Source organism: Syngnathus leptorhynchus, chromosome 21, assembly GCF_054491065.1.
Source record: "Syngnathus leptorhynchus isolate UIUO chromosome 21, UIUO_Slep, whole genome shotgun sequence".
In the NCBI taxonomy this organism is placed as follows: Eukaryota; Metazoa; Chordata; class Actinopteri; order Syngnathiformes; family Syngnathidae; genus Syngnathus; species Syngnathus leptorhynchus.
The window spans coordinates 1,048,037-1,151,558 of record NC_141215.1 but is presented as its reverse complement, the minus strand read 5'-3'; the positions used below and the strand labels follow the sequence as shown (position 1 = coordinate 1,151,558).

The window sequence follows — 103,522 nt, the reverse complement described above, 5'->3', positions numbered from 1 at the left end:
CACGGGATGACAAAGATGACGAAGGGCCCCACGTTTGAAGGATTTAATGATTTGGAGTGACACAATGTTTGAAAAACGTATTTATGTTATTGTTATTTGATATATTTTATTTCGTGTAGCAACTTGTATATGTTTTTATCGTTACAGTTCAATAGTTGTTGGCTCGTTGAACTCTTGTTTTGTTAAATAAAGAGCAGTTTACCAAACCCACGTCTTTTCTGGTACTTTGTTAATGCTACAATATAGTTACCGTAATTTTCGAACGATAAGTCGCTCCGAAGTATAAGTCGCACCAGCCATAAAATGCACAATAAAGTGAAAAAAACATATATAAGTCGCACCGGAGTATAAGTCGCACTTTTGGGGCAAATTTATTTGACAAAATCCAACACCAAAAACAGACATGAATCAGCAACAAGCTAAACAATACGGTATGCTAACGTGACATATACACAAACGAGGAGCTGAGAACGGGCCTGCCGTAACATTCAGAGTTATTCAAGTAAGTATTACATAAATAACACGTTTATCAAACCATCTGTGTCACTCCAATTCATTAAATCCATCAATCGTGCTTTATGTAAACAATGCCGTGTATGTGCTGCATATGCTCACGTTGGACCCGTTGTAAGTTGCATTTCTAATTATTCCACAGACCCATATAACGATATATAAAGTATATTTCAAATCACGATCATATTAAAACGATATTATCAAACCATCTGTGTCACTCCAAATCATTAAATCCATTGATCAAATTCCTCATTCTTTATGTCAACAATGCCGCGCGTGCAGAGATCTAGTATATAACTATATTGTGGCGTTAACAAAGTACCAGGAAAAACGTGGGTTTGGTAAACGGCTCTTTATTTAACAAAACAAGAGTTCAACGAGCCAACAACTACTGAACTTCCAGCCATGGAGGTGGAAGAGAGCTCTATAGAATAGGAGCAGGCGTGCGTAAAAGCCATGTCTGAGCCCCATCCACCATCCTCGGACAGCTACCCGGCCGAGCGCCGGCCCCCGACTTCCATCCATGGAGGTGAAAGAGAGCTCCCGTCGAGAAGGATCTGGCGTGCGTAAAACCCATAATAGTTTTTCAAACCTTCTGTCACTCCAAATCATTAAATCCTTCAAACTCTTCGTCCTCCGTGTCACTTACAAACAAAGCCGCTAATGATGCCGGTAGTACGTAGTAGTCCGAAAATTACGGTAACTATATTGTAGCGTTAACAAAGTACCAGGAACATGAGACACAATGAGCTAGCTTTCAAAACATCTAAAAAGGACTTGTCCATCTATTCATTCATAAAACTGGTTTTCAGAGTCAACTCAATGTCCCAATATTCAGTTCCACTTTGTCACCACACCACCATTCCTAACGTTTGCTCGATCTTAAATGTTGATATGCTATTTTAGCTACTTTTTTCACTTCATTGTAGTTTAGCGAGCTACATTTGCCAAATAGCTTGCCCAACACTGAGGTCAGTGCAGTGTCAGCTTTCGTTGGTCCACTTATTGACTTCTAAGGTTTGTAGCACCTGTCTCAAAGCTTCTGGTATTGCTTGTATCCTCTTGCTCCAGTGATGAGTAAGAAAGAAGGGGAGGAAATTGAGGTATTAGATGTGAAGCAATTTACATTACTGTACTACTATTAGATTACATTAAACTGAGGTGCGGATAGGAAGCTTATTACAGTGCAGAATGGAAAGAAGAATCCAAAACGTAGTTACAAAGTGAGTTTTAAGGCTTTTTGGTTCACAATGAAAATATCCTCCTCACGCTGAATTGTTAGCATGTTATGACACTGAATTGTAGCTCTGCTACAATGTGACCCATTGACTGTAACTTGTGAAATAAGGCGGGTGCAGGTGTTTTTGTACAGGCACTTCAGTAGATGTGTCAACGTGGGCTGCACGGCGCAGTAGAAGACTCCCGAGTCGCTGGTCTTCACATTGTCGATATGCAGAGGAGCTTGCAAGGTATTGGCGTTCACTCTACAGTGAAACCTCTTTGCGTACTTTTCCTCCGTCTTGCCTTGACCGAGCTTCAATCGGCTCAGGATGAACTCGGGTGCTGCATTTGCTTCTTGTTTGTACCAGAAGATGTAGTCGTTGCTCGCCAATCTGTCGAAGCTACATTCCAGCGTCACAGTTTCACCCTCTACTGTTTGCACGTCCCGTGTCGGCTGGTGCACCGTCTGGCCTTCGCTTCCTGTCAGAAGGCAAAAAAGTCAGACCTCCGTTGAAAGCGGCAATGACTTCTCATGTTGACCTTACCGAGGCTCCAAGCGGCCATCAGCACACATACAAGCACGCGACTCATGTCTGTACTCCAAGTCTGCATGAGCACTGACCTGTAGATGAGGAGGCGGGGCCTTCACTTCCTTTTGCAGTGACATCACACATGCACCTTGTCAGTCGTGCTCTGCTGTGAGTAGAAGAAGAGTGACCCCCTGAGTCGCAGCAGCGTACTGTGGTCTTATTTGAACAGTCAAACTTAATCATTTGGTTGGATTCATGCTCAAGGCTTCTCACACTGTGTCTTAGGAGAAAAGTACTAAAATTCATTTTTGTCGAAGTTGAAGTGGAGACAAAATTACCGATGACATCATCAAGAAGGAGCATGTACAAGTGAAAAAGCACTGGGCATAAGATCGGACCCTGCGCCACACCACGTGTTCGTATGAATTTTAGGGAAGCAGCTGGTATCTAAAATTGATTTGATTTGTTTATTTCTGCAAGTAAAACATACCTATTACAATGTGCTTGTACAAAAACACTTGCACCTGCCATATGTCATACGTTAGAGTAAATGGGTCACGTTGTAGCAAAACGTGCCCTCAAGGCACACTTCCTCATACACCTCATCACCTGACCAAAACCAGCCAATCGGTAGCCAGCAGAGTTTAGGCGGATGCAAATGAAGTAGATGTGTAAATAATTTTTCAAAAATAATTGTAAAGATATGTTTGAACAAATTAACTTGAATATGTGAACTAACTTAGAATTTTGTTTACTGTGGAACGTAATTTTGCATAATCTAGCATTATTTATCTATTTACTTCTCAACAACATTACATGAACAATTTAACAAAGATCGTTCCTTGGGATAATTTGTTTTAGGGCAACCAAAGCCAATGTTTTGCAGCATTTAGGTTGAATATATATATATATATATATATATATATATATATATATATATATATATATATATATATATATATATATATATATATATATATAATGTGCAAAAATCTACCTGAAATCAAAAGTTGACTGCACATTATTGGCTAATATTTGTCAAAACAAAATTCATTAATAAACAAGTTGAGACGAAATAGTATACTATCTGGTTGACTTTGTTTACACAGAAAAGGAATTTGCCATTTTGTAAGAGACAAGGCAAATGTGGTTTTCTGCCAACTTCTTCCCAAAAGAGCAGCAACCGGAGGCAGGGTGAGTGAAAATCTTGCACACACACTGAGAGAAAAAGACAACCTCTCACCTCTTTATCGAAACATAATTAATATGCATATATACAGTGGGGGGACAAAAGTATTAAGTCAGCCACCAATTATGCAAGTTCTCCCATAAGATGAGAGATGCCTGTAATTTTCATCATTGGTACACTTCGACTATGAGAGACAAAATATATATATATTTTTTAAAATCCAGAAAATCACATTGTCTTATTTTTAAAGAATTTATTTGAAATTGATGGTGAAAAATAAATATTTGGTCAATAATGGCCTTGATCTTGGTCTCCACGCAAGATCTCACCCTGTGGGGTCAAAATGATCACAAGAATGGTGAACAGAAATCCCAGAAAACACGAAGGGATCGAGTGAATCACCTGCAAAGAGCTGGGACCAAAGTAGCAAGTCGCCAGGGACTCAAATCCTGCAGTGCCAGACGTGTCACCCTGCTTAAGCCAGTACATGTCCAGGCCCAAATGAAATTTGCAAGACAGTATTTGGAAGATCCAGAAGAGGATTGGGAGAATGTCATCTGGAATATCTACCGAAAAATTCGGACTATAAAATGCACCAGACTATAAACCGCACGTGAGTTATTTACAAAGAAAGAAGTACACAGAAAGCATTTTTAAAGTTTGAATCACATTAACATTTCGTTGTAAACACGGAAGTAACAGCACTGGCTGGGCTAAAGTTTTAATCGCATTAACATTTCGTTATAAACACAGATGTAACAGCACTAGCTGGGCTAAAGTTTTAATAACATTAACATTTTGTTGTAAACACGGAAATAACAGCACTAACTAGGCGGGTAAAAAAAGAAACCTCATACCAGTCAACAAAGTCACTGAGAGCCGTCTTTGTCTTCCTCCTGTCCACTGGAACCGCAAAATCTTCCTCCTCAGTATCCGATTGGAATAGGGCCAGATGTACGTCGCAACACTCTTTCTCATTCTCTTTCATTGTTGCTTTCATCGTCAGTCTCGTCCTGAGGCAAATTCACTCCAGAGCTTGTGCTCTCTTCTCCGTCACGCAGCAGACCGGCTTTTCGAAACCCGTTGCTGATGGTGGATTTTTTCACAGTGCAGCACGCTGTCAGGATCCACTGGCAGACTTGTGCGAAAGTTGCTCTTCGTATCCGTCCAGTTTTTGTCAACGATTTCTCGCCACTGGTCATCCAAGTCACGGAGTACCACTTTAAATCAATTCATTTATTCCAAGTTTACCTGCAACCGCTCTGTTCCCTTCTTTATCAGCCAGCTCAATGGCTTTTAACTTGAAGCTGCGTCATACGTACGCCTTCCAGTGTCTTCCATCATTGGGCTCTATTTATGCTAACTTTCCTCGTGCACAACGCGCCACTACTGTCTTCCTCGACGCATATATTCCACCGCTCTCACTCTTACCTTTTCTGCTCGAGTCCCCCCTGATGGCCGTTAAAAAATAAAATGCATGTAAAGTTGCCGCATGATCGCGTAAAGGTTTTAATGTTTAATTACCATTTGTCAGTGAATATACACATATGATTGTCAGGAAAGAGATGATTATTTAGGGACACATAACTTATTAACAAACAGCACAACAGACTTTTTATGTGTATAGGTGTATTAGTCATGAGAAAAATCACGGGGAACAAACCTATATAAAACGCACCGGACTATAAGCCGCAGGGTTCAAAATTTGAGAAAAAAGTAGCGGCTTATAGTCCGAAATTTACGGTCAGTGGATTTATGTGTTCCAAGTCGTTGACTTTATGAATAGTCCTTCTTGCTCTTTTCTGCAGGATGATAAGTGGCTGTAGTGAATTTTTGTAAGTATTTCCCCAAACTTCAGGATAGTAATGCAAATATGGCAAGACGTGAACAATAAAGTGTCCGAAGTGAATGGTAATCCAGTAGTTGTTTTGCTTTGTATATGTATTGTATCTGCTTGACACTGCAATGCTTCTTGATATTTTGGACTGTACATATTTGGTGTGTGGTTTCCAACTCAGTCTGTCATTTACTGTAACCCCAAGAATTTTGTTTACTTGCATCCTTTCAATTTTAGTCCCATCTATTTCTATTCACTGTGTTCACTGTGCCTTGGCCACAATGTGAGTTTGTGATGTCACTGCAACAGGAAGTGAAGGCCCCACCTCCTCAGCTACAAGTCAGTTCTCATGCAGAATTGGAGTGTAGACATGAGTCGTGCGCTTAAGTCAGTTCTCATGCAGAATTGGAGTGTAGACATGAGTCGTGCGCTTGTATGTGTGCTGGTGGCTGCTTGGAGCCTTGGTAAGGTCAACATGTGAGGTCCCTGCCACTTTCAACGGTCTGAGCACCTTTGTTGCCTTCTGACAGGAAGCAACGGCCAGCCGGTGCTTCGGCCGACACGGGAAGTCTCCGCCGTTGAGGGTGAAACAGTGACGCTGGACTGCACCTATGACAGACTGGTGCGCATGAACCACATCTTCTGGTATAAAAAAGAAGTGAACGCAGCACCGGAGTTTGTTCTGAGTACATTTGAGATCGGTCAGGGCATGACGGCAGAAAAGTACGCCGACAGGTTTCATTGCAGCTTAAACCTCAACGCTCACCAAGCTTCTTTGCATATCAATCATGTGGAGCCCAACGACTCAAGAGTCTTCTACTGCGCCTTGAAGCCCACGCTGACACATCCACTGGCGTGCTTGTATAAAACCACCTGCGCCCGCCTTATGTCATAAGTACAGTAAATGGGTCACATTGTAGCAAAGCTGCAACTCAGAGTGACAAAATGTGCCCTCAAGGCACACTTTCTCATACACTTCATCACCTGACCAAAACTAGCAAATCGGGAGCGAGCAGAGTTTAGGCAGATTCAAATGAAGGAGTAGATGTGTAGGTAAATAATTTTTCAGACATAAATGTAAAGATATATTTTAACAAATTCATTTATAATGTGAATTAACTTAGAATTCAATTTACTGTGAAACCTAATAATTGTCAGCATAAATTCTTATGTATTTATTAACGTTACATGAAAGAGGTAGCAAAGACCTAATGAATGTTCCTTGGAATAGCGTTAGTTTTAGCTCAGTGGCCTAGTAGTAGAGTGTCCGCCCTGAGACTGGAAGGTTGTGGGTTCAAACCCCGGCCGGGTCATACCAACGACTATAAAAATGGAACCCATTGCCTCCCTGCTTGGCACTCAGCATTAAGGGTTGGAATTGGGGGGTTAGATCACCAAAAATGATTCCCGAGCGCGGCGCTGCTGCTGCTCCCCTCTCCCCCAGGGGATGGATCAAAATCACATGGGGATGGGTTAAATGCAGAGGACAGAGCCCTTTGAGACCTAGGGCTATATAAAAACTTGACTTGACTTTTAGGGCAACCAAAGCGAACGTTGTAGACATAATACAAGAGATTTCTGTTCACTGATAAATATCAACAGTCCTCTGTGCTCAATGTTATTTTGTCTCAGTTTCAAAATACAACTTCTGTAGGGTGCGTGTGCCATTTGTTTTCATATAGTCACAGATAGAAAAAAAAAATATTTGGACGATCACAAATTCACATTTTCTATCACCTTTGCCATAATCAGTATTGTGTCAAAAACAACTATTTCAATGAAGATTTCGGTCCACCACCGGTTTTGTTGCTCCTGTATCAGTGAACTCGTTGACTCTGTATTTTCTTTGATCCACGTTTTTGATATCACCTTGAGAAGATGTCTAAAGATAGTCCTGTATTTTTCAAAGTTGGCATATAACTCCTGTTAAATTGATCTTCCAAGTAGTATCAATCAATCAATCAATCAATCAATCAATCAATCAATCAATCAATCAATCAATCAATCAATCAATCAATCTTTTATTTGCCAAGTTTGAGCATGCCAAACAAGGAATTTGACTCCGGTGGATCTTGGCCTCTGTACATTTAGGTAGCTAACAACATTCTTCAACACATTTGTCTCAATTTGTGTATTTCTTCAGTTCATCCATTGTTTTGATCAGCACTGGTTTGGTGTTATCCGGGGATGATCCATTTGGCTTGATGAAGATTTTACCATTTGTCTTCAGAGTGCTTTGTATTTTTCTTTGCTTTTTCAGTTGGCAGGCTCTCCAAGCAATGGTTGTATTTTATTTGCTTGGATTTTTGTTCATGTAGATATTTGAGCCTCAAAGTCTTTCCCTATTGCAGTAGAGCGAGCTTGTGCTTGACACTTGTGAACCTCCTCGCGCAAATTATCATCAAAAAAATCTCAAATTACTTGTTCGAATACCGAATTGTTCGAGAACCGGGACGTTCAAAAACCGAGGCTCCACTGCAAATCATAACCAAATAACCTTCTCTGGGTTCTTAACAGAAAAAAAGTCCATGGAACATAAACTTTCTGTTGTGCTGTGCACAATCTTAACTGGTCCAAGTTCAACTTAGTTGTCAGAGCAAAATCTCTTACTTAAATGAGAAGGCTCTCCAAGTTCTTATGTTTCTTCCTTATAATCCTTTTCTAGTAGGCTTGTTGACATCGCTATTTGCAGCTCTCTCTTTCATCAACATCCCTGTGAAAACCACAAAGCAAGCAAGCAGGCTGAGAAGCTGAACTAAGTGATACCTACACCTGCACAGCACAACCAGTACCACCAGTATGGTTGTGGAGATGGATTTTAGCCCAGTAGATTTTATTATGATGATATTTTTTATACTCAGAATGCCTTTGTACGTTCATCAGTGTGAACTGTGGGCCTGCATCTGCCAGATGACTGGTTCAGCTGAGCTTGGCGTACAAATGTAGTATTCTGCTTAGCTAACAGTCCACTTTTGAGATTTGAGTTTGTCTCCTCGCAAATCCTCGCATCCTCCGTGAGTCGTCACCTTATCGTGGTGGAGGGGTTTGCGTGCCCCTATGATCCTAGGAGCCATGTTGTCTGGGGCTTCATGCCCCTGGTAGGGTTACCCATGGCAAAAGGGTACGAGGTGAGGGGCCAGACAAAGCACGGCTCAGAAGACCCCTTATGATGAATGAAATATATCGACCTAATTTTCCCTCGCCCGGATGCGGGTCACCGGGGCCCCCCTCTGGAGCCAGGCCTGGAGGTGGGGTTCGAAGGCGAGCGCCTGGTGGCCGGGCCTTTGCCCATGGGGCCCGGCTGGGCACAGCCCGAAAAGAAAACGTGGGCTCACCACCTGTAGAAGGGGGCCAAAGGGGGCGGGTGCAAAGCGAGCTGGGCGGCGGCCAAAGGCGGTCTGATCCCCGGCTGTAGAAGCTGGCTCTTGGGACATGGAATGTCACCTCTCTGGCTGGAAAGGAGCCTGAGCTGGTGTGTGAGGCAGAAAAGTTCCGACTAGACATAGTCGGACTTGGCTCCACACAGTTTGGGCTCTGGTATAAGCCCTCTCGAGAGGGGCTGGACTCTCTTCCACTCTGGAGTTGCCCACAGCAACTCAGAGTACCCACCCTTTATGGGGTCCTTAGAAGAAGGGCGGGCGGCTCGTGGTGCACTGATTAGCACGTCCGCCTCACAGTTAGGACCTCCGGCTCTCCGTGTGGAGTTTGCATGTTCTCCCCGTGTCTGTGTGGGTTTTCTCCGGGCACTCCGGTTTCCTCCCACATACCAAAAACATGCTTGGTAGGCGAATTGAACACTCCAAATTGTCCCTAGGTATGAGTGCGAGTGCGGATGGTTGTTCGTCTCTGTGTGCCCTGCGATTGGCTGGCAACAAGTTTAGGGTGTCCCCTGCCTACTGCCCGTTGACAGCTGGGATAGGCTCCAGCACACCCGCGACTCCCGTGGGGACAAAGCGGTACAGAAAATGGATGGATGGATAGAAGAAGTGCTGGAGAGCGCTCCTTCTGGGGACTCTATTGTTCTACTGGGTGACTTCAATGCTCACGTGGGCAATGACAGTGAGACCTGGAAGGGCAAAGATTGGGAAGAACAGCCCCCCCCAATCTGAACCTGAGGGGTGTTCTATTATTGGACTTCTGTGCTTGACATGGATTGTCAATAATGAACACCATGTTCAAACATAAGGGTGTCCATGTGTGCACTTAATAATAAAAATACAGTTTATTTGTAAAGCGCTTTTCATAAAAGAATCTAAAAGTGCTACAGAAACAAGACTAGAAATAAAAACACACAAGAAACCAAAATAAAAGCATAAACGGTGGACGGTGGATGGGGCTCGGACATGGGTTTTACGCACGCCCGGTCCTATTTATGGAGCTCTCTTCCACCTCCGTGGCTGGAAGTTCAGTAGTTGTTAGCTCGTTGAACTCTTGTTTTGTTAAATAAAGAGCCGTTTATCAAACCCACCTCTTTCCTGGTACTTTGTTAACGCTACAATATCGTTATATTCTAGATCTCTGCAGGGCACGGCGCGGCGTTGTTGACATAAAGAACGAGGAATTTGATCGATGGATTTGGAGTGACACAGATGGTTTGATAAAATTGTTGTTATATAAACCCACGTCTTTCCTGGTACTTTGTTAACGCTCCAATATAGTTATATACTAGATCTGTGTGGCGCGCGTGCGCGGCGTTGTTGACATGAAGGAGGAGGAATTTGATTGATGGATTTAATGATTTGGAGTGACACAGATGGTTTGATAATATTGTTGTTATATGATAGTCATTTGAAATATACTTTATATATTGTTATATGGGTCTGTGGAATAATTAGAAATGCAACTTACAACGGGTCAGACGTGAGCAGATGCGGTGCATACGCGGCATTGTTTACATAAAGCACGATCGATGGATTTAATGATTTGGAGTGACACAGATGGTTTGATAAACGTGTTATTTATGTAATACTTACTTGAATAACTCTGAATGTCACGTCAGGCCCGTTCTCAGCTCCTCGTTTGTGTATATGTCACGTTAGCATACCGTATCATTTAGCCTGTTGTTGCTGGTTCATGTCTGTTTTTGGTGTTGGATTTTGACAAATAAATTTGCCCCAAAAGTGCGACTTATACTCCGGTGCGAGTTATATATGTTTTTTTTCACTTTATTGTGCATTTTATGGTTGGTGCGACTTATACTCCGGAGCGACTTATAGTCCGTAAATTACGGTACATTACACATGTTACACAAAACGCATATTTATGTTTTTTCTTAAAGAACCACTAACAGGCACACACTGCAGTTTACTAACAGTAAGAATTTTTACCATTACTTTTTATATGTCAAGAAATTTAAAAACAGTCTGTCCTAGTGGATACTATAGTAGGAACTAAAGAATTGCACAATGTCTCAAATGGAAAAAAAAAAAGCCAGGCTGACAGAATCTTGATTCAAAGTTCCGATTCATTTCGTCAGTTCATATAATATCATCTTCGTTAAAATCCTCATTGGCACTCTAAAAAGAAACAAAAGACATTTAGCTGCAGAGAACAAACAAAAAATGACATCAGTTACTTCTCAAGTGCCATTCTATACTTGAATGTTGAGGTGCACCGATTAATCGACAACTAATAGATAATCAAATTAATTGATAATTATTTTTGATGATCGATCAATCGTTTTGAAAACTACAAATGTCCAAATCCTCCAATTTTCAGCCTCTAGACAATCAATATCGTGTTGGTTTAAAACTAGACATTTACAAACATCTGGTTAAACTTTGTAAAGCAAGGATCCATAATTTAGCTACTTTTGCGTCGTGTTACTGACCAAACCAGGAAATGAATTGTGAATCCTAAGAAAAAAAAATCATGTTGGTGCATTTTTTTTGCACCGTCGATTTAAAAAAATGTCTTGTTTTTGAATAATTTGTGAATGAAAATATTGAAAAAAAAATCTGATTCATTGATCAATTATTAAAATAATGGTTAGTTGCAGCCCTCGTTGAATGTATTCACTCCTGCGTGCATTAAAGGTGAATTACTTTTAAGAAGCTTGGCTCATCATGTTGTTTCCTTACCACTGGCCTTTGGATGCGGTACTCCTCCTTTGCTGTGAGATGCTGTAAATCTCCTGGAGCTGTGTTTTCTGGTCATCACTGAGGGGTGCAGTCAAACACTGGTACCAAGCCATATCTGTATTCTGGACTCCTAACAGAATGCCGACACAGTACAGGTCACATTTTGAAATATTAACTGCAAGTTAAAAAAAAAAAATTCAGCTAAAAAGCAGCTTTCTCAACGGTTGACTTACTAAGCAGGGCAGATGCAAAGAACAGATATTCATCTTCTCCATTGTCATAGTCAAGGGGTGTGCTGTACTCTTCCAGAGGCGTTCCTTCAAAGCAATCATCATCATCCCAGTAGTCATCTTCATCATTACTCTCGTCTCCTAGGCCCATTGGCACACTAGAGTCCTGTGGCATCACACTGCATTTTTCATTCACCTCATCCTCATCACTGGGAATCTCCTCTGCACATAAACAACATAAAGACATATGATATGAAACTGAAGAGCCTTTATGTTCTTTTTGGTCACCGGGCGGTTCATCTTAACTTTAACTTTAATCTTAATTGGAATGTTGACATTGATGCCATTTTTGTCCAATTGCTTCCTTATTGTTAAGTTAAGAACTTGCGGTTCTTTTGATGGTGTCCTGAGTTCCAGTGTGACCTCCTGGTTGATCCAATCACCGTGCTCTTGGAATAGGGCTGTCACTATTGAATATTTTTAGAATCGATTAGTCTATCAATTATTCAATTGAATAATCGAATAGTCAGAAACAATTGTATTTTGCATGGAAATGTATTACAAAACCATTTGCCAACAACTACTGAACTTTCAGCCATGGAGGTGGAAGAGAGCTCCATAAATAGGACCGGGCGTGCGTAAAAGCCATGTCCATGCCCCATCCACGGACAGCCACCCGGCCGAGCGCGGGCCCCCGACTTCCATCCACGGAGGTGAAAGAGAGCTCCCGTCGAGAAGGACCGGGCGTGCGTAAAAGCCATAATAGTTTTTCAAACCTTCTGTCACTCCAAATCATTAAATCCTTCAAACTCTTCGTCCTCCGTGTCACTTACAAACAAAGCCGCTAATGATGCCGGTAGTACGTGGGGCCCTTCGTCATCTTCGTTATCCAGTGATCGAATCTTTGTCCTTTATGTAAACAACCGCCGCGCTGCTGACGTCACTTCCCCAATCCCTTGCTACATCGCGGTTCCCGTTTTTTTTCTTTTTGAATTTTGAAAATCTTTGAAAAAATTCACATATAAGTCGCTCCTCAGTATAAGTCGCCCCCCCACCCAAACTAAGAAAAAAAAAAACGCGACTTATAGTCAGAAAATTACGGTACCGCCATTTGTTGTTGTTTATTTGGTATTGTTTAGTAATGAATACAAGGAAACAATTATCACGCATGAGGGATTAACGTTGTACTCACCAAGCTCTTTGAAAGTTACAGTTTTGGTTATTGTTTTCTGTAGTAAAAGCAGACTGTTGCAAATGTTGCTTTGATAAAACACAAAATATAATCAGTTTGTTTTTTATGAATGAAGACAAAGGTTAGAGGCTGACATTCTAAGTTGAAAAATATTCTAAATAATTACCCTATCATTAAAATAGTAATTAATATGATTATCGATTGCTTGTCGATTAATCGATTAAGTTTGACAGCTCTATCTTGGGCTAATTTATGTATGAAGTGAAACATTCCAGGTGACATTGTACATTGTATCCTCAAGAAGGTGAAATTAAAATGAACAATTATTAAAATCAAATAATTAATGTAATAATGATAAAATAACTGAATTAAAATAACTGTTTGTGAACTTTGTGAATTTGCTGTGGCTCAAAATTAAAAATCTAAATAGTCTTAATAATTAATAATAATATTCAACTAAAAACGTACTACTAACCAACCTGACAGGTTAAGGACCAGTTAGAATCATCAAGCATTGTGATAAAGTGTGCCAGGCAAAACCAAGTTCAAGACCCATACAGCAGAGTCAAAGTCCAGCTTGTTGCTCTTGAGTAAACCTTGTTCAAAGTGAGAAACTGTTTCAAATTGCTCTGGCTGCAACTCAAGATTACTTTAATTATCGATTAATCTGTCAATTATTTTGTCGATTAGGGTTTAGGTCTCAAAAGGTGCTTACAAATTATATGTTTCGTTATTGTTATTATTAGTAACTGCAGTACATATTGCTTCCGTTGGGCTGAAATTTGGTAAATTTAATATTTTCAGAAATCGACTATTTGTCAGTTCACACTTGTGGCCTGCCCAATGCTCATGATGTTGATAGCTGTAAAAACTCATGCAAACAGATTTTATAATTGCTCCACTATGTTACGACTCAGCAAGATTATATGACTTGACGTGGAAAGAATTAATCCAACTTGCTTAAAATTTGGTGGTGACTTGACCTGACTTGCTTGATTTTCCCCCCCAAATAACTCGGGACCTGCTCGAAACTTGACGCGAGATTTTGTCCCCACCTCTGCACATTTCCAATTTTTCCCCCCATATTCTATTTTGAATAGAGGCAGTGGATGAGCCAGTTGTGCCCTGTGGGCTGTATTTTGCCCACGTTTGCTTCATAGTTATTATCTCCAACCTACATTGCGTCATGGACCAGGTTCACATTTTGATGTAGACATAGCAACAAATAAAACAACAGGATAAGTCGTATAGAAAATTGCATTGGATGCAGTTGTTGGTCAATAAATGTCGGTGGACCACTCACCATTTTTATCTTCATCCAAAGTCCTCGTGTTTGCCAGCAAGTCAGGTTTGTTGATGTGATGGGATGCAGAAAGGTGCTTGAGGCCCAAGAAGAGGAGCAGTACAGAAGGAAGGATTTGAGTGGCGACGGCCTCCAGAGCCGCCGGACGGCTCGGAAGCTCCATCAGCACTGTCAGGCCAATGATACACATCTTACGGTCATGGATCCTACGGGTGAAGCAGAACCGCTAACGGTGAACCTACTATCTCGATATATCGAAAAATATATCATGGAAAATCAACTTTTTTTAAATACAATTTATTGTGCACTTGGAGTTTTCAGAATTGTAAAAAAGTGTAATGTATCCCTCCGGGTGTTGCAGAGATATTTTTATAATGTGTTTGGGGGATATTTTTTTACTCCGTTCAGTTTGATCCATTTCTATTACGTATCTTTATCTATTACGTCACAGTCTTTGGGGTACCACTACCAAACAAGGTGATGGGTGTGGCCAAACGGTTTTGCAAATCCTCCATCCCTATTACTCGGAGAGACTTTTGTAATCCAAACAACTCAAGGATGCCTAAATGGAGAGATTGCTCACACAACTCATTATATTGTCACCCAGCATCAGAACCTCAAAGAAGTGCCTTGTTAAATTAAAATTTTCAGGATCTTGGTCAAAGTCCTGCTTGTCTTTGCAAAGCGCTTCAAGGACAAGAGTTTCAGAAATCTCTTGTCAGTATAGAGAAGAATTCTCCGAAAGACCTCATTTCATTGAGGGTTCAGTTCCTTCAATCTATGGAAACGACGGACACAATAAAGTGGTAAGCTTGAGATGACAAAAATTATTAACTGTGTTTGACTTTCATATTATTGCGTGTCTATGATGGCCTTATTTTCAGAGCATTAGCATCAGTCTTTCTGCTGATTCTAGCGCTGTATGCTCTGTTTTGACTTCTTGTAGGCCTTATTTTCAGAGCATTAGCGTCAGTCTTTCTGCTGATTTTAGCGCTGTGTGCTCTGTTTTGACTTCTTGTAGGTGTATTTTGAGTAGTTGTATCAGGTGGATAGCATCGAAGGCGCTGTATTATTCTTGGGGAACATAATGTGTTCAATGCATTCGTTAGCTTCTCGCTAACACTAGCATTAGCTTACTGCTTAACTGCAGTGGTTGTTTACGAGACGTGTTCATCTATACTGTGAGGGGATTTATTTTGTTAGGTGTTTTGTATTGTTGTATGGACATATCTTCTGCTGTGGCAACTTTTAATCAATCAAAAAGTTTGCGGCGCAAGTAAACTCTAAGAAACTATAAAAATGTCCAAACAGAAAAGGAAGCACACGTCTTGCGGCCTGGAGGGAGTGGGGTATGAAGTATCTCATTTCCATTTAAAGAGACCGCACTAAAACCGCTTGGTCTGAGCCGCACCTCAGAACAAGTAGAAAAGAGGGACCTGTGATGCTAGGATGACGAGGATTTCGGACAGAAAATGTGCTGTTCCACTTTACATCCACTACAACTGAATGATTGATTGATTCATTAAAACCTTTATTGTCCCCTCTGGGGAAAATCAGTTGTTGTAAAATGAGTAAAATATAAAAGGGAAAGATTTATAACCATGACCTATCAGCTTTAAATAAATAACTTAATTAAATGAACAATCATTTGTACATGTAATGTGTAGCTGTATCGAATCGTTCTAGTTTCAGTTTGGTATGCGGTGTTTCTCACCCAAGGAAGTATTCAGTGTCGTTCATCCACTGGTTGATGAAGTGGGCAGTAATGGTCTGTGGGTTCTGGGAGAAGTGTGCGTTGTCCAAAGTGTGCATAAGAATGGCCGGGCTATAGTAAAGAGCAGCGATGGCCACTTCTAGGCACATGATCCGAAACTTGTTGGACTTAACGCCACGCGTCAAACGCTCCAGCGCAGCCTCCACGAACAGAGGGATACACTGCACATATATTAAAGTGGGCATTTTTTTTAAATGTTGCATAATCAAACGATGCAAAGATTTGTTTCTGACCTGGTCAATCCCTCTGCCTTTACATTGCAATATGATCACCTCCAGCAGTTTGGCAGCGTGACACTCAGCTTCTTCACCTGAATCTGTGGTCAGCACCTACGAGAGATTCAAAACTCATCAACCAGTCAAATTAAACTGCAAACGAGGGCCCTGACTGATTAATTGTTCAGCTGATTAAATTGATTGACTATAGTGCTTTTCAAGACTTAGTCTCTGATGCTAAATGGCATGAGTGGTGCAGAATGGTGTTCTTACATTGTTGTCCACTGAGCGGGGTTGTGACTTCATTAAACCCTCAAGTCTCCTCAGTCAACAACCAGAGACAACTTTAGCCATGCATCATGTGAGCCGGACAACGGCTGCTTCGTTTGTCCAGCTATTGTTTACGTTTGATTGCAAAGGATATTCCACCTGTACAATAACCTTGGTCCATTTTGCAGCGGAGGTTTTTCTAAACTCATGTATTGCTTTAAATTGCTAATTGCTGTAAATTACTTTATATTTATTTAAGTTATTTCCAAATGCTTTCTTTACATTTTATGCATGGGTTTGTCCCTAAATGTCTCTTGGTTTAAAAATTAAACTACCATATTGGCCCGAATATAAGACGGTGTTTTTTGCATTGAAATAAGACTGAAAAAGTGGGGGTCGTCTTACATTCGGTGTCTAGAGATTATACCCATTCACAACGTTAGATGGCGCCAGATATTTTTAAAGCGAATGCTGAACTAAACTCCCCAGGCCAAAGCGAGCACCTGTCACAAAGAAGAAAAATAAAAAATAGCTGTTAGAAAGGTTCCGATGTTGATGTTAAAATGTTGGAAAGTTACGTCACCGCGCCTTAAGTCTCGCGTGAGTCACCTCAGTTTATCACGATTGTTGGAGCTTGTGCGCAGCGGTAAGGTAAAGGTGGCTGGTATCGACTGAGTATGTTGCTGTGATTGTGTGCGTCTTTGACACAAAGTGAGTATATACATTTCATTGTTACTACTGTCCACTGTTATGCCATTTGTCTGATCGCGGTTTGTTTCGTGTGTGCGCCGTTTGATTGATAGCTTCAGCGCACTCTAAGTTTGCCTCGCATCCAACAAGTAGCCGTTACGCACGGCGACTAACGGTCGCCAGCAAATGTATTTTGTTGTCTCGATGACTTATGTTTGGTGTGTTGCCGAGAGTATTTCATTTATGGTTATTTAGTATTGCAGAACCGTTACGGCAGTTAGTTATGTAATGTGTGCCGTCCACTAGTGTTGTGTGACGTCAGAAGTTGAGCGTTGACTTCCGTGCTGTATTTCTGTCTGTTGCAGAACCATAGACACACCAAACACAAACACACCCTTCATACAATAATCACAAGCACAAGAATCACATTCACACACCCAACACACCTGCTCTTACATCCTTATGACCACACGTGTGCCTATAACCTTTTGCTCGTTTGCCTGTATGCCCCTATGAGCCACAGTGCATGTTACTTTTTCGCCAATAATTCAGTAAAGCAATCAAAACTGAACCACCTCTTCCCTCCTGTGTTCTGACCGACACCCGGGGACAAAAAGAGCAGAAGTCTGTCTTTCCAAAGCTTCACCAGCATGTTACTTTTCCAACGCGTGGTGGCAGCTTCCTGGACTTGGTCTACACTGCACATAAAGGAGCTTTCAAGGCCACCCCCCTCCCCAACATCGGACTTTCTGACCACGTCACCGTTCTGCTTACCCCCGCGTACAGACAGAGAGTGAGGAATTCCAGGCCGGTTCGCAAGCGTGTTAGGGTGTGGCCTGAGGGGGCCTCTGATGCTCTTCGGGACTGCTTTGGCACTACAGACTGGGAAATGTTTAAGCAGGCAGCCACTTGCGACAATCGGACGGACATTGAGGAGTATGCTGACTCTGTGACCTCTTACATCGCGAAGTGCATTGATGATATGACCCTCACAAAGTACGTCGTCACTCGGGCTAACTGGAAGCCATGGCTGACAGGGGCTGTCCTTGGGCTCCTGAGGGCCAGAGACAAAGCCTACAGGGCTGGGGATGCAGCGAGCGTGAGAACAGCAAGGGCGAAACTGTCCCGAGGCATCAAGGATGCAAAAAAGGCGTTCTCTTCCAAGATTACTGCTCACTTCAAAGACAGCAAGGATGCTCGGAGCCTGTGGCGAGGCATACAGACAATCACGGACTACAAGCCCGCGCCGCAGAGCTGTGAGGGCGACGTCCCTCTGCTCAACGAACTGAACCGCTTCTTTGCTCGCTTCGACGCTCAGAACGACACTTGCCCGCTGAAGACCCCTCCCCATCCGGACGAGCAGCCTCTGTGCCTCTCTGCCGTTAGCGTGAGGAGGACGCTTGCTGCTATCAACACCCGTAAGGCGGCGGGCCCGGACAACATCCCGGGACGGGCGCTGAAGGACTGCGCTGAGGAGCTGATGGATGTCTTCACGGACATCTTTAACATTTCCCTGCGGCAGGCCGTCGTCCCATCTTGCTTCAAGGCTGCCACCATCATACCTGTGCCGAAAAATCCTGCTCCCTCCTGCTTCAATGACTACCGCCCTGTGGCACTGACCCCCATCGTCATGAAGTGCTTTGAGCGGCTTGTCTTGGCGCACGTCAGATCTGTTCTTCCCCCCACCGTTGACCCCTTCCAGTTTGCCTTCCGACCCAATCGGTCCTCTGAGGATGCCATTTGCTCTGCCCTCCACTCTGCCCTCACCCACCTGGAAAACAGGGACTCGTATGTGAGATTGCTGTTTGTGGACTTCAGTTCTGCATTCAACACCATCGTTCCACAGCGTCTCATTTGCAAACTTGACAAGCTGGGCCTCAGTACCTCCCTTTGCAACTGGCTACTGGACTTCCTCTGTCAGAGGCCTCAAGTAGTGCGTGTGGGCGACAGTGTCTCCGACAGCATCACGCTGAGCACGGGGGCCCCTCAAGGCTGCGTGCTCAGTCCGCTGCTCTTCACCCTGCTGACGCATGACTGCACTGCGACCTACAGCAGCAACCACGTGCTGAAATATGCCGACGACACGACTGTGGTGGGTCTGATCACCGGTGGCGACGAGACTCACTACAGATCGGAGGTCGACCTTTTGGCCGCTTGGTGCAGGGACAACAACCTTCTGCTGAACGTCAACAAGACCAAGAAGATTATCATTGACTTCCGGAAGGGTCATGCCCACCACCTGCCGCTGACCGTCGACGGAGCTGTGGTGGAGAGAGTGAGTAGCACCAGATTCCTGGGGGTGCACATCAGTGAGGACCTCTCCTGGACCACCAACACTGCGTCACTGGCGAAGAAGGCTCAGCGCCCCCTGTACTTTCTGCGGAAACTCAGGCGGGCAAGTGCTCCTCCCGCCGTCATGACCACATTCTACCGTGGCACCATTGAGAGCGTCCTCTCCAGCTGCATCGCTGTGTGGGGTGGTGGCTGCTCTGAGTACAACATGAAGGCCCTGCAGCGCATAGTGACCACTGCGAGTAAAATCATCGGGGCTCCACTCCCCTCCCTGAAGGAAGTTTACGCCTCCCGTCTCACCCGCAAAGCGGCTGCGATTGTGTGTGATGAGAGTCACCCCGCTCACTCTTTGTTTGTACTTCTGCCCTCTAGGAAGAGATACAGATGCCTGCGCTCCCGCACCACCAGACTCAGGGACAGCTTCGTGCTCCAAGCTGTCCGGATCCTGAATTCCCTCCCCCCTCCACCCTCTGCTACATGACGTCCTGTTCTTTTGCGCTATGATCTGGCTGTCTGCTGTTAGCGCGCTTGCTCCATTTTGCTGCTCTTATTTGTCTATTTATTTATTTATTGTTTATTATTTGGGTTATTTGCTTCTTACTTATTTGTTGCTCTTGTCTGTTCGTTTTTACTCTTTGTGCTATTTGATGTGAGTGTTGTGTACTGTCTAGTCACCGTGGGACGGTGGGAAACGTAATTTCGATCTCTGTGTGCCTGGCATGTGAAGAAATTGACAATAAAGCGGACTTTGACTTTTTGACAACTTTGATAACTATCCGAGCCAACCCCCTATACAGTCCTCAGGCTCCCCAACAATAGCGGTAGCAGTTTGCATTATTTTATTGCAATGTTTTTCATTATTCAGATTTGTTTCAAAGACTACATTGACAGTTAGACTTCACTTTGATGGTTAATGCAGTTATTGCAATTTTGTTGTTTTATCACAGTAGATTTGTTTTGGTGTTTTTGGGGTGTTCTTATGGTATTGAGGGGGGCTGGTTGGCGGGACCATTTACAATATTTAGGCCTCTAACCAGCTTGCCCGCTTTACTTTTTTCTTTGTTCTTGTCTTGTTGCTTTGCTTTGATGACTTTTAACTTTCGCACTTACTGGCTTTCTTTGTGGCGCCGTTGTGTGTGGCAGCCTTCTATAGGAGCCTATTGAGTTGCGCTCACGTCATCTGTGTGTCTTTATCTACCCACTCTGTGGTATGAATGCTGCTGGGAACCTGAATCCCCCCCACCGGGATCAATAAAGTATCAATCAACCAATTTACATTTCAAAAACCGGAGGCCATTCATTTACAAATGTGATTGCACTTTAGTTTACATATTTAAATGTTCAGATATTAAGATGTGATAGACGTTTTTTTTCATGATTTGAATGAGGCAAAATAACATGGGCAAAGTATTATAAAAGATTCAGATGTTATAACTTAAATTTATATTATTGTTGAAGCGACGAAAAAAATCGAATATATTCTGTATGTACTCTTAGAATTAATCGTCCGATTATTCATAATGTTTATTTTCTTTCAAATATGAGCATTGCCGTGAAATAATTCATCTGGGTCGGGCCCTACTGCAAACCTCTGAAACTCAGTTCAATTCAGATTGTATAGTTTAAGAAACATACCTTTTTGCACATGCTGTAGATGATTTCCAAGTTCTTTGGGTTGGATAGGAAGACGTCTGTATCCACGGTGACATAGTTATGCAAAAGTGGCATCATATCTGTACCATAAACATATCAAGTTGTAGAGTGGTTTAAGAAAAATGTGTATACACTCATTGCATCTTGTTAGGTTGTTTTGATTCTTCAGTTATATCAATAGTGAGTTTTCGTGTTTTTCTTTCAAAAGTAATCTTTTGACTCATGGAAAGATGTCTTTATACAAGGTCAGGATTTTATTTCGCTTTTGCCAAAAAGGAAGTGTGACCCTGCGTTATTGGTCCTTTAAAAGAGATGGTCAACTTATTTAGCCAATTTCAGCAGCAAAAAAAGTAAACATTTTGTCTATACCAAATTACCGTAATTTTCTAACTATAAATTGCGTTTTATTTTCATAATTTGGGTAGGGGGGGCGACTTATACTCAGGAGCGACTAATGTGAATTTTCTCACAAATTTTCAAATTTAAAAATCTGCGTTGTAGTGAAACCGCGATAAACGCACCGCGATGTAGCAAGGGATTACTGTCATTTGAACTGCAAGTGAGGTCAGGAGCGCGGCGGTTGTTTACATAAGGACAAAGGATTCGATCACAGGATGACGAAGATGACGAAGGGCTCCACGTTTGAAGGGTTTAATGATTTGGAGTGACACAAGGTTTGAAAAACTTATTTATGTTATAGTTATTTGATATATTTTATTTCATGTAGCAATTTGTTTGTTTTTATCGTTACAGTTCAGTAGTTGTTGGCTTGTTGAACTCTTGTTTTGTTAAATAAAGAGCCGTTTACCAAACCCACGTCTTTCCTGGTACTTTGTTAACGCTACAATATAGTTATATACTAGATCTATGCGGCGCGCGCGGCGTTGTTGACATAAAGGACGAGGAATTTGATCGGTGGATTTAATGATTAGAAGTGACACGGATGGTTTGATAATATTGTTGTTATATGATAGTTATTTGAAATATACTTTATATATCGTTATATGGGTCTGTGGAATAATTACAAATGCAACTTACGAGTCCGACGTCAGCGGCGCGGCACATGCGGCGCATATGCGGCATTGTTTACATAAAGCACGATCGATGGATTTAATGAATTGGAGTGACACAGATGGCTTGCTTGAATAACTCTGAATGTTACGTCAGGCCCGTTCTCAGCTCCTCGTTTTTGTATATGTCACGTTAGCATACCGTATCGTTTAGCCTGTTGTTGCTGGTTCATGTCTGTTTTTGGTGTTGGATTTTGACAAATAAATTTGCCCCAAAAGTGCCACTTATACTCCGGAGTGACTTATGTATGATTTTTTTTTCACTTTATTGTACATTTTATGGCTGGTGCGACTTATACTCCGGAGCGACTTATAGTCCGAAAATTACGGTATGTCACATTAGCATACCGTATCGTTTAGCCTGTTGTTGCTGGTTCATGTCTGTTCTTGGTGTTGGATTTTGACAAATAAATTTGCCCCAAAAGTGCGACTTATACTCCGGTGCGACTTATGTATGATTTTTTTTCACTTTATTGTGCATTTTATGGCTGGTGCGACTTATACTCCGGATCGACTTATAGTACGAAAAATACGGTACATAACTATGTGATTTTTCATGTATATTACATATTTTTAAAAACACATTTTTGCTAGTTGTTGTTGAATGACATCACCTGTGTTGAAGGTCACAGTCACAGAATCACAATCATGGCTCAGCTTGTGAGCATCACATGACCAAACCCAGAAAACTAGCCGTTACTTGAGCCCTGAGCAGGTGGTATTATTTCCAGTTGACAGCAACTGGCAAAATCCTCTTTTAAACTTTTAATTAATGAAGTTATCAGATTAATTAGAGACAAAATATTAACTTTTTACTTCTGAAAATGGCTAAATAAGTGCACTCTTTAATTATGACAAAAGATTCAAGAATTCACATAAATAATGTCTCTGAAGTGATTTCTGAGTGTTTAAAGTGGAATAAAAACAATATCCCATTAAGTAGAGTATAAATTTGTGGATAATAGTTAAGAAACGATAAATTTATGAGCATGAACGTCTTAACAATAAAAATTTCAACTCACCCCCACTAGTCTAAATGCAGTTTTCTGACTAATATTGCCATTTGTCAAATATAATTAAGCAGCAAAATTCACTTGTTTTACCCATCTTAGTGTGAAGCCATTTTGCCACTTGCTGTAAACTGTAAATGACATCACAGTTGCTCAGGTAATGACCAATTTGAGAAGGTCACATGATATTACTGGAGCACTTAGCTTGGTGACATTTTCACTTGACAGCAAGTGGCAGTAAGGGGGCCAATTGATTTCAAACACAATTTGTTTTGTTTTTGTTGGATAATCATTTCACCCGGTTCAAATAATATTACTGATACGACACTCATGCCCCATGTCAAGTCTATGTAAACCTCTGACCACAACAGTCGAGTCAGGTGAGACCAACCAGTGAAGTAGTCAAACCAGTCATGCTGAAAGACCTCATACAAGACGCTCAGCAGCTGCCACATCTGCGGGGAGATGGTCTGGCATGTGAGTCCGAATGCCAGAGACAGAATCTCCTCATAGAACTCTGTGAATGATATAAAGCTGATGCACATTAATACTTTCAAAACCACATACATGACAATCCAGGACTTTTTTACCCACAAATAGACATGACAATTGGTGACAATTAACATTGTAACTGATAATTAGGTTTGTTATTTAATCTATACTTTCCTATTCGGTAATCAGTCTGACTTTTTTATTTGTCAACCTATTCTGTGGGTCATGATAAATAAAATATGTGAGGTTACAAAAAACAAAACACTATTCAGCTCCTGCACAGACACACCTGCCATACCTATGATAGGTTTCTGCAAGACCAGGCCAATCACTTGCAAACAGATGTCCTCCAGCTGTTGAGTGATCTGAGGTACAGCATAAAAAGAATAAAAAAACAACCATCTGTAAATATGGGAGATTCTTTTCAGGCCAGGGGTCAGTTATGTAACCAGGCCACCCTGGCCTTGCCCACACGTGCATGTTCACACCCACACTTAAATGGATGGGCACAAGCAAAATGGATTTGTGCGCACACACATGCACACAATCATTCTTTGGGTTTTGTTGAGGGTGGTACCGGAAAAACAAATCAAAATCTCTAGAATTAGGGCGAGCAAAATAATCAAAAGATCTCTCTGAGTCTGACTGTCTGTGTCCTCGGTTGGCCTTTTCTTTGCACTGCTCCCTGGACTTGTCTTGCCAGTATACTCTGCATCTGCTGGGAGTGTCAGAACAACCATTATTATATTATCGACAATACCATATTTAATCAATATCAAAAGAATGATATGGTTAAATACTGTAATTTTCAGACCATAAGTCACGTTTTTTGTCATAGTTTGGGTGGGGGGGGGCGACTTATACTCAGGAGCGAGTTATATGTGATTTTTTTCACAAATTTTCAAAATTCTAAAATCCGCGATGTAGTGAAACCGCGATAAACGAACCGCGATGTAGCAAGGGATTACTGTCATTTGAACTGCAAGTGACGTCACCCGTGCCGCGCGGCGGTTGTTTACATAAAAGGCAAAGGATTTGATCACGGGATGACGAAGATGATGAAGGGCCCCGCGTACTACCGGTATCACTAGCCGCTTTGTTTGTGACACGACGGATGAAGACTTTGAAGGATTTAATGATTTGGAGTGACACAGAAGGTTTGAAAAACTATTATGGCTTTTACGCACGCCCGGTCCTTCTCGACGGGAGCTCTCTTTCACCTCAGTGGATGGAAGTCAGGGGCCGGCGCTCGGCCGGTGGCTGTCCGGGGACGGTGGATGGAGCTCGGACATGGCTTTTACGCACGCCCGGTCCTAATTATGGAGCTCTCTTCCACCTCCGTGGCTGGAGGTTCATTAGTTGTTGGCTCGTTGAACTCTTGTTTTGTTCAATCAAGAGCCGTTTACGAAACCCACGTCTTTCCTGGTACTTTGTTAACGCTACAATATCGTTATATACTAGATCTCTGCAGCGCACGCGCGGCATTGTTGACATAAAGAACGAGGAATTTGATTGATGGATTTAATGATTTGGAGTGACAAAGATGGTTTGATAATATTATTGTAATATGATAGTTATTTGAAATAGACTTTATATATCGTTATATGGGTCTGTGGAATAATTAGAAATGCAATTTACAACGGGTCCGATTTGAGCATACGCGGCGCATATGCGGCATTGTTTACATAAAGCACGATCGATGGATTTAATGAATTGGAGTGACACAGATGGTTTGATAAACGTGTTATTTATGTAATACTTACTTGAATAACTCTGAATGTTACGTCAGGCCCGTTCTCAGCTCCTCGTTTTTGTATATGTCACGTTAGCATACCGCATCGTTTAGCCTGTTGTTGCTGGTTCATGTCTGTTTTTGGTGTTGGATTTTGACAAATAAATTTGCCCCAAAAGTGCGACTTATACTCCAGTGCGACTTATATATGTATTTTTTTTCACTTTATTGTGCATTTGATGGCTGGTGCGACTTATACTCCGAGCAACTTATAGTCCGAAAATTACGGTATATGCTTTTAAAAAAAATGTTTTATGCATAGTCATAGCCTATTAAATCCCATGCGTTGATAGATGACTGTCTGTTCTTTACCTGTCAGCTGCTCTGAGCTAGTAATGGGCCTACTGTCTGAAGCACCAAAACTGGCAATATTTCCACCTTTGCATAGGAAACATAGACATATATTTTAATATTAATTTAGCCAGGGCCAGTTACAAAGTTTAGAGGAATGTGCATGTAAGAAAGAATAACAAATGACTCTTCAACTTACAAAATCAACTAGAACTAAATCTAACAATAAATCAGCATAGGGACAGCCTTATTACATGGCAGCGGCACATATGGACACAACACATGCAAACTGACATGCATACACGCCCGGGCACACAGTTCACAGGACTGAATAAATCCGTAACTTTTCTGCATTTGGCCGCGTCCTCCTCCAGCGCCTTTTTTTTTTTGTCCCTCTCTGCACTGCCTTTGCTCTTCTTTTGACCACATTCGAAGTTCATTATCCTCACCTGCACCGCTCGCTAGTTACACACACCACAGCAGCCGGCACCAGACCTTACGTAACACACCGCTTCCTCCACACGCGCTATATGTGGTTGATACAGACTGTGGGGGCGGGTGTTAATTGATATAAACCAATCGCCTTTCCCTCCTCACATGCTCCTGGCATGAGTGGCCTGGCCTGTCTCTCTGATATATACACAGTAAAATATTCTGAATTACTTCATTTTAGGATTTCCAAAGTGTGTTACACTTGGCATGGAAATTATGTTTATATTTACTGTCCCTCTCCACATCAGAGCCATTTCCACTCAGCAAGGTTTCAGATCCCAATAGTGACTTTCAGCCCATATTAAAGATGAAAAAATATTTTCCGTTCAACTACACAACACCTCAATCTACATTCTCCATGAGCTCTTTGTCTATATCACTCGGACCTCTCACAGTTTGTCCAGCTCAAATAAATCCTTTCACACTTAGCACAGATGTTCCCCATGGCACCATCCCAGGGCCGGCCGCACGCACACACACACACACACACACACACACACACACACACACACACACACACACACACACACACACACACACACACACACACACACACACACACACACACACACACACACACACACACACACACACACACACACACACACACACACACACACACACACACACACACACACACACACACACACACACACACACACACACACACACACACACACACACACACACACACACACACACACACACACACACACACACACACACACACACACACACACACACACACACACACACACACACACACACACACACACACACACACACACACACACACACACACACACACACACACACACACACACACACACACACACACACACACACACACACACACACACACACACACACACACACACACACACACACACACACACACACACACACACACACACACACACACACACACACACACACACACACACACACACACACACACACACACACACACACACACACACACACACACACACACACACACACACACACACACACACACACACACACACACACACACACACACACACACACACACACACACACACACACACACACACACACACACACACACACACACACACACACACACACACACACACACACACACACACACACACACACACACACGTGTAAATTGCACTATATACAATGTGCGCGCATATGCGTGAGTACGGCACAAGAGTAACCTCCTTGTGGTCCTCCATGACTGTCAGAATGGTGTCGATGGTGCTGAGAATTCCAAGGGCGATGACGGTCTTGTCCTCATTCTCCTCGTATTCCTCACTCTGAAGAACCCTGGTAAAGATCTCTGCCTGGGAAATACGCATATAGAGTACACTCAAGTGTCGGAACCAGTCACAAAGCGCTCTACAGAGCATATGACAGACAACACATTAACATGTCTTACCAGATTCTGTGTCATGTCAACAGCAATTACTGCAACTTCTTCATTGTACTCGCAGATCATCTTCTGAATGACATTGGTCAAATCATCATTCTCCGTCTCTTTCACCACATGGAGCAGCTGTTGCATAACAGGTCGAATGTGTGGCCGGATATACAGTTTTGCTACATACACAACAAAAACACACATACAGAAAGTAAATCATAATGCTACAAGATCAGTTTTGCCACACACACAAACACACACATACAGAAAGTAAATCATAATGCTACAAGACTTCACTTGATTTGCTCCTTCGTATCATCACATATCCAGTTCCATAGCCCACATTCCTCAACGTACCCTCTTCCTGATTGCTGACCAACATTTGTAAAGCAATGGCAGCCTCCACCTTGACTGGCATCTCATTGTCATCAACCAGGTCCTTCTTGACCAACTCAACAGCATTCCTCAAAGCCATCACATTGTGGAAATGCAGCTGACTGAAGCAGTGGAGGACCCAGCATGACTGACAAAAACGGCAAAAGCACAAATGAATAAAAGTAGAATCTTTTATGACATAGGTTGCAGACTTGAGCTTAATTTATCATCATTTGTTTATTCCCCATTCTACATGAGTACCACTTGTTTACAAAAACCAGGCATATTTGTTTAAACATATTATGCTATTTCTTTATTATATAATTTGTTTTAGCGGCACAGTGCCGCACTGGTTAGCATGTCCATCTCACAGTTCAGAGGGTGTGCGTTCGATTCCACCTCTAGTTTGCATATTCTCCCTGTGGCTGCGTGGGTTTCCGCCTGCATCCCAAAAACATGCCTGGTAGACCGACTGAGCATTCTAAATTGACCATAGGTGTGAGTGCGTATGGTTGTTTGCAGAGATGGGGACTCGAGTCACTGTGACTTGGACTCGACTCGAGTACCTGTTTTGATGATTTGTGACTTGACAAAAAATAAAAAAACTTGAGACTCGACTTGGACTTGGAAGTTAAAGACTCGGGATTTGACTTGAATGACTTCAGTGTTATTTAGTTTATGTTTTCAGTTTGAATATAAAATTATTAATACATTTAAAAAATAATATCGATAACGCGGTAGGAGCGCAGGCTGAGAATGGCGTTGTCATGATTGGATCTCTACCCTCTCAATCAATCAGTCGTGCCCTCTCTACGTACCTAACGCGTTTATTGGAGAATCACGCCTCTTTATATCAGACATGCACAAATATGTCAGCGGGAGCGGTATTGCGACTCATCACCTTTGGCTATCGTAATTACCTTTATGACGGCAAAAGACGGACAGCACAGTTCAAGATATGCAACAGAAACATTTCAGACAGCCAGACGACAACTTCAAACTTTGCCCGTTTGAAGTTTATAGAGTTCTGGTGTCTCCAGATGTTACAGATGAAACATAAAATGTTTCTAATTCTCTTTAATGTGTTTCTTCTTTCAAAATTTTTTCAGATTATTTTTTCATATTTGCAACTCAAATGTGTCAGACACTGTCGGCAGACGTTAATTTGTTTAGATTGAGCTGTCAATAAATCATTGTATGAGGTAATTTCTTTTTTGTTTGATTTCATGGTGTATTTGACTGAATATCTGTAATTACAGTGCAAATCCAAATTATTGTCATACTTTTTAAACAGGTTAGACAGATTGGACAATGATGGTTACTTAAAGTTACTGATATTTTGTGTTTTCACGTTACTAAAATCAGATTCTGTGGGTAAAATTGCAATAATAAGGTGACTTGACTTGGACTTGACCTATTTAAGGATTTGACATAATCTGTGACTTGACTTGCCCAAGAAAAAAATGACTTGGGACTTACTTGAGACTTTAAGGTTAAGATTTGAGATTTACTTGAGACTTACTTGAGATTTGCAAGTGTGACTTGGTCCCATCTCTGGTTGTTTGTCTCTATGTGCCTTGCGATTGGCTGGCAACCAATTTAGCGTGTCCCAGAGTGTGTAACTTGTTTTATGTATGCTTCACTTACCCTAGCTCGCAAGTAACCCAATCGAGAGTCGAGCAAAGGGAAAACATAGTTTTGCAGCATCAACTCCATCTGCTCCATATAAAGCCGCTTCTGCAGAACACGCAGCAAAGCCCAAAGAAAGAGAAGAACGTTGGAAGAGCTGTTAGCTTGTGTTAAAGAAAGCTGAATCTTTAAAATGATTTCCTCTCACTGATTTTCAGGACCATTTAAATTAGAAGACTTTATTTTTATTGTACATTGCACAACAAAATTTCATTCAATATTCCACAGCTTGTAAGACGTATAACAAAAAATCGATAATATAAAACCAGCAGCAAAGTATAAAAACAACCAGGGGTGCCGCTCGGGGGTGGCCATGGCTACCCTTGAAAATTTACCGGTCATCCCACAGTCTCTAGCCAGATAGGTTCTATTTGAATCAGTTATGCTTTTCGTGCCAAGTGTCAATGTTAAACCAGTCGTTCTGTTTACAACAAATTTGCACTTACCCTTAATCACTTATTTATTCATTACAGAATTATAAATTGTTGTGGAACTTAAAACAACTGTACTGTTATTAGTCTGTGTACATGATCTCTTTCGTAGCATTAAATATAAACACAATAAACCAAAGTATACCAGAAGGCTTTTTTTTTTTACACCTTTTTGGTAGTCTCACGAGTGTTGGCATAAAAAACCCCAAATAGCATATATACCTTAAGTAGTAGCTCAGCAAGTCCTCCAATACAGTGTAGTGCTCCGTCTGTCCTTCGGGGGTCAGATGTGGGATCTATCAAAATCTGGTGGCAGAACGCCATCATTTGAGGCAGGACCTTTTAAGACAAAAGTAGAGCGTTAAGTAAAGTAGTAGAGTTAAAGTAGAGAGTTAAAAAAATCAGTTCTTTGACTTAAGTTTGCAAAGCGAAACAGTTGCAAACATAGGTAACAAATGTATTGTTCATTACTGCAGCAAATTGTAGTATTCCTCACCTCCTTTCTCTTCCGTGCAGCATTGCACAAAAGGCTCTGAGCAGCAGTGGTGGGAAGGGCGCTATCGTCATAAAGGTCTGTAAAAAAGAAGAAGAAAAAAAATTCTGTCAGAAAATTTTTATTGATATAATTTAAAACCTAAAAATTTAAAATCTACGCAGTTCAAACATAACATTATGAATCTCAAGAATAAATGTATACATCTAGGTCCAAAGTACGTACAAAACTTCATGCGGATGTATTCAAACGGGTCTTCTTGCCACAGCCGCTCGTCTTCATCTTTGTAACACATGAGAGGAAAGATGACCTCCTGACAAATAGTCTGGAAGAGATCAAAGTCATACATCACTCAAAACAAAAATTTCAAATGCATTTCTTTGTTTTAGTCATACTTATAATATCAAATATACCGTATTGGCCCGAATATAAGACGACCCTGATTATAAAACGGCCCCTTCTTTTTCAAGACTCAAGTTTGGAAAAAGACTTCTTGAACACCAAATAAAATTTTTATACAGAAAATAATTACAGTACATCTGAAACAAATGATTATGACAATATATTCGAGAGAAAAATCACATTATTTTGCCTCATTCAAATTATGCAAAAACTGTCTATCACATCTTAATATCTAAACATTTACCGTATTTCAGTTTTTTTGGTTCTTTTATCACAAACAATTTAATTTTAGGTTGCATTACCTGACATGCTTCGGCATGTACTTTCGCCTTGCCGAAACATGTCAGGTAATGCAACCTAAAATTAAATTGTTTGTGATAAAATAACCAAAAAAGTGATTGACAAGGGAAACAAAATGAACTTAGTACAACTATTTACCGTATTTTTTGGACTAAAGGTTGCTCCGGAGTATAAGTCGCACCAGCCATAAATTGCACAATAAAGTGAAAAAAAACATAAAAGTCGCTCCGGAGTATAAGTGGCACTTTTGGGGCAAATTTATTCATCAAAATTCAACACCAAGAACAGACATGAACCAGCAACAACAGGCTAGACGATACGGTATGCTAACGTGACATATACACAAACGAGGAGCTGAGAACGGGCTTGACGTAACATTCAGAATTATTCGAATAACTATTACATAAATAACACGTTTATCAAACCATCTGTGTCACTCCAATTCATTAAATCCATTGATCGTCCTTTATGTAAATACCGCTTATGCGCCGCGCCGCTGACGTCGGACTTGTCGTGAGTTGCATTTCTAATTATTCCACAGACCCATATAACGATATATAGAGTATATATCAAATAATACATACTTGAATAACTGAATGTTACGTCAGGCCCGTTCTCAGCTCCTCGTTTGTGTATATGTCACGTTAGCATACTGTATCGTTTAGCCTGTTGTTGCTGGTTCATGTCTGTTTTTGGTGTTGGACTTTGACAAATAAATTTGCCCCAAAAGTGCGACTTATACTCCGGTGCGACTTATATACGTTTTTTTTTTCACTTTATTGTGCATTTTATGGCTGGTGCGACTTGTACTCCGGAGTGATTTATAGTCCGAAAATTACGGTACTCTCATGAAACGTAGAGCAGAAAATAAAAAAATTGTTACCTGCATGTGAGGCTTCATCTGTTTCCACGTCAGAGAATGGGAAAGTCCCTGGTTGAGGTAGTTGAGACACTGCTGGAGAACACAAGGAGTAACATACTGCTTCTGTCTGTATTGATCCACAACCTTCAACAAGACCTGGGGCAGACAGTGACAACACAAACAGGTAAGTCAAAACTACAAACCGGATTCGGTTGAGGTTGGAAAATTCTGTAAAATGTAAATAAAAACGAAATACAATGATTTGAAAATCCTTTTCAACCTATATTCAATTGAATACACTACAAAGACAACATATTTAATGCTCAAACTCAAACTTTTTTTATTTTTCAAATAAAAATTTTATGGCTGTAACACGTGCAATACAAGTTGGGAAAGGGCATGTTTACCACTTCGTTACATCACCTTTCCTTTTAATAACACTCAATAAACGTTTTGGATGAGAGGAGACTAATTCTCTTAGCTTCTCATGTGGAATTCTTTCCCATTCTTGCTTAATGAACCGCTTCAATTGTTCAACAGTCCGGGGTCTTTCCTGTCGTATTTTACGCTTCATAATGCGCCACACATTTTCAATGGGAGACAGGTCTGGACTGCAAGCGGGCCAAGGGAGAACCTGGACTCTTTTACTTCGAAGCCATGCTGTTTAACACGTGCAGAATGTGGCTTGGCAGTATCTTGCTTAAATAAGCAGTGACGTCGCTTGGATGGCAGCATATGTTGCGCCAAAATCTGTATGTACTTTTCAGCATTTATGTTGTCTTCACAGAAATGCAAGTCACCCATGCCATGGGAACTAATGCACCCCCATACCATCACAGATGCTAGCTTTAGAACTTTGCGTTGATAACAGTCCGGATGGTTCGCTTCCTCTTTGGTCCGGAGGACACGATGTCCAGTGTTTCCAAAAACAATTTGAAAAGTGGACTCATCAGACCACAAAACACTTTTCCATTGTGCATCAGTCCATTTTACATGAGCTCGGGCCCAGAGAACCCAGCGGCGTTTCTAGATGTTGTTCATAAATGGCTTTTGCTTTGCAAGGTAGAGTTTTAACCCACACTTACTGATGTAGTGACAAACTATATTTACTGACAGTGGTTTTCTGAAGTTTTCCTGAGCCCATTTGGTGATATCATTTACACACTCATGTCGGTTTTTAAGGCAGTGCCGTATGAGGGATCAAAGCTCACGGTCATTCAGTCTTGGTTTCCGGCTGTGGCGCTTACGTGCAGTGATTTCACCAGATTCTCTGAACCTTTTGATGATATTATGGACCGTAGATGTTGAAATCCCTAAATGCCTTGCAATTTTGCTTTGAGAAATGTTTTTCTGAAACTGTTCAACTATTTTCTCATGCAGTTGTGGACAAAGTGGTGAACCTCGCCCCATCCTTGCTTGTGAATGACTGAGCATGTTTGGAGAGGCTCCTTTTATAACCAATCATGGTACCCAATTAGCCTAATCACATGTGGGATGTTCCAAATGTTTGATGAGCTTTTCTCAGCTTTCTCAGTATTTTTTGTCATCTTTCCCAACTTCTACTGGATGTGTTGCAGTCATGAAATTCTAAGTTAATTATTATTTGGCAAAAAACAATTAAGTTTATCAGTTTGAACATTAAATGTGTTGTCTTTGTAGTGTATTCAATTGAATATGGGTTGAGAAGGATTTTCAAATTGTTGTATTTTGTTTTTATTTACATTTTACACAATTTCCCAACTTCAACCAAATCCGATTTGTACTATTAATTTTGTACTCAGTTCACAAACACTTACTTGCTGTAAACCCACTGCATAGGTCTTCAAGAAAAAATCAGCAAATTCAAAGAACTCGTTTGCCACGTTGCCTGGGCTTCCATATCTGGAAAAAGAAAACACAACCATACACACAGAGTATAAGTATATTCAATACACGCAGATTTAATCATAAATATAATACATGTGACTACGTGTTGTGAAAAGAGATCCTTGCTCACCGCTTGAACAGCCTCGTAATGGCACGCAGTGCCCATTTCTTGCACTTCCACCATGATAACTCAGGACGGTCATCTTCATCCATCTCCAAAGTTTCCTAACAAATTGAATGTAATGTGACCCTTTTACTTCGAAAGCAGTAAACCTACACACAATAGCAGTGAGATATACACAATTTTTTATAATGGGAGATAACGATTAAGGCAATACAGTGAAATTGCGATATTGAAACTGCTGCGATAGTGTTGTCCTCATGTGACAATATTAAAAGCAACTGTTAAAAAGGCCTTTTTTTCATTTGTGTGGTTCTAGCAGCCTCTGGTGGTTACTTCATTATGCAGTTCAATTTGAATTGGGTATGTTTTGGCCACCTACGTTATGACCCATGGACAGGCGAGTTCCTCAACTAATTCATTCAATTCACAATATATGCATGCTTTAGCAAGCAAATACCCCAATATTAAGCCTATCTACCTTTATCTACATTGAGGTTAAGGTTACTTGTGTTATTTGAACGCTAAATATATTTATGACCTCAGCTAATTAGAATTATATAGATGAGATTGAGAATTCAATTTTATTTTGTGTTCCACAGAAACCTTAGAGTGCCACTAAATTCAGACCCTTTTTACCTAACTCTTGAAAAAAAAAGTACCTGGGATTAAGTTAAGGTTAAAGTCCCAATGATTGTCACACACACAACTGGGTGTGGCGAAATTAGTCCTCTGCATTTAACCCATCCCCATGTGATTTTGATCCATCCCCTGGGGGAGAGGGGAGCAGTGAGCAGCAGCGGAGCCACCCTCGGGAATCATTTTGGTGATCTAACCCCCCAATTCCAACCCTTAATGCTGAGTGCCAAGCAGGGAGGCAATGGGTCCCATTTTTATAGTCTTTGGTATTGAATGTGTGGAGTCCGAAAAGACACAAATATGTCCAAAACTGTAACTGTCCAAAAAGAAAACCTGATCTGAATATTGCGCACATGGAACAAACAAGCCATGTTCCCAAAAATCAGTCATACCAGCAAACATTATTCAACATCTCCGTCTCAAAAAAAACAAAAAAAAACACAACACAACATTGTGAACAACATAAACCAGGATATGTTGTGCCGCTGAGCCAATAGGAGCACATGACAATAAAAATGACTAGCCAATCCTTCTTTGTCATATCTGTTATGAACAAAATACAATTGTTGGAATAATTGGATGGTCGGCCTGAGCAAGGGCCTCATAATTTACAAGTTGGAGTCCCTTGGTTCAACAAAGGTAGCTCCAGAGAATTCCTTTAACACCCTTCCCTTCTTTTCTCACTCGCTATGAGCAGAGCTCATCATCATCATCTTCTCTATTTTTCAGTGTGTGAATTAATGTCTGATGGTATTTAGACCCGACAACAATATTGTGCTTCCTCCTCGCCAATTTACCGTAATTTTCGGACTATAAGTCGCTCCGGAGTATAAGTTGCACCAGCCATAAAATGCACAATAAAGTGAAAAAAAACCCATATACAAGTCGCACCGGAGTATAAGTCGCACTTTTGGGGCAAATTTATTTGTCAAAATCCAACACCAAGAACAGACATGAACCAGCAACAACAGGCTAAACGATATGGTATGCTAATGTGACATATACACAAACGAGGAGCTGAGAACGGGCCTGACGTAACATTCAGAGTTATTCAAGTATGTATTACATAAATAACACGTTTATCAAACCATCTGTGTCACTCCAATTCATTAAATCCATCGATCGTCCTTTATGTAAACAATGCTGCGTATGCGCCGTATATGCTGACGTCAGACCCGTTGTAAGTTGCATTTCTAATTATTCCACAGACCCATATAACTATATATAAAGCATATTTCAAATAACTATCATATTACAACAATATTATCATACCATCTGTGTCACTTCAAATCATTAAATCCATCGATCAAATTCCTCATCCTTTATGTCAACAACACCGCGCGTGCGCCGCACAGATCTAGTTTATAACTATATTGTAGCGTTAACAAAGTACCAGGAAAGACGTGGGTTTATATAACAACAATATTATCAAACCATCTGTGTCACTCCAAATCATGAAATCCATTGATCAAATTCCTCGCTTTGTCAACAACGCCGCGTGTGCGCCGCAGAGATCTAGTATATAACTATATTGTAACGTTAACAAAGTACCAGGAAAGACGTGGGTTTACATAACAACAATATTATCATACCATCTGTGTCACTCCTAATCATTAAATCCATCGATCAAATTCCTCGTCCTTTATGTCAATAACGCCGGGCGCGCGCCGCACAGATCTAGTATATAACTATATTGTAGCGTTAATAAAGTACCAGGAAAGACGTGGGTTTGGTAAACAGCTCTTTATTTAACAAAACAAGAGTTCAACGAGCTACTGAACTACTGAACTGTAACGATAAAAACATATACAAGTTGCTACACGTAATAAAATATATCAAATAACTATAATATAAATACGTTTTTCAAACCTTGTGTCACTCCAAATCATTAAATCCTTTAAACGTGGGGCCCTTCGTCATCTTCGTCATCCCGTGATCGAATCCTTTGTCCTTTATGTAAACAACCGCCGCGCGGCCCCGGTGACATCACTTGCAGTTCAAATAACAGTAATCCCTTGCTACATCGCGGTTCGTTTATGGCGGTTTCACTACATCGCAGATTTTTGATTTTTTTAAATTTGTGAAAAAAAATCACATATAAGTTGCTCCTGAGTATAAGTCGCCCCCCCCCCCCCCCCAAACTATGAAAAGAACGCGACTTATAGTCCGAAAATTACGGTACAAGTTTTTTTAATATCCCCAACCACCCCACAATATCATGATAATCATCCTATTGTGAGGTTCACATCGCAATAATATCTTTACATTATGATCAGGCTACCGCAACAGTGTGCAATGAGCGGGTAATGTGTCTTACAGCGGGAACATCACGGTCCATTATGGCTCGAAGGACTTCCATCCATTGAGTCATTACCGTATTATTGATCAGCTGGAGAGGAAGCGAGTTCTGCAGATAAAAGATTAGTATTAATATCATCAGCATTTAGTCATTCATAGAATGATTTACTCATCTTTAAAGGCTTCAATATATAAAGTGGATATGTGGGTTAAAGTATTTCTCGCTAAATTACACCAAAGGTAAAAAACAAAGAACAAAACCATATGCTGTAGCATGAAAGGGGCAAAACATACCTGTATGAGGGAATGGAAGATTTTAAGGATCTGTTTTTGAATCAGGACTGAGAAAACTGTGGCATCATTCAGCAGTTGGATGATGAGCTGCTGAATCCTCGGCAGAAATATTTGCATGGCTGCAAGCAATGGCTCCCTCTCATCTGCCTTCCTGTACCTAGAGTGCAAATGCATTATGATAAATATTATTAGGGAAAAAACAGAATCATCTTTGGTCTTCACACCTCAAAAGAAAATGTTGGCATCAAAGACATGTTTATTTTCCCAATTACAGACGTGACAGCAGCTCTCAGTTTTGTCTCTTGACGTTGAAAGAAACAACCACATTAATTCCAAACTAGTTGATTGGAATGGGCATGACACCAGTCACGCTTACTCACTCATAGGTTTTGACGAGTTGGTAGAGAGCCAGCAGGCTGCCGTACCAGCTGCCACTGTTGTTCGACTGTAAGTACAAATTTATCTTGTCCACTATTGCAGTCCAACGTCCTGGAAAGTCGTGTTTGATGATCATTCGAAGACACATTGTCAGCTGGGCGCTGCATAAAATGAAATGAGTGAGTGACGTTATTACTGGCATAAGGTCAGATAGATGTAATACAGATTCTGATTTATAAAATGCTGGTTTTTATATCACAAACAAACTTCGGTTATATCTATAATAGACCCCATGCCCCAATAAGTGGCCAGTGTTTAATCTACTCAAAAAACATATAACGTATTTTCCGGACTAAAAGGCGCATCGGATTATAACGCGCACCTTCAATGAACGGCCCATTTTAAAACTTTGTCCATGCGTATATAAGGCGCACCGGATTATGAGGCGCATAAAATAGAAGCTATACTGCAACAAACTCCGGTTGACTAGGGTTGCGGTATGCATCCACTAGCCAATAACCAATGAGCCCTCTGTAAACAATCACATTTCTCAAACTATCCTATAAAATGATCAGAACTGACTAAAGTTCGATCTAACGCGTTGGTACTGCTTACCTATGTTTCCCTTCCATATCGATCCGTAAATTCACTCGAAACATGAACGGAGCCCTTCAAAACCCTATTTTGAAATGAAATAGCCTCACGGGTACAACAGCTATTCAGTGACGCCCCCTGACCACGGTTGCCGTAATGCTGGTAAGCGATGCAAGCTAGTAATTTACTAGTTGTACTAAAACGTACTGAAAATTTTGGCAGAGCACTGTGTACAACCAGTATGGATCAACAAATTCATAAATTGATCCATATAGATGGATCAATTTTAGCCTGTTGTTCCTGGACTTATAGTCCGGAAAATACGGTACACAATAGATAGATACATTATTAACCCCGTGATGGCAATGAAATATATTTGCCTTCTTCACAAATTCCTATTTTTGCATAGTTTATCCACTTTCTTGGTGAACATCATACAAATGTAAATGTCAGACAATGACAACTAAAGTAAAGATAAAATGCGTTTTTTCTAAAAGGGGGATTTTTGTGAATTATTATTAATGATTAATTAATAATTATTTTCTATAATTAATGATTATCGGGTGAAAATCATGTGTGACAAACTGAAGTTGCCCAAAATATATTGAGAAACATACAAAATTACACGATTCGAAGACTAGATGAGAACTAAAGTACCGTAATTTTTGGACGTTTTTTGTCATATTTTGGGTGGGGGGGGCGACTTATACTCAGGAGCGACTTATATGTTTTTTTTCACAAATTTTCAAAATTAAAAAATCCGCGATGTAGTGAAACCGCGAGAAACGAACCGCGATGTAGCAAGTGATTACTGTCATTTGAACTGCAAGTGACGTCACCAGTGCCGCGCGGCGGTTGTTTACATAAAGGAGAAAGGATTCGATCACGGGATGACGAAGATGATGAAGGGCCCCGCGTACTACCGGTATCATTAGCGGCTTTGTTTGTAAGTGACACGGAGGATGAAGACTTTGAAGGATTTAATGATTTGGAGTGACACAGAAGGTTTGAAAAACTATTATGGCTTTTACGCACGCCCGGTCCTTCTCGACGAGAGCTTTCTTTGACCTCCGTGGATGGAAGTCGGGGGCCGGCGCTTGGCCGGTGGCTGTCCGAGGACGGTGGATGGAGCTCGGACATGGCTTTTACGCACGCCCGGTCCTATTTATGGAGCTCTCTTCCACCTCCGTGGCTGGAAGTTCAGTAGTTGTTGGCTTGTTGAACTCTTGTTTTGTTAAATAAAGAGCCGTTTACCAAACCCACGTCTTTCCTGGTACTTTGTTAACGCTACAATATAGTTATATACTAGATCTGTGCGGCACACGCGCGGCGTTGCTGACATAAAGGACGAGGAATTTGATCGATGGATTTAATGATTAGGAGTGACGCAGATGGTTTGATAAGATTGTTGTAACATAATAGTTCTTTGAAATATACTTTATATGGGTCTGTGGAATAATTAGAAATGAAATTTACAACGGGTCCGACGTCAGCATATGCGGCGCATACGCAGCATTGTTTACATAAAGGACGATCGATGGATTTAATGAATTGGAGTGACACAGATGGTTTGATAAACGTGTTATTTGTATAGTACTTATTTGAATAACTTTGAATGTTACGTCAGGCCTGTTCTCACCTCCTCGTTTGTGTATATGTCACGTTAGCATACTGTATCGTTTAGCCTGTTGTTCCTGGTTCATGTTTGTTCTTGGTGTTGGATTTTAACAAATGAATTTGCCCCAAAAGTGCGACTTATACGCCGGTGCGACTTATATATGTTTTTTTTCACTTTATTGTACATTTTATGGCTGGTGCGATTTATACTCCGGAGCGACTTATAGTCCGAAAATTACGGTATTTTGCAAAGCACAAAAAGTTGATAGGGAAAATTCCATACAAGAACTTGACAAATTTGAAACTGAGTTGACAGGAAACTTTGCTAATTGCTTTTAAGTAGGGGGATGCGAATAGATGTACCGTATGGTGTCAGGACATTGGATGACGCCCTCCACAATGTGGTTTCGTATCTGTTGGCGGTCGTTTTCATGAATATTGAAAGGGAATGCAACTTTTCCCAGAGATGGCTCCCTGTCCTGCCAATACCGGCCAATCATGTTCTTCAGATAGATAGCCGCTGAACACAAAAATAAACAACAAAAGTGTCAGAATGATAAAGACCAAGACTGTTTCGAAGAAAATCCCACAAAATCCCTGATAACTGAAAAAAGTCTGACATCCACATTTCAAATTTTGCCTCAGAAAAGGAAAGTCAAAGGTATAATCTTGAATAATTGATTATTGTGGAAGTACATGCCGAAACATGTCAGGTAAATCAACCTAAATAATTTGTCTGTGATAAAAGAACCAGTAAAATAATCTATAAGTGAAGACAAAATGAACGTAGTATAATTGAATAATTGATGCTAAAATGCTATCAGTTGTCATGCTAACATTTAGGAAAATAGCCTATTTCTGAGTACAGAAAATACAATGATAAAGAATAGGGCTAACTCTAACATGCTTGTTCTGCTAACATTTAACGATACATTTTCCTCTGTGGTTGTGTACTATTTCTAACTAGAATGCATTTTCTTGTATACTATTTCTAACTAGCATACAGTTTCTGGAGGCATTGTATTTGAATGATGAAAGCTGAAGGTGAGCTTAAATGCTGTAGAATTAATGATAAAATGTGAAATACTTAAAAATGTTTGAATCTGTCAAGAATTTTTTTAATGCTTAAAGAATTGATCAAATATTTCGTGATTTGAGAATTTTATATTTAAAATTTGGGGATTTCGAGGAATAGGAATATTTCCCAAGATATCCTGTATGAGTTCAACATTTTAAAGTTGGAATAGTTTGAATCAGACAAGAAACAAGGACGTTGGCAGTCAAATTCTCTTAATTTTATTTCAATAGAGGAAAACAACACCTTTTTGAATGGCCTTTTACTGTGAATCAACATTTTAATTTGCCAAGGTCAAAAAACAATAACAAAATCTGTAAGATATCCAATGATCTCAACACCATACCTGCCTGCCGAACTGGAAACTCCACCTGCTCTGATGCAATGATCTGAAGCAGAGTTGGTGCAAAGTTGATGATCTTGTAGGACTGAAACACATCAGAGCAGGGTTAGAGTTAAACAACCAAAAATGAAATGAACACACATTCATTTATGAAAGAAAAACACAATGGCCACCAAAATAACAATATCTACTTAACAAATGTAAAATCATATAATTGTGTGTCAATGTTTATTGACAAAAGTCCAATGTTTGACTACAGTTCAGCCTTCCATCCATCCATTTTCTATACCGCTTGTCCCCACGGGGGTCGTGAGCGTGCTGGAGCCTATCCTAGCAGTCATCGGGCAGTAGGCAGGGGACAACACCCTGAACTGGTTGCCAGCCAATCGCAGAGCACACAGAGACGAACAACCACCCGCACTCACACCGAGGGGCAATTTGTGCTCAATTGGCCTATCAAGCATGTTTTTGGGATGTGGGAGGAAACCGAAGTGCCCGGAGAAAACCCACGCAGGCACGGGGAGAACATGCAGGGAGGGTCAGAGGTGGAATTGAACCGGCACCCTCCTAACTGTGAGGTGGACGTGCTAACCAGTGCGCCACAGAGCCGCCCCCAGTTCAGCCCTTCCAAATCAAAATTGCTAATTACAGTATATTAGCTTTATTGCTGTTGTAGTGGGTCTCAAAGAATTTTCAAAAGGGCTCTGGCACTTATTGGAAATGAGTGGATTAGTCTTTGATTAAAAACATCAGAAAATAGGAACTTTTTCCACAAATCAATGTCCTCAAAACAGAAAGGCAATTTCTTTGCTTTCACAGAGTACCAAGGAAATAAAAAAATTATCTGAAATTTGACTGAAGATTTGGATTTGCAATGGTTAATTGAAAACTATTAGATTATCAAAGTTTAACGATTACTTGCTTTCAGGCCTTGTCCAAACAAATGGACAATACTGACGAAATTTCGGCCTCTCATCAGAAAATAATGTACGTATGTAAAGTCTTCTAACGTCAAGCTTGCCCAAATTGTCTGCTTAATTGAAAATAACAATTCCAGAGAATAAATCCACCATCGTAGGAATGGGGTGCTTCCTCCATCTGTGGTCCCCTTTCTTTGCTTAGTTGTGGGGGTTTGGATCAGAGGATGTCGCTAATCTGTCACCTGTGGGGTTGTGAAGCTCTTTGAGATTTATGATCTTTGAGTAGCTTCTTCGTGAAAGAGTTCTGCACGCCCCTGCCCCGAACCATGATGGTCAAACAGTACCCTCTCACAATTACAAGTAGAGAACCAACGTCTTTGGCACCCACCTGATTGAGTTCATCTTCAGCCGCTCTTCTCAGATTAGGATCGATAGTCCCTTTTAGAGCTTGAATTATCCTGTTGGGATCCATTACTCCAATTCACGTGTCGCTCTAAATGCACTACATGCAAATACCATTAACGTTACTCACTTAATTTTCAAGGCCGTTGTGGACGTACATTAATGACGCCCGGGCGGTGACTGAATTTGAGACAAAATCAAAAACTAAATATTTATTTTGGTGAGGACCACTGCTGAAAATCAGCCAGTGAAAGTGGCTCTCAAGCGGAAGAAATATCGGTCAGTTTTCAAATTCCATCAATGTTTTAAAACAAAAGGACTGCCGGTGAGCAGCGGTTGAAGGCCGTAAACGTAAACCAAATGAGGACACTTTACAACACTTTACGGCATCCTTCATGAGTAGTTCTGGATGATTGCTGCCACCTTGAGTCTTAAAGTAGTTACTGCCAGAACTCATTATTTTAAGAATGGAATTCCCCTTGTTTTCACCTCGTGACAAAATGTTTTTGTGTTCATTCATATTCATTGAATTTTAGATAATTTATACAAGTATTCAACAACAGAACAACAACGAGAGTGAAAGAGAAAGCCTGAAAGATTGGCCTTTTGCACCACAGAACTGCAGTGTTAAAAGAAAGTCTCGCACATTGGAAATGAATATACCTCAAAAACGTTTTAAAACTACATTACGCCAATGGTCGAATTTACTTTTGAATCGGTGAAATGAAAATTTCCCAAATATTATAACCTGTGCACTGGGAATTAGGACAACTTTCAAAGTTCCTACGTGAGTTAATTTTACAATTTAAGTGAGATATTTTCCAATGAAAACTCCAGTATCTGGAAATTAGGAATGAGGAACACTTTCAAAATTTACAACTTACCTCTGTGGTCGCTACGCACATATTTTCTTCTTTTGTTTTTAATGAAAATGCAAGCACACAAATATTATAACTGCTCATGTTTTATTTAGCCACACCAAGACACCAAATTGACCACTTCAGTTTGGATTTTATGTCAACATATTCGCCATTTGTGTTCAACACCATCCCCACCACCAAAACAGTTTTCTCTCCATTGTGTGAGTTCATGGCAAGTTTGATTATTTACCAATATCCCCATTTCACATTTTAAAGAACTGTCGCAACGAAATAGTAGGAATTTGGGTGAAAAGGTTATCTTTACGCTGGCTGACTATGTTTGCTACAAAGTCAAGAGACCACACAGAGCTCAGTCCTGGTAAAGCAAAAAGCCAGAAAATGTACTATACTTCCAAGTGCTTCCATAAATAGCACCACGATGTAATCTAAGCCAAACCTGATCTCCTTGGAAGAGAGGTAAAATGGCATGGTTGCTAGCAGTCTCATGATCTGGTGCACCATCATTAGCATAGGCTGACACCATTACTTCTTCATTGCACATGAGGTTGACGTAAAGTGGCACATTAATTGCTAGCTTAAGGATGTGGAACATGAAAACATACATTCCATTAACAGGACAGGTAAAGCGTCCAATGTGGGTGTCAAACATCTCTCCCATGTTGCTGTGCAGCTGATCAAAAACAATGGGCTGGTCTAGGTTGCCAGGTGCAAAGTTGACAGTCCGAGAGGCTGTGAATGCAACTCTCTGTGGCTGGGAGAGAGGGTAAAATTGCATGGGAAGAAGGGAAGTGCGATGGTGGCCTTGAGGACTATGCGGGACCGCAATGATTGAGACTGGAAGGGAATCGCTATGTCCTGAATCCACCGTTGTGAATTCTGCACGGTCTGGGCTGCTCATCTGTGACGACTCACACCAGGTTGCTGTGATGAAATTGTTTTGTGAACATAGAACCGACATGCTTTGCCAAAAGGTTTCAGTTCTCAAAATTCTTTAACATGCCTGCCAATATATATATGTATTTTGTTACTTAATACGCGAGACAACTCTCTCCTTCACTTCATCTGGTTCATGTCTAGTGTAGTATACAATGTTAGCAAGCAGCACATTGACCCTTTAACATCTTTAACACCAGTTTAACATCTGTGATGCTAATTACTAATCAACTTTGCTTAATTTCTTCTGTCATGCATTTAATTTTCCCTTGTCCACGGCTCTAATATTGGTGGGTGGTCCTTTATTCATGGTAAAATGTCTGACTATAATATAATGTCTTACCACTGGAATGATGCTGTACTCCACATCCACAGACATGTTGGGATTCAGAATCCTGTAAGGATGTCAAAGGTACCTGTGTTTAGTGCAAGTTGGCATGTTATGTAATTGCAAAGAGGCTACACGTAAACTCAAAAGTTTATACTGACCAAAAAACATAAGGATATTTAAGAATTCTCTTACAACTGGAGCCCATCAGCATTTAATTGAAAGTCCCTTCCCACTCGTTTTAGCAAGCACACCAAGTTATGAGAGGGTGTGGGCACTTGTACAATTACATTTTAGTTGGTTATTTCTATTCTGGCCCAAAAAAAGCCCATACCATTTGAATAAGGGTGGGTGTACACAGATTTTACAGCAACTCTACAGACAAATGTCTGTAGCTACTAATAAAGCACTCACGGAGGTAGAGTGGGGCCCACCGGAGCACTGCCCCTGAAATATGCCAGATCGTTGACTGTTGGGTATTACCAATTTGTCCTGAATTTATTTTTTCAAAATGTTCCCATCTGCCATTTATCAAATTTTTAAAATCAGCATTTTCTGTAGAATTCATAGAGATTGTAAAGGAGGGGGTACGGATACTTTCATTTATGCATGTTTCCATTTATGCATGCTGTAATTTATTTCAGATCACTCTATATAATACAGTATTAACTTTTATTTTATTTTTTTAATTTATTAAGATTTATTTTTCAAACAAAGACAACATACAAACAATTTGACCTAAAACCAATGAAATTCAGGGCCTGTTCTTTACATATAATATGATACGGCTGTTATAGTACATTTAAATGTTCACAATTAGAACAGCCCTCTGATGGAAACCACGACATAGCAGCACTAGCTTAAGAGATTTATTTACTTACTCTTGGAACACCAAATAGAGGGCCGTAGTTTTTAAGATGAGACTGGAAAATGCATATCCCCCCTGACAAACAGAAAGTCCAGTATCAAAATGTGTGTTACGCTTAAAATATTTGACAGAATCTGATTAAACCAGCATTGCGGTTTATGATGACAATTATGTTCATGGCTTATTTAGTTTCTTTTGGATATGGAATACAATTGAATATGTAGCTTGTCATACTTGAATATTTGCTCAGTAAACACACAATTGACAGATAGTTGCATGCTAACATCTTTTAACACAAAGTAGAAATAATATGGCGTTTTTTGTTTGTTTGTTTTTTAAAACCAATACTTATATTTACACACTTTGTACTAATAGCAAAAAGCTTTAACATTTTAGGTTCAATTGTCCTTTAAAAGCCACCAGAGGCATACCCAGTGTGTGCGAGTCATCTTCTGTGGGTGCAAACTCAGGTGGTGTTTGGGTGTAGGAATTGGTGTACATTGGTTCTACATTTGCATCCCCGTTGAAGACCTACAATAAAAAGAAAATTGTGTAAGACTACAGAGACCAAGTGTTGCAAAAAGTTTGCTAATGTACGTACAGTAATGCAACAAATCGATGAATCGACAACTAAAAATTATCCAATTAATCGATTATTCTTTTTGATAAATTGCTTTTCTTTTTTCATTTAAAATTGTCAATATGTTCAGAATTTGAGCTTTTCTACACGCAACTCAGATTTCTGTAGTTCCTCATGAAATGGGACGGATTAGCTTAGTGTTGAATCAAAATTAACCAATAGCTTCTAATTTGAAAAACTATGACCAACATTTTTCGTGATTTAAATTTCACCCCTGACTGGACTTAATATGACTCCATCTTCATTTTAATGAGGATATGTAATTGACAGCCAAGTTCTTGTTAAGAAGTAACAGAATGGCACATTGGAAAGGTAGAACACTAAGCTACATGTATACCGCATGAACACACGCATTCATAGTCATAAAAGGCAAGAAAAAAAGTTGAAAGACTCACTGATGGGATATCATGAAATTGTACGGTGGTGACAGTTCGCCTTGCAGGCGGTGTGGAAAATGTATGCTTGGGAGCGGGAATAGAGATGCTTGGTGCCATCCTGTTACAGGGAGAAATCTTTTCTGATTCAGCCACCAGTGTCTGAGGAATATAGAATTTGAGTATGTCAAAAAAAAAAAAAAGTTTCAACTATTTGAAAATTCTGAAACCAAATATTTGGGGCAGGTCAAAATATCAATGTGCTATTGCATTGACACCTAAAACATTTTGGAAGTGCAATATATTTTAAGTTACATCAGATTTCCCACCCTCATATACTTATGAACATCAAACTGACAGAGATTGTAGACTCTGGCGTGCCAAACACAGGTGAAGAAAATTTCTTCTCTTCAGACACGCAAAGTGGTTCCTGTCAGGGGAAAAAAAAAAAAATTGCAGTTTAAACGGATACCATAAAAACATATTTTGGAGGGCAACCTTACATTTGAGGAAATCTCCAGCTCATAGCTTTTTAGGCTCTGATTCCCATTTGTCAGTCTGGTGTTGTGGTCCAGAAGCCTGATAGGCAGTGGGGTGGACTGTGAATGGAAAATGAAGGGGTTAAATAACATTTTTTAGCTCACACTTGACCATGACAGAGTGGATAATTAGTATAAAAAATAAAAATCTACACACCCCTGTTTAAATGTCAAGATAAAGAGATAGAGAGAAACTTATACCAATTTTACTACTTCACTGAAAACCAGTCTTCCGGGTTGCTCATTTTGTACCAGACCATGACAGTCACCTGTTTTAATCAACCTGTTCACTTGAGGAATTTTCCAAATACATTTTCTGAGCATTCATAAAATATAGCCTTTTCTGCTGCTTTCTAGTTGACAAGTACGGGGTTTAGGTCACATGGAAAATGTTTCAAAAACATTTGCTGGTGTGCTTTTTTTTGAAATTTTAACAAGGGGTGTGTACCAGTCAAACATTTTTTAATAGCAACAACTAAAGGACTGCTCACATGCATTTCTTTGGGCAGGAGATCACTTGAGTTTTTCAAAGCTGTTGGTTGGGAGAAAAAAAAACATTATTTAGTAATTTACATTCATATTTGTTATCCCGTTTGTAACACTGTTGAGCATTTCATCAGAGCAAAACTGACATCCACACAGTATGTTGACAACGGATAAGTTAGTGGGGAAGTAAAAAAAAAAAAAAAGAAAAAGAAATGGTCAGAAATAACTGCAGTCATTCCAAAAAAAAAAAATCAGACATTTCTTTTGAATAACTGACAAACAATTTCATGAAATAGGCTTTGGACAAATATTTTTGAGGCAGTCCGTTTTTATTATAAGGGTACCAATATTTTGCTAATTTTTATTACATGTTTTGTTTTTAATATTATGACAGAAGTTATTTCTTTCGACCACTGTGGGTTATTTATTAAGAGCGGTAGCCACAATTTTTTTTCACGTGACCAAAACCGCTATTTACACGATATAGTAAGGTGAAGAGTAATATTGCCTCCTAGTGGCATTTTGAGGTATGACTAATTAGTAAAAGTACAAAATGGCCTAATCTAACTTTCATCCTAAATCTGACAAAATTGCAATTTGTAATGGTTCAACATTACCCAGAGGAGATGACAATTCTGGTTGCTCCTTCTTAAATCTGGAGATTTCATTTTCTGAAGTGGACTCGCAATCTATAAGAGAATCCTAGACAGCAAGGTAAAATCTTTGATGAAACCGTAAACATCCATCATAAGGATGCTATGTTTTGTATTGATTTCTTAGTACACTGCTCTAGGTCTTCATTTGCTACATTCCACCTGCATGAAACTGAAAGAGCCATGGATCTTGGTCATCAGGTCCTCCAAGTATTTGTTCCTCAAGATAGGGTCTTTAGGAAAGGTCGGAGAGCTGAATATCATTGCAGGTAAATCCTTGTGAAGGTCCTGCCAAGATTCACAAGGCATACGTGATGGGTCAAGAACTGACTTTTTTTTTTTTTTTAAATAAATAAATATTTTTGTACTCACAATCTTGGAATTTTGCTCTGTTTTAACTTTCTCTTCTTTTTCCTGAAAAAAATAAAGACATTCACATATTTCATCATCCTGTTTTCCTTTTTTTTTTCCAAAGGACTGCATTTTTCATAATTTTGCTCAGCTAATATCCTCTATTTGTACTTTTCTAGCATTTTATATTTTCCACAAAAATTTTGAGGGGGAGCGGGGGCGTATTTATGAATATATTTTCCTCTACTACAGTGAACCAACCAACCGAATTTGTGTTTCGGCACCCGCAAATTAAAAATTTGTGTATGTAATTTTTTTTTTTTTTTTTTTTGAGTGTGTGTGGAGTCAATCCCTTGTTTATTTTGTGAAAAATGCATATTTTATCAGCCTTATTTGAAGGATTTTGGAGGTTGGGTTGCCATTTGCGAACCATTTTTCCTATATACAAAACTACAATTTGACACCTAAACAGACATCGGGTTAGGAAGTTGTGTGGTCCTGTGTGAGGTAGTGCTAATGAAAAAAATGTGCCCCCCCCTAATTTAAGTTGCACTGCACATCCCTGGTTTGTATAATGAAACATGAAAAACATCAAGAGCCTTCGACAGAGAACTCTTTATATTTAAATTAGAAAATTATTATTAATTACAGGATATGAAAAAAATCTGTCTAACACAATCAAAGAATATTTTAGCACATTGAAAACATGTCATTTTTTTTGTTTCGTGTCATTAATAATATTTTTCAAATTTTGTTGTTGTCCAATGTTGATTTTTGTGTTTTCAAGTTTAAGAAATAAAATAAAATAGTAATTGTTTTTTTTCAATTGTTGGAAATGTTACCTGTCTACTACCATCTGATTTGCACTTGCCGGTAACGGGGGTTTTAGGGATTAGATTGGCTGCTCCTTTCCATGATTTCTTGGCTGCAGCCTGAGGTGAAACGCCTTCATTGGAGAGCTCAAAATCCCAGTAGTCAGGAGAGTCATTCTCTTCCTTATAATTCTGAGCAAGAAAATTCACATGCCTGAAAAGCCTCAAGTTACATTCTACATTAGTGAAATAGGAAAAACAGGGTATTAAAAAAAATAAAAAATCAGTACCCAAACCGATCAAATTTGACCTCAGGAGGTTCAACTTGTCAAGTGTTGTGATGGATGGATGCCATTAGTGATGTAACATGAGGTAATGCAATGAGATGATCCATTTAGCCATGTGTTGAAGCGATGGCATAAAGTGTATGTGTGCTGGGTTGTTCCAGGCAGATTGGTGTTGTTGTAATCCCAAATTTCGGCACTAGAGTGTGATCAAATTGTCCTTGTTATTCCAAATTCAGACAGCCGAGGATGCCATATTTCGGCACTAGTGTGATCAGTGTAATTCCAAATTTAGACAGCAGAAGGTGCCCAATCTTTACATGAGACCTATCCATATTTGCACACAATCATAGAGCCAAGGTACTTGTTATTTTTGCTTTCCGCTAAAATATAACCTATAACAGCTAATCGTCACATATGTTAACGTAGGGGTGCCCATGATCATTAAGTGTTATATTTATGTGTGAAGACAATATATGTTAACGTAGAGATGTCCATGATCATAAAGTATTATGATTCATGTGTTAAGGTAATCACAGTTTAGTAGGTTTGGTGTTACATATGTTAATCAACTGTAAGATGTATGTTAATCAATATTACCTGTATGATATGTTAGTTTGGGTCGAAACAGAATTTTTGGATGTAGTAAGGCTTAGAAAAAAGAAAAAACAAAAAAGTTAAATAGAGACGTAACCCACGACTAGCTACAGCTGCTAAGTGTTAGTTTGGGTTGAAATGTAATTTTTGGGTAGAGTAAGGCCAGAAAAGTGAAATACAACCTCACCTCTTTCGAAACTTCAGGCTTTGTCAACTTTGGTTTTGCTATCAAAAGACACAAAATGATCAGACATGTACAGATGTTAAGTTAACTTTTAAACATATTAAATGTATTTGTAATTTATGAAAACACACCACAAATTTATTTGTAATAATTTGTCATTTTTGTCTTCATCAGGGCCACCAATACATCTTTAATATATATGATATCTTTAGGTATAAATTAGCTTTAATAGCACTACCACCGGCACAGCTTAGGTATCATCACAATAACTGCATAAACATACCTAGAGTAGCTTTGGAAGGAAGACAAGAGAAGTACTTGCAGTTCAATAACCTGGTAACCTCCTCTTTCAGCAATTTAACTGAAAAGAAAAACCCCCAAAACAGTTTAATGGATGTTTATTGTACCAGAATTTTACCCAAGATAATCAATATAATCTACTATACACGCACGCACCCATACGCATACATTAATAAATTCTCCGATACGTACATGTTGATCCAGCCACTGGTTTTTCTTCTCCTTCCAGAAGGTCAATATACATTACAGACGCTTCCTCCATCCACTCCTCTAAACTTAAACGCAGTAGAGAAATTTTAAGCAAATGAGTTTATTACGTATTGCTGTTTTGATTACGAAATTCATTTTGGTGGAGGGAAAATATTGGTGTCAAAACTTTAAAAACATACCAACTCCATGTTACTTTGATGAAATGTCTAACAATATAAATCCTTGTTTTAAAATCCGAACAAAAAGTTAGGTGAGTTTCAGCATATTTTACAATTAAACCTTAAACTTTTTAAATTAATCTCTTATCGGCCTAATATATTTTACTTTTTAAGAGCTGATGCAAATATTTGTCAAATATCTGCGACGATAATCAGTCTATCCCTAATTTCAACAGCAAATACACCACATACTATGATTCCAAAACGCCGTTCAAAATAAATGGCTTTCAAACGATTTTAAGAAAAGGACTATGACGACCCCTCAGTATAAAGTTCAATTTGACACCTTCCACGTTACTTAGCAAAGAGAAACAATCGTTGAAATGTTGGGTGACTCAATAATAAAAAAATATAGCAAGAAACGACCTGTGCACAAACGCTGCCACTAGACTAGGGATTTTTTTTTCCCCTTTTTATTGTGAGGTCAGTGCTTTGTAACAGTCAAGTATAAAATTTAAACTGCTCCTCAAACCAATGAAGATAGACTGAAAACCAAAATACGAAAATAAAATAAAATAATAATAGGCAAGAAATCACCTCAGTCTGTCATTCGGCCTTACTCCGAGCAAGGTGGCCAGCTGGCTCAAGCTGTTGAGATGCTTTGCTGGTAGGTACGGCGCTTGGTTGTGTCCGGTTAGCAGGTCTTTCTTGACATGGGCCTGTTGTATGCTGTTAAGCAGGTGTTGGACTTGGAGCACCATGCTGAGCCGTTTTTTCTCCTCCTCTATCCTTGCCAGTTTCTCCCTTTTTACTGCCTTCTTCTGTGACCTCAGTAGCTGCCAAGCCAAGACATTAACATTTGAATAAATGATAATTTGTGTGAAGGCCGACATGTTATTCTACAGGGTCCGGCAAAATGATTTGACAGATTTGTAGGTTTAATAAAATGTAAATAAATTAAAGAAACAAAAACGTTGTTGTTTTTTCTTGAAAAGTCCATATGCCATTTTGTTTTGTTTCGTTTCATTTCGTTTTCGAATAATGTTATTTTGGTCTTACCGCTGCCACATTTTCTGCAGTTCTGGCAGTGCGAGGTCGGCTGGTTGATTTTTGTTTCAATGCTGATCTACTGGCTCTGAAATAACCCATAACAAGATCGTGTTTTGAGCAGGTACGGGATCATGTGTACCAAGTCTGAAGCGCAAATGGAACGCTCGTTGTGTTGCATTTACAGATTTGTTCTTGATAAACATTTCCACAAATGAAAGCGCAATGCTCACTGGTCCAATTCATGTTAGCAACTAAAACGAAACAAAATAACATTATTCAAAAACGAATTGAAAATGTAATGAAACAAAACGGCATATGTACTTATCGAAATTTTAAAAAACTTTTGTTTCTTTCATTTATTGGCATTTTATTAAACCTACAAATCAGTCAGATAATTTTGCCGGACCCTGTACTTCTTCATTTCTCACAATTTCTTTTGTCCTGCTACTACTTCCATCATCCGATTCACCCCATTCCAATTTCAACATATTCAAAATAATCATGTGATGGGCACTTCCATTTTTTTCATTCCAAAAATTTCTGTTTTCGCAAAATTCACAAATTTCTGCCAAAAATTTCCCCATTCATTCTTAATGCCACATTCAACATTTCACATTTACATTGTTCATGTTTAAAATTCACATCATTCAGCACATTGGGGAAGATGAAATGAACAGGAAGTGCCCCAAGATAAACAGGAGGTGAACCGAAAAAGCCCCAAATTTAAGAGTAAGTGAACCGGAAGTGCCCCAAATTGAACCAGAAGTGACCTAAATTTATCCGGACGCAACCCCGAACAAACCAAAAGTTCCCCAAATAAACCGGAATTTACCTATATTGAACCGGAAGTGCCCTTAACTCAAACTGGAACCGCCTCATCCAAACCAAAAGTGCTCTAAAATGAACCAGAAATGCCACAAACAAACCAGAAGTGGCCTGCATTGAGCTGGTTTCAACTTTAGGAGTCCAAAGAATGGGTTACTAACATGTAGTTTTCATTTTGTTCATAATTCCAATAGTTTTGGCACTAGATTTTACTTTCAACTTTTTGTGCGAGTCAACCGGTTTCAACTTTAGTATCCCAAAGTTACTTGTAGTCTTTGTTTCATTCCAAATTTTTGCAAAATTTTGGCTTTTTCCCCTCATTTATTCTCTATGGGGTATTTACCAACTGCTCTAATTTCTACATTTTTTTGTCCCATTAAACCCGTTTAAACTTTTTTGTCATTTGACATTATTCTGTAGCATTCCCCAAGTATTTGTTCGGCTTCTTTACCTTCACACGCAATTTCTAAGAAATTGCATTTTGTAGTATTTAATTGCTGTTAACAGGCCAACTTGAGCTGTTGGATAATTGAGATAGTTTGCAAAAGCAGTATGGGGAGCAGCAAATGTACCTTTCTGCTCAGAATTCCAAAGGCAAATGTATACAGTACCACTCATTGCTTAGCTAATATGGCAAAACTAGCTTCAGAAGCAGTTGAGTAAATGACACGACGCTACTATCAAGTAACTCGAATGTTGAATCGCAATATACAAATTTCTTCTTTTACATTTGAATTGTCATTCCAAACTTTAACTTGAATAAAATTGCATTTGAGGATGCTCATTTATTGAACTACAGTACAACAAAGTAGCATAAGTGCAACAAATTAGCTCACCTTGGATGAAAGTCATTTTTTCAGGTAAAGTTCCAGTTAAAAATTCGAGTGAATTGATTTTCATTGGATAGAGACAATATTCAACTCAGTGTAATAGCAACTGGCTATTAAACTCTTACGTTTTGAGTCAAGCTGCCAAGTGTTTTATGGAGCTCCTTGACAAACTCCAGGTTATGCACCACCTGCTCATATTTCTCAGTAGCAGCCTAAAAACAAAAACAACTTAGTCACAGTAACTTGGTGTCATTTAGAAAAGACGGACTCACCATTTGATCTTTATTTAAAGTCTCACCACAGGCTAGGCATCTTTTATAGTGTTCCAGTTTCAACTACGGCAAGCAAGACAAAAAAAAAAAAAAATCCTATGCATTTCGCCTAACACACATCCTCAGCATGCTTTTAAAACTCTTTAGCCACATTTTCATGTTCTTACCTTTTTTTTCTCCAAGTTGCGGATCTTGTGTTTGAGGCAGATAAGTCCATCTTCTATGTAGTTTTCATACCCATAATAGGCATTGGGGAAATCAAAGCTCGGCAGGGCACCTAGACTTTCAGGTGAATCTCCTTTTGGACTCACAACAATCACATTACCTTCTAATTTTTCCTTCTCTTCTGATTGTTCATCAGCAAGTCTGACACCCACCGTTGGGGAAGAAGGGAGCTGCACCATTGCTAGGCTCCACAACTGCAAAATGGAAAGATATTTGTACATCAGTATACAGACATTTAAATCCATGTAAATATTTATATATGTAATCATTTATATTTTTATGCGTTTTTTTCACATGGTTGGGTAAAAGAGGATCTGAAAGTGAGTGGCAGTGTGGGTTTGCTCAAAATATTGATAGCTAGATGTATACAGACGTTAAATTAATATCATATAAAAATTTTAATTATTTGTATCAATACAGTAGGGGACGCAGGGGTGCCTGAATGAGTAAAGTTATTCATTCAATCATCTGTCCGTAGAGCTCACAATTCCCCCCAATAAATTTAAAATGTTTGCACATTTTTACTTTGCGTTAATGGCTGTGTTCAACATAAACCAAGAAGCAGTTAGGTATATTATTGTATCATATCGCATTGTGTTAAACTGTATGGAATCATACCGTATCGTGACCTGTGTATCGAGATATCGTATGTCAGGTTCACAAAGATACCCAGTTCTAGATTGCACTGAATGAGTTAAGCATGATCATTTTCAACGTCTCAAAGATTTACATCCTTTTCTCTTAGACAATTCAATAGACATTTGTTTTCAAATTATTTCTTTTACCCCTCCGTGAGTCGTCACCTTATCGTGGTGGAGGGGTTTGCGTGCCCCTATGATCCTAGAAGCCATGTTGTCTGGGGCTTCATGTCTTTAAATATGTCTTAAAAGCTTCTACTGAGGTAGCAGTTTCTAATATTCATTGGTAGGGCATTCCAGAGCTCTGGAGCCTGAATAGAAAATGCTCTAGACCCTGAAGACATTTTCTTGGCACTCTGTGTCACTAAAAGACTAGCGTTTTGCGAACGAAGGTTACGAGACGGAACATAAGGAACAACTAGGTCGACGAAGATATGAAGGCGCTAAGCCATGCAATGATTTATAGGTTAATAGAAGAACCTTAAAGTCACATCTTAAATGGACCGGGAGCAGGTGTAAGTTGGCTAATATTGGGGTAATGTGATCAAATTTTCTTGTCCGTGAGAGCAGCCTTGCAGCAGCATTTTGTACTAACTGTAGACTTTTGATGCTGGACTTGGGAAGACCAGAAAATAATGCATTACAGTAGTCCTGGCGCGACATGATAAACGCATGTACAATAATTTCCACATCACCGGTCGAGAGGATTGGGCGAATCTTAGCAATATTACGAAGGTGAAAAAACGCAATTCCGGTTATATTCTTGATGTGCTTTTGAAAGGAGAGCGTTTGGTCAAATATTACCCCGAGATTAGTTACAGTATCACTCTGAGTGATAGTACGGTTATCTATAGTTGTAGTGGTTTCCTTAAATAAATGTTGATAACGAGCTGGACCAATTATCAACATCTCAGTTTTATCTGGGCTAAGACGAAAGAAGTTGCTTGATCTCCGCGAGGCACGCCTCAAGATTACAACAGTCCCGCAGATCCGTCATTGATAACGGCATATATAATTGGGTGTCATCCGCTTAACATTGAAAAGTAATATTATATTTACGTATTATGTCCCCAAGCGGAATCATATAAATATTAAATAGAATTGTAGTCGTGTCATCGGATTTGCGGCCGCATGTTTTGGACACTCGCGTGAAGAGAGGGGCGGAGCTGTTAATTGACCACCACCTGGTGGTGGGTTGACTCCGATGGTGGGGGAAGATGCCGGTCCGACCTGGCAGACCCAAACGCTCTGTGAGGGTCTGCTGGGAATGTCTGGCAAAAATCCCGTCAGGAAGAGCTTCAACTCCCACCTCCGGCAGAGCTTTTCCCACGTCGCGGGAGAGGCAGGGGACATTGAACCCGAGTGGACCATGTTCCGCGCCTCCATTGTTGAGACAGCCGATTGGAGCTGTGGCCGTAAGGTCGTCGGTGCCTGTCGTGGCAACAATCCCCGAACGCGCTGGTGGACACCGGCAGTAAGGGAAGCCGTCAAGCTGAAAAAGGAGTCCTATCGGGCTGTTTTGGCCTGCGGGAATCCGGAGGCAGCTGACAGGTGCCGGATGGCCAAGCAGAACCCGGCTTCGGCGGTTGCCGAGGCAAAAACCTGGGCGTGGGAGGAGTTTGGCGATGCCATGGAGATTGACTTCTGGACGGCTTGGAGGAAATTCTGGTCCACCATCCGGCATCCCAGGAGGGGGAAGCAGTGCACAGTCAACACTATTTACAGTGGAGATGGCGTGCTGCTGACTTCGACTCGGGACATCGTGAGTCGGTGGGGAGAATACTTTGAAGACCTCCTCAATTCCACCGACACGCCTTCCATTGTGGAAAAGCAGGGCCTGCGGACTCTCCAATCTCCGGGGTTGAAATCACTGACGTCGTTAAAAAACTCCTTGGTGGCAAGGCCCCGCGGGCGGATGAGATCCACCCAGAGTTCTTAAAGGATCTGGATGTTGTGGGGCTGTCATGGTTGACACGCCTCTACAACATTGCGTAGACATCGGGGACGGTGCCTCTAGATTGGCAGACTGGGGTGGTGGTTCCCCTCTTTAAGGGGACCGGACGGTGTGTTCCAATTACAGGGGAATCACACTAAGCCTCCCTGGTAAGGTCTATTCAGGGGTGCTGGAGAGGAGGGGTCCGTCGGGAGGTTGAACCTCGGATTCAGGAGGAGCAATGTGGCTGCCGTCCTGGCCGTGGAACAGTGGACCAGCTCCACACCCTCGGCAGGATCTTCGAGGGTGCATGGGAGTTCGCCCAACCAGTCCACATAAGTTTTGTGGACTTGGAGAAGGCGTTCGATCGTGTCCCTCGGGAGGTTCTGTGGAGGGTGCTTTGGGAGTACGGGGTGCCGAGCCAACTGATAAGGGCGGTCCGGTCCCTGTACCACCGATGCCAGAGTTTGGTCCGCATTTCCGGCAGTAAGTCTGATTCTTTCCCAGTGAGGGTTGGACTCCGCCAAGGCTGCCCTTTGTCACCGATTCTGTTTAGCATTTTTATGGACAGAGTTTCTAGGCGCAGCCGAGGCGTTGAGGGGGTCCGGTTTGGGGACCTCAGCATCACATCTTTGCTTTTTGTAGATGACGTGGTGCTGTTGGCTTCTTCAGGCCGTGATCTCCAGCTCTCACTGGAGCGGTTCGCAGCCGAGTGTGAAGCGGTCGGGATGAGGGTCAGCACCTCCAAATCCGAGTCCATGGTCACGGTCAGAAAAGGGTGGAATTCCCTCTGCGGATCGGGGATGAGATCCTGCCCCAGGTGGAGGAGTTCAAGTATCTTGGGTTCACGAGTGAGGGCAGGACGGAGCGCGAGATCGACAGGCGGATTGGTGCAGCGTTGGCAGTAATGCGGACTCTGTACCGGTCCGTCGTGGTGAAGAGAGAGCTGAGCTAAAAGGCAAAGCTCTCGATTTACCGGTCGATCTATGCTCCTACCCTCACCTATGGTCACGAGCTATGGGTCGTGACCGAAAGAACGAGATCCAGGATACAAGCGGCCGAAATGAGTTTCCTCTGCAGGGTATCCGGGTTCTACCTTAGAGATAGGGTGAGAAGCTCGACTCGGAGTAGACCTGCTGCTCCTCCACATTGAGAGGAGCCAGATGAGGTCATCTCATCAGGATGCCTCTTCAACGTCTCCCTGGGGAGGTGTTCGGGGCATGTCCCACCGGTAGGAGATCCCGGGGACGACCCAGGATGCGCTGGAGAGACTATGTCTCAGCTGGCCTGGGAACGCCTTGGGATCTCCCGGGATGAGCTGGTTGAAGTGGCTGGGGAGAGGGAAGTCTGAGAGTCCCTCCTGAAGCTGCTGCCCCCGCAACCCGACCCCGGATAAGCGGAAGAAGATGGATAGATTGATTATTTCTTTTAAAATTCACAAATTTACCACTTGGAAAATTAACAGAATTTAAATTCGCGAAATAATTAGCTGAGGTTTGCAATTACATCAAGTCAAGTCAAGTTTTTATATAGCCCTAAATCACAAGCAGTCTCAAAGGGCTCTGTCCTCTGCATTTAACCCATCCCCATGTGATTTTGATCCATCCCCTGGGGGAGAGGGGAGCAGTGAGCTGCAGCGGTGCCGCGCTCGGGAATCATTTTTGGTGATCTAACCCCCCAATTCCAACCCTTAATGCTGAGTGCCAAGCAGGGAGGCAATGGGTTCCATTTTTATAGTCTTTGGTATGACCCGGCCGGGGTTTGAACCCACAACCTTCCAGTCTCAGGGCGGACACTCTACTACTAGGCCACTGAGCTGGCCATACATCAACACACACATTATATAGACTTTGCTGAGAAGTCATACGACCAAATGTTTTAAACCCACTAACACGGCTGATAATAGGTCTATCTCCAAAATAGATACACATTCTGTGTTATCAGATTAATCAATTTAAAAATCGAAATTTACATGACGGTAAAGCAATTCTAAACAGCTCAATAACAGAAGTGTTGATTAATTAAAAAGCAACGAGTACCACAGCAGCAGCAGTTGACAGCTAGTAGTCTAAACTAGTAGTCTAGATTTTCACGTCAAAAAGAAGACGGAGAAAAAACTGTCATCCAGAAACAAAAAGAGTACCACCAACATGGCTCCAGAAACAATTTAGGTCATCCGCGTGGCTACTTGAAATCTAACACTCAATTATACTTTTTTTCTTTTTTAACCTTTAATGACGTTCTATGACAATGCTGAAACAATTCCTACCTATTAAATGAAAACGAAAACCATTTGACAGTTAATTGCTCACAAGCTACGACGATGAAACAAACTAAATTAATGCTGAAACAATTCCTACCTATTAAATGAAAACGAAAACCGTTTGACAGTTAATTGCTCACAAGCTACGACGATGAAACAAACTAAATTAATGTGCAAGACTGCAAGTACCTTCAATTTGATGCGATTTAAATACTGAAGAGCAAACTTCAATCAAACTTTGCCATCGTTCCTAACGCAAACCATACTTGAAATTATTTGAAAGACACGAAAATTCTCTCTAGAGGAATGACGACGAGCATGTCGCAAAATAAAAAAAAGCACAAAAAACAAACAAACAAAAAAACACCAACCTTGTGTCTTTAGTTCGGGAGTTGATTTCAAAATCTAGATCAAATGAAGTCACCAGTACTCCTAGTAGTTGAGAGTTTGCAAGGTGGTCAGTTTGCAGAGGACGCCGTTTGGTTTGCTTTTGATTTATAGTGCACTCCCTTTGGAATACTTCCGGTTCTACTTTTCTTTTTTTTCACCTTTTTTTAAGAGTATGAATAAGTGGCCCTTGTCTTTTTTGTTCATCACGTTTGGAAGCAGTTATTTGAATATAGAAAAACGACTGATTACTTGATGTTTGAAGAAACGGAAATACTTGCTAATAGTGTTGCCAGTGCAGGTATGACTATTGTTTTAAATTGTTGGTGGCATGTTCAAAATTGAACTGTGCCAGGGTTCCACAGCTTTTAGGGACATATTCGTATGTACAAAAAAAAAAAAAAACAGCAAATCTACTGGTCACACGTACACACGCGCGCGCACGCACACACACACACACACACACACACACACACACGTGCTTGGCATACCCTTTAATAAAATGTTCGACACCATTTTTTCTTTCAGACTTGTACAATAGTCAAAACTTTTGAGAACTCATTTAAACTGATACCGAGTACCCAATAGGTCTAATAATTATGAAATATAAAAGTTATTATTAAACCGAAGTCAGATAATTTGAAACTCTTTCATTTAGTTATGACAAAAGGCAAAATAGTCACTGTGCAATCGAGTTTAATTTCAAATAATATTTGTCATAAATTAATAAAATTGCCAACTTCCTGAGTTTGTCTTCATTCAAAATAACTTGTAGTGCAAAATAAAACGGGTTAGACTGTTAAAAGTTAATTATGACACTAAGACGTTGGAAAATTATGATAAGGCTGAAAAAAATTGCCACAATCTAAGTATTTCATGATAGACATTTTTTTTACCAAATCAAAATATGATAAAAATATCAAATGGATTACAGGAAAATTATAATTAAAATACAACCAACCAGAAGGAAAAAACAAACATTTATAGTACAGAAGTAGTAGTACAATATAGGTACAGCCAAGTACAAAAAAATGGGCAATAGGTGAGTATAGCGCTCTGCATAATACACACAAGGTAGTAAAGTATCAATCAGGGTTCCTACAATTTTCTTGAATTTCTTTCGGACATCTGCTACGATACCACATGGAGTAGCGTCGATTTATCGCAACATATACTAATACTTTGGAAAAGTGTTATTTTCTATCCATCCACCCACCCAGCACGCCCGCAACCCCTGTGGGGACGAAGCGGTTCAGAAAATAGATGGATGGATAATTACTTGAGCTCTTTGCATAAACATCGATGCAAAGAAACTCCACTTTTGGGGGAGCATTACATGCTACAAGGAGTATTACAAAGGAGACCTTATGCTTAATTGTGATCATCATTCATCCATTTTTATTATTCAGGTATTTTCAAAGCAACTTAATACTGTTTGTTGCGGCGAACGGCAGCTGACTGTACGCGCGCACGCTACTCACCTGCGTCAAATGAGGCTATCAGGGCGTGTGCGTGCTGCTCACCTGTATATAATCAAGGACGCCAGAAGGAAAGACCTGGTGGGCAAGGACATCCCCTCCAGCAGCACGGGAATACAGAGCAAATACAGAAAAGTACCTAAAGAGACAAAAGATCTGAACAGACAGCCGGTTTTTCACTGACAAGTGTTCCACATCTTCCCACACTTGAAGGGTTGTACCAAACTGAACTTGAACTGGATTCCACTCAATAACCAGACTGTTGTTCCATTGTTTCCATTTATTTTCTTCACCCGTCTGCAAGTTAGAGGTCTCGGAAGGTGTCCTCTCTCTCGGCAACAGTGACTGTTCCAGCCGATGGGACTGCCTCCCACTTTGGTTTTCCCTGGGCTCTGCTATCGAGAAAGCTCTTTGCTGCCCTCCAGACCAGTGCAAGTGACTTTACCAGTTTGGTTCGGCTGTTGAACTGCTGGATTTTCATCACGCTTGTGACTGCAGCCCCGGCAGACATCCTGTGCAGATCAGCGGAGCTTAAGGTTGGTTCCAGCTTCCAGGATGTGTTCAACATTGGCTGTTATTTGCTTGAGTTGGTGCAGGTGATGGCATATTCCTGGAGGTCCTCCTCCTCAGAATCTCTCCACAAGAAGCGATGGAGGTGTACTTCTTGGTCCTCGAGCCATGCAGAATTGTACGATTTTTTTAAGTCCCCAAGTGCCTCAAAGACACCTTGCCGGAATCGGATGAGGACAGACCAGATGTTATTTAGGACGTCTGGGCCTTTGAAGAGGAGATCATTTAGGCTCTGGCCCCTGAATTTCTGACTACTGTTCTAGACAAAGCGGACTGGTGTGTAGACAAAGTGAGGGTTTGGAGCAATCAATGCAAAAGTGAGAAAAACAACAGAGGACTGCGAACAGAAGCTGGAGGAAGTAGATGAATCAGAAAAGCGCTACAGCTCCATGTTGCCCATTGAAGTCACATTCGCACAGAAGGCAGGAGGAATAATAAATGTTCAGGATATTTCACTTTTTATCCTTCATTTTCTACAACTTGAATATTGGTCTATTTTTTTTAGGTCAAGAAAAGCCGATTCGGAACGTCCTTATAACAACCAAATTGAATGAGCAAACAAATTTACTTTTTAGTTACACAGTAATAACACACTCAGGATTTATGAACATAATTATAGTTACAGGTGTTCTGCCATCCATGCGGACCATCCTGACAAAGAATAGCCACAAGAGAGTGTCAGCGACTGGTATTTATTTTCTGATTCACAGAAGCTTGTAAAGAACAATGCACAGTTACCTGAGCCAAAGTTCTGACGTCAAAACACAGATGTTACAGGATGGGCAACAACCACGGACCTAACCTTTTGATTAAGAGCCAAACATGCAAACTATGTGGGCCTCAGAGCGATGAATCAGAATTTTGAGTCTTACTCTAAAATTAGTTAAGGAGGCCAATTCACGTTCAACATCCAAACCCCTGCTCTCCAGCATGTATAGCCATTTGTTGTGTTCCGATTCATAGGCAGAGTTGACTCTTGGAATCCATGATCCAAAGATCCATCACCGCCATCAGTAAACATAAGGGTCCCTGGGTGGGCTTGAACCACCAACCTTTCAGGTAACAGCCGAATGCGCTCACCAATTGCGCCACAGAGACATGCTGCAGGAATCTACTTTAACTCTTGAAGAATAGCTGTTCTCTCAATGTCAATGAGCGGTTAGGGTTAGGTTTCGACATTAGATTCAACAAATTGTATACAATTAGCTGTCTAACCCCTGTGATTGGCTGGCAACCAGTTCAGGGTGTTCCCCACCTACTGCCCGATGACTGCTGGTGTTGGAATAATCTCGGGGGAAGCCTTGGCCTGCCAGACCAGGAGGCCTTGTCTTTTACGGGTTTACGACTCTCCTTTAAACTAAATACTTTGTATTTGGTTTAAGGAATGTCTTTTGATCTCCGACAGCCTTATGGTTCCTTCCTGTCCTTATGTTACTTTTGTGTTTGTTTTGTAAGAGGCCTTCACTAACAATGAGCAGAGCTTCTTTGCATAGGCGAAATGTTCTTTGTTCAGTTTAAAGGGACTTCATTCCTCTTAGTTAACTGTAGCTTTGATTCATAGATTGTAGATGATCAAAACTGGTTATATACAGTTTGAAGTAGTCACATTAAAGTTATCCCATATTTACTCAATGTTCGTTTAAGGAACTGTCTACCAGTTACCTTACATTTACTTAATATGTGTTGAAATGTTTAAGTAGGGCTAGATATTATTATTGTTATGTGTTTTGTTAGTTTACTAAGAAGATAAACTTAGCAAGGGTTTAGTTGCATTGTTCCACAGGTAAGCGACATTCAACGTGCTTCAAGTTATCTGATCACAGTCGAGGAGGAGTCGGCCACTCATGGAGAGGACAACTGGTTGGGGGAAGAAAGCAGACTCTGCAGTCCCAATGCGGGGGTCGAGGGCCGACGAGTGCTAGATCACACTACACTACATTCCTTAGCTAATCAGCGTTGCTACAGCCACTATCTCCCCTCCCTTTAGTGTAGCAACGCCTCTGTAACCAGGGCAACCAAGACATTAAAAAGAGGAGCACGTGGAGGAGGAACTCAGAACTGGTGGAGATTGTAACTGAGCTTCCTTTCTCTATCGTTCTCCTCGCGAGTAAACTCATCCTGGTTGTCTTCTCCTCTTTGTTCCAGCATGTGATTTAATGTCTGATCATATTCAGACCCAACAGCTGGGATAGGCTCCAGCACGCCCGCGACCCCTGTGGGGGTGAGTGGGATGGATGGATGGATGGATGGATGGATGGATGGATGGATGGATATCTAACTGAGGCTTGTAATGAACAAGTTATGGAGTATGCCCCACTAGATCCAACGACCAAATCCTAATGACAATCTACAAAAACATAACTGGGTGAACTCCAACCACTAACGTTTTGATTAGTAGCCAAACATGCTAACCAAGTGGGCCTGAGAGCAATACTGATTGCAGGTGAGCGATTATATATTCAGTTATTTTTATTTATGATACAGGCCTGCATTCTGCTGCGGCCTCAGAGCGGGGTCAGTAGCATAATTACATGTAATTTTGCCAGGCCACCCGTATGTGATCGGCTGCATAGATGGAACACAAATTCCTATCATTGCGCCTTCACAAAATGAAGAGGACGATGTGAATAGGAAATCCTTTCACAGCATCAATGTCCAGGTATGTGACCTACTACCTTAAAAATATGTACATGAAAATGTATATACAGTAATCCCTCCTACTTCGCGGCTTCAACTATCGCGGCTTCGCTGTATCGCGGGTTTTCAAAAATAAATTAATTATTTTATCGCAGAAATTTCATCATTTCACGAGGTTTCGCGGCCACTTGAGTTTCTTCATTTTCCTTTAATAATGATAGCTTATGTTTAAAAGTCGTTTTCTTGTTTTGAAATGAATAAATTAAAGAGTCAGTACAGTATACTTTATCGTCACATGTGACTTCAGGGCATTCTCTCTGTTGTATATTTTGGACTAACTCATGTTCCGTAGTGGGAAAACCCCGGATGTGGGAGGGGGAGCTTCGGGGACGTTCAGTGTTGCGATGTACGGCCAGTGAACTGACTGTGATGAAAGGAATAAAGCAGTATCCATCACGTCGTTGTCCGAACCATGCTTGCTACATCAGAACCTGGAAAATAGTAAAGATATAACACTCTCCACCGGCGGTGGCCTTCATCTGGACATAGCAATACACTGTTAGTCTCGTCGCTAAGGCATGAATGCGGAGCGCACAGTCCATTGATATGAAAGTCCCCTAGCAGCGAGCTGGTTGATGTCAGCGATAAAAATAGAATATCTTCCAAGAATAGCTCAAAAAAATCTAGTTTCTATTTCGCGGAAATTCCCATTTCGCGGGTGGGTCTGGAACGTAACCCCCGCGAAGTAGGAGGGATTACTGTATTACAACTAACTCATGTCATTCTCTGCATTGTAAGGAAAATATGTGATGCAGGATCACTTTTTTCAACTGTGGAGCCCAAGTGGCCTGGCTCTGTACATGATTCAAGATTCAAGTTTCAAGATTCAAGAATCTTTATTCCAGGAGTGTAGTATGAGCAACAGATTTGCATGTGGTAAGGAAGCTAAAGCTTTGTACAAATGTTTTTTTGTCTTCCTTTTTTAAAGCACTCATGTGCCCTATATTTACAGGAGAGTTTGATGGCTTCCTGCTCGGGGATCGAGGCTATCCATGCCAGCCCTCTCTGCCGACCCCCGACACAGAGCCAGGGCCCCAACAACATTTTAATGTGGCCCACTGCAAGACTAGTGCCCGGGTTGAGATGACTCGAGGCATACTCAAATCCCGATTCCATTCGCTTACCGGTAATTGTTGTTTTTGTTATCTATTCAATTTGTGATTTCTTCTATTAGTTCTATAAGTGTGTTGATCCATCTGTTCTAATCCATATTGACCGTCTGAAAGCAGTTTTCAACAAAATTTTAGTTAAAGATTTTTGGAAATTTCTCATATGCCTTTTTATTTATAATCTTCCAAACTTGTATCAGTACATCATGCTTTAGTCACCGAGTCAAATGTATTGCATACATAAAATTGGAGCTTTTTTTTACAATAAATTGATAACCCAATTATTTTAATTCAAATACACCTTGTAAAATTGCTTTAATATTGAAATAAAAAAGCCCTTATTTAAATTGTGCTAGCTGTATTTACTAAGAAGATAAAAAAACAATGTTTGCTCATAAAAAAATATTTGTAAAACAATTTTATGGTTGTGTTTATTTGATAACCGTGGGTGCTCTACACATTTAATAGTTCTCCAGAAAAAAGAAGCAGCTCCTATGGACGAAGCCAAACGTGTAGGCAACCTCAAGTTCAACGTGGGTAACGAATGAAGCAGAGATGATGTTAGAGAAATTTTGCTCCCACGTTTGCAATCGGATCAGCTGTTTTGCATGAAATGTTTTTTCTTTCAAAGGGATATTTGACATGAATTGGTTTGTTCTCTTACAACAACCATTTTGAATAAAGATTGTTGAATGAAAATGTGTAAAAAAAAATCAAAGTGAACGAAATTATGGAGGAGATTTGAAGTGCTAAAATTGGTTAAGTGCATCATGAAATGTTTATTTAGAAATGCCATTTAATATTTCATGTATTACATGTAAAAATAGAAGTATTATGAAATGGGTCAATTAAATTTGCAATGATTATAGGGAAATATAAATATAATATTGATTTAAATTTTTATGGTCTGAGTTGCAGTGTGTCATGAATTTATCTTAAATTCTCTACTGTGCTCATTCATAGGTTTTCACTAGATGGGAGCCTTGTATTATTTACTTGCCGCTTTAATGGTATCAGAGGTGGTGAATAGATCTCAAATGGTGATTGCTTTGATTCTATTCCCTTATCATAAAGTCTTTTTGAAGCAATTTGAAAAAGATTTTGAGAGTGCATATGGAACAGCAAGCCAAAGTATTCCAGACAGGATTTGGCAATTTCCTACTTGAAAGACATTCAGAGCATTCCAGACCGATACTTTAGATTCTAAAGTATTCTAAAGTTTGCAAGCATCAACGACATACTTGTTCCTTCTTTAACAACCTTGTTGGTATGTTTATTTCCGTAAAGCACAAACAAAATTTTTCAAGCTCCACATGATTATAAAATCTGTGTAACAGGGCAGGCCTCAGGCTGGTCCAAGAACAGCGTCTGGAACATATGGTTGTAGAAGTCTGGGTGGTAGAGGCAGGCCCGGGTGCAGTCTGGGCTGAAGTTGAACTCAAGAATCTGAGGAACCATGGTACGCTCACCTGCCGTGAATTAAACATGAGACAGCTATTTATTTTGGTAAATGATCGATTTTTTTCTCTCATTGGATTGTATACATAAATGCAACAAGTAGTAAGAATTCAAAAATTAGGTCATCTGATGACACTTAAGTAGTTACAACTCTGTTTGATCGAAATAATTGATTTAACTTTACAAATAAAAGATAATAAAATAAAAGCAATTTGTGCTTCAATATGATCAAGCATAGATTTGAGTGTAGTCTGACTGGCCAAAGAGTCTCACAGGATTTTACTGCAACCTGGCATGAAAAAAAGAGGACTCGCTAATGATGTCAATTATTGGAGATAATTGAAACCTTCTACAGAAGTTCAATACACAAATTGTGGAATGAACTAATTTGATGATGAAGCGAAGCCAAATGACCAACTCATGGATTCATCCAAAGAGGAACAATGAAATCAGACACTAGAAGCATATACCGTATTTTCCGGACTAATAGTCACAGTTTTTTTTTCATAGTTTGGCCGGGGGTGCGACATATACTCAGGAGCGACTTATATGTGAAAGTATTAACACATTATTACTTGATCAATAACACATTACTTACTAGGATATCACGTCACATGTTATTTTCATACTAAACAACATGAGGGCGCTCTAGGCCTCTGGAATAATTGATATTGCAACTGACTATGAGCAACTGAAGTCAGTGCCGCATCTACGTCCGGAGTCAACAGCGGCGTTGTTTAAGTGACACAGATGACGAAGATTTCGGTGGATTTAATGATTTGGCGTGACACAGATGGTTCGATAAACTTGTTATTTATGTTGTAGTTATTTTATACACAGTTTATATAGTCTGACGTCAGCGCCGCATGTACTTCTGGAGTCAGCAGCGGCGTTGTTTATAAGTGACACAGGAGACGAAGATTACGATGGATTTAATTATTTGGAGTGATACGGATGTTCGATAAACTTATTTATGTCATAGTTAGGTAACTGTTAATATGTTACGTTAGAGGCGGCTCAGTGACGCACTGGTTAGCACGTTCGCCGCACGGTTAGAAAGGTGTGGGTTCGATTCCACCTCCGGCCCTCCCTGTGTGGAGTTTGCATGTTCTCCCCGTGCCGGCGTGGGTTTTCTCCGGGCACTCCTGTTTCCTTCCACATCGCAAAAACATGCTTGATAGGCCGATTGAGCACCCCAAATTGTCCCTAAGTGTGATTGCGAATGGTTGTTCGTCTCTATGTGCCCTGCGATTGTCTGGCAACCAGTTCAGGGTGTCCCCTGCCTACTACCTGATGACTGCTGGGATAGGCTCCAGCACGCCTGCAACCCCTGTGGGGACAAGCGGTAGAGAAAATGGATGGATGGATGGATGTTACGTGAGCCACGTTCTCAGTTCCTTGTTTGTGTTTATGTAACGTTAGCATACCGTTTCATTTAGCCTGTTGTTGCCCATTCATGTCTGTTCCTGGTATTGTATTTTGTCAAATAAAGTTCACCCAAAAATGCGACTTGTATCATATTTTTCGTACCAAAAGACGCACTGGATTATAAGACACACCCTCATTGAATTTTTTATTTGAGAAATTATTCCATATATAGGGCGCACTGGAGTAAAAGGCGCATAAAATAGTAGGAATACTGCAACAAACTGAGGTTGACTAGGGTTGCGGTATGCATCCACTAGCCAATAACCAATGAGCCCTATGTAAACAATCGCGTTTCTCAAACGAGCTCCTATAAAATGATCGGAACTGACTAAAGTTTGATCTAACACATTGATACTGCTTACCTATGTTTCCCTTTCATATCGATCCGTAAATTTACTCGAAACATTAACAGAGCAGCCTATTTTGACATGAAATAGCCTCGTGCGTATTATAGCACCTATCATTACAGCATTAGCCACTTGCAAACTCTCATGAGCCTCAGCTCGCAGACTCCCATGAGCCTCAGCAAAGTGTAAACAATCGCGCTTCTCAAACAAGCTACTATGAAATGATCGGAACTGACTAAAGTTCGAGCTAACACATTGGTACTGCTTACCTAAGTTTCTCTTCCATATCGATCCGTAAATTTACTCGAAACATTAATAGAGCAGCCTATTTTGACATGAAATAGCCTCGTGGGTATTGCAGCTATCACTATAGCATTAGGCACCCGCAAACTCCCATGAGCCTCAGCTCGCAGACTCCCATGAGCCTCAGCAAAGTGTAAACAATCGCGTTTCTCAAACGAGCTCCAATAAAATGATCGGGACTGACTGAAGTTCGATCTAACACATTGGTACTGCTTACCTATGTTTTCCTTCCATATCGATAGGTAAATTTACTCGAAACATTAATGGAGCATCTATTTTGAAATGAAATAGCCTCACGGGTGCAACAGCTATTCAGTGACGCCCCCTGACCACGGTCGCCGTACTGCTGGGAAGCGATGCGACCTTGTAATTTACTAGTTGTACTAAAACGTACTGAAACATTTTAGCAGAGCACTGTGTACAACCAGTATGGATCAACAAATTCATCAATTGATCCATATATAAGGCACACCGGACTATAAGGCGCACTGTCAGCTTTTGAGAAAATTTTAGGTTTTTAGGTGCGCCTTATAGTTCGGAAAATATGGTACTCTGGTGCGACTTATATATGTTGTTTTCTTCTTTATTATGCATTTTATGGCTGGTGCGACTTGTACTCCGGAGAGACTTGTAGTCCAGACAATATGGTACTCTTTGCTTTTAACAGATGTTTCTATGACTGTCTATTTTACAAAGAATGGGTCAAATACTTGCCATTGTCATCTGTTCTCCACTTCAGCATGAGGTCTACAGCATAGATGGCACGAGAAGATGGGTATGGACAAATCCCATATGGGGCAGGTCGAGATGAAGCGGCCTGGAAGAGCCTCTTAAATGCTTCAAACAATTGTGCCTGAGAGAGGAAAAGACGTATAATGCTTTATAAAATGGACTTGGCAACTACCATTGTTGGCCATTGCTGTATCAAAAATAATCACAGGTCTTGATTGACAGGATATATACCAGAGTCATTTGAAGTATTGGTAAAAGATTCATTCTAAGTCTTTTCAGATCTTTTACAGTTGGTAAACAAGTAAATAATGACTATAGTAAATAATAATAATGATCATGATGATAATAATAATAATGTATATAATATTTAGCAATTACATGCCACAGGGGTCTGACTGTAGACCACTATTATCTTTGAAGGTTTAATGTTGATGAATTAGAATTTTTTTGCATAAATCTTATTATTGGGGTATGAAGATTAAAGTAGTCATTGACCATTCATCCAATCTTTATAAACCGTGGAGGGTGTCTTCAAAATATGTGTTTTAGCATGTTCTCCAAATCCGACATGAATGCCAAAATTTCAGCTTTCAAAAGAGTTGCTTTAAGCTATTGGTTGGTATATGACCCAGAAATGCCAATGATAGGAGAAAACCACTGGCAGAGGTAGGATTTTGTCCTTGGGGTGTGGGGGGTTACTGATATTTCAGTAAATTCACAAAACAAAACAACGATTTTCACCTCCGGCCCTCCCTGTGTGGAGTTTGCATGTTCTCCCCGTGTCCGTGTGGGTTTTCTCCGGGCACTCCGGTTTCCTCCCACATCCCAAAAACATGCTTGGTAGGCTGATTGAAGACTATAAATTGTCCCTAGGTATGTGCTAGTGCACATGGTTGTTCGTTTGGCTGCGATTGGCTGGCAACCGGTTCAGGGTGTTGTCCCCCGCCTACTGCCCGATGACGGCTGGGATAGGATCCAGCACGCCCGTGACCCCGTGGGGACAAAGCGGTTCGGAAAATGGATGGATGTTTCCTATGAGGGACAAGTAGAAGTGTGGTTAAAAAGAAAAAGATCCCAGAAAAATCTGAAAATAGCCAATAGTCAATTATCTGGCCTGGCACCTGGGGTCCAAGCACATTTTGGGAGGGGGGTGGGGCCTCTCGCATTCCCTTCCTAGCTCTGTCTTTGATCAGGATTTCAAGTCCCACATATTACACGTTTTTTATGCTAAGCCTTATTGTGATACAAACACTGTTTTCGTAAACTAAAACAGATTCTCAAACAGTCAATTGACTCTTGTCTCCCGCTCGCCAAACTCTAAGAGTCAAATGGAAAATTACAATGATTTCTATGTACATCCCATCATAACATCATCGGTCCAATATATTTGAATCACTTACTTCCACTTCCTTCCATGTGCACTGTGGGTACTGTTTTTCAAACATCAAGATGAACTCATCATGGTGAATCTGGTGACAGAGATCATCGGTTTAAAATATCTATTAATCTTATATCAGACCATGACAAAAATTAAACTCATCAAGAAATGCATTTAATTGCACCTGTTTCAGCTTCACGCCCTCTGTATAGTTCATGACTGTAAAATGTTTCTGGTAGTCATCAAAATGGTCCAGGGAGAAAGGTCTGAAGAAATTCAGAAAAATGTGTCCATATTAAATTTACGTATTCCAAATTGATAATCACGGTGTAATGATGCAATACCTATTAGCAAAGCGTAACCAGAAAACATTGTAGGCATAGAGACGTAAGGGCTTCACAGAGCGTAGCATCATCATGTAGCGGATGTCAAACTTGACCAGTCCGACATCCTCCCTCTCAAAGAGTACTGGGTCCTCGATGTACTTACACACAACCTGAGGCAAACAAATATCTTTATTACCTTTATAGTTATGTGGCTATAAAAACAGACATTAGGTATGCACAATAATTACCCACCAGTTCTGGCAAACATGAATGATGGAATGAAATATTTATTTGAAGAACAGCATGTAATACCATAAATCAATGTCATTTCATGAACAACGACAATAATGGTTCCATTGAATTTATCAGGAGTGCTATTTTTCTTCCGTAGTCTTTCATGCGAGGCGTGTAGTTTTTTTCAAGGATAAAACTTTTAGAAGTCTAATTAAAATCATGATGCACGTCTGATCGTGCATTGTTAGGTTGAAAGCCTGATTGAAGTAGCAAAGCACTTCCGATTGCAGGTGCTTTTTGTTACGTTAAAAACCTAAATATGGACACTGCGTAATTATCGGCGGGTGCGTGTCTGTTTTAATAGTAGGTATACTGCAGTTATTTGTTTGAACTCTTTGATGTTTATGCAAGACTATGTGTTGAGGGAATTTATTCCATCCTTTTATTGTTATGTATGAGAAGGAGTTTTGTGCAAATGCACTTTTTCATTTTGGGATGATGCAGTTTCACTGGGTGGCTGTTCTGGTTGGTCTTTTTGTATCTCCAGAGCCAGGCTGGATAAACTGAGTAGAGGTGGTCGGCTCCATGTAGTATTTTGAATATGAGGGTCAGGTTTGATAGCTTTATTCGACGGTCGATGTCTAGCAGCTCATACTCATTTAGGAGGGGACAGATGTGATATGATTTGGGCTTTTTTGGTAGTATTTTTATTTCTCGTTTGTATATTGATTTTAGGGGTTTGGTTGTTACATTTGCCTGTGACCAGCTCGTTATACAGTATGTGAAGCGGGATAGGATAATAGCATGGTAGAACGTTATTGCTGCCTCCCGTGAGATGGAGTTCTTAATATTTTTGAAGGTGTACAGGCTATATTGATACTGTTTGCCATTTTCTTAATGTGTTTATGGAAATTTAGGTTGCCATCTAGGTTAATACTGAGGTATTTAGTTTCTCCTGTTGCATTAATAGGCTCCCCTCTTACTGTGAATGCTGGCCAGTGGTGTCGTCTTGTTTCTGAGAAGAAAACTGAGACTGTTTTTGCAACGCTTGGGGCTAGCCGAGAGGAGTCTAACCAATTGGCGATTTTGTCCATCCTCTTAGTTAGGGTCTCTGTCACAGTGGGAGCATCTTTGCCGCGTGGGTATATGACAGGGTCGTTGGCATACATCTGTATGCTAGTACTGTTATGAGCTGAGGTTAAGTCATTAATGCAGACTGAAAAGTAGAGGTCTGAGTATCGACCCCTGCAGGACGCCAATACGGATTTCTGTTAGTGCGGACTTTGTTTCATTTTCATCAATTTGTACACATTGCTTGATCTGAACCAGTCTATGACACTGGGAGCCAGATTGAATTGTGTTAGTTTGGCTAAGACAACGTCATGGTTGACCATGTCAAATGCCTTTTTTAGGTTCAGAAAGACCGCGCCTACGATGCCTTCCTGGTCAAGTCTCATTTTGAGGTATTCTATCAAATGGCAGCAGGCTGTTTTGGTCGAGTGCGCAGGGTGGAAACCAAATTGTGCGGTGTGCAGAAGATTTTGTGATTCTAGGTGATGGATAAGTTGCTGTGCCGTGGCTTTTTAAATTTTTGGGAAAGTGCCGGGAAGATAGTAATGGGTCGGTAGGAGGATGGTGTCTTGTCCATAAATCTCCTTTGCTTCTGAGTTTGACAGTGATGAAAGGGTTTTCAGAGTAGTGGCATGATTGATCAGGGTTAAGAATGAAAGGGGGTGATTCATGCGGCTTTGTGGCTTGTCTTAGCTCAGGTGGGTTGTTGGTTATTGGCATTATTGTCATATCAATGAAGTAGTGATTAAAAGCTTCCACAACTTTTACATTGTCCGTGGCCACCATTCCATCAATATTGACGTGGATTGGTGTTGTAAATCAGTGGCCCCCAACCCCCAGATGCATTTGATTTTGATTTCCTACAATTGTTTTTAGAAGTTTTCTTTACAAAATCGTGACATCAAACACAAAATATTGGCTGACCGTAATTGGCTAAAAGTCATTTTATGTGTCCCGAAAAGACAAATTGTGCATTAAATCCATGTCATTACTAAAATTGCAAATAGTCTTCACTTTTAATAATCATCTTTTTAAAAATATTTCATCAGTTTTTAATAGTCTGATCTGAAAAAAGAGTTATTTGTCAGTTTGTTTTGTAGCTTATACTATATGTATATGATATAAGGCTTTCATACATTTATTTGGGTTGACAGTCATAAAGGCGCAGACTCAGTTCTTGGGACTTTTCTGTATTTAATCCACACACGGCGCACCACATTATAGGGCGCATGCATGCCATGATTTACGGTAAACAAAAAACATTACGGGAGCAAGACAGTGAGTTCGGTTGTACGTTATTGTACTATTTAACCATGTACTCTACTGTACTCAAATTATTGTTAATTGATATTCATATACAAATCCATCCAAGTCCTTATCTTCTGTATCCAAATAAACAGTTGGGCAAGTTCGCCATTAAACATGCCAAGTTCCTTCTCGTCGTTGTCTAGTTGTCACGTTGCTCTTCTGCAATTATCCAAGCTTTTCAGGAAGCTCTAATTGTGCTTCGTAAGCATGCGTCTTTGTCTATGACATTTTAGAGGGTCCTAAAGCTGTTTTCTTTGCACTAACGATCGTATTTATTTATCAATGGCGGCGGAGGTACGTCCCCCTCCCTTCCCCTCCCCCACCGTCTGTTGTCTTCCGGATTAGAGCAACGCTGGTGTCTGGTCTGTTGACTGCCGCTTCTGTCCCAGTCCGTGTCCGTTACTTGTTTTGCATTTTCCCATTTTCAGTTCGCCCGTCTCTTCTTTTATTTTTCTCCCATCCACTGCACATCTCCGCAGCTCCACTCGCACCTATCTGTTTCTTCTCCTTCGGACTACCATCTATGTTAGCCAGCTAGCCAACAGCCAGCTGGCCAAACCACCACCAGACCCTCCTGCCTCCAGGCTCTGAGCCTGTGGCCGCTTGCTCTGGACTCGAGTGAGTGCACTCACGTGTTTGTGGTGGAAGTTGTAATGGCCCGAACTGGCCTATTGCGTCCATCCACACCAACAGCAACAGCTCTGACCCAGCTCTCTGGCCATCCGGCCAGCGTCCTCAGGGGGAGCCTCCACTCCCTGCGAGCTCGCCAGCCGTGGCTCAGGTGTGTGCCAACATGGCACACTGGGACCTGCTGCTCGTGCGGTTACAGTTAAGGTCAACCAACACCACTCACTGCACCAACATCACCACTTGGTCCACTGCTGCTTCCAAACATCTCACTGCCCACCAGCTCTTAGCTAACCAGCTACTAGCCACTGGTAGCATACTACCTGGACTATTCTCAGCTGCTGTCACGTCTCATCTCCTCCGTGGACTATTACTTCTGCTACTCCAGGTTCCTACTCCACCAACTTCTCGCTCACTCATCTACACTATTGCTGATCTTCACCGTTTCAACAATAACCTCCGTCTCCATGCTGCTGCTGCTTCCGCTGTCAGCAAAGCTGAATGTATTAAGAGTTGAGTAAGGACAATGGGTTGACAGTGATACCGTGGGTGGAAGACTGCAATCCCACGCTTGATCTTGACCTAGAGGTCACCAGGTTGTCAAAATACGTTTTGAAGCTTGAGTGTTATAACCTGCAAACTAAGAGAATCCACGATCATAGTTATGATTCTGTGTTAAATTGATTATTGTGAAAGTATCTGTTATTATTGTCACGCTGTTTAATCAGTATCAAACGTATGTAATATTGATGTTGCATTTACACATGAATGCGTAAATGTGAGCGAAGACAAGGAGGCGGAAAGGGTTAATGGTGATACCAAGTGGTGGGAGACTGAGATCCCACACACTAGCGTGACCTCTGTCCCGTTCATCCCGTTAAAGCCTAAACAAAATGCTGTTTGACGGAACAAAAGTCAGAGAAAAAACATTTGCAAATGTCATGTTGACAGATTTGGAAGTGGATAACAGGATGAAGCATCCCTGAGAAAATTGTTACTTCCGTGAGAACATGGCCACCTCATCTGGTTGAATTCGGTTGAGACCGGCCGAGATGCGGGTGCAGTCTATTCTGGAAGCATTTGGGTCATCTGAGGCCAATGTATGTATGACGTCATGAAAAAAAACTGGTACGAACTGGACTGGTATAAAAGGTTCGTTCAGACAAAGAGCAGGGCTCTTTCTTTAGCCCGGTGGGCTCCCCATCGGGGGTTTGCCCCTGCAGGCTACTGCCGTGGGTCGAGAACACCGATTAGACGATTAGACAAAGAAAGATTTCATTCTTTCTGAGATTAACCCAAGGTCTGTTAAAATGAATTTATACTATCTTCAAATTGGACTTTGTCAAATTTTAATCTTAAAGAAAGGCTAGGAGATGCTGACCTCGATGCAGGAGAGAGGAGCCATTTTTAGGGCGTCGTCATCTCCATTCTTTAGGCCAGCCTGTTCTTTTAAACATAATTCGGATTTTGGAACAAGGAGAACTGATCACTCGACTTTTCCACCAAACAGCATTTTAGACCTCTAGCCTCTTACCCGTTTTTACTATATTTTTGAGTTTTCAATCGAGAGAACTTCGAGACTGAATAATTTTTGCTCCATTGAGAATGGTGAGTGGAAATTACTGTTAGTTGTTCGAACAATTGAAACTTGTAATTCTCTTTCTTGCTTATTCATTAAATTTCTACTTCATAATCATTTAATTTCAATTAATGATTATTTTGATCCTTTATGCTTTAAATCTCTTGTTTCTCTATCATAGTCATACTTTAAATCGTTCAGTTCTTTTTTAAATGAAGACAGCTTTAATCCTCGACATCAGGGTGTGTCAGAATCTGGTTCGAAACCGTTAACTTGAGCTCAGCTAGTGTGGGTGCACGCTAGTGAAAATAAACGAGTCCCTGCGATCTTAACAAAGACAACTAAACTATTCCGAGCAGATAACAAAAGCAACAATCTTACTAGGAAAGGAGAGCCGCTGAAATGGCCGCGATTGAGGAGATCCTGGGTCTCGACAAAGTAGTTACTCAACCCTCGGGTTTCTTTGTGTGACGGAAATGACGGAATTAATCTAACAATAGATTAGTTACGTGAACAGCGGTTAGACTCGGAATGAATCTTCTTTCCGTACCGGCTTAAATCAATTCTCGTCTCTGTTGGGAGAAATGTTATATATTATCATTAGATTCTATGTTCCTAATGGAAGATGTTCGCTGTATGGCAGTTTGACCTTGTGCCATGGAATTTCTAACCGATATAGAATGTTAAAGGTGTTTTTAATGGTACAGGATGCATATGGCTGGAACCATGAGTCCCTTTAAGCAAGAACATCCTGGTTTGAACAATGACATCGTTGAGAGGGGGTAAAGTACAGAATTTTACCCTTTAAACGGAGAGCCGGTCACTTACATCTGATAAGTGCACGATTGACAGCTTTATGGTGCAGAAAATATGGTAAATAAAACTCACAATCTCAGACAAGTGGTCTGGTAGACATTCTGTACTTTAAGTATTTCCTTCAAAACTAAACAGTCAAGCAATATAAAGTGCATTTGCTGTGTATGCATGTGTGCATGCGTGCGTGTGCATGTGAAGCGCGTGGCCTGGCTCGTGTAAAAACAATGGGTCTGATGGTTACCACCATGAAACACGTCTTTGCCTTAGTCAATCATATTGCTTTTCTCGTTGTTAACCCACCCAGTCTCCACTTTGTGTGTGTCAGGATTACGCAGTTTATTCAATCAATTCATAGTAACGCACCACATTTAACATTCAGGAACGATAACGGCATTGTAACGGCATAAACAGTAATTAGTTAGATTACCACATTACTGGAACAATAATGGCGTTACCTGATGTCGTTATTCTAAACGCCTTTATTCCAAACACTGGTTAAAAATCTGGTCCTTGCTGTGGACCAGACTTCTGATGTTGAGGTGTCCACCAAGTAGACCTTTGGGTTTATTCCTTTTGTTCGAGATAATTTGGCCAGGATTGACTGTTTAAAATATATTATTTTGCCTTTGTTTTAGTGTCGCTAACGAAGCGCCTGTGTGACATTTCAATTTGTGAGACTGGGAGGGCTGGTTTCTCACTCTAATGGATGAAGAGTGGAGAGTCTCCAAGTGTGTTGTAGCATTGAATTTTGGAGCGACACTTTTTCGTCCTAGCAATTACCAACTTGGAAGGTTGCCCAAACCTTACTGTGCTAGTAGCGCCAGGGCAACATTGCTTTGTTTCTAGTCATTGTTTTAAATATCAAAGCATCAACATATACCGTATTTTTCGGACTATAAGACACATTTTTTTTCATAGTTTGGGTAGGGGGGGCAACTTATACTTTATATATATACTTATGTGATTTTTTTCACAAATTATCAAAATTAAAAAAAAAAAGAAAAGTGAAACAGGGATAAACGAACCGCGATGTAGCAAGGGATTACTGTAATTTGAATTTCAAGTGACGTCAGCGGCGCGGCGGTTGTTTACATAAAGGACAAAGATTTGATCACGGGATGAAGAAGATGATGAAGGGCCCCACGTAATATCGACATCATTCGCGGCTTTGTTTGTAAGTGACACGGAGGACAAAGAGTTTGAAGGATTTAATGATTTGGAGTGACGCAGAAGGTTTGAAAAACTATTATGGCTTTTACGTGCGCCCGGTCCTACTCTACAGATCTCTCTTTCACCTCCGTGTATGGAAGTCGGGGGCCGGGGCTCGGCCGGGTGGCTGTCCGGGGACGGTGGATGGGGCTTGGACATGGCTTTTACGCACGCCCTGTCCTACTCTACGGAGCTCTCTTTCACCTCCGTGGATGGAAGTCGGGGGCCGGCATTTGGCTAGGTGGCTGTCCGGGGACGGTGGATGGGGCTTGGACATGGCTTTTACGCACGCCCGGTCCTATTCTATGGAGCTGTCTTCCACCTCCGTGGCTGAAGTGCCTTCTCCGGGGATGGAAGTCCACGCCGCCACACGCCTGGAAGTCCACGCCGGTGCTTGGGGCCGTGTGGCGGTGAACTATTTATGTTATAGTTATTTGATATATTTTATTTAGTGTAGCAACTTGTATATGTTTTTATCGTTACAGTTCAGTAGTCGTTGGCTTGTTGAACTCTTGTTTTGTTAAATACAGAGCCGTTTACCAAACCCACGTCTTTCCTTGTACTTTGTTAACGCTACAATATAGTTATATACTAGATCTGTGCGCCGCACGCGCGGCGTTGTTGACATAAAGGACGAGGACTTTGATCAATGGATTTAATGATTTGGAGTGACAGATGGTTTGAGAATATTATTGTAATATAATAGTTATTTGATATATAATTTATATATCGTTATATGGGCCTGTGGAATATTTTGAAGTGCAAGCGCCGTCAGCAGCGCGGCACACATGCGGCATTGTTGACATAAAGGACGATCGATGGATTTAATGAATTGGAGTGACACAAATGGTTTTATAAACGTGTTATTTTTGTAATAGTCATTTGAATAACTCTGAATGTTACGTCAGGCCCGTTCTCAGCTCTTCGTTTGTGTTTGTCACGTTAGCATACCTATTGTTTAGCCTGTTGTTGCTCGCTCATGTCTGTTTTTGGTGTTAGATTTTGTCAAATAAATTTTCCCCAAAATGCGACTTTAACATGTTTTTTTTTCCACGTTATTGCGCATTTTATGGCTAAAGCGACCTATATTCCGGAGCAACTTTTAGTCCGAAAATTACGGTACATCACCTTTGGTGTACTCTCTCGCTGTCGGATAACGTAGTTCAGATTGTTGGTGATGTGTATGTCCATTCCACGGGCCAAATTCCATGGCTTGCATATCCAGTGGTTATCTTGGCCCCTAATAAACAAAAATAAAAATCTCAGGTGGGATTTGAAAAATAACAATAAATAAAAAAATCTAATAAGCAAACAAAAATAAACCAAGCTTAAAATATTGGCAGGAAAATTAAGCTTCAAATTTGATTCATGAACCAGTTGTGTTTGCCTCCTCGATATGGCACTCTGTTCAACATTGAGCTGAAAGCCAACTGATTTGCCATTTCTTAGAACACTTTATTGAACCCAACAGTGCCATCTAGAGGAATTAAAAAATGCATCAACTGGTTCATGAAGCAAATATGAAGTTTAATTTTCCCATTACTACAAAAAAGATTATAACCTTTGTTGTCTGTCTTGATAGTGCTTTATGAATTGTGGAAGCTCTGTTTGGAGATTGAAAGTCTTCGGTATCACATCTGAAGCCTCCTCCACTCTGCGGGCCACGGCAGCAAGGCAATCCTTCACAGTGATGAGGTTCTCGCAGGGAAACTGGTTGAGCATGACATTTGGTCGCTCTGTGCTGAACTTTCTGTCAGAAAGTTCACACAATTACATTCACACAGAGCTAAGTATGTACTTCCAAAAGCAATTGCTGATTTACTGTTATAATCATTTAAATAAATGGCAGACTAAAACTATCTTCCAAGCGCCAAAAGTAGGCAGAAGTAGTAGTCATGGCAAAGGGTATGTTAGCATGTGGTTTCCTTCTCACACAACCTGGATTGATAGCAATAAAAAGCGCAACATTTGACAGGATTTGACCTTTGGCCACAATGTGACAGGATTGAAGCTAAAGTTTGATTCAATAACTGAGTTTCTGGATGGGCGGAGTGAAGCGACGCGCACCTGGAGGACATTTCCAAACGCACACATGATTAGGGATTGTTTGAGGTCTTGTTTTTTGGTGAAATCAATTTCCCCTAAAAATGTAACTAACACTCCAGAGAGATGTGTTTTTTGGGATGATCAATGTGTTTTTTCAGGATGATCGAAGTCTTTCAACTGTGGCTACATTTTCATTTTACTTATTTACGTGTTAATTTAAACAAACCGGTGTGTAAAATCATGATACATAAGTCAATTCCACTGTACAAAGGGCAATGCTCACCCAAGAGTGCCTCAAAAATACAAAATTAAGGCACCATCATTTCTTTTCCAGATCTGTTTCATGATTTGTTTTAAATTATATTCTTAAAATCCATCCATCCATTTTCTCTACCGCTTGTTCCCACAGAGGTTGCAGGCATGCTGGAGCCTATGGCAGCAGTCATCGGGTAGTAGGCAGGGGACACCCTGAACTGATTGCCAGCCGATCGCAGTGCACACAGAGACGAACAACCATCCACACTCGCAGTCACACCTAGGGGCAATTTGGAGTGCTCAATCGGCCTACCAAGCATATTTTTGGGATGTGGGAGGAAACCAGAGTGCCTGGAGGAAACCCATGCAGGCACAGGGAAAACATGCAGACTTCACACAGGGAGGGGCAGAGGTGGAATCAAACCCACACCCTCCTAACTGTGAGGCGACGTTGCTAACCAGTGCGACACCGAGCTGTCCATAATTCAAATAATAATTTATTATTTGTATTTGTTCATATATATATATATATATATATATATATATATATATATATATATATATATATATATATATATATATATGTATTGTTATTATTATTTATTATCATAAATTATTTAATTGCTTTTTTTAAAATTCTGAAATGATTACTTTTGTCACATTTACATTATTTTTGTGACTACTGTGAGCATTCAATAATTGCATTTCTAGCTTGTCAAAGACCAAAGCTTTCACTGTAAAGTGCAAAAAAAACCCATCAATATCTGTCAGTTTTATTATGAGAAATGATGAAATTAACAATTCTCCTCGCCTGTAGTCTTTGATGTGGTTGTAGCTCCAAATGATATCCGCCTCCTCCTTGTTCTCTGTCACCTCAAAATGTGCATGCGTCAAGTTGTTGATCACTTGCGACATTTCAGAGTATACCCTGGAAACAAAGTTAAAAAAAAGTTGGGCGAGATGTATCAACAAGTCTTTACATAAAAATACATACTTGAGTGTTCTGTCCCTGGGTAGTGTGGCGGGATGAACGTCCACAGGAAGTTGCTCTTTGTTCTCGTGCAATACCGCCTCGACAGATGCCATGCGAATGAGACGCATTGATCAATTCAACGAAAAGGAAATTTGAGGAGAAACGATTTCTATGAACACATTAATGGTCCTCACCTCATAGTATGAATCTGCAGGCTCTGTGTATTGGGGGGAAATGCCTTCAAGATCGGCAGGTAACCATGGTAACAAACGGCACCGTCTAACCAGAGGGTCTGTCTCACCGTATGCAAAGTCACGCGTTATTTCATCTGTAAAATTAAATGATTAAAAATGAGTAAAGCATTTTTTGAAAATACTATTTGACATTTTTTAGCTGTCTTCATCATTTTTGGACAGACATAGCTTAAAATGTGCAGTGGGGTCTTATAAAAATGCTAAATGCATTATGTGATTTCAAAAATAAATAAAATGGTTTGAATTGATGGAGAGGTAAGATACATTCAAAATTATTATTATTTTTTTTTTTTACTTTCACAAGGTCGCTATCTGAATTGTAAATAATTTCATTTTTTTTAATCAAATCCTTTGTAATCATTTTATTGGTCAGGATAATGCCATAGATTTAGATCATTTAAAATGATATTAAACTTTTTGAGATCACAATGTGTGCTATATCTACGGATTGAATTATGAATTATGAATTTAAGCAGTTGTAAAGATTTCATCATCGTTGTTTTCACTATTTGCAACAGGGCTCAGACATCTTAAAAGCCAGGTGTGTTTTGAGGAAAACAAGGAAACTCTCCCAATTGCGCCAAATATAGAAGTCAAATACACATCTGGAAATATGATAAATGCTTGTTGATGGTCTGGGGCCAGTCTCGGGGTTTATTCATATTTTCCATCTCTAATCTGTGATGTACGCAAATACGTGTTTTCCATCACCTCCCTCTTGCAGGTCTCCGAGAGGCCAGAGTACAGTAAAGGCCGCTTGCGCCTCGGCAAAGAAGAAAGGAGCCATGGCACAGCTGGGTTGGTCAGAGTGATGCACTTGAGAACCAAACTCATCCATTATGTACCACACTGGAATCTTCTCTTCTGCACACTGAACATAAAAGTAAAATCAGTGAAAAAAACAAAACGTTTGCCTATTTGTATTTTTATGCTCTTTCTGGTACATCAGAACACTTCACAACAGCTTTCTAAATGCGAGTTGGTATTAAGTTGACATGATAGAGCTTGACAGAGACAAGTTTCAGACACTAAATTTAGCATTTAATTCAAGTTAGGGAGTTTTGCCATATGTGCATACGTATGTTTGCCTGCACTTCCAGTGAATATTTTTTAAATAAAACGATTTGATATTTTCTTTTTAAGTTAATAATAATAATAATAATAATAACAATAATAATAATAGGGCGGCTCGGTGGCGCACTGGTTAGCGCGTCCGACTCAGGAGGTTCCATTCCACCTCCGGCCCTCCCGGTGTGGAGTTTGCATGTTCTCCCCGTGCCCGCGTGGGTTTTCACCGGGCACTCCGGTTTCCTCCCACATCCCAAAAACATGTTTGGTAGGGATGATGGCTGGGATAGGCTCCAGCACGCCCGGGACCCCCGTTGGGACAAAGCGGTTCAGAAAATGGATGGATTATTATTATATCATATTATTTATCCACCCATCCATCCATCCATCTTCTATACCGCTTGTCCCCATGGGGGTCATCGGCCAGTAGGCGGGGGACACCCTGAACCGGTTGCCAGACGATTGCAAGGCACACAGAGACGAACAACGATCCGCACTCGCACTCATACCTAGGGACAATTTAGAGTCTTCAATCGGCCTACCAAGCATGTTTTTGGGATGTGGGAGGAAACCGGAGTGCCCGGAGAAAACCCACGCGGACACGGGGAGATAATCATAAATAATAAATAATAATACATTATATTAAACAGTTCGGGGATCATACATTGAGATATAACATTTAAGATTTAAAGTAATAATATAGGCCATATGGGGCGGCATCAGTTTGTTTATTTATTTATTTGCTTGTTTGTTACTATTTGAGGACGTGTGTGACAATGTACTTCAATGTTGAAAGGATTCTCACAAAACCTATAGAACATCAAATAGCAACAGTAGTTTTTTTGAAAAGACAAACATTTACATAGATTATGTTTAGCTTTAAAGATTTCGCTAAAGAGGGGGTCCTCAGTCGGCCTCGAGTTGCGTTGTCTGGTGTTTACAACCTTAGTCTCTCGTATTTTTATATTATTTATGTTATTTTTTCGTATTTCATTTCATATATTTAAAGACTTTTTCCGACCTAAGTGGTTTTGCCTTGTAAGCATCGTAAAGGCGTCCTGAAATTCGTTATGTGTTAGTTGGTGTGCGCGGCAGAAGAATATACCAGGGGAACCGAGGAAGACTGTGTTACCCGTTCACACCCTATGCAACGCCCCTTCCAGTGTGCAAGCCAACCACATGAATAAAGGTAAGGAATTGTTTTCCCTTGTTTTATTACTGTACTGTTTCATTTTATTACTGTTCCGACCTACACCGAAATTCAGTTTACGTCGCTGCATAGGCTTCCAGTGGAACCCCAAAAGTCGAACGCCTCGGTACTTGACTTTGACGGAAACTGTCAGGAAATCCAACATTAGTTGGCCTTGTTGTTGTTGGAATAATCTCGGGGAAGCCTTATCTTTTACGAGTTTACGACTCTCCTTTGAACTAAGTACTACCTATTCAGTTCAGGGAATGTCTTTTGATCCCCGTCAGCCTTATGTATCCTTCCTGTCCTTATGTTACTTTTGTGTTTGTTTTGTAAGAGGTCTTCACTAACAACGAGCAGAGCTTCTTTGCATAGGCGAGATGTTCTTTGTTTAGTTTAAAAGGACTTCATTCCTTTAAGTTAACTGTAGCCTTGATTCATAGATTGTAGTTGATCGGAACTGTTTTTCTTTGTTAAATGTTATATACAGTTTAAAGCAGTCACATATAAGTTATCCCATATTTACTCAATGTTTGGTTAAGGAACTGTATACCAGTTACCTCACATTTACGTAATATGTGTTGAAATGTTGAGGTAGGACTAGTTACTCATTATTATTATGTGTTGTGTTAGTTTACCAAGAAGATAAACTTAGCAAAGGTTTAGTTGCATTGTTCCACAGGTAAGAAAGAGACATTCAACGTGCTTCAAAGTTATCTGATCACCGTCGAGGAGGTGTCGGCCGCCCATGGAGAAGACAACTGGTTGGGTGAAGAAATCAGACTCCACTGCGGGGGGCATGGGCCGACAAGTGCTAAATCACACCACACTACAAATCAGCTAATCAGCGTTGCTACAGCCACGATCTCCCCTCCCTTTAGTGTAGCAACGCCTCTGTAACCAAGGCAACCAAAACATTAAAAAGAGGAACACGTGGAGTAGGAACTCAGAATTGATGGAGATTGTAACTGAGCTTCCTTTCTCTATCGTTCTCCTCGCGAGTAAACTCATGCTGGTTGTCTTCTCCTCTTTGTTCTAGCATGTGATGTAGTGTCTGATCATACTTAGACCTAACAGTTGTTTAGCGGATTTTAAACCATTGTGACACCTGACTGCAGATGAACACGGCACACTTCCGGAAAGCTGCACCTGGGAGACCACAAGATCACGGGGGTTCAGGTGAAGAGTTGAGTTCATGCAATAACAAACGAGAGGTAAGAAAGTGACTGTATTTGTCAACAACTGCCATCAAATTGTTCACATTGGTTCACTTTTGGGACATTAATTTCAGGACGTTGACACTACGTTTTGTGTTTGAATAGTGCTATTTTGTCATGTCTGATCTATTTTTAGCTCATTATTTATCTTTTAAATGTCTGACATGTCAAGTACTACATACGGATCACATAAGGCAGTGCTTCAAGCTTTTGCTATAATGTATTTTTGTTGTGGAATCACACTCCTCAGCCTCCCCTGGTAAGGTATATTCAGGGGTGCTGGAGAGGAAGGTACGTTGGGAGGTAGAACCTCGGATTTAGGAAGAGCAGTGTGGCTTTTGTCCTGGCCGTGGAACAATGGACCAGCTCTACACCCTCGGCCAACTGATAAGGGCGGTTTGGTCCCTGTATCACCGATGTCAGAGTTTAGTCCGCATTTCCGGCAGTAAGTCGCATTTGTTCTCAGTGAGGGTTGGACTCCGCCAAGGCTGCCCTTTGTCAATAATTCTTTTCATAACTTTTATGACACATTTAAAGACATATTTCTATGATATGGCCTTTAATTAACCTGTAGTGGCCGATTCGGCTGGAGTTTGTTTTGGCTCCCTCTCCCCGACCCCACTCCCCCCACCCCTCCCCGGCTGGGGAGGTGGTTAGGTGACACCCAAGCTGACAGCGGCTATCTAGATTCTCATGGACCAATTCAGCATGAGGGAACTGCAGCAGATTACCTCCAAGAGGACACTGCCAGGACAATCGAGGGCACCTCCGACAGCTCTTCGCTTTGGCCTGGACATCCACTTTTTGATTTTCATATTATGTATTTTATGTGCCCCCTTTGCATCCATTGCAGCAAATAAAATTCATTATTATTATTATTATTATTATTATTATTATTATTATGTACTGTTTTATACAAAATTTGAGTACCGTAACTTTCGGACTATGTCGCTCAGGAGTATAAGTCGCACCAGCCATAAAATGCACAATAAAGTGAAAAAAACATATATAAGTCGCACCGGAGTATACATCGCACTTTTGAGGCAAATTTATTTGTCAAAATACAACACCAAAAACAGACATGAACCAGCAACAACAGGCTAAATGATACATTATGCTAATGTGAAATATACACAAACGAGAAGCTGAGAACGGGCCTGACGTAACATTCTGAGTTATTCAAGTAAGTATTACATAAATAACACGTTTATCAAACCATCTGTGTCACTCCAATTCATTAAATCCATCGATCGTGCTTTATGTAAACAATGCCGCATATGCGCCGCGTATGCTCAAATCGGACCCGTTGTAAATTGCATTTCTAATTATTCCACAGACCCATATAATGATATATAAAGTATATTTCAAATAACTATCATATTACAACAATATTATCAAACCATCTGTGTCACTCCACATCATTAAATCCATCGATTGAATTCCTCGTTTTTTATGTCAACAACGCCGCGCTTGCGCTGCAGAGATCTAGTATATAACTATATTGTAGCGTTAACAAAGTACCAGGAAAGACGTGGGTTTGGTAAACGGCTCTTTAATTAACAAAACAAGAGTTCAACGAGCCAACAACTACTGAACTTCCAGTCACGGAGGTGGAAGAGAGCTCCGTAAATAGGACCGGCCGTGCGTAAAAGCCATGTCCGAGCCCCATCCACCGTCCCCAGACAGCCACCCGGCCGAGCGCCGGCCCCCAAATTCCATCCACGGAGGTGAAAGAGAGCTCCCGTCGAGAAGGACCGGGCGTGCATAAAAGCCATGTCCGAGCCTCATCCACCGTCCCCGTACAGCCACCGGGCCGAGCGCCGGCCCCCGACTTTCATCCACGGAGGTGAAAGAGAGCTCCCGTCGAGAAGGACCGGACGTGCGTAAAAGCCATAATAGTTTTCCAAACGTTCTGTGTCACTCCAAATCATTAAATCCTTCAAACTCTTCGTCATCCGTGTCACTTACAAACAAAGCCGCTAATGATGCCGGTAGTATGTGGGGCCCTTAGTCATCCTTTCGCCTTTATGTAAACAACCGCCGCGCGGGTGACGTCACTTGCTGTTCAAATGACAGTAATCCCTTGCTACATTGCGGTTTGTTTTTCGCAGTTTCACTACATTGCGGATTTTTGAATTTCGAAAATTTGTGAAAAAAATCACATATAAGTCGCTCCTGAGTATAAGTCGGCTCCCCACCCAAACTATGACAAAAACCACGACTTACAGTCCGAAAATTACGGTAATTTCTTCGGAACACAACTGCTTCCCTTCTCAACGCTCCTTCTGGAACAAATTAGTGTTGAGATCCGGAATTTGACTGTATTTTAAATTTGGGAGCTTTCTGACCTCAAACAAATTTTAAAATACTATAATATTTTATCCACAGTCTTCTGCTAGAGTAACTTTCTGTTTTATCTTTAGCATAGCCTGAAAACGGAATAATGGAAAAGAAAGAATAACCATCACAAATGAGATCAGTGACACTTTTCAATGTACCCCTTGCAAAAGTTGGTAAGTCTGGCTGTAAAGCCACATGTGCTCCATCACCAACTCTACTCCATCAGCGTCGCTATTCTGCTCACTCAAGTCCAACCCCATGAGGGAGGCCATTCTGGGCAATAGGCCAGGAACCTGCTCCAGCTGCTCACGAGCATGATCGACACGATATGTCCAAGCATGGTCCACCAGAAAAATGCTGCAGACACCAATTAAAATAAATTAAAAGCCAATTAAAAACTCTAGAGTTGCCTGAATACTTCCTGTACATGCAATCCAGATAAATCAATTTAAACATACATTAATATAAATGGTCAAATTCGGGATTTCGCCAAATAGCAGCCAGCGCAAAATTGTTGACATTAAAAGAAGTCGCAAAGATGACTGAATTTACTTCAAAATGTCATAGGAGTTAATAAAATTATGATAATAATCATTGAAAAAAATCTGACACTGCTTTTGAATTGTGAGATAACGATCATTCAAAAACCAAATGAAATAGGCAGGACAAAATGCTGATATGCTTTAAAAAAGACATTATGTTTAATTTTCTAACCTTGAAACATAAATTATAATATGAAAAAAAATACTGAATAATACAGACCTTATCGACATGCCAGCCCTACCTTGTTAGCTCTGAAGCTCGCAGTCCACTTTTGCAAGAAACAACCACTTTGCTGCACATTATTGTTCCACGCTTGTCCTCCTCTACGTGCCCACCATTCTTGCTAACATTATCAGTATTGTCTTCAATTTGGATGATTCCAAACACCTCCCCAGCATCATAAATCTGTCAGGAAAGCAATGGATGGTTTGACTGCAATCAATCACAGGATTATCACATTATAGTATGTAACGGGAGAGCAGGTCACATTTGGTCACGTTTCGTGACAAAAAAATGTAGTTCATCCACAATTATTTTGAAGTATTTTGGATGACAGACAAGAGACTGAACCAGAGTGAGGTGTTGCTCAGCACATTATGGAATGTTACAGCACACTATTTGAATATTTGGGTGTGTTGAGCGACAATTTAAATTCCACACATATATATATATATATATATATATATATATATATATATATATATATATATATATATATATATATATATATATATATATATATATATATATATATCGGAACGGAATGAACCGACGACACATATATACATGTGTACATACATACATACATACATACATACATACATACATACTTAAACACACACACATATATATATATATATATATATATATATATATATATATATATATATATATATATATATATATATATATATATATATATATATATATATATGTGTGTGTGTTTAAGTATGTATGTATGTATGTATGTATGTATGTACGTACGTACGTACGTACGCACGCACACACACACAAATATTTCTCAATGTGTTGATAGTGATGACCTGTTCCTTTTGTAAACTTTAAGCTGAAAGAGCCCCTAAATTTGGTGCCGTGCGTGATTGATTGGTGACGTTTCTACATGCGGTGCGATCACGGTGCTTCACGATGGCGACAAAAACTTAACACTCACCTCGTTAGTGAGTTTATGGTGGAGGCTCTTCCAGTAGATTTCAGGTATTCCTGACCCTTGCAATGCGTTGTGGTATAAAATTACAAACGCCTTAAAAGCCTCATCTTCGTCCCTTTTTAAAGGTTCTTGGGTAAATGTTGACATTTTTAGGTCTGTGTATTTTCTGCTGCTTTACGAGAATCCGGAAGTAGATAGAATTTCACACATTCACATTGGGACACCACACCCCTTTTAAAAGGCGTGCATACGGCGACACTTAGCAAGAAGGGGCAATTTGAGTGAACAAATAACATGCGCACAATCCGTTACAGCCACTGGGATCGAAATAACGCCTCACGAGGGAAAAAACAATGTCTTATTTCCTCTTTGACATTGACACATCATTAAACCTCATGAAAATCGTTTGAGAAATGAGCAAGTCAGAACCTAAGTTTGATGTCTATGTTTGTGTGGGAAAGCCGCCCCTGCGAACATGGATGCCACGAAGGCAGGGGGATTATCCTGGTAGCTACATTGTACTGGCATATCTAGGATGGGTTAGGAAATAATGTACGAGGAAGCTGTTTTGCATCTCCTATGTCGACATGCCTCGCTATTGTGCGGTCGGGTGAACGAAATGTAGTGGAAATGAGTAAAACATTTTCACAATTCTAAGACGAAACAGGCCGTTTAAAAAATACCAAAGGACCCTGTGGCTGCAAGCTATTCAACGAACGGAATGAACCGACGACATACTCACGAATGCCTGTTTGCGGTGCTCATTTCATATCAAGTCGTCAACAATTGTGGAATACAGTAATTCATTATCTGCTATGATGGGATGGTTGGTAATGTTTGATTTTAGACCAAATGCTTAAAAAAAATGTTAATTTTTTGCATGCGCAAGTTGATACCCCATGGCATAATGGGAAACATGTTATGTTTGTCGCATTTGCGGGTCCTTTAAAAACTATTTGCGAGTACATTCGCTGTGCACGAATGTCTTCATTGCCTGAAATGACGAATCTACTCGGAAGTCATTAGCTGACGTTGCTCCGGGTGACAAATGGGGATTGTAGGAGCGAGTCCAGGCCAGGCTGGTGTTTATAGACGTTCAAATCTACTCACAAGTATACGAATTTGCAAGCACAAAAATATCTGACTCACATTGGCAGCTCCACACTTCCGTAACTCTATGCTTCTATAGTATACATTTTATTTAGTCGCTGACGTAAGTTACAGTTGTTTCGTTTTTCCGTGACATTATTACCAAAATCAATAACAAAAATAAAACCCAAATGCCAATGTGCTTTTTCTTAATATTAGGTCTGAGTTTTAGGTCGTCCAGATAATTTTAATCCACGAAATCTAAATTGACTCACTGTCTTCTATTATTATTTTTTTCCTAATAATAAGATTTTTGCTTTTTTTTGGGCGGGGGTGTATGTACTGTAATTATGCCTTGAGGTTAATGTTTTAGATTGGAGTCCCTGTGGCTTAAAATGTATCAGCGTAAAAGAAAGCGATCCAGACTCACCTTTGCATTTTCAGCCGCTTAGTTATCGTCTTTGTTATTTTAAGTGATATTTGTTAAATGAAGATGTAAAAAAATAAAGGGTTGCACTCTCTTTGGAGCTTTTTTTGCATCCATTGCAGCCTGGTGATCCTGAAAGGGGGATCCTTCCATCTGTGGTCCCTTCTCAAGGTTTCTCATTTTTCCCCTTGTAGGGGTTTTTTGAGTTTTTCCTTGCCCTTTTGGGAGCCTAAGATCAGGGGATGCTTTGAGAATTATTGTCAATTGATTGTCTATGTGAAGCCCTTTGAGACTGCTTGTGATTTAGGGCTATACAAATAAACTTGACTTGACTTGACTTATATAGATAACTGCTCCCGCCTAGCGGCGGAATTGGCAAATGCAAATTTTGACATTTTATTTTATATTTCAAATAACGTTTCCACTTAACTATACGGAGGCGGGAATCATGTTCCTATGATGACATTCAAATTCGTTAAGCCTTCCTCATTTTATACAAATTTTCATCACCATAACCCACCCACAAATGACTCAAACAAAAAAAATCACTCTGAGAACAATCAAACCTTTTTCCACGGGGTACGTGTTGAGGATTATTTACTCCCATTTGCGGTGAATTTTATTTTAAAGACACAAAACCAGAAAAAAATCACAAAACACCTCAAAATCTCAACATATTCTGAGAATAAGCAATTGGTAGTACAATTATTATTATTCTTTATTGGATAAAATGTGTATTTCGACTCCTATTTTAAATTATAGGCGCGCTCACGGTCGTAACAATGTTTATTTTATCTGTTAATTATCAATGTCTTGATTTTATCTATTTAATTATTTATTAATAGCAAGCTACCCTTTGTTATCTATTTTGTCTATATTAATGTGTCAATATTACTGTATAGTCTGTCTGATTATTTATCTGTATATCTGTATTTAATGGCTAGCTCCTGAATTTCTATCTGTCTGTCTGTCTGTCCGTCCGTCCGTCCGTCCGTCCGTCCGTCCGCCGCACAGGTACTCTAAGGATTGCATCAACTCTAATCATGCCTCCAAAGGAAGCAAGTGGGAGCAGCATCCTAAAACACAAAAACGCTCTTAAAGCAATGCGCCCGGCGCGCTGCGGCCAGTCGCGCGATCGGACCAAATTAAGCTCCCTGCGCACTGAGGCCCACTTAAATTTTGGAAAGTACATTAGGACTTTCAAACTATTTTTTAAGTTTTAGCGAACGCTCTGTCACAATAATGCGACCAGCGCAGTGCAGTTTCGCAGTCGGCGGCGCCCTGCAATTGCGCGATCGGACGAAATTGAGCTCCCTGCGCACTGATGTCCACTTAAATTTTGGAAAGTACATCAGGACTTTAAAAATATTTTCAAAATTTCGGCGACGGCTCTGTCACAATAATGCAACCAGCGCGGTGCAGTTGCGCGGTCGGCGACGCGCTACGGTTGCACGTTCGGCGGTGCGCTGCAGTTGTGCGATTGGACAAAAATGCGCAAATGGAAAAAATGCTAAAAAAGGCGGGGTTTTTTATTGCTTGAAACGGATTATTATTTTTTCCATTATTTGTAATGGTAAAATATAATTCGGAATTCGAACGATTCCCTTCTCGAACAGCCTTTTGGAACGGATTGTGTTCGAAAACCGAGGCCCCACTGTATATTTTTCAGTGTGGACAGGTTATTATTATTTTTTTTTAAAGTTATTTAAAAAAGGTCGAACTGCTTTTGTGCTCTCAGATGTGGTGATTAAAACTATTTTGGTCCAGGCCACAGTAGGAGCTATTCTTTGTTATTTGCTTGAATGTTATAGATTTTGTGGAATATTTTATTTTATATTGAACACTAATGATCCTCAGATAAAGGAAAATATACTTTGATGAAAGCGTTTTATTTATTTATTTATTTATGTATTTATTTATGTATTTATTTATGTATTTATTTATGTATTTATTTATTTACGTATTTTTTCATTTTAATCGGGCCAAACGTAAATAAACCAGCTCTTACGTGAGGCACAGAGTATTCTTAAAACACGGTAATGTGACTGTAGCGCTCATTAATGGCGGACTGATTGATAATGGTTTCTGAGGAGGATATGCGCAGGTGTACGCATCTTTGAGCCTATTTTTTTTTAAATCTCACGCACGCACGCACGCACACACCGTCACATGCACTTACGGTGTCGCCCACTAACATGGCATATTTCACCATCAGCCATCCCTACGCATCTTTGAGCCTGGCAAAAAGAACTGACGAAAACATTACGTCACTTTTCTAGAAATATGATTCGCCCTGGAAGCAGCGAAGAAGCTGCGCATTCTGATCGAACGGAGCATCCTATGCGTCCGTCACTCGTTTTCATTTGAAACGGGGATCTTGAGCTAATTTTACCTTACGATGGCGGAGAGTGAAGTAAACACTCCAAGTACACCGATTGAGTACGACAGCAAATATTTCGAGTTTGATGGCATCCGGTTGCCACCCTTCTGCAGAGGAAAGATGGAGGAAATCGCTAACTTCTCCCTCAGAGGAAGTGACATATGGATTATCACCTATCCCAAATCAGGTAAACACGTTTTATTCACCACTGTGAATGCCACATTGATGATAATAATTGTAAGCTTTCAAGCACAGGTGTCATAGTCAAGGCACAGGGGCCAGATCCGCCCCACCAGATCATTTCATGTGACCCAAGAAAGCAAATCAACTTCAATGACCCTGTCCATATTTAATTATTTTTTCATACATCTGCTTAAGAAGTGTGTGGTTCTTATGCAGCTCCCCAGTAGCACTTATGAAAAATTGTAGCCCTCTCCATCATTTAAATTGCCCATCCCTCTAATAGGGGGAAACAAATTACGCACACAGCTCAATTGCACAACATATTTGTTACTATATTATCATATTTGTCAATAAAATATGGCTTTGTTGACACTTGGACCAATATAAATAATAATAATTATTATTTTATTCAACCATACTACTACTACAACTAATGATAATTCCTAATTTTAATGTGGTTTTGTTTGGTTTATTGTTTAGTTTATTGTTATTGTTTTCAATTTTAGGCACCAGTCTACTTCAAGAGGTTGTGTATCTTGTGAGTCAAGGAGCAGACCCAGATGAAATTGGCCTTATGAACATTGATGAACAGTTACCTGTCTTAGAGTACCCTCAACCGGGCTTGGATATCATTAAGGTATTGTATTTCAAATTACGTCAGCATTGATTCAACACTGGAAAACTGGTCAACAAGGGATCAGTGGTCACGGGCATTCAGTGTTGGTTTTCAGGCTGTGGAAACATGCGGAAATTTCCCTCATATTTCTCCTAAGTTGAGAATGTACTTGTCTGCAGGATGGTGCAGGGTTGCCACAAGCTGTTTGATAGGTGTATTCACAAGTCAAAGAATTTTATTGCGCAATTGCACTTCACACAAGAGCAGAAATTTCCATTTAAAAATTTCCAGAGCCTAAATGAAAACAAAACACCTACAATTGAGTACACAACAAAGAGAAGATTTTTAAGTTCAATCTCATTTATCTATTTTGTGTGTGTGCAATTCTTTAATAATAATAACACTGGGACTGGGGGAAAAGTTAACCAATTAAACCAAGTTAAATGACAATAAATGCTTGACGCAGTGGCGGCACGGTGAGGCACTGGTTAGCTTGTCCGCCTCATAGTTTGGAGGGTGCGGATTCGATTCCATCTCCGGCTCTCCCTGTGTGGAGTTTGTATGTTCTCCCCGTGCCCGCGTGGGTTTTCTCAGGGCACTCCTGTTTCCTCCCACATCCCAAAAACATGTTTGGTAGGCCGATTGAGCGCTCCAAATTGCCCATAGGTGTGAGTGCAAGTGTGGATGGTTGTTTGTCTCTGTGTGTCCTGCGATTGGCTGGCAACTGGTTGAGGGTGTCTCCCGTCGACTGCCCGATGAAAAGCTGGGATAGGCTCCAGTACGCCCGCGACCCCCATGGGGACAAGCGGTACAGATAAAGGATGGATGGTTGATGCAGTTATCTTTGCTGAGGAACTGCTGTCACAGGTGTGCAGATAACAGCAAATAACACTTCCAAGAAACACCCCCTCTCCAGCAAGATTGAAGACCTCTGACCTTTTCAAAGTCTATTATCGCCCTCTTTTGATCGAAAATTGACACTGCAGTCAGTCAGATTTTCCTTGTTCGGGATACGTTTCGACCTCGCGGTCGACTTAGTAGCTGTTTGTAGTCTACCAGTCGATTCTTATCACATTTTTAGCGAGGCGCAGCCATCAGTATACATTGACGATAACAAGAGCTAAGTAGTGCTTATGCTAACCATCGTTCAGCTAACACCGATCGTCTACTGTGCTCATTTTGCACAATTTCATTGTATATTCCAACACTTTGGTTTCTGAAATCATGACCTACCAAACCATCTCTTCTCAGTTCATACCTTATAAGTGTGAACTAGAGTAAAATATTTTGCTGAGCAGATTTACCTGTGCTTGGTTACTGTAAAAAGTTTGAAAAAGAGTGTTTTCCATTCCTGCAGGAGCTCACATCCCCTCGTCTCATCAAAAGTCATCTTCCCTATCGATTCCTTCCCACAGGAATGCACAATGGAGAGGCAAAGGTAAGGCAACACTCACTCAAAAAAGCAACAAAGCCAATTAGCAAAAAATAAATTGAAATAAAGGAATAATGAGAATCAAATAATTTGAAATTAATAAATTTTTTAATGAATGAATGAATGAATTAATTAATTAATTACAATTATAAAATGATACAATAAAATACAATGAAATCATGCTAAACATGAAACAATCAACAAATTTAAATGTGGGACCTTCAGTATTGTTTCCAGGAATCTTTTGGTTTCATTAAATTGTCCTCTGATGCGATACAAAGATAGATTAGTGTTTGCAGCTGGACATTAAAACATATCCACCTGCATTTCATTGTCAAAACACTATCATGTAGAAGGAAATTTAATTCTTACCGAGAAATCCCAAAATTTTGGATTCAATCTGTGTCACTAAATCCTCACATCTACTCATACTGTACCTCTGATCAGAGGTACTCACAAGGGCAATGCCCTAAAAAAATCATATGAGATGAAATAACTATAGACTCTGAAGATGTTTGAAATAATTATGTTATATTATATTATTATATATATTGTTATTATATATTACATGTACGTAATTCTGTTCTCTCGTTTGGCTACAATTTTACAGATTTTTAGAAAGAATTAAAAAAACAGAACAAAAACCAAAACAAATACACGGGTCTCGAATTTAACAAATTCATAGGAGTTAACTATGTATTTATATTATCTGAGACCAATTAACATGTTCCTCTTCTGTGGTTTTCCACCAGATAATATACATGGCTCGTAACCCCAAAGACCTGGTAGTATCCTACTTTGAGTTCCATCGATCTCTCAGGACCATGAGCTACAGAGGATCCTTCCAGGAGTTCTGCCTGCGCTTCATGACTGACAAGCGTAAATGAACATTGATGCTCTTCATTTACCGCTCTGGTTATTGTTCAGTCCTCCGACTCATCAAAGTCACATATGATTTATTTCTTTATTTATTCTCTCTCTTTGCAGTTGGATATGGCTCCTGGTTTGAACATGTTTTAGAATTCTGGGAACATCGTATGGATTCGAATGTTCTCTTCTTGAAATATGAGGACATGTATAAGGTAAATATACTAGGGAAGAAGGGAGAAACATTGAAGCTTGAGGTCAATTTTTTTTACAAGCTGCAGTCATCTGCAAATTTAACTGCGGGAAATGCTAACCTTTCCATATTTCCCCGCTTCCTCATCGCAGTGTTGCTGACCCAGCGTTCTTGCAAATCCTGAGCCAAATTTGAAGCAAAACAGTACATAAATGTCGTTATAGCTGTAGTGATAAATAGTCCGTTAATAGTTGACCTCCATCACTAATCGGGGTGTCACTATTGAATATTTTTAAAATCGATTATTCGATCCATTACGCCATCGATTAATCAAATAATCAGATTAAATAAAATTCTGCAATTATTGTTGTTTATTTGGTCTTACTTCGTGATAAAACCAAGCAAATAAGTGAACAGTATCACACAATTGACAATCAGTTATTTGGCGATTAATCGATTCATTTTGAAAGCTCTAATCATTATGTTGCATTTTGTCATCCATCCATCCTGTCTTTCTCACAAACCTCCACCATTCTTCTCATCTCTCTGAACCGAATAAAAACAAATGGTCCACCCTGCAGAAGAGAGTTTTTCCCTTAATTGCAAAATTGCATTATGAAGTCAGGCTTCATTAGTTACATACATTTTCCATAGTCATTTTTCTTACTTTTTGTAGGATCTTGGGGCACTGGTGGAGCGGCTAGCATGGTTCCTGGGTGTATCTTGTGACAAGAATCAGCATGAGGCTATGGTGGAAAGTTGCAACCAGCTCATTGAACAGTGCTGTAGCTCAGAGGCGCTGTCCATTTGCAGGGGTGAGTAAAGCCAAAAATTGTAGCGATTACCCCACATACTTTTAACCCCCGAATAAAAATGAGATTGATAAAATTCTAAGTAAACATCTTGAAATTAGAAAGGTGCTTTTCAAACTTCTTGCCATTAAACAACCTACATTTTCTTATTCTAAATTGTTGTCAAATATCATTGAAGGAAGTATGTATAGTTTATACTTCAGACGAGAGGTGTCTAAAGTAATCAATTAATCAACAGCAAATTGATTGTCAAATAAATCGCCTTGTGTTTTGCTGATCGAGTAATCATTTGGCACCATTGTTTAACTGAAGATTGTCCAGTTCTTCTGATTTCAGGCTCTCAAAAGTAATAATTCTCAGATTGTTGTTATCCTTCATGGAAGCACACTGATTTAGCTTTTTTACATTAATAAATAAGACTTTTGCAAAGATCTTATTCTACTTTACCTCTACTCAATGACCATTAATCCTTCTCTTGTGATATTGCTTAGCTGTTGTTAAATTGTGTTTTAATCTGTCCGTCCGTCCATCCTGTTTGTCCCCACGGGCGTGCTGGTGCGTATCTCAGCTGTCAGCGGGCAGGCGGGGGAGACCCTGAACTGGTTGCCAGCCAATCGTAGGGCATACAGAGACACACACGCACTCACACTTACGGGCAATTTGGAGTGCTCAATCAGCCGACCAAGCATGTGTTTGGGATGTGGGAGGAAACCGGAAGACCTGGAGAAAACCCACGCAAGCGTGGGGAGAGCATGCAAACTCCACACAGGGCGGACCAAAGGAAAAATCGAACCCGCACCCTCCAAACCGTGAGGCGAACGTGCTAACCCGTGCGTCACCATGCCGCCTGTTTTAATCACTAAATAATACCAAATAAACAAAAATAATTGGTTAATAAACAGTAAGCAGGGTAACTAATGTTTGTAATACACTTTTACACAAACAAATTGCATCCGATTGATCGATGGGATAATCGAATGGCTAATCAATTCTACAAATATTCTATAGCGACAACCCTACTTCAGACTTAGGTTAAAATAAAGCAGACTTCTGCAAAGTATGATTCAGTGACCATATGCAGACCATCTGCAGTCTTTTGACCAACCCTCGCTATCTTAAAGAAGTCACGTAAAATGTGTTTAAAAACTGCGCTTTCATTTTATGCTTGTCTGTAGGCAGTACAAGCAAATACACAGTATTTTATGTAATAGACTAAAAATATTTCTGTTCACTGTTCAACTGCACATTACTCCATAACAAGATGTCAAACCCAAGGCCCGGGGGCCAAATACGGTCTGCCACATCATTTTATGTGGCCCGCAAAGACAAATGGTGCGTTGAATTCATGTGTCAATACTAAAATTGCAAATTATCTTCACTTTTTAAAAATAGATATATTGCTCACAATTTTACCAACTTTTTAAAATAGTTTAAATGTTTTCACGAGTCTGATTTGTTATTCATCAGTTTGTTGTGTAGCCTATACTGTAATAACAAGAGGCATTCCTGTTACATTTATTTGGGTTGTATATTTGGGTCATATTGGCCCTCTGAAGGAAACTATGACTATGATGACTATAGCCCACGAGAAAAATAAGTTTGACACCCCTGCTCCAATGTAATCGTTAATAAATGTTGTAATGAGCCATAAGTTTTCAGATCACTCCTCTTTGCTGACATATGCGGTATTAAATGACAATTATTGTCCAAATGTTTGGCAAGCCAACATGTAGATTTAAATTGTCATTTAAAATGCTAACTTTCTTCCCACTCATCTTGTGTTCCATGCAGGTCGTGTAGGCCTGTGGAAGGACGTCTTTACGGTGTCAATGAATGAAAAATTTGATGCTGTGTATAGACAGAAGATGGGAAATTCCAACCTGACATTTGATTTCTGCCTTGCGGAAAGGCCTGTTCCTACCCTTTAGTCTACTTGAGTACAGTCAACAACTAGTCACTTTATGCTAGCTAGCGCTGTGGTCTTGTACATTCACTGAATACTTTGGTGTGCTTAACATGTAATGACGTATAGATGTCAGAGAATGACTTGAACTACAGTCCTTGATTATCTGGTCAGAAAAATGACAAAGATTACCGTATTTTTTGCACTATAGAGCGCACTTAAAACCTTATAATTTACTCAAAACCCACAGTACGCCTTTTAATGCAGAGCACCTTCTATATAAAATTTATTACGGGCTCTCGGCCCACAGGGTAGAAAACAAACATCACATATATTAAAATAAATTTAAAAAAAAGTACATTTCAAATGTTATGAGAGACACTCATGCCAGCGTCCTCTGATGGTACCCAGTGCCCCACCGAGCCGCTCAAGCGGAATCATATACATATTAAATAGAATTCATCCGAGTACCGATCCCTGCGGGACGCCACACGTAAAATTATAGAGCTCAGAGGTCGCATTGCCATGGACCACTCGGTGCGTCCTGTCTGATAGATAGAAATAGAACCAGCGTAGTGCTGACCCTGAAATACCAACACAGCTTTTAAAGCGCTCTAATAAAATATCGAAGTCTACAGTGTCAAAGGCAGCACTAAGATCGAGTAATAACAATACCAATGAAGTGTTTGAATCCATAGCTACGAGGAGATCATTAGACACTATAGAAAGTGCTGTCTCTGTGAAATGATTAGCTCTAAAACCAGACTGAAAAGATTCATATCGATTATTGGCGGTCATGTAATCAATAAGCTGCTGCGCTACTACTTTTTCAAGAAGTTTTGCTATGAATGGGAGATTCGAAACTGGCCTATAATTACTGAGACAGTCCGGGTCGAGATTTGGTCGCTTAAGTGGCGGTTTAATGAAAGCGGTTTTGAAGGCTGTTGGTATTATACCAGGGGAGACAGACAGATTAATTATATTTAAGACGGACGGTCCTAAAATTTGAAATAATTCTTTAAATAGTTTGGCTGGAAGCGGGTCAAGTAAACATGTTGTTTGTTTAGCCGCACTAACCAATTGTGTAAGCCTTTCAAGGGACCCGCTTTTACAATTTGAGAGGGTTATTGCATGGTCGTCAGCGCCGGTAATCGGCGGTCTCGACTGAGCGATTGAAATGGTTATCTTGATCTGGTCCCTAATGGATTGAATCTTTCGAGCAAAGAATTTCATGAACTCGTCAGCTGAGTGAAAGGAGCTATCGGAGGTCGGCTGGCGTAGTGTTACCTTTGCCACTGTATCAAATAAGTATTTAGGATTGTTTTTATTGAGATTAATAACTTGCGAGAAATAATTAGTTTTTGCTAAGATAAGCGCATCTTTATATTTCAAGAGGCTGTCACACCATGCCTGATGGAAAACCTCAAGTTTGGTGAAACACCATTTGCGCTCATGGTTTTTACATAATTGCTTAAGCGTACGTGTTTCATCTGTGAACCATGGAAGAGGCTTTCCACGGTGAGTTTTCAGACGCATAATGAGATACTTCACACCCCTCAGGCCGCAAGATGTGTACCTCCCTTTCCGGTCGACATATTTGTAGTTTTTTAGCAAAGGTAGCGTTTAACATAATTTTCGGACTATAAGTCACCCGGCCGAGCGCCGGCCCCCGACTTTCATCCACGAAAGTGAAAGAGAGCTCCCGTCGAGAAGGCCCGGGCGTGCGTAAAAGCTATAATCGTTTTTCAAACCTTCTGTGTCACTCCATATCATTAAATCCTTCAAACTCTTTGTCCTCCGTGTCACTTACAAACAAAGCCGCTAATGATGCCGGTAGTACGTGGGGCCCTTAGTCATCTTCGTCATCCCGTGATCGAATCCTTTGTCCTTTATGTAAACAACTGCCGCGCGGGTGACGTCACTTGCAGTTCAAATGACAGTAATCCCTTGCTACATCGCGGTTCATTTATCGCGGTTTCACTACATCGCAGATTTTTGAATTTTGAAAATTTGTGAAATAAATCACATATAAGTCGCTCCTGAGTATAAGTCGCCCCCCCACCCAAACTATGACAAAAACCGCGACTTATAGTCCTGAAAATTACAGTACTTTTTTGTTGATGTTGTTGCTTTATTTAAACGAGGTAGCGTTTACTTGCGCCGCAAACTTTTTGATTGATTAAAAGATATCAACGGCAGAAGACTTGTCCATATATGACACGTAATAAAATAAATCCCCTCACAATATTTATGAATGACTTGTATACAAGTACTGCAGTCAAGCTATGACGTAAGCTAATGCCAGCGTGAGCGAGAAGCTAACGAATGCATTTAACACATTGTGTTCCCCAAGAATAATACAAAATAAACCCACAAGAAGTGAAAACATAGAGCGCCCAGCTCCAAAATCAGCAGAAAGACTGATGCTAATGCTTTGAAAACGAGTGCAGACACACAATATTATTAAAGTGAAATACAGTTCATTATTTTTGTGTCATCTCAAACTTACCGCTTTACTGTGTTCATTGTGTGAGGATACGGATTTTTAGCTATTGATCTGACTCCAAATTGCGATCAACACTTAACACAAGTTGCTATGTCCCAATCCACACACTGGCGCACCTAACAATTTTGCGAGTTCGTTCTGTCAAAGAGAAGACCAGTAGATCAATCAGACCAAATTTACCAATTGTTTATTCCTAACAAAGCACACTAATACAGGCCTGGGTCCCGGGTCCCTCACACTAAAACTCGTGCGTTTTTGTGACCACCAAAAGATGACACATTCTTCCGGGTTGCCCAGTTTTAAAGATACACAATATGAATATTAAAGCATGCAAAACATTGTGTGATGATTGGTCGATGGCCATCTCCTCCCCATCAAGGTGTCATCACTCTGGTCAAGGGGTTGTTTTTTTTCCTCTCGAAGCCCAACCACCTGGACGTGGTGTCGTTCCTCACCGACCTTGAGGTGTTATCGTCCGGTACTCCCCTCGTCCCGTACCGTCCTGTACTCTCTTCGTCTGGTACTCCCTTCCTGGGCCTGTTCCACAACACTTTGAAGAAGACAAGTTCATGCAGTGTGCCTGCACATTCCTCACCCCCACCAATCCACACAAGCACTTCAATACTAGATATTATATTTATATGATTATGAGTTTAACACAACCTCAAAAAATATGTTTGCAAACTGCTGAAAGCACATTTCCCTTTAATTGTTTCCATACATTGAAGTAACTGAACCATCAATGAAATGAAGTCTTTCAGCAAATCCTTCTCCATACTGACAAAAATGTCTGAAACACTCCTAAACAAGCAAGACTTTTTCAAACAGTGTTCTGACGTCTGTGGAGACGTCAGAACACTGTTTGAAAAATTAAAAATGACCAGGCACTTCTTTGAGGTTCTGAGTTTGTGCAATAATTTATGTGGATTGATGCATCCAACAACAGAACATTTTGATCTCTCCACTTCGGCATCCTAGACTTGTTTGGACTACAAAAGTCTCACTGAGTAATAAACAAAGCGGATTCATTTTAAACATGACGGATTTGTGAATCTGCCATGTTTATTACTCGGATTTCCGTTTGGCAACACACATTACCTTGTTTGGTTTTTCCCGCCCCAACGGATGTGATGTAAAAAAAAAAAACCTCATAGAAAATGGAGAAATCTGAACAGAGTAAAGGAGGATAGGTTTAGTTAAGGGAAAACTTGAATCATTCAGCCATTTCCAGCAGTAAAAGCTTTTTCTAAAATGAATTTGATCTCTAATATTTCTCATGTACAATAAAACGTTTTAAAACGTATTTTGCCATTTGCTGTGGACAAAATCGACCAATCATGGCTTGTTTGATGTTCTCAAGCTGAGCTGTGATTGGTCACATATCTGAGCCCTGAGAAACTGTGATGTCATCAATTTTAGTTGACAGCAAGTGGCAAAGTGGCCACCCCAGGTGCCCCGAGATGGCTCAACACAGAGGGACTTTACGGCTTAATTCATATTCCATATATCAGAAAATTGCCTTTAGTTGAGTGGCGCACATAGAACCTATTATTGTAAAGTAATAATTATTATTCATTTTATTAGGTTATACATGGTATTTTGAGTGATTCGATTTTAATTCATAACTGAGTGCGAATGTTAAAATGGACAGTTTAGAATAACCACTGGAAAGGCAATAGGCCCACTGAAAACATACATACGTACGGATATTATACATGGTTAGTAGA

At 40.4% G+C, this 103,522-nt stretch overlaps 5 protein-coding genes, 1 long non-coding RNA gene, 1 other non-coding gene and 1 gene segment (V, D, J or C); 3 read left to right on the top strand and 5 right to left on the bottom strand.

Moving 5' to 3' along the window:
• Window positions 1-1,725: 1,725 nt before the first annotated feature.
• On the bottom strand, window positions 1,726-4,904 carry LOC147039999 (uncharacterized). Of its 5 annotated transcripts, none has more exons than XM_085902173.1 (4): window positions 4,311-4,904; window positions 3,856-3,927; window positions 2,357-2,430; window positions 1,726-2,214 (listed from the first exon to the last, which is right to left on the bottom strand). In XM_085902173.1, the coding sequence occupies exons 1-4, from the start codon at window positions 4,451-4,453 to the stop codon at window positions 1,730-1,732; spliced, it is 774 nt and encodes a 257-aa protein (XP_085758299.1). In that variant the 5' UTR covers window positions 4,454-4,904; the 3' UTR covers window positions 1,726-1,729. The 5 variants fall into 5 exon arrangements, 4 of the variants coding, with proteins under 4 accessions (XP_085758299.1, XP_085758300.1, XP_085758301.1 ...); XM_085902174.1 differs by having other exon boundaries at window positions 3,856-3,924; XM_085902175.1 differs by having other exon boundaries at window positions 2,357-2,427; window positions 3,856-3,924.
• An 804-nt stretch (window positions 4,905-5,708) lies between these two features.
• On the top strand, window positions 5,709-6,185 carry LOC147039998 (T cell receptor alpha variable 13-1-like). The segment is given in 2 exon segments: window positions 5,709-5,754; window positions 5,821-6,185. Coding segments are annotated over 2 exon segments (411 nt in total).
• Window positions 6,186-10,408: 4,223 nt separating this feature from the next.
• On the bottom strand, window positions 10,409-42,988 carry ipo8 (importin 8). Of its 3 annotated transcripts, XM_085902249.1 has the most exons (26): window positions 42,774-42,988; window positions 42,630-42,699; window positions 41,325-41,406; window positions 40,267-40,423; window positions 37,695-37,853; window positions 37,315-37,471; window positions 37,040-37,129; window positions 34,093-34,187; window positions 33,893-33,977; window positions 32,118-32,252; window positions 30,758-30,857; window positions 30,536-30,612; window positions 30,262-30,378; window positions 29,567-29,656; window positions 27,902-28,067; window positions 27,563-27,723; window positions 27,342-27,467; window positions 23,860-23,926; window positions 23,461-23,586; window positions 20,972-21,069; window positions 16,103-16,198; window positions 15,810-16,030; window positions 14,096-14,301; window positions 11,604-11,822; window positions 11,371-11,500; window positions 10,410-10,806 (listed from the first exon to the last, which is right to left on the bottom strand). In XM_085902249.1, coding segments are annotated over exons 4-26 (2,859 nt in total). In that variant the 5' UTR covers window positions 40,404-40,423; window positions 41,325-41,406; window positions 42,630-42,699; window positions 42,774-42,988; the 3' UTR covers window positions 10,410-10,805. The 3 variants fall into 3 exon arrangements, with proteins under 3 accessions (XP_085758373.1, XP_085758375.1, XP_085758376.1); XM_085902247.1 differs by having other exon boundaries at window positions 10,409-10,806; window positions 42,630-42,988; XM_085902250.1 differs by lacking the exon at window positions 40,267-40,423.
• Window positions 42,989-43,591: 603 nt separating this feature from the next.
• caprin2 (caprin family member 2) lies at window positions 43,592-60,046 on the bottom strand. Of its 4 annotated transcripts, none has more exons than XM_085902628.1 (20): window positions 59,649-60,045; window positions 54,386-54,637; window positions 54,219-54,281; window positions 54,072-54,158; window positions 51,839-52,077; window positions 51,066-51,148; window positions 50,857-50,934; window positions 50,577-50,614; window positions 49,539-49,700; window positions 48,718-48,759; window positions 48,508-48,633; window positions 48,310-48,394; window positions 47,698-47,738; window positions 47,171-47,266; window positions 47,026-47,097; window positions 46,689-46,829; window positions 46,085-46,184; window positions 45,667-45,728; window positions 44,801-44,852; window positions 43,592-44,445 (listed from the first exon to the last, which is right to left on the bottom strand). In XM_085902628.1, exons 2-20 carry the CDS (start codon window positions 54,620-54,622, stop codon window positions 43,874-43,876), a joined length of 2,376 nt encoding a protein of 791 aa, XP_085758754.1. In that variant the 5' UTR covers window positions 54,623-54,637; window positions 59,649-60,045; the 3' UTR covers window positions 43,592-43,873. The 4 variants fall into 4 exon arrangements, with proteins under 4 accessions (XP_085758754.1, XP_085758755.1, XP_085758756.1 ...); XM_085902629.1 differs by lacking the exon at window positions 59,649-60,045 and adding an exon at window positions 59,467-59,598; XM_085902630.1 differs by lacking the exon at window positions 54,219-54,281 and having other exon boundaries at window positions 59,649-60,046.
• Window positions 60,047-62,736: 2,690 nt separating this feature from the next.
• On the bottom strand, window positions 62,737-62,810 carry trnan-guu (transfer RNA asparagine (anticodon GUU)). Its single transcript has one exon. It is a non-coding gene; the product is annotated as a tRNA-Asn (tRNA).
• A 1,173-nt stretch (window positions 62,811-63,983) lies between these two features.
• Window positions 63,984-65,497, top strand: LOC147039994 (uncharacterized). The gene is made up of 4 exons (XR_015063139.1): window positions 63,984-64,155; window positions 64,259-64,371; window positions 65,148-65,285; window positions 65,362-65,497. It is a non-coding gene; the product is annotated as an uncharacterized LOC147039994 (long non-coding RNA).
• A 1,262-nt stretch (window positions 65,498-66,759) lies between these two features.
• On the bottom strand, window positions 66,760-90,389 carry ttll12 (tubulin tyrosine ligase-like family, member 12). 2 transcript variants are annotated; one of them, XM_085902495.1, is made up of 14 exons: window positions 89,391-90,389; window positions 88,461-88,624; window positions 87,835-88,033; window positions 82,574-82,733; window positions 81,803-81,936; window positions 81,630-81,706; window positions 81,447-81,563; window positions 79,896-80,081; window positions 79,463-79,574; window positions 71,509-71,660; window positions 71,349-71,430; window positions 71,187-71,255; window positions 69,769-69,907; window positions 66,760-66,987 (listed from the first exon to the last, which is right to left on the bottom strand). In XM_085902495.1, the coding sequence occupies exons 1-14, from the start codon at window positions 89,532-89,534 to the stop codon at window positions 66,836-66,838; spliced, it is 1,887 nt and encodes a 628-aa protein (XP_085758621.1). In that variant the 5' UTR covers window positions 89,535-90,389; the 3' UTR covers window positions 66,760-66,835. The 2 variants fall into 2 exon arrangements, with proteins under 2 accessions (XP_085758621.1, XP_085758620.1); XM_085902494.1 differs by having other exon boundaries at window positions 79,896-80,084; window positions 89,391-90,385.
• Window positions 90,390-92,960: 2,571 nt separating this feature from the next.
• sult4a1 (sulfotransferase family 4A, member 1) lies at window positions 92,961-101,127 on the top strand. Its single transcript, XM_085902491.1, has 7 exons — window positions 92,961-93,470; window positions 93,973-94,103; window positions 95,440-95,520; window positions 96,267-96,393; window positions 96,502-96,596; window positions 97,251-97,389; window positions 99,178-101,127. The coding sequence occupies exons 1-7, from the start codon at window positions 93,302-93,304 to the stop codon at window positions 99,312-99,314; spliced, it is 879 nt and encodes a 292-aa protein (XP_085758617.1). The 5' UTR covers window positions 92,961-93,301; the 3' UTR covers window positions 99,315-101,127.
• Window positions 101,128-103,522: the final 2,395 nt, after the last annotated feature.

What these genes read in the sequence shown, in the direction of transcription:
- LOC147039999 (XM_085902173.1), bottom strand. Translation starts at nt 4,453, where the DNA reads ATGAAAGCAACAATGAAAGAGAATGAGAAAGAGTGTTGCGACGTACAT. An exon ending in TTGGTCCCAGCTCTTTGCAG is followed by an intron (nt 2,431 to 3,855) that starts GTGATTCACTCG and finishes TTCTACTCACAG; the next exon opens with CAGAGCACGACTGACAAGGT. An exon ending in CCCCGCCTCCTCATCTACAG is followed by an intron (nt 2,215 to 2,356) that starts GTCAGTGCTCAT and finishes GCCTTCTGACAG; the next exon opens with GAAGCGAAGGCCAGACGGTG.
- ipo8 (XM_085902247.1), bottom strand. Translation starts at nt 42,713, where the DNA reads ATGGATCCCAACAGGATAATTCAAGCTCTAAAAGGGACTATCGATCCT. An exon ending in TCTTCCATTCCCTCATACAG is followed by an intron (nt 37,130 to 37,314) that starts GTATGTTTTGCC and finishes TTTTATCTGCAG; the next exon opens with AACTCGCTTCCTCTCCAGCT. An exon ending in ATACATCCGCATGAAGTTTT is followed by an intron (nt 30,613 to 30,757) that starts GTACGTACTTTG and finishes TCTTTTTTACAG; the next exon opens with ACCTTTATGACGATAGCGCC.
- caprin2 (XM_085902628.1), bottom strand. Translation starts at nt 54,622, where the DNA reads ATGGTGCAGCTCCCTTCTTCCCCAACGGTGGGTGTCAGACTTGCTGAT. An exon ending in CAGAGCAAAATTCCAAGATT is followed by an intron (nt 48,634 to 48,717) that starts GTGAGTACAAAA and finishes GAATCTTGGCAG; the next exon opens with GACCTTCACAAGGATTTACC. An exon ending in TCCTGCCCAAAGAAATGCAT is followed by an intron (nt 47,267 to 47,697) that starts GTGAGCAGTCCT and finishes TTCCATTCACAG; the next exon opens with TCCACCCCACTGCCTATCAG.
- ttll12 (XM_085902494.1), bottom strand. Translation starts at nt 89,534, where the DNA reads ATGTCAACATTTACCCAAGAACCTTTAAAAAGGGACGAAGATGAGGCT. An exon ending in TATCAAGACAGACAACAAAG is followed by an intron (nt 79,575 to 79,895) that starts GTTATAATCTTT and finishes TTTGTTTATTAG; the next exon opens with GGGCCAAGATAACCACTGGA. An exon ending in TGGTTACGCTTTGCTAATAG is followed by an intron (nt 71,431 to 71,508) that starts GTATTGCATCAT and finishes GAATTTCTTCAG; the next exon opens with ACCTTTCTCCCTGGACCATT.
- sult4a1 (XM_085902491.1), top strand. Translation starts at nt 93,302, where the DNA reads ATGGCGGAGAGTGAAGTAAACACTCCAAGTACACCGATTGAGTACGAC. An exon ending in AATATGAGGACATGTATAAG is followed by an intron (nt 96,597 to 97,250) that starts GTAAATATACTA and finishes TACTTTTTGTAG; the next exon opens with GATCTTGGGGCACTGGTGGA. An exon ending in GGCGCTGTCCATTTGCAGGG is followed by an intron (nt 97,390 to 99,177) that starts GTGAGTAAAGCC and finishes TGTTCCATGCAG; the next exon opens with GTCGTGTAGGCCTGTGGAAG.